The sequence below is a fragment of the Glycine max genome, chromosome 20 (assembly GCF_000004515.6).
Source record: "Glycine max cultivar Williams 82 chromosome 20, Glycine_max_v4.0, whole genome shotgun sequence".
Classification (NCBI taxonomy): domain Eukaryota; kingdom Viridiplantae; phylum Streptophyta; class Magnoliopsida; order Fabales; family Fabaceae; genus Glycine; species Glycine max.
The window spans coordinates 37838204-37977826 of NC_038256.2; the positions used below are offsets into that span (position 1 = coordinate 37838204).

Genomic DNA, 139623 nt, shown 5'->3' on the forward strand with positions numbered 1-139623 from the left:
AATTTGTAAAAATATATAAAATATCCAGACAAATCTTTCTTTCTCTCTCTTTATCTATCTATCTATATATACACACATATGTCACAACACATACCATTGGCATATTGTCTAAAATATCAACTAATAGTGATATTGGTCATAAATATTAATCATCAAAGTGTTTCAAAATATCTTAATTACATCATTAGCATATATATATATATATATAAGAGATCATTTAAATTTCAAAATGAAGAATTCTCTCTATGTAACACCTCATTTTTTTCGTAAAATAAATAAAGTTTTAGAAAAATGATGAGATTTTTATAATGAAATAAATAATGAGAAATAGATGTATTAATTAAAATAATAGTTTGAAAGAAAATAAAAAAAATACTTTATTTATTCATTTGATAAGAAATAAAATAGTTTTTTATAAAATAAATAAATAGAATAAATAATAAGTTTGGAGTACTCTAGATATAAATAGAGACATATTAGATCACATTAATGATACATTCCTATGTTTTCTCTTCTCAAATTTCATTTTTCCTTTTTTTTCTCCCAAAACTCTTTCTTTTTTCCTGAATACATCCAAACATGTCTCATTAAAATGATGATCCCATATTTGTTAACTGTTGGATCATTGTAAAATTTTAGCACTAGATTTGAAACTCTTTCAAACATTCTCACCGTTGTAATTTACGAAACAATGTCTGAGGTGAGAGAAATGACCTTCGCATCATAACTTTTTTTTTTCCTGCATACACTCAAACATGTTTAAGTAAAACTACAATTCTGGAAGCGCTAACCGTTGGATCTTTATGAAATTTTGACACAAGGTTCGCAATTAATTTTTGCAAATATTAACCGTTGGGATTTTCAAATAATGTTTGGGGAGGGATAAATACTCATCGTATGTAGACAGTGGAATGAAAGCTTCAATCTCTTCTCCTTCTATTTAACGCTTGGAAACCCTAGTAGAGCAACCAAAGAAAAAACTTGAGAAATATTAAGAAACCGCTAGAGATATCGCTATTACTGTCGAAATACACACGTGAGCCTGCTTAGATGTAAGAGATGAATTTATCATAATTGGGGTTAGAGTGAACATGTGTAGGGATCCTTAGAGGATTTAATTAAGATTTATTTTGAGATGCTTATTGAATTATAATTTTCCTTTATGATTATAAATACAATATTGTTGTGCTTGATGAACCAATTGATGTTCTGATGCGAATTGATTGATAAACTTGAGTGCTCTTGGTGTTTTCGTATTTTTGACTTATGATTTTGATTCATTGATTTTAATATGATTGTGTGAAATTATTTGAGGGATTTTACTCCCCATGTTGTGAGAAGAATTTGTATAAATTGTTATATTGAAATTATGAAATGGTGATTCAAATTGTGAGTAAGTGACAAATTGAACTTGTAATGAATGATGAGATACATGTGTATTGAAATGTTATATGTATTGAGCTGTGAGTTTTGAACTGTGCAATCTCACAATTGTAAGACCCTTTAAGGGAGACGAGTTCTTGCATGACGAGTATTGTGATGGGATTCACTGTGGGAACCCGACGAGTTGAATCACTTTGAGGCACAACGAGTTAAATTAATGTTGAAAATAGTTAAGTAGTTGTGTGTATTGCATATAGTTCATAAGTAAAGTGTATATGATTCATGAGGTTTGATAAAATGTTAAATTGAGATTATAGCATTGTGATCGAGACTGGGTGTATGTGATAAATTAAGTATGTATTGACTTGTAATATATATGTGCATTGCGATGTTGTGTGCACTAAGTTGTGAGCTGGGAATCGTACAATCACACAACTATAAGACCTTTTAAAGGCGACAAGTATTGTGATGGGAACCACTGTGGGGACCTGACAAGTTTAATCACAAGCACGACGAGATAAAATTATTTTGAAAACAATCAAGGAGTTGTGTGTTTTGTACAATTCATAGATAGAGTCTGTGTGTTAAAATATTTTTTGGGTTGGACCTAAATCAAGAGGGAGATGCCCTAATAGACTCTTCGGAGTCTAGGCCTTGAAGGTAAATACACTCAGTTTGAATGTTCCTTTAAGTCTGTGTCGATCTCACATGGTTGGAGCATTATCACGAAACAGTATGATCTTAACTGGTCTTCCTATGATTTTACCTAGTGAGAGTGATCTGACTTACTAGTGTGTGGTTTGTCTTGTCATGTACTCCTAGGCGTCGATGAGGTTTTTCACTAACATGGTACCACATTGCATATAGGACTGAGTCTTAGTATATTTGTTGCATAACACTGTGTATTAATTGATATTGATTGGTTGAGTGATATTGTGGTTCACCCTTGAATATGTGAATGATGAGAAAATAAATGAGGCGTGTTGGGTTGAGGCGTGGTGTTACGTGACATGTGATGGAATGACGTAAGTTATGTTTAAGTAAGTTATATTTCATTATATGGTATGTATATCTATGTTGTCTTGTTTCTCTCTATTAGTTAAGAATGTGATAACTCATTCCCCGTGTGTTATTTGTGTTTGGATTCTGTGATGATATCAAATTTTGTGTTCGTGGGAGTAGATGGTTAGGTGAATGATTATGGAAAACCTTATATTAGAAAACGCTGAAACACAATGCTCTGATAGGATGTGACATTGATGTATAGATTTTTATATTGATTTCATGAAGACTTAGACAATCTTGTTTTGAGCCGAGATAATTTTATTATTTATTTGGACAAGTTTTATTATGATGTTAGAAAAGTGAACGTGAACTTTTTACCCTTTGAAATGCATTTATTTAAATATGTTGTTGAAAGAATTAACTATCATATTTTCCAGAGGATTTACACATTTAAAATAAAAGAATAAGAGATTGGGCAAAATCCCCAAATTTAGCAAATCTAAGGTTTTGAGGAAACCACAATAATTTTTAATTTTTTAACCCTTTTTATGCTTGGGAATGACACAAGGATGTAATAAATTTTATAAATTTTAAAACAATAGAAGAAGAAAAGGGAAAGATTGAGAGATGAAAATTTAGGAAGAAAGAGATAGAGTTTGAGTGGGGGGAGGATTATTGAAAAGAAGATGAAATTTGGATAATGGGGGAAGCGGTCTCGGGTGATTTAAAACTGAGAGAGGGAGGAGGTTATTGAAAAGGAGATGAAATTTGAAAAATGAGAAAGGGATGTCGGGTTATTTAAAACTAAGGGAGGGGTGATTATTTTTATATGTTATGTATAAAAAAATAAAGTGAAATGATACGTTCCAATAAGACTCATCTTTTGCATTCTACTTTGATTCAATAATTTTTTATATTTTTATTCTTTTATTTTTTAGATCTAAGAAACAAAGTTTAACGACTTAGTTGACCACCGAACGAAGCTTCGGATGGACTTTGAACAATTCTGAATTAGGAAAGGTGGATGAATGTGATGTGACAGGAGTTAACGAGTAATTTACGGCAAAGTACACCAGTCACCATCGATTTCCTTGTCAAATTTAGAGCCACATATATTCAAGCTTCCTGGTATTTTCTTCCTTACTTCCAAAAATTTCATACTTTTTTTTTTCTTAAAAGAAATTTAAAATGCAGGTGCAACGCACATGAGCGTGTATCTAAATTAATCACAAAATTCATAACATTTTGTCCTATCAAAACTTTTGTAGTATTATCTAATCTAATCTGTGCCACGAGACTTGCCCACTAAGATATATAACCCACATATATGTTGCACATTCTCACAAGGCACCCAAGCATTCTAAATGAAATTTCTTCAGTATTTCCATAGTACACACTCGTTCCTTTAAAATAGCACTCACCATTATTTCATGTTTATCTTTTTCGTGAATTAAAAACCTTTTTATTTAAAAATAAGAAAAAATTATCAAATGAAGAAAGTTAAGTGCAATATATATATAGATACCCTAGGAGTATAAAAAAATTTCTTCATTCTAAGTTCGATATATACACAACGGCCAATGCCCACACAATCTAATAGGTTTCTATAGTATAAGGGTAACATCAACGGTAGGTAGCTATTACTTATTAACTAACATGTCATCATCAGAGCAACAAACAAATGCCAAAACTCAACAACTTAAAAATAAATTCAGGATGTAGATGGAAAATATACATACTAGATGGGAAAATGGCCAATTTGTTACTATCCTCCGGTAAAAGAAAAAGAAAAAATGTCAGTTGTAAGACTGTAATGTATCACTAAATTCTATCGAGGGTAAAAGCTCATGTTGATTCCTCACTAGAGCATGCTTTGACAGATTTGCTTTTCGATTCTGTTGCGCCTGATGAACTATACTCCCACGATTGAATATCTGACAAGTCTCTCCTGTGTATAAAAAAAGGCAAGCTCTGAAGGCACAGGGAGTGTGTGAGAGTAGCTATTAAGCGTGAGTACAACAGAAGCCATGGTTGGTCTGTCAGCTAAATTTCCCTGAACACCACAGTAAACCAATGTGGATGCATCTCATCATTTCGTTTCTTGAACTTGTATCCAATGTGGTGTCTATGAGATTTGGTGCTGTTCCCTCCCTACAGTTTTTCCAGGCCTGAAAGGATTTGCAAAATTGCTGAAAATTTTAGCACTTAGTTCACAACTTCTAACCTTATACTTAAAAAGAGTAAGAAAGAAAACGTTGAAAAGAAAAAAGAGACTTACAAAGCTTATTAGATTCTCTACAATGGTCTCCATGTTGAAAGCCGCTATTTTTCTGGCCACTTACTGTCTCTAGAACCACTACATCAAAACTGAAAACATCTTACTTCACAGAGAATTGTCCTTGCCTTATATATTCGGGTGCCCTATATCAGCTACATGTCAATAACGTCAAGCTCAATTAGTACAAAATTTTCATCCATTTTGGTTGGTAAGGAGTAAGGACTGAGGAAAACAATTAATTAACACTTTCATATCATGGTACGTACTCACTGAGTTACGACAATTCTACTTGTGTTTGCTTGAGTCTGATCCACAAGATACAATCTTGCCATGCCAAAATCCAATATCATATCTTAGGATTCATTTCCGCATCCAACAGAATGTTGCTTTTTTTGAGATCACGATGAATAATCCGTAGTCTCGAATCCTCATGAAGATAAAGAAGACCTTTAGCAATGCCTCCTATGATTTTATACCGCCTTTCCAAGTCTAAATGTGCACGCTTAATTGGATCTACTAAACCAAGCCAAAGAATAACCTTTTAAACTATGTCTACAATAATTATGCAATTACCATTAAGCAGAAATGAGTAATAAGATCGAACTTACCAAATATGAAGTAATCAAGGCTTTTTATTGGGAATAAACTCGTAGACCAGTAACCTTTCTTTTCTTTCCAAACTAAAACCTAGTAGTTTGACTCAATTTCGGTGCTGTAGCTTGGCCACTAACTGCAGTTCTTTTTTAAATTCTACATCTCCTTGTCCTGAATTCATAGATAATCTTTTGACCGCAACTTCTTGGCCATTGGAAAGCTTACCCTGAAAATATATCAGAGTCTGATACATGTGAATTCGGAGCAAATAGTCATTGAATAAAACAAGTCCAGAATCTGAGAACTAACATTTATCTAAAACGTAGCCGCATATTCTTACCTTGTAAAATGTAGCCATTCTGATGATGTCAAAGTTGAATTGCAATGTCTCAATTGGTTCAATTTCATCGTCAATTTCAGCCACAGGTGGGAAAAGAGTTTAATCAATATAAGTTATTAAAAGGTGATTTAAGATTGATTAACAGCACCAAATCAGTAAAAGCATGATGGCTAACGAGAAAATTCTGCTTGAAAGCTTGGACCAGCTGCGCTTCCTGCAGCATACTTCTTAAGGGAATTACCAGATGCAGCTTTGCTTCTGAGACCATCCACTATGCCCCTAAGACCCTCATTGAACTGATCCATATCAGTTGCATTGTTAAATCCACAGAAAGTACGTAGAGTCAGGTTCCATGGTCTCGAATATTGAGCGATTTGAGTAGCGTAGCATGCAATTATCATACCACCCAATGGCCTCTTTCTAGGTTGGACAACGCTGTGTGAGTGATGAGAATTCCAAAGCTGTCTAAGTACAGGGACCTATGACAGGGATAAGACCAAACAGTCAGAGAATACCCTCCAACAAATGATAACAGTTATACTTCACAAGGCTCAAATGAAGAAGGACGAAAACCAGAGTCACTCCCAAGAATCTTAATTACTGAAGGTCCAAAGTAATTTGAAGGTTCATATTCAATATTTTCTATTTTTAAAATTAAATTAAATTAAATAAATTGGTGGTTGAATCCTATACCTTCTTAGTTGCACCAATTTCAGTTAATGCTACACTATATGTATTCAACTCTCATTTTGAAGGAAATGAACTTTTGACATTTTTTTCAAAAAATACTTATGTATTTCGTGATAACTTCTCTCAGGATTCCTTGTCTAATCAATTTTAAACTTATCAAAGTTAAACCCTTGTGACGTGTATCTCTGACTTATCTTCTTCCATCTCTGGAAGTGACTTTATCTGATTCCTTGACCTATACCAAACGACCCGCTCTTAATAAGATCACGTCATCGGACTCTAGAATCATTTAAGCAAGCGTGTGGCTTAACATCACCTCTACACATCCCAATTGCGTTAACTTTGTCAGAGTTTTGGCCCTCAGAGGAATTGTAGAAGCCAGAATCAATTTGTGTGTTGGAAGAAGACAAAGTAGACAAAAGGGTATTGAGGTGGGTCTGTGTAGTTACCTTTATCATTCGTGAAGAAATGGAACAGGAAGCTTGGCTAAGCCGTGGTATAAGATAGGAGTGTAAGAAGAAGGAGAAAGACAACGGATATCAGTCTTGAAGGTGCCATAGGCATTGGATAATGTTTCCTAACCAGATTAGGTTCTAAGTTTTAAGTTGAAAACATTATGAAGATTTAAGAGATGTGCTACTTTTCGTAGACAGGTTCTTTGAAACAATCAAAAAGTCGAAAGCATAAAGTCAATATATATCTACTTGGTAGGAAAGTCCCTGATTTATGCGCTGTTGATTGCTATGAGATCTTTCTTAAGACCATGACAAAATCATATTATTATAGATACTTTATGAAGAGTTCCTTGTGTATTTTGTTCTAAAAAAATCGTTAATTTTTTTTAAAAATTGTATATTGTGCAAATTCAAAGCAGTTAGAACTACATTTGAACACCCTTTCAACTTTTCCATTTTTTATTATAAAATTATAAATTAGAATATGCATAACTTGATGATTTATCATTTCATTCTTCCAATTAAATATTTTCAATATTTTTTCTCTTTTCTCTTTTAGAAATATATTTCGCACACTAAAATTAAAACCAGTAAAAAAATATTCAACCATCTCAAACTACTTTTGTGACTATGCCCAACTCCTTGTGGATGCTAATGTTTGTACACACTCAAATATTACACACACAAAAAATTTAACTTTTATGTATTGTTAATATAAAAAATTATATGGTTAACTTATCAAAAATCATGATTAATATAATTTTTAAAATAATTATTATAAAAATAATAAAATTATAAATTATAATTGAATAAAAATATATTTTTTCACTGTCAATATATTCATTGTTTTCTAATAAAGAAAAATACATACTCAACTTTTAGAAGAGTGAAATGTTGCGGTTTTGTTCCTTTAAAGCACACTTAAGAGACACTGCAGAAGTGAAGTTGATTAATTCAAATTTCGTATATGGGTCTTCAACTAGTTTTATATTCAAGATGCATGTATAGCCCATTATGCCATTCAGTAGCAATGCATCTCCATTTCAGCTTTGAACGCTGGTCAATTTTAGCGGACTTATTGACCAACGCGCGAAATATTGTTTCCTCCTGACTCTTGAGTTTTATACATATAACTAGCAGTTTGGGATGCGTATTGGGGCTAAATATTTATTTTTATTTAATTAAAATTTAAATTATAATAAATAAATATTTTAATATATAAATTATATATTATTATAGCTAGGAAAAAAGAGAGATAATGAAAGTTGTACGCAGTTAAAATATAATTGTGGTATACTTTATAATGTTAGTTAAGGGATAAAATAGTAAAAAAATATATATAGATGAAAAGTGGATATTTATAATAGTTATAGATTTTATTTTTAAAAAAATAACTATAGATTATTGATTAACATTTATAATAAATAAATAAAGTATATTTTACATTTACAAAAACAATTTAAAGGAAAAATATGTCTTTATTCTTTTATCTCAATAGGACAGTTCATTTTTAAAATATAACGGTGGTGTAGTTTATAATGGTAGTTAAGGGATAAAATAATCTAAAAAACATAGAGATGAAAAGTGGATATCATTATTATGTTTGTTTTTAGTGTCTCTGAAGAGCATTTAAAATCATTGTTTTAGTCTTCGGACATCAGTTTTGATAATTTAATTACTAAACTTTATAAAAATAATGATTTTCATACATCTTTAGTATTATCCTTGTCTCTGAAAAGGGATGAAAATCATTATTTTTGTAAAATTTAATAACCAAATTAATCAAAATTAAAGTTAGAAGACTAAAATCAAAAGTACAAGAAATGAAAATATAATTACTTGTATGTTTTTATATCATATGAAATGTTACCGAAACAATTTTTGTATTTAAATAATATCATATTAATGGAGAGTTTAACTCAATTTACATAGGATGTAAAATTTATTTATATTAAAGTCTACAAATACTACCGAGGAATAAATATACTCACAGACATTCCATTATTTGATAGTGCAGAACCTGAGCTTGATTCTCCTACTATCATCTTTTGAACTATTTCATTTTGTTTAGAATTGATTGGTTTTCTTGGAAATGGCAACTCAACTAAAGAATTATTGAGATATGAAACAACTTGTGTCATGGTAGGTCTATCTTCTGGCTTCTCTTGTACACATAATAAACCAATTTGAATGCATTTAATGACTTCCCTATGATTGCAAGATTCCTTTATATTTTGGTCTAATATGTTTAATGGCGTTTGATCCCTCCATTGTTCCCAAGCCTGCAAACAAATTCATAAGCCAAATATTAATGGGATTGTTGCCTTTTTTGTTTGATTAACGTCAATTATATTGTAAAACAATATACTAGAAATTAATACTTACATAACTCAAGAGGTCATCATGATCCGAAAAAACAGAACGAGTATTCCTTTTTGCACTAATTATCTCCAAAACTATAACTCCAAAACTAAAAACATCTGATTTTTCTGAAAATTGTCCATGCATTGCATATTCCGGAGACATATAACCACTATATAAAAATGTCAATATTAGAAATTTTGTATACCATAATGAACATATTTGACATAAATAAAAACTAAAAGTACATTAAAATATTCTACCATTTTAATAAGAATATAAATTTTAAATTCTATCTAAAAAATAAAATTAGAAAGAAATACGAGAAGAAAAAATGTGTTTGAAAATACTTACTATGTTCCCACAATTCTATTTGTTTTTTCTTGATGTTGATCTATTGCAACAATCCTTGCCATTCCAAAGTCTGAAATCTTTGGATTCATTATGCTATCCAATAATACATTACTAGGTTTAAGATCACGATGTATAACTTTTAACCGTGAATGTTCATGTAGATATAAAATTCCATGTGTAATTCCTTCAATAATTTTGTAGCGTGTTGTCCAATCCAATTCACAACTCTTACGGGGATCTGTAAATAAAAAAAAATCATTTAAAGCAAAATAAGTACATAAAGAAATATTTTTCTTTTAACGCATAAATTTTAAAGTTCAACAATATAAATATTGGTAAGAAAAACAAGAGGTAAGTTAAAATGATTTACCAAATAAAAAGTAGTCAAGACTTTTATTGGACACGAATTCATAAATGAGCATTTTCTCTTGTTCTTCCAAACAAAATCCTAATAATGTCACTAAATTTCTATGTTGAAGTTTTGCTATCAATAAAATCTCATTCTTAAATTCTGTTGCACCTTGTCCGGAACTTTGTGAGAGTTTTTTAACTGCTATTTCTCGTCCATCTGGAAGAATACCCTAAAAACACAATCAATTTAGTTACTTCAAGAAACAAATAGAAACAAACATGAATATATTTTTAGTTACACTTTGTCACCTTGTAAACCTCTCCAAATCCACCTTCACCTATTCTGTTTTCATGTGAAAACTTCTTTGTGGCAGCTTCAACTGTGGGCAACCCAAATTGTAAAGACTCCAAAGTGTCACTTTCTTCCCCAACTAGAGTAACATCCAGGTGCAAAAGATAAAATTAGTCCTTTTTAGCCTTTTAAAGAAATGAGGAATGTATTTGGGTTTGTTTTTAAGATTACTTACAATTTTCCCTTAGAAGAGTGTTGGATTTCTTCTTTGATCTTTTCAATATGAAATAGCAGACACCACATAAGAGAATTATCGACAAAACAACAAGGACAACAATCAAGACTACTCGTGCTACAGATTTCTTATTTCCTGCATAAATAATTGTAGAAAAAAAAATCAGGCGTTAGTAATTAAAAAAGAAAGAAAGGCTTCACCACACAGATACACTAAAAACTGTCATTCATTAACGACTATTGAGCATCCAACTAGTCTCCATTAATATATTTTTCTAAAAGAAATTAAACTATTAATGTAAAGATTGTGAATTTATACTAACTGTGTAATACATTATACTCAGATAGTTCCATTAGCATAGAATTTGTATGAATGACAATAAGCACTATTTAAGAAAATTACCTGATGACGGTGCTGACGAGCCGCTAGTATTGTAAAACTGAAACAACTCGTATCTAACATTGCACCACGCAAGCAGAGCCCTGGCGCCTTGTTTTCCTCCGCAACACGACGGAAGAGTCGAAACGGCGTTTTGCAAACACTCTTCACACTGAGCAATAGTTAGGCTCGGCTCGCACTCCGTCAGGGCATACACCGTTCTCTCCGGCGAGGACCCGGCGAATTCGCTTTCGCCGGTGGCGAATTTCCTCGCTGACTGAGAATTCGCAGCTTCTTCCACCAATTCGTTCAACAAACCGAACAATGTCTGGTTGAAACTGTCCAAGTCGGAGGCAGAGATGTTCTTGTCGTCCGACAACCTCGCTCCCGGGTCGATGCTGGTGGGGGCGAAGTAGCGGTTGGTGAAACGGAGCGTGCACTCGTCGTACCATATTATGGACTCTGTTTTGTTGGGGCAGAGTCGCGTTATTTCCGTGGCGGCGCTGGCGATGCAATCTTGACACGTGGCGGGGGAGACGTCGCCGCGGCAGAGGAATTGGCCGCTGGCGACGCTTGTGGTCCCCATTCCCATGGCGGAGTTATAGGAACCGTCAGATTGGGACACGTTGGAGACGAGAGATGCGAGGAGGACTCTGAGATTGGTTTGGAATGTTACGTTGGAATTGTACGATGTGTTGTTTGGGCAGTAATTAGCGTTGTAAACGGGTGCTGCTGAAGATGATCCAATTTCAAACATAAATAGGAACAGAAGAAAGGTAACATCAACATGCTTGTTTGAGAGAAACATGTTGCGCGCCCAGCACAAGCGTTGGAATAGTAAGTGATTAAGTGTATGAATTATAGAATGAACAACGCTAGTTTGGTATTATTCAATATTCATACTCTTACTATCCTCTTTTTTTGTGTGTGATGTTAGACAATTTGATATTGGCAATGCATGTAGATCTAGAAGGAACAGCCTCAAGAACTAGTCTACTCGTTGGAAAATTTGGAATGGAACCATCTTGACATTTGGTGGTTGTTGACATGCTTGTATTCAACTTTTAGTCAAATTTGTACTACCTCAACTTGTAAGTATATTCAAACCTGATGGTTTATTGAGTAGATTAATATAATGTTTCCGGTATTATAGACTTGTAAGTTTAAATCTCTATTTTTTTATTTTGTTAGGTAAATGATAAAAAAAATTATAATTTATTTGACTTGACTTTGAGAATGAAGTAAGTAATCAAAAGTCTTCAAACTATTATCAAGACATAACCAACATTCATACGCAGTGGCGCGTATCCACCATGTTGGATATGAGGGCAATTATCCTCAAAAGAATTTTGTTTTACATGGATATATATAATAATATTTATTTTTTGGCGTCATACAAAATTAGTTTTACTCTCATAATATATACTTTTTTCTTTAAATGAATGTAAAAATATTATAAGAGATAAAAGAGAATAAATTGATATTAATTTTGTTATTTTAGCTTTTTAATTTTTTATAGTATTAGCAATAAAAAAAATCATACAATATTTTTAAAAATGTGTAAAGAGTAACTATAATTTGTAAAAATATATGTTTTTTTTTTCTGACACATTGTGTATTTTGTAAAAATTTATAATATTTTTCTTTAAAAATATTTTTTAAAAAAAATTGTCTTCACTAAAATAAGATTTCTGAATCCACCACAGTTCATATGTTAATAAATTAACAAATCCAGCCAAGATAATACTACTGTTATCATGATCACAAGTTTAGTCGTACCAAAAAATGAATTAAATTTTATGGTACTCGCACCGTACACGATTCTTTTTATCAAGAGTATAAATAATTCAAGGGTGAACATTATCCTCGCTTATTCATTATTTTTTTATAAAGATATCTATTAAGTCCCTTTTCTCAACCACAAAAACAACAAATTAATGCCACTTCGGACAAGGCAAAGAGAAATGTCAGTACATTTTTTATTATTAGGTTGAAATTTATTAAAATTATAACTTTTTATATCCTTATTTAATAATTTTATAATTTTCAATAAATTTTTACAAATAGTAAAATATACATTAAAAAAGAATGTATTGAAAATGTGTTATTCTATCTTCAAAGGCTAGAGGACTTGACAACAACCTCCTGTCAGTGTTAGGCCCCATCCTCTACAACATACATTTGAATATGTTGGTCATGATGATTTTGCAAATAAATGGGTTGAATTGAATACTGGCCCAATAGACCTTTGGTTCAACAGATTTTATTATGTTTTTGGAATACACTCTCACGATTTTTCCTTCTGTCATATGAGCCTCAACTTGCTAAGACAATAACTCCAACCGACTCAGGCAGCAACAATTCAGCATACACGAGATGGGAAGCATTTTAACCATTTGCAATTTCCCACATCCCCATTCCAATTAATTGATCACAATGAAATAATCAATTTGAACAAGCAAAAATTAACTACCACACAAAGCAGTCCATCAACAACGGCACATTCAAACAGAAATCGGTAAAAAGGGGACTATTGCAAGTATAATTGATACCCATCAAATAATATCAATCAACCCAATTTAATCAATCACAAAATAATCATGGATTAAGTTACCACATGGAGCCTTCTTTCAAAAAAAAAAAAAGAAAGTTACCACATGGAACCTAAACCCCCTCCACCACCTTGAGAATCCAACGGTCAAAATGCATTAAACACCCTCAGCTGTTGGATTAGCTCATTGTAGGTGGTTCGTGCAGAAAGGAAAAAAACTGATAGGTACACTTAATAAATTGGACTGGGCGATTTTGGGCCGAAGGACCTAACCCAATTATTTTCTTACTAATCCAAATCTAATATAATATTAACTCACTCACTTAACCATCACCTACTCATTTTAGTTAACTTGCAACTAATTAATCAAAGTGTAGTGTTCCCAGCTGTAAAAGCGCAACATCTAACATAAGTGTTAGCCATACGAAGAAAAAGCACATTACCTTAGCATTCCTTCAATTTTTTTTCTTTTTTTGTCAGCACATTCCTTCAATCTTGATGTAAAAAATAGATCCCTTGCAGTTAGGTTTCCAACTTCATCACATGCAATTATGATCCAGCTCTTTTAAATTTTAAGTTATGTTTTATGCTTTTTAAAAAAAAAAAACATTTTTTTATAGATTAACGGTTACGATCACATCAGTTATAAATGAACGTGATTCCTCTTGATTTATATTCATTGTAAAAAATTGAATAGAAAATAATAAGAGGAGACTGGATTCTGTTTTTTATTGGTACATGTGCAGTGTGGGTGGCACCAACGTGGAAGAACTTGATGATGATGATGATGAGGATGAACCGATAACCGTTGAAGATGAGGTCCACGCGGGTTTGAACAAGGTGAGGGATTGAAGCATTGTTAATAAGTGTTATAAAGAAATATGCATCTTGTGTAAATTAAGAAAAAGCCTTATAGAATATATTTTGTGATAAGGCAATGGTATTAATTAGTGTTTTGCTATGTAATTTGCGATTTGCATTATTATTATTTTTTTTTTTTGAAAGCCCTTGACTTAGGATACAAAGTTACAAGGGACTGATATTTTTGGTTAATATAGATTTGCCTTACGAATCCATGCATGCTTTATTGATATATATGCCTTTATTGTTATAGGTTTGAGTTAATGTTACTTTTCTTATACGTGTGCCTGTATGTCTTTGCAATTTAGGAATTCACTCATGAAAATGTAGAGCATGCTGAACACGAAACTGATTCATACATGGGTGGTTTTGAAGCTAACAATGGTCAACAACCTTACATTAGAATGAAATTTGAGTCAAATAAAAATGTTGGTCTTTCCTACGCTTGTTATGCTAAAAGTGTTGGATTTGGTGGGTCAATAGAGTAGTTGTCGTTCAAAGATTGATAGACAATTTATTGATGTGGCGTGGGAATAAACTGTAGAATGACTGAGTACCAGCCAAAAGCTACTTCATTCATTAAGAATTATCGGTGCAATTATCCTAGGCATTGTGAAAGTACTATTCTTTGTCAGCACAAGTAATGTGATAAATAAGAACTAAAAGAAATTTCTCTTCAGTTATTTTGGGTAGCCAATATCAACCTAAATGCTTGATCATCATCGGAGGAAACTCCTCTTCCTCATGCTCAAAGACCACTACTCTAAAGAGCGTTCATCTCTCCAATTATATTAACTGGTCTTCAATCAAACATGGATGAAAGTGTACTCTTAAAGTTTTTTTTAGATCCTTTGTTTTTGCCATAGTCGCATCATACAATCCTCTCAATAGTTAATTTTTCTCTTCTACAACTACGAGACCAGGGGCCAGCAGATTGAAAGCTCATCTGGGGGGGTGGCAAATTGAAATGTCTCGTGGGATCTGCCGAGGTACAATTCTTCTTGTGATGAAAATCAATCATACAAGCTTGTTGGGTGAGTCAGAGAGGAAAAAGCATGATAAGGTAGAGGAAGGCAATTTGATTCTCTTTTGTGATAGCTGCGTGAGCCTTTTAGAGATAACAAATAGATTGCAAGGTATTTTGTCGTTTAAGAAAGGAAGATTGATACTCCGTAATAATAATTAATAAACCTGTCAAACCGGTAAACAAGAAGTATTTTTAAGAAATATGGGTGATGTGGACCAATAAGAAAGAGAGTTCCTTGACGAGTGTCTGAGAGAGTCTTCCTAACACTCCTTAAATAATAAAAACAATTCCTTTTATCTTTTCCCCATCTCTTGAAAATAAAAAATCAGGTGTTTCTTTAATCATCTTTTCAAAGGATATATAATAACAATATTTTTTTTCAAACTAAAACATCCCATTTTTTTAAGGGAAAAAGAGCCTCGACATATTTTTATTAACACTTATCCTCTGTAACAACAACTATCAATAGTTTTTATGAGTATTTAGATTTTCATATCAAATGAAATATTACTGGCACACTTTTGTGTCTAAATAACAACATTTCTTTTTGTAACCATTCCAATTAAGGGTTTGGTGGGACCTATTAAATCTCTATAAGCTTTGATTATTTGTGTCGTGAAATTATTCTCAGTTTAAAACATACTTACACTTAAAATTTCATATTTTTTTCTAAAAATGTATTATTTAAAAATTAAATTTTCTCCCCCATAAGTTCAGCCTGTGTTACTAAGTTCTACTCATTTAGTTACAAGTTATTTATAATCTCTTGCGTATAATTCTAGCTAGTTGTGATCATGAAACTTAGTTTAAGATCATTGGCCAATACAATATCATCTTAACAGATTATTATTTTTTGAGAGAATCTTAATGGAGATTTTAACTCAATTTACATAGGATATGTGATTTATTTATAAACAAGACTAGAAATACTACCGGGGAATAAATATACTCACGGACATTTCATTGATAGATGGTGTTGAACCTGAACTCGATTCCCCTACTGCAATCTTTTGAACTATTCCACTTTGTCTAGAATTTATCGGTTTTTTAGGAAGTGGCAACTCTGTTATAGAGCTATTGAGATATGAAATAACTTGTGCCATTTTAGGTCTGTCATCCGGCTTCTCTTGTACACATAATAAACCAATTTGGATGCATTTAACAACTTCACTGTGATCACAAAACTCCGCCTTAATACTTTGGTCAAATATGTTTAATGGTGCTTCATCCATCCATTGTTCCCAAGCCTGCAACAAATTTATAAATCAAATATGAATTGGATCATTTCCTCTTTATGCTCAATTAGAATCAATTAATGTAAAACAATCTAAAAGAAATAAATACTTACATAACTCAAGAGGTCATCATGATCGGGAAAAGCAGAACGCGAATTCCTTTTTGCACTAATTATCTCCAAAACTATAACTCCAAAACTAAAAACATCTGACTTTTCTGAAAATTGTCCATGCATTGCATATTCCGGAGACATATAACCGCTGTTTAGAAAATATCAATGTTAGAAAATGTATACACATAGTGAACTAAATATACATTACAACATCCTATCATTTTAATAAGAACGTGAAAGGTTACCTTCTATCTTTTTATTTCTTAAACTGAATGTTAACTTCTACCTAACAAATGAAGAAATGGGAAAAAAATGAGAAAGAAAAATGACTTTGAAAATACTTACTATGTTCCCACGATCCTATTTGTTCTTCCTTGATATTGATCAATAGCAACAATTCTTGCCATTCCAAAATCTGAAATTTTTGGATTCATATTGCTATCTAACAATACATTACTAGGTTTTAAATCCCGATGTATAACTTTTAACCGTGAATGTTCATGTAAATATGAAATTCCTTGTGTAATTCCTTCAATAATTTTGTAACGTTCCGACCAGCTCAATTGTTTGCTCTTGTAGGGATCTAAAAACAGAAAAATCCATTTAAAGTAAGATAAAAAAAAATGTATGGAAAAAAAATTCTTCTGGAAAGTGAATTTAAAGTTCAACAATAAATCAAGATAAAAAACAAAGTAAAAATATTTACCAAATAGAAAGTAGTCGAGACTTTTATTGGACACAAATTCATAAATAAGTATTTTCTCTTCCTCTTCCAAACAAAATCCTAACAATGTCACTAAATTTCTGTGTTGAAGTTTTGCTATCAATAAAATCTCATTCTTGAATTCAATTGCACCTTGTCCCGAACTTCTTGAGAGTTTCTTAACAGCTATTTCTCGTCCATCGGGAAAAATACCCTAAAAGCATAATCAACTTAGTTAGCTACAACCCTACAATAAACAAATATACATATACTCTTATTTGCACCTTATCACCTTATAAACAACTCCGAATCCACCTTCACCTATTCTCCTTTCATACGAAAACTTGTTTGTGGCAGCTTCAATTGTGGCCAAGCCAAATTGTAACGCCTCCAAAGTGGCACTTTCTTCCCCAACTAGAGCAACATCAAATTACAAAGGCTAAAATCAGTCCTTTCAAAGTTCTCAAGAAATGATAATATGTTTGGATTTGTTTTTAAGATTACTTACAATTTTCCCTTAGAAGAGTCTTATATCTCTTCCTTGATCGTTTCAATATGAAATAGCAGACACCACATAAGAGAAATACCGACACAACAACAGGGACAACAATCAAGATTACTCGCGATACAGATTTCTTATTTCCTGCATAAATAACTATAGGACAAAAAAAAATCAAGCTTTAGTATTAGTATTTAATATTATCTCCGTTCGTATTTATAAGAAAAGTAATACTATTGTAAAGAAAGAAAGGATTCAGTACCTGACGTTCCGCTAGTATTGTAAAAGAGGAACAATTCGTATCTAACATCGCAATGCGCAAGCAGAGCCCTCGCTCCCTGTTTTCCTCCGCAACACGAAGGAAGAGTTGAAATGGCATTTTTCAAACACTCTTCACACTGAGTACTCGTTTCGGTGGGCGCGCACTCTGCCAGGGCATACACAGTTCTCTGCGGCGAGGACCCGTCGAATCGGCTTTGGCCGGTGGCGAATTTCTTCGCCGACTGAGAATTCGCGGCTTCTTCCGCCAAATCGTTCAACAAGCTGAACAACGTGCGGTTGAAGCTGTCCAAGTCGGAGGCAGAGATGTTCCTGTCGTCCGACAACATGGCTCGCGGTTCGATGCCGGTGCGGGAGAAGTAGTGGTTTGTGAAATAGAGCGTGCACTCGTCGTACCATATTATGGACTCTGTTTTGTTGGGGCAGAGTCGAGTTATCTCTTTGGCGGCGGTGGCGATGCAGTCCTGACACGTGGCGGCGGAGGCGTCGCCGCGGCAGAGGAACTGGCCGTTGGCGACGCTTGTGGTTCCCAAGCCCATGAAGGTGTAGTAGAAGCCGGACATGGAAACGTTGGAGACGAGAGTTGCGAGGAGGACTTTGAGATTGGTTTCGAATGTTACGTTGGAATTGTACGATGCGTTCTTTGGGCAGTAAGTATCGATGTAAAAGGGTGCTGCTGAGGATGATCCAATTCCAAATAGAGATAGGAACAGAAGAAGAAGAAAGGTTACAGTAACATCAACATGGCTGTTGAAGAGCAACATGTTGCGCCAAAACATCGTTTCGCGCAACACAAGCTTTGGAATAATAAATTATCAACTCTCGACTTCTCATACATGTTGCGTGTCTGAGTCTGTCAATGCCAAATGGGAAATGGATGTGCATGTACAAGGCACTTCCAAAGAACAAGTCCACTCGTTGAAAAATTCCGAAGGGAAGTTTGAAAAACTAGTTGAGTGCCTTTTGACAAACATGATTCATTCACATTTAAGGGTGTAAGCTTAAAAAAAGGGATAAAATGGATAGCATAAGAGAGATTGATAAAATTAGGAAAAAATAAAAATGTTATATGAACACTTAGAAAGACAAAAAAAAAATATAAATGTAATATGATTTATGATGTAATAAAAAGGAAGAGATAAAAAAAATGTTAATGTGATGTTTAATATAATAGAGTATTTACATATAAATTATAAAATTAGTATGTGATATAATAATTAAAAAAATATATAAAGAGATAGAGGATGTTAACGGGGTGTTGGAGGGTCTATAAATGCACTCTCTTTCAACGTGTCTGTTCAACTTTTAATTTGTCGGTTTTATTATACTCCCTCAAATGTTAAAATATATTTGAACCCAATCTTTTTATTGAGTAGATTAACATAATTAATGTTTAGGCTATGACAGACTGAGTTAATCTCTATTTGTTTCGTTAGGTAAAAATAAGTTTTTATAATGTATTTGACTTGAGTTGCCTATACCAAACATAAACATATATATATATATATGAGTTGACTTTGAAAATGATGTAAAACTAACTTCCTATATTTATTATGATAACAACTTGTGTTGATAAGTTTTTTCCCAACGTGACCAAAAAAGTGTCTCCCCAACTACCCTATATATAAAAACTTGAATATGGGGTCTGTTGAATATTATTTAGCTCAACCTTCGCTGTTGGGTAAGGGTGAGTATACAAATTAATTCGGCAGGTTTAAGGCTGACTCGCAAAGCTTACATTTTACAAAAATCGGATAAGTTTGATTTATAGAATAAATTGAATTTTTTAAGGTTTAATCTAACCCGTAAAAATCCACAGATTAATAGACTGGTTCATTGACCCAAACTATAATTTGAAATAATTTTAAAAAAAAATAAAAAATGTATAAAATTAGAAAAAAAAAATGATTTATTTTTAAGTTAAAATCTATCACACTAAAATAAAATAACTTTGTAAACATAACAAATTAACAACAATAATCTAAATTAAAGATTAAATCTTAACATAAAAACTAGCCATACTTGTACATTAAATTTATGTTAAGCTTAATAAATGGGACTCAAAAAATGGATCTAATTATGCAAACTTTTAAAAAAGAGACTCGTCCATTCATGAACATAACATGTTGCTTCGCAAATCTAGTATATCCTCGGTTGGGCACCAACAGCATTCCCTGTTCTCTTTGCAGAAATTAAATTTAATTTGTTGTTTTCTTGGATACTTCCTTTCTCAATCTTGCTTTGGCTTTCGAAGTATTATCCTGGCTTGATTCAAATTTGTCATTATACTAATCCATTTTACCCTTGAACCGTGGTTTCCGAATTTTCATTGTCATTTTCTAGTGGCAAATAACGTTACCTATGATCTGGTCACTTCATATTACTAATTTTCACAAAACTAGAGGAGTTTATTCCTTCCATTCTCTTCATTACATGAAAGTAGGTGCTTATTGCTTATAAATGGGTTCAATTTACTTAGATTGTTTACAACTTTTACCGGGGATATACTTGAGTAATTAAAGAATCATTCTTCGACAATGGGATTGTAGAGCTGGTAGATCCATCCGAATCAAGCTGGTGTTTTAATGTGTCTCGTGTTTTTTTGTACCTTTTTGACATTTGATGGTTGCTGACATCCTTAAATTCAACTTTTTGTCAATTTTGTACTACCTCAACTGTTAAGTATATTCAAACCCAATGGTAGATTAATATAATGTTTCGGGTATGATAGACTTGTAAGTTTAAATCTCTATTTTTTGTTTTGTTAGGTAAATAATAAAATGTTTTTTATAACTTATTTGACTTGACTTGGAGAATGAAGTAAAAGTTTTAAAACTATTATCGAGGTTCAATTAATTAGAAAATTTGAGATAACAAAAATTCATAGGTTAATAAATTAATAAATCCAGCCAAGACAATACTGTTATCATGACCACAAGTTTATTCGTACCAAAAGAACTAAATTTTATGGTATATATGCTAATAAAGGAAGGAGGTATTAGGATTTAGGACGCAATGTAGTTTATTTTTGCCGTCTTTACCAAACTATAAAGTTTACTTTGTAAGGAAACAAGTAAATTTTGCGACGGCTCATGATAGTTAAGTCGAATGCTGATCCCCATATATCAATGTTAATTTACCAAATGCCTGTCGTTGAGTCGATCCATTTGGAAATAATATAAGCATCATTTTCTAAAAAAGCAAATAAACAAAGGAAGGGAGGATTAATAAGGGTGACAATTATGTTCGCTTATTCATTCTTTTTTTTACCATAAAATATGACAATGACGTACTAAACCAACCGTAGTGATTGAAAAATTATCCAAGGGTTAGATATTTAATACTATATCATTTATTAAAAATAGCAATGACAACAATTCCGTAATAATAGCTTTTTTTCAGACAAATTCCGTGATAATAGCTTATGTATGTATTGACGTTAATTATTTAAAATGAACAGGGATTATACTTTATAAATCATAATTTGATTTAATAAAAAAATCGCTTATATTCAAATTATAGTTCATATTTGTAATTATATTTAAAATATTTTAATTTTAATTTTAATTTTATGGAACTTATTAGTGTAAACATGTATTTGTTGATGTCTTTATCTATTAAGTCACTTTTCTCAATCACAAAAACAACAAATTTTAATGTCACTTTAGAGACCAGGTAAACAAAATTTTTAATCTTATTGAAGTTATTAGTGTAATCATGTCTATGTTGGTGTAATTTTTTCACCCTCAAAATATACATAATGGAATTATGATTCTGTTGTGTAATTTTTTTCATCCCAAAAAAATATTGATAATTACAAAAAATAAATTTAATTTATAGTCAATTTTAATTAAGAATGATTAAAATTTCTTTATTTTTCTGTTATTCTTAGCGAAATGATGAAAAATTTAATATCATGTTAATTGTTTACCAGTGAGATTCAAAAGAAGAAAATTACAAGTATTTTGGAGGAAAATTAATGCAAAAAACTTGAAGAAAAAAATTGAAGATTGGAACAACTTGCTTAGCATCATCTTGCTCAACGGTCAGTGCAAGCTTAGCGCAAAGAAGACCCACGAAGAAGACCCACAAAGAAGCCCCAAGATGTGCTTAGCAGGAATCTCGCGCTAAGCGCAAAATCATCATCATACTCGTTAAGCTTAGAAGGAAGTTGAGTGTGAGGTCACGTGAATTTAAAGCTATCTTAGGCTTATAAAAAGAGTATGAAGCAAAAGAGAAATACACACTAAGCATCTTGAATAAGGGAAATCCTCTTTCTATAACCATTTTCCTCTTCTCTTCCTTTATCCATCCATTTTCTTCTTCTATCCACATTAAACCCTAAAGTATAAAAGTCTCTCATGAATATGAAAGGCTAAACCCCATTATTGGAAGTCTAGCAGGTCAATCTCTTGTAATGTAATTCTTCCTTACTATCTATTTAATGCAATTCCAATTTTTATTGTTCTTTTCTCTACTTTATTGTTGTTAATTGTGGTCTGATCACTTATACTTAAAAAGTAATGTATTAAAAAATGTTTATTTTCTAAAGAACTGAGAAAGGACATCTAAATGAAATCATTGTTAGGAATAGAGTGATATTCGTTTATCTTATTTCATGCATCTTTAATCTTAATACAATTTATTATTTTATCTTTGTAAAATAATTTGGAAGAGAAAATAGATGAATTAACCTCTTCATGCGGGAAATCAAAGATAAAGTATCATAATAGATGTGAGTGAAAATTGAGATAACATTAAATAGAGAAAAATTATTAATATTGCATCACAATTAATTTTAGCATACTAGGACCCAACACATTTGCATTCTGAAGTCATCTTTTGCATTCAAATAATTGTTTATTTGTCTTATCTTCTTGCCTTTTACTTTTCTCTTTAATTACACACTTACGATTCATTATCTCTTCTACTCTATAAATTGCTTAAAAATTAGATTTGCACCAATCTAAGTACAAACAAAGTCTATGTAGACTCAATACTTGAACTTCCATTTTACTTTACTACTTGTGACAAATTGGTACACTTGCCAATGAGTTAACAAGTACACAATAGAAGTACGTTTTTGTTGTGTTATGATTGAGAAACACAACAAAATCATTCTTTCGTTGTGTATTTTTTATTTTGTAAAAAAATAATGGAAGTATGATTTTGTTGTATTCCTCAACCTAGAACACAACGGAAATGTGCTTTAGCCATGTAAAAGAAAAACGTAAAAACAATAAAAAAAAAAACCTACCACAACAATTCGATGAAGACATGAAGGAGAAATAAGAAGGAAAGTTAAAGGAAGAAGGGATTGGGCACACATGGAGGAAGAAGTTAGGCACAAAAGGTGGGGGTGAAAAGAAGAAAATTAGGTAGATGGGGAAGGGAAGGGAGAAGGAAGGGTGAGAAGAAGGGAGTTGGGCGGATGGGGAAGGGAAGGGAAGGGAAATGGGAGGGGGAGGGGGTGGGGGGAAATGCCTTAGGGTCAGTTTTGTCTTTTTACCCCCAAATTTGAAAAGTGGTAGTGTCAATAACAAAAGTAATAGTGTCAATATAAAAATACACAATAGAAGTATGATTCAGTTGTGTTCTTCAACTAAGAACACAAAGAAAAGTTATTCCCATTGTGTAAAAGAAAACAAAAAAAAAACTTACCACAATAGTCTGACAAAGAGATAAAGGAGAAATGAGAGGAAGGGTTTAAGGGAAAAGAGATAGGGCACATAGGGAGGAAGGAGTTGGATGAAAAGCTGGGTGTGAGAAGAAGGGAGTTGGGCAGATGGAGAAGGGAAGGGGAAACTACCTTAGGGTCAATTTTTGTCTTTTCACCCCAAATTCAAAAGTGGTAGTGTCAATAACAAAAGGGACAGTATCAATAGTATTTCCCCTTCCTAGGCCATAAACCTCCTGTTAGGCCCCATCCTTTACAACATACATTTGAATTGTGGGTTGGTCTTGATAATTTTGCAAATAAATGGATTGAGTTGAAGACTGGCCCAACAGACCTTTGGTTCAACAGGTTTTACGTAATTTCTACTTTCACTTCCCTTTTTGCAAATGAACTCTCCTTTAAAATTTGTTTACTTAAAATATCCTCTTGCAAGAAAATAGATTTTGAAATTTATTTAACTCCCCTCTTTCCGGAAAATACCCTCTTGCTCAACATTTACATAATTTGGATTGGTTACCACCGTAGGAGTTCCTTTGGAAACATAAGGATCCAAAATTCTATCCATGTCTTCAAGTTTCATAGAATGTGCATTCACATCGGCATTCCCCAAGATTTTGGTACCATGAGCCAAAACAAATCCAGCTTCTTCAACATTCTCCACAACTTGCAAGTCTAAGCCCTTGATGAAGTTATGCATATGCATAAGATTTTGAAGCCCTTGATGTATATTAAAATTCTCGGCAATCATCTTTACATTATTTAACTCAATAATTTTATATCCATATATATTCGCCATATTACTGATAATTGAAAATCATTTGACTTCGATCTCGACAAATATAAAAAGGACCTCATTGATCTCATGTTTAGTGCAAATCAAACTCCTCAATTCATTCAATAAGTTAAGAAGAAAGGAACCCCTTTTAAGCAGATTAATTGATACAACTATGAGGAAATGAATGGAAAGGAAAGAGGGACCTTGAAACGACGTGCTTCAAGAGTTGTCCTAGACCGTTGAAGTTGTAAAACTGAAGTGGGCGAATCTGAACTCTGAAGGGGTGGAACAGAGCATTAGGACATCATTCTGTCCTTGCTATGCTAAAGTGAGATTCATTAAAGTACTTTGGCTCAATTCACTCATAACATTTTCCTTTTGATGCTCTGCAAATGAAGTCATCTATGTTTGCTTTTGATGGGAGAGTAATCACATAGAATTGCCTTCCGGAAATTAGATTCCTGAAAGAGGGGAGTGCAAATAAATTCTAGAGTCTATTTCCAAGTAAGAGGGTATTTTTAGTAAATAAATTTAAAAAGGGAATGTCTTAGCAAGAAGAGGGAGTAAAAATAGCAATTGCCAGATTTTATTTTGTTTTTGGAATACACTCGCACGATTTTTCCTTCTGTCATATGAGCCTCCACTTGCTAAGACAATGTACCTCCAAGGCTCCAACCGACTCAGGCAGCAGCAATGCAGCATACACAAGATGGGAAGCATTTTCACCAATTGGAATTTCCCATTCGCCCATTCCAATTAATTTCTCACAAATCAATAATCAATTTGAACAAGCAAAAATTAACTACCTCAGCCATCCATCAACAGCACATTTAAACATAAATCAGTAAAACGGGGACTATTCTAAGTATTATACCCATAAAAGAATATCAATCAATCCCAATTTAATCAAATCACGAATTAAACATGGATTAAGTTACCACATGGATCCTAAACCTCCTCCACCACCTTGAGTTTTCTGGGAAAAAATGTTCTCCACTTAAGAATCCAACAGTCAAAATGCATTAAACACCCTCAGTTGTTTTAGATTGCACTAACCAAAGTGGGCTTAGCTCTTTGTAGGAAAAAAAACTGATAGGTACACTTAATAAACTGGGCTGAGTGATTTTCAGATTTGGCGCTGAAGGAAAGAAAGAAAAACTATATTCACACCTAACCCAATTATTTTTTTTACTAATCCAGGTCTCTTTTTTTTTTTTAAATTTTTATTTTTACAAATGATTGCACTCAGATTTGAACCTAACATCATGCATAATACCCTAAACCCACCACCACTATGTTAACCCTAATGATTCTTACTATTCCAATTCTAATCTAATATTAACTCAGTCACTTAACTTTATCTAACCATCACCTAGTCATTTTACTTAACTTGCAACTAATTAATCAAAGTGTAATGTTCCCAGCTGTAAAAGCGCAACATCTAAGATAAGTGTCTCATTCCAAGAAAAAGCGCATTACCTTAGTATTCCTTCAATCTTGATATAAGAAATGGATCCCTTGCAGTTAGGTTTCCAACTGCATCACATGCAATTATGATCCTACTCTTTTAAATCTTTTGTTTTATGTTTTTTTTAATAAAAAAACAAACTATTTTTTTTTTGGATTAATGGTTAATTACGAACTTACGATCACATCAGTTATAGATGACCATGATTCCTCTTAATATATCCATATATAATTTGTAAAGTTTTGATCGACTTCTGTCTTTGAATTAGGGCTGGTTTGGAAACTTTTATTTTTCTTTCAATTTTTAAAAATGATTATAAGAATATTACCTTAATTATAATTTGTTTTTATTGTAAAAATTGAATAGAAAACAATAATAAAATTTCCTTTTTTCTTTTCACCATTTCTTAATAAATATTTGAAAATAAAAAATAAGGTGTTCTTTTTAATCATCTTTAAAAAATTATAATAATGTATTATATTTTTTTTCAAACTAAATATCCCATTATTTTAAAGGATAAAAGGACCTTGACATATTTTTATCAACACTTATCCTCTGTAACAACCATCACTAGTTTTCATGAGTATTTTGATTTTAATGTCAAATGAAATAATATTGGCACAATTTTGTATTTAAATAATAACAAGTTATTTCGTTTTGGTAACAACTCTAATTAAGGGTTTGGTGGAACCCCATGATATTTATATTAACTTATTAGTTATGAAACTATTTTTAAATTGAAACTTAATTATACTTAAAAAATTTCATTCTTCTTTAAGAATGTATTATTTATAATATCTTATGTGTAATTCTCTTACATTAGTTTAAGAGCAACACAATATCATCTTAATGGAGATTTTAACTCAATGTATACAGGATATGTGATTTATTTATATACAAGACTAGAAATACTACCGGGGAATAAATATACTCACGGACATTTCATTGATAGATGGTGTTGAACCTGAACTCGATTCCCCTACTGCAATCTTTTGAACTATTCCACTTTGTCTTATCGGTTTTTTAGGAAGTGGCAACTCTGTTATAGAGCTATTGAGATATGAAATAACTTGTGTTATTTTAGGTCTGTCATCTGGCTTCTCTTGTACACATAATAAACCAATTTGGATGCATTTAACAACTTCACTGTGATCACAAAACTCCGCCTTAATACTTTGGTCAAATATGTTTAATGGTGCTTCATCCATCCATTGTTCCCAAGTCTGCAACAAATTTATAAATCAAATATGAATTGGATCATTTCCTCTTTATGCTCAATTAGAATCAATTAATGTAAAACAATATAAAAGAAATAAATACTCACATAACTCAAGAGGTCATCATGATCCGAAAAAACAGAACGAGTATTCCTTTTTGCACTAATTATCTCCAAAACTATAACTCCAAAACTAAAAACATCTGACTTTTCTGAAAATTGTCCATGCATTGCATATTCCGGCGACATATAACCGCTGTTTACAAAATATCAATGTTAGAAAATGCATACACATAGTGAACTAAATATATATTACAACATCCTATCATTTTAATAAGAGCGTGAAAGGTTACCTTCTATCTTTTATTTCTTAAACTGAATGTTAACTTCTATCTAACAAATGAAGAAATGGGGAAAATGTGGAAGGAAAGTGTCTCTGAAAATACTTACTATGTTCCAACGATTCTATTTGTTTTTCCTTGAAGTTGATCAATAGCAACAATCCTTGCCATTCCAAAATCTGAAATTTTTGGATTCATGTTGCTATCCAACAATACGTTACTAGGTTTTAAATCACGATGTATAACTTTTAATCGTGAATGTTCATGTAAATATGAAATTCCTTGTGCAATTCCTTCAATAATTTTGTAACGTTCCGACCAATTCAATTGCTTGCTTCGGTGGGAATCTATAAATAGAAAATTCCATTTAAAGTATGATAAAAATTCTTCTAGAAAGTGAATTTAAAGTTCAATAATAAATAAAAGATAAAAAAATAAAGTAAAAAAATTACCAAATAGAAAGTAGTCAAGACTTTTATTGGACACAAATTCATAAATAAGCATTTTCTCGTGTTCTTCCAAACAAAATCCTAATAATGTCACCAGATTTCTATGTTGAAGTTTGGCTATCAATAGAATTTCATTCTTGAATTCATTTGCACCTTGTCCCGAACTTTTTGAGAGTTTCTTAACAGCTATTTCTCGTCCATCAGGGAGAACACCCTAAAAACATAATCAACTTAGTTAGCTACAAGCCTACAATAAACAAATATACATATTTTTTTTTATTTACACTTGATCACCTTATAAACCACTCCAAATCCACCTTCACCTATTCTCTTTTCATAGGAAAACTTGTTTGTGGCAGCTTCAATTGTGACCAAACCAAATTGTAACGACTCTAAAGTGGCACTTTCTTCCCCAACTAGAAGCAACATCAAAGTAGAAAGGCTAAAATTATTAGTCCTTTAAGCCTTTTAAAGAAAGGAATGGATTTGGCTTTGTTGATCAGATTACTTACAATTTTCCCTTAGAAGAGTGTTGTATTTCTTCCTTGATCTTTTCAATATGAAATAGCAGACACATAACAAGAGAATTATCGATACAACAACAGGGACAACAATCAAGACTACTCGTGATACAGATTTCTTATTTCCTGCATAAGTAATTGTCGAAAAAAAATGAGACTTTAGTAATTAAAAAGGAAAGAAAGACTTGATTACCTGACGTGTCACTTGTATGGTAAAACCTGAACAATTCGTGTCTAGCATTGCAATACGAAAGCAGAGCCCTCGCGCCCTGTTTTCCTCCGCAACACGACGGAAGAGTAGAAACGGCGTTTCGCAAGCACTCTTCACACTGAGTAGTCGTTAAGTCCGGCTCGCACTCCGTCAGGGCATACACCGTGTTCTCCGGCGAGTGCCCTGCGAATTCTCTTTGGCCTGTGGCGAATTTCCTCGCCAACCGAGAATTCGCAGCCTCTTCGATCAAATCGTTCAACAAGCCGAACAGCGTGCGATTGAAACTGTCCAAGTCGGAGGCAGAGATGTTGTTGCCGTCCATTAAGTTTGCTCTTGGCACGACGCTGGTGGGGGCGAAGTAGCGGTTGGTGAAACGGAGCATGCACTCATCGTACCATATTATGGACTCTGTTTTGTTGGGGCAGCGTCGCGTTATCTCTGTGGCTGCGGTGGAGATGCAGTCGTGACACGTGGCGGTGGAGACGTCGCCGCGGCAGAGGAGTAGGCCGTTGGCGACGCTTGTGGTCCCCATGCCCATGGCGGTGAAATAGTAGCCGTCAGACAGTGAAACGTTGGAGACCATAGATGCGAGGAGGACTTTGAGATTGGTTTCGAATGTTAGGTTGGAATTGTACGATGTGTTGTTTGGGCAGTAATTAGCGTTGTAAATAGAAGCTGATGAGGATCCAATTCCAAACAGCCACAGGAACAGAAGAAAGGTAACATCAACATGGTTGTTCAAGAGGAACATCGCCGCGCGCACAAAAGCACAAACTTTGGATTAAGGTTATAAATTGTAAAATGATAAACTCAGAAGTCAGAAGTTGTCACACTCTTCCTACATGGTTTTTCCTGCGTGATCTTAATAAGTAAGTCAATGCCAAATTGGATGTGCATGTACATCAAGTCATCTAGAAGAAACTGTCCAAAGAACGAGTCCACTCATTCGGAAGGGTAGTTTGAAAAAGTAGGCAAGTACCTTCTGATAAACATGATTCATTCACAATTAAGAGTGTAAACGGAAGAAAAAGAGAGAGGATAGAATGAATAACATGAGAAGAGAGCGATGGATAAAATTGTTATGTGATATATATAATCAGAAGAAAGAGACAGACACGGAGATAGAGGTGTTAACTGGTTGTTGCGGCGGTAACTACAAATGAACTCTTTCAACATTTCATGTTCAACTTTTTTTGTCAATTTTATACTCCCTCACATGTTAAATTGAGTATATCTACATAATTAATCAAATGTTAAATTGAGAGATGTTTAGGGTATGACAGACTATAAGTTTAAATCTCTATTTGTTTCTGCATAAAAAATCACTATTTTTTTGTTAGGTATATAAATTTAAGTTTTTATAATCTATTTGACTTGACTTATCTATTAAAAAAAAAAAAAATTCCTTGACTTTGAATATTTTGTAGAAAAGAAAATTATGTAAGTATATTATAAAACGAAAATTATTTTCTTAATGAAATAAAAAGTGCAGAAAAGTAAAGATAAACTAATCTTTTATTTATAAATCACTCTTTCTATTACTTTTTCTTTCCAACTTGGTAAAATTGCATTTAAACACGAGTCTGACGATTTTTATTCTATTCAGTTTTTACAAACTCTAGTGTACCATACTATAGGAAAGATAAAATGCTCTTTTTAGTCCTTCAACTATTCATCCATCCATTTTCTGCCATTCCAAAAGCAAACCAGAAAGAACCCAAGGTTAATATCGCGTCTAAAGAATGGATTAGGATCACTTGCAGTTCAGAAAAAAAACTGCAAGATTCTGCAGTTGCATCCAACGGATGTATATAATGTTAAATGTATATTTTTTCAAGTTAGAAAAATTTTTATGGTTTAGATTTTGTTCAATAAATTATATAACTTCCTGCACAAAGTATTCAGACGCAGAAAGTTGGAGACAAGTAATTATCATACACATAACTTCCTCTAATTGTCCGAGTAACGTAACATCACCCATCGATACATTTATGCGTGCCTATTTCAGTATTTGTTTTGTTCTGTCATCTTTTGCTGTATTGCACTTACTACATTAATGAAGGTTGCAGGGCTCATCATTTTGGCACTACTTATTTTCCGTTCAAATAATCAAATTCCTTTTGTTTGAATGGAAAAAGAAAGTGCAGAAGATTAGCACATCCTAGTTTTTTGGATTTTTAGATCATGGCAAATTATATATAGCACTATAGCAGGTCTACATAAAATTCAAAAATTACTTGCAAGTGGCTACATGAAATGTTTATTATCTTCACAACGGAACAACACTACATTTCAAAAACAAAATTGGTCAAGATTGCAAATTATTATGGTCTCTCCTGGGGCATCGTGCTTTATCTACTCTACATGTTCATCCAGAATGAAGTAGGGACAGAATTCTTTTAGCCATTAATATTTAGAACATATATCCTTTAGGTATGTTTAAGAGTAACATCAAAGTTTGAAAAGATTTGGACATACACTGGATTGATTGAAGGAAACATGAAAAACAATCCTTTAGCGAGGGTATAAATCAGTAATGGATACTTCATTCACAGACCATGCAATTGAACAAGTGGTAGACTGATTGGAGGTAGACGAATCAGAGTCCATCCCTCGGTTTAACCTGTTAGGACCTCTCCCGCGCAGAAGAGATGCTGGTTGTCGTGGCATTGACATGGTAACTGAATAACTGTTCAGCATAAGTGCAATAGTGGCCATCGAAGGCCTGTCAGATGGATTTTCCTGAACACACAATAAACCAATATGGATGCATCTGTTGACTTCATTTCTAGAATAAGAACCTCTCAGTGTTGGATCCAGCAACTCCAAAGGTGTTTTCTCTGTCCAATTCTTCCAAGCCTGAGGTAGTATAATGTTAGTATTTAAACTTGGAATATCTCCTTCCTCACCCACTGAAATAGTTTGTAGCTAACCATTGTAGAAAGGAAATTACTCCTGTGTATACTCACATGGCTTAAAAGGTCATCAGCATGATTCGATTGATAAAACTCAGTGTTCTTCTTGCCACTCACAATCTCCAAAACTAAGACACCAAAGCTGAACACATCTGATTTCACAGAGAACTGTCCACGCATTGCATATTCTGGAGACATGTAACCACTGAAAAAAAAATGTAATCCATTAACATGGTTGTTGAGTCAGGATTCAAATCGTGAATCGGAAGGATCATTTTCTGAATCGTGAATCGGAAGGATCATTTTCTGAATCGTGAATCATAAGATTCATGATCAATAAAAAACATAGCATATGCAACAAACAAAAATCTATTAAAGCACATATTCATGATCAATAACTAAAAAAAACATAACTCTAGGAGCATGAGATGTTTTGTGAAGCCTTTATTTTAGCATAATGGAAATGAAGCAATTAGCTAAATAGAGTACATGCATTAAATGAGTGAGCAACTAAAAAAGTAGTGGAGTAATCAAATAGGATAAGTTTAAAAGATTCAATTTCTTTTAATTTAATAATTTAGGATTATATAACTTTTAATTTTTTCATGAAAATTGGTGAAAGAAAACTAAAAAAATAACGAATCCTTGAATCTTGTGAGATGTAAGATTCACATGATTCATTCTTGTGAATCGTAAAATACAAAGTCTTTTAAGATTCATCTTAAGATACGTATTGGTAGATAGCCAAATTGCATCAAATCGTAAGATACTAATAACTATGATCCAGTTATTTAAGAAAGAACAGTGACATTTTTGGAAACAAGAACATATATTTTGTCTGCAGAGAAATTTAACTGACAATATGTTATAACATAAGCTACTCATATATGTAAGAGGAGATAGCAGAAAAGCATCAAACTTACTAAGTCCCAACTATCCTTCCTGTATTTACTTGAGTCTGATCTGCCTGGAAAATTTTTGCCATGCCAAAATCTGAAATCTTCGGGTTCATATTTTCATCTAATAGAACATTACTAGCTTTGAGATCACGGTGTATAATTCTAAGCTGGGAATCTTCGTGTAAATACTGAATTCCTCGAGCAATGCCAACAATAATCTTGTAGCGTCTTGACCAATCTAACTCTCTTTGCTTTACAGGGTCTACAAAGTTTGCCAAAATGAAATACCCATATTAGCAATAGCTGAGTTACTACAATATCCAATAATACAAAGCTATTAACCCCCTCCAACATTGTTGTTCTTTAATAAGGCAAACAACATGTGAATACAATGAAGTGATTCTATTGATGAGGTGTCATATCAGTCTGTTCAGGGCAATCAATCACTACACTGAGATATCACATATAAGAAGAGTAGAAAAGGTACATACCAAATAAAAAGCGATCAAGGCTTTTGTTTGGTATGTATTCATAGATAAGGATCTTCTCTTGTCCCTCCAAGCAAAATCCCAATAGTCTCACTAAATTTCTATGTTGAAGCTTGGCCACAAGAGCAGCTTCATTCCTGAACTCTACAGCACCCTGCAAGGAGGTTACTGACAACCTCTTCACAGCTATCTCCTGTCCGTTAGGGAAGACACCCTAAAAACAAGCACAGGAATAGAACAATTTAACTACTTTAGCATAAAAAGAAATGTGTCACTCAGCATTTAGTATAAACATGTTCCATACCTTATAAACCACCCCAAATCCACCTTGGCCAATCTTGTTCTCATCTGAGAATCTGTCTGTGGCAGCTTCAACTGTAGCCAAGTCGAACTGCAAGGACTCCACATCGCCGACATCGGTAAGATCATCCGCAACTACACAGCAAAGAAAGACAGTAATTATCGGCAACCAATTTAAAGTCAAAGGAAGCAAATTACCCGGAACAATTGCTAGGACGGAGAAGGAGAGATTACTTGAATCCTGGACAAAAGTATTATACTTCTTGCTTGCCCTTTTACATAGGAAGTAGACGCCAACAATGAATAGAAGAATCACAAAAACAATTGGGACAACAATCGCCACAATTATAGAGATACTGCTTTTCCCTGCACATTTTCATCACTTTCTAAGAGACCCCAGCAAACAGGTAATCAGAAATTAGATGCAAAAAGTCGACACTACATAATAAGTGTGTGTTTGGATGAGTGTTGACAAAAATGATTTTGAATGAAATTGATTTTGATGTAGTGTGATTTATGTTTGGATGTTTTGATAATAGAATCAAGTTAGGAGTTAGGAGTAAAAAAAAAAAAAAACTTCGTACCCCATTACCCAGAAGCTCTTCGCTATGCGAAGGTATGGGGGAAGGATGTTGTACGCAGCCTTACCCTTGCATATGCAAAGAGGCTGTTTCCGGATTCGAACCCATGACCAACAAGTCACCAAGGCACAACTTTACCGCTGCACTAGGGCTCGCCCTCAGGAGTTAGGAGTAAAATCCAGTATAATTCTTCTGATCCAATGCAAAAGTTATCCACACTTGCTTCAACTCAGAATCAATTCTGGACCTAGAATCAATTTTATGTTTGGATGTTTTGATAATAGAATCAAGTTAGGAGTTAGGAGTAAAATCCAGTATAATTCTTCTGATCCAATGCAAAAGTTATCCACACTTGCTTCAACTCAGAATCAATTCTGGACCTAGAATCAATTTTATGTTTGGATGTTTTCATAATAGAATCAAGTTAGGAGTTAGGAGTAGAATCCAGTATAATTTATCTGATCCAATGCAAAAGTTATTCATAGTTGTTTCAACTCAGAATCAATTATGGACCTAGAATCAATGTTGAAATCTTATGCAACATGAAACCAAACATGTAAAAATTGATCTAAAATCAATTCAGGACACAAAATCAATTCTCTATGGTGAAACCAAATGCACACCAAGAAAATCATCTCAACGGTACATCTTTTTACCTGGACATACACAAAATCTGTGTCTTATTCTCCTATTAGAAATGTAGTTTTTATCTTAATAGCGTATTGACTTCCAGTACAAACTTTTATTATGCCTATTACCAAAGTAAAATTCCAATTCTTATGTGAAAATAACACGAAAAAGTAAAAAAAAAAAAACCTTGATAAACTGTGTCTAAATTTTGTTCATGTTATAATGGTTTGATACCTGAAGATGGAGAGGGAAGGTGAGACACGGAGGAAACATTGTAAAAGGGATACAGTTCATATCTGACACTACAGCCAGGAAGCAGGACCCGTGCACCTCGTTTGCCGTCACAGCAGTTCGGAAAGCCACCGATGGAGCTTGAGAAGCACGTGTTGCAGTCAGAAGTGGACAAATCGGGCGTGCACTGCGCCAGGGTGTAGAGCTTCATTGAGCTCGTGAAATTCGCTTCTTTTGTAGCAAACTTCTTACCCGAAGAAGAAGAGTTCAAGGCCTCCTGCTTTAAATCATTTAACGTGGACGCAAGAACATCGTTGAACCGCGCGTAGTCCGAGTCGGAGACGCTCTGTTCGTTCTTCATGCCGACACTTGGGACTATGTTGTCGAGGGTGGAACTGTTGGAGTAACGCAGCATACACTCGTCGTACCAGATTATGGACTGTGTCTGGTTGGTGCAGAAGTTTGTGATGTTTTTTGCTGCGGCGGTGACGCAGTCGAGACAGAGGGAGGGGGTGACGTCACCGCGGCAGAGGAAGAGTCCCTTGACCTCATCGGAGGTTCCAAGGGAGACGTTTGTGCGGTAGAAACCGTGGTGGAGGGTGGCGTTGGAGACGAGGGATGAGAGAAGGATGTTGAGGTTGGTTTCGAATGTTGTGTTGGGTCGGTAATGGGATCCTTCATCCGAGCAGGCATGTGCGCTGTATGTAGGAGCTGCTTGACTTGCAGATGTTAGCAAGTTGAAGAGAGATAGAAGCAGCAAGTGGGTTGAAGAGGATTTGGATATGCACATCTCTCCCTCGTCTAAAATACTAACAATTGTTTAGCAGTTTTGGTTCTGGCGCTTTATCTTCCATCATATCGTGTTTATTATTCTGGTCAGTGATGATGACTTTTACGAGGAAAACATGTTGTGCCCTGACAAGTCAATCAGGACTCCTATTTACATGAAAAAGTGAAAAGTCATGCATTAGATTTTTTAAATAAAATAACATTTGTTTGATGAAAATAAATGAATAATTTGATAGAAATCAAACGGTGGCTTTGTGTTACAGTTTTATGAAGAAAAAAAATTTAAAAATGAAAAGTTTGACGGCAATCACCTGATAGGTGTTACAAGAATTTGTAAAATGAAGTATTTTCCCTTATTACATTCTTATCTCTGATCTAAAATTGTATTTCTTTTGCATTTTCTTCTACGATCACTGTTATTAATGATGCTTTGTTTTATCTTGAAGAACGAAATTGTCCCTTATCCCTTCACAGCCACCACCCTTCACCGCCTTTACACCGTCCATGCCACCAGATCTCACCACCTCGCCACCAAATCTAACTTCCACCACCCAGATCTCACCGTGCTTAAGGACTGTCACATGCAGTTGTCCCCCCCCCCCCCACCCCGACATGACGCCCTGTAACGCCGTCACCAAGATGCACCTCAACATTAGCAATGTCACCAGTCTGCAAGTGCATGGTGTTGAGGACATTGACGACGAAGCCTAAGTCTGCAACGGAGGTTGGGAACAAGGGTATGTTGTTTCATTTTGAAGAACAATGTTTCATTCCCAATTTGTAGCCGCCATGTTAATTTTTAAATTGATTGAATTGGCTTGTAAATAATTTTAGAATTAGTCTGGCTGAATTAAATTAGTTATTGTTCTCTTAAAATTATGTGTTGTTTTCAACCTTTTGTTAGCAGCAATTTTTGTTTCCCACAAGGCTCCATGACTCCACGCAACCGAGCTTTTAGACAATGGCAATTTGGTCTGTGTATTTCTTTAAACACACACGTGCAAGGCACATGAGAATCTGTTACGATGTAGGAGTGCATATGTAATGAAATTGCAAAAATTGGGAGATATTTGTGTAGGGGTCCAATAATGAGGAGGACACGAATGTAATAAGTATAAAATACAGAAAAGATGAGTGTAATTTGCTTACCTTTTTTTTTTCTTGTTTATCTCCCTTTTACACAAGAGACGGATTTATCTTTATCTTAATTTATTTTAGCGTCAAGCCCTTGGTTTAGCCTGTTAGGATTTCTTGTGCGCAGAAAAGATGCTGGTTGTCGTGGCATTGACAAGGTTACTGAATAACTGTTTAGCATAAGTGCAATGGTAGCCATTGAAGGCCTATCAGATGGATTTTCCTGAACACACAATAAACCAATATGAATGCATCTGTTGACTTCATTTCTTGAATAAGAACCTCTCAGAGTTGGATCCAGAAACTCCAAAGGTGTTTTCTCTGTCCAATTCTTCCAAGCCTGTGGTAGTATAACATTAGTATTTAAATTTGGAATATATCATTCCTCACCCACTGAAAAGTGTGTAGATAAAGAAGAAGAAGAAGAAGGGAAATTACTCACATGGCTTAAGAGGTCATCAGCATGATTTGATTGATAAAAATCAGTGTTCTTCTTCCCACTCACAATCTCCAAAACTAAGACACCAAAGCTGAACACATCTGATTTCACAGAGAAGTGTCCATGCATTGCATATTCTGGAGACATGTAACCACTGAAAAACAGCAATATAATCCACTTATTTAAGAAAGAAGAACACACATTCTTTCTGCAGATGAACTTAACTGACTATATGTTATAACATAAGCTATTCATATATGCAAGAGTAGATGGCATAAAGGCATCAAACTTACAAAGTCCCAACAATCCTTCCTGTATTTACTTGAGTATGATCTTCTTGGATAATTTTTGCCATGCCAAAATCTGAAATCTTTGGGATCATATTTTCATCTAATAGAACATTGCTAGCTTTGAGATCACGGTGTATAATTCTAAGTTGGGAATCTTCATGTAAATAAAGAATTCCTCGTGCAATGCCAAGTATAATCTTGTAGCGTCTTGACCAATCTAACTCTCTCTGCTTTACATGATCTACAAAGTTGGCCAAAATGAAATACCCATATTAGCAATAGCATGTTACTAAAATTTTCGATTATACAAGCTATTAACCCCCACCAAAGTGACTGTTCTTTAACAAGGGAAACGGTTACACCATGCGAATACACAATGAAGTGATTCTGCTTGTGAGGTGTCAATATCAGTCTGTTCAGGGAAATCAATCACTACAGTACACTAATTGAGATGTCAGGTAATAGAAGAGTAGAAAGGCACATACCAAATAGAAAGTGATCAAGGCTTTTGTTTGGTATGTATTCATAGAGAAGGATCTTCTCCCAACCCTCCAAGCAAAATCCCAATAGTCTCACTAAATTTCTATGTTGAAGCTTGGCCACAAGAGCAGCTTCATTCCTGAACTCTACAGCACCCTGCAAGGAGGTTACTGACAACCTCTTCACAGCTATCTCCTGTCCGTTAGGGAAGACACCCTAAAAACAAGCACAGGAATAGAACAATTTAACTACTTTAGCATAAAAAGAAATATCTGTCACTCAGCATTTGCATAAACATGTTCCATACCTTATAAACCACTCCAAATCCACCTTGGCCAATCTTGTTCTCATCTGAGAACCCTTCTGTAGCAGCTTCAACCATAGCCAAGTCAAATTGCAAGGACTCCACATCTATAAGATCATCCACAACTACACAGAAAAAAAAGACAGTAATTGTCAGCAGCCAATTTAAAGTCAAAGGAAACAAATTACCCGGAACAATTGCTACCACGGAAAAGGAGAGATTACTTGAATCCTGGGCGAAAGTATTATACTTCTTGCTTGCCCTTTTACGTAGGAAGTAGACGCCAACAACGAATAGTATAATCGCAACGACAATAGGGACAACAATCGCCACAATTATAGAGATACTGATTTTCCCTGCACAGGTTCGTCACTTTCTAAGACACCCCAGAAACAAGGTAATCGAAATTAAACAAAACTTGGATTTGATTTTGGCATAGTTTTCCAATCAGAATTCCATCCGGGTAAGTAACATTTATCTTGAATGAAAAATCTTTATTACGCAAAATACCGGAATGAAACTTCAATTCTGATAAGAAAACATTACCAAAATCACCTAAGCAAAATGGTACCTGAAGATGGAGGGGGAGGGGGAGGGGTAAGCTCTGACTGAATGGATACGGCGGAAACATTGTAAAAAGGGTACAATTCATATCTAAGATTACAACCCGGAAGCAGGGACTGTGCTCCTTGTTTTCCATCACCAAGGGTACTGATGGCCATTGAAAGGCATATGTCACAGTCAAAAGTGGACATATCGGGCGTGCACTGCGCCAGGGTGTAGAGCTTCACTGAGCTCGTGAAATTCACTTCTTTGGTAGCAAATTTCTTTCCCGAATTAGAGTCCATGACCTCATGCTTTATATCGTTCACCGTGGATGCGAGAATATTGTTGAACCGGGTAAGGTCCGAGTCGGGGACGCTCTCTACATTTATCAAGTTAACACTTGGGAACGTGTTGTCGAGGTTGGAATTGTTGGAGTAACGCAGCGTGCACTGGTCGTACCAGATTATGGACTCTGTCTGGTTGGTGCAGTAGATTGTGATGTTACTTGCTGCGGCGGTGACGCAGTGGTGGCAGAGGGAGGGGGTGACGTCACCGCGGCAGAAGAAGAGCCCCTTGACCTCGGAGACGGTGGTGCGGAAGAAGCCGTCGTGGAGGGTGGCGTTGGAGACGAGAGACGAGAGGAGAATGTTCAAGTTGGTTTGGAATGTTGTGTTGGGTTGGTAATAGGATCCACTTGTGCAGACATGTGCGCTGTATATAGGAGTTTCTTCACTTGCAATTGCAAAGGTAAGCAGCAAGGTGAAGAGAGATAGAAGTAGCAAGTGGGTTGAAGAGGGTTTGAAGATGCGCATCTCTCCCTCGTCTAAAATACTAACAATTGTTTCTTTCTTCTATCTTCTTCAGAAACAGGTTTTGTTGTTCTGGCGCTTAATCTTTCATGTGTGGTGTTTATTGGATTCTGGTCGGGTGGGTGGGTGTTGAAGAGTTTTATGAGAGAAATGAAAAATGAAATGCTATCTATGCCTTGAGTTGACCGATCCAAGTTAAGGAGTATGGCTGTTTTAACACGTAACACTTTTGGCACTGACATGAAACCTCGTATTTGTACTTCTGTTAAACAAAAAGTTGAATGGAAAATTGTAAAAATGAAATAAAATGAATGATTTGAAATCAAAGTGTTACATTACAGTTTTATAAATAATAAATGGTAGTTGTATAATCAACTGATGTCGCTGTGAATTCATAAAAAAGTATTTTCCCAAATGTTCTTCAGAGGAGGCAAGTGACCAGTGTGATCCTGTATAAGAATTTGCTCAAACACACGTAGTTACGAACAGTTGGTTGGAACCCGGAAAATTACCTTGTCCAGCCTCCGTCCCCCACGTGAGAATGGATAAATTTATTTGAAGTTGCAAGAGTTTCTAATCGATTAAAATTTATTAAAAAACACTTTTTTATTAATTAAAATTTATTAAAAATTATAAAGTTACAAAAGTCTAACCAAATTAAAAATAAAAGTTTTTTATTTTTAATACAATTAATCAATAATAGAGAATGTATTCAAGAAAATATGATGTTAATATTTTGATCTCAACTAAATAAAAATATGTCATAACATTAAAGTTTAATGACATACAAATATTTATGACTTGTTTTGGAGGATTGACCAAATCAATTTGATAAATGATTTCCAATTGAACCGATAGTTATGATTTGTAAATAGTTTGTAATTTATAGATTCAGGTCATCCTCAAAACAAGTCAAATGTTGAATAATTGCCTTGATGTTGTTAAACTTAAAATTTACTGTCATCATTATTTATTATAAGATTCACTTAACTAATATATTTAGATTAATTCTTTTATTAATTTAGTTGAGAGTATAACTTGTCTTAAATTGGTATTTTTTTAAATGATCCCTGCCAATAAAATTAACAAACATTAATGAATTATGTTTTTTTTTGCAATCAAATCATTCTAGAATTAACTTCAATGAAAGATATTTTTTGAAAAAAAATAATTAAGGTAGACAATATTTTAGATTGGACCTTATAAAAATAACCAAATCACACTTATAATTTGCATCTTATAATAAGGACTAGGGTGAGTATTACATATCTTATTGAAAAATGCTAGTAACACATTTTCTATTACACATTAAATGCATTCTCCACTATTGATCCAAATTTATTGAAAATTATAAAATTTTACAAAATGAGACTCACTTGATTGATCAAAATATCATATTAGACGGAAATTTACTGGCATAAAAAATGCACATAGTAGTACGGCATGGAGAAGCAAGTGAAATCCAGAAAAGATTAAGTCAAACCGGAACCACTGAAAATATCCAAAAGAGAATGCACAGTAAGTCCCCAATATTCAAACTTCTAGCATGGCCAACACTTAGAATGGGCAACCTTATTTTCCTTGACCAAAATAAGTTTTTTTTAAAAAAAAATTCTCAAACAAGAGGCTCTTTGAAAGACGATCACAAGCATAGGTATGTGATAATGTTACAGGTCTGCAACTCAAAAACTGGTTTCGAGGATCAGAGTCTCCATGAGGAAGAAGAAGGATAAAGGAAGTGTTTCTATATTTTGCATTGATCTTGCTTTATTTACAAAACTATTTATAATACTTCCTAGTAACAGAATTTGTTCCTTATGCTTTCAGGAATATTACAAATAACAAAATTTGTCCCTATTGGTAGACAATCTTATTCTAGCAAGATTGCACTACCAGCACAAATCTTCTCATATGAAATCGTTAAGGTATGATGTGTTAACTCGTTGGCAAGTGTACCAAATCGTTACAAGTAGTAAAGTTCTCAGAAGTCCAAGTGTCGAATCCACAGGGACTTTGTTTGTACGTAGATTAATGCAAACTCAATTTAAAAGCAAGAGATAAGAATTTAAAATGAAAGATAAAGAAAGATAGAAGATAAGGTAAAGAAAAGAAAAGATATTTAAAGATAAAATTAGAAGATAAAAGAAAAGATAAGATATTTAAAGATAAGATTCGAAGATAAAAGAAAAAGATAAAAGATTGAAATATCAAAATAGAAGATAAAATATGTAAATTATGATATGATAAAGATAACTACTTCTACGACATTCAAATAAGAAACTTCAATAATAAAATAGGGAATAAAATCTATATATTAAAATTGCTAAAACCTAACAAGTCTAATCAGCCTAGATATATGGATTCAGGATTTGTCTGTTATCAATACCGGTGAACTAATTTTGCCCCACATCTATCCATCTACTTGCCCCTGATGCCTCACGATGACAAACCTACCTTAATTATCTATCTTCCAAATGTCCTTTGCGAAGACTCAATAACTAAGATGCTTTAAGATTACATTCTTGATGTTTGCTAAAGCATGGGCATTGAGACATTAAGTCATGCTAACCCAATGATTTCTTTCTTTAATTGTTCTATTAAGCGTTACCCTCTCCTGAGTGGCCTAACCCTTAAAACCGATTCACGCATTCATTCCTTATCCCTAATTAGGCTTTACCCTCTCCCGAGTGGCCTAAAGACTAACAGAAAACAAGGTCCGAGATGCAGAATAAGCAAGAAAGAAAAGCAGATAAGAGAAACGGGAAGAAAAACCCTCTAAAAGATAACCCAATAATTTCCTCCTTTTAGTGTTCTCTTAAGCGTTACCCTCTCCTGAGTGGCCTAACCCTCAAAACAGATGCAAATATTCATTCCTTACCCCTAATTAGGTTTTACCCTCTCCCGAGTGGACTAAACCCTAACAGAAAGCAAGTTCAGAGATACAGGATGTAAAAAGCGGTAAATAAATAAAAAATCTGGAGGGAATTTATCTTTTTTATTGATAACTCTTGAAATGCTCCATACATCATTGACTTTTTAGGCCTGTCAGATCCTAGCTAGGGGGATTAGACACCCATGGTCATGAGGGTTTTACAATGAGAATGAGAAGGGGGTGAAAGAAAGAAAGGGAGTAAATGAAACCCCTACGAGAAGGGGTTTTGTGGTCGTGTTTTTCCTAGACTGACCCTTTTATTCATAGGTGCAAACTTGGGCTTGGGCCTTCGTAGTCTCGCTGAGCGCAAAACCTCGCGCTCAGCGCGTGTCTTGCGCTTAGCGCCTTGCTGGACTTGGGCTTCTTCTGATTTTCTTCTTTTTATCTTTATTTTTGCCCCTTTTTGCTTGTTGTACCTCCCTTTTTCACATCTGCCATCAAAATTCGAAATTAATTAAATCTTTCCAAATTAAAGCATAAATAACTGCTAAATAATTAATTCTAAGTTAATTTTAGACCGATTTTCCACTATTAATTCACTATTATTTAGTAGTTATCACAATGGCTTCATAATCTTTCTCTTGGACTTGTCTACTTTCTGCACCCTTGCTTCAGGCTACGTGAATATGTTCTCTGCTGCTGCCTTTGATTCCTTATCACTTCCTAACAGATAGGAAGGGGATCATGGCCTAACAGCAGACCACAGGCACGAATGAAAGTCCCAAAAGAAGGACCATTCCACCAAAGCATCTAGAGGATTTTGTTATAATATCATCCTTTCTTACCTTAATTTGTTCTTAGAAGGCCCCTAGTCCTCGAATTCTAGGACCCTAGTCTTTGAGAACCTAACAATATGTGTATTGTATAGTTTCTCATATAGTCATATTGGGATTCCAGGCTGCATAAATTCTTAACTCAGACACATATGACATCAGTAACATAATTTAAAGCGATCTGTATGTTGGAGAACTAAGTAGTTGCATTCAGCAGCACTTTGTTTAACCAACATAATGTGAGCAAGAAAAAGAATCTCTCTGTAAATCAACAACATATTTCAAAAACAAAATTGGTGAAGATTGCAAATTAATCTGGTCTCTCCCGGGGCATCATGTTTTAGCTACTGTATGTGTTCATCCAAGAAGTATTTGACAGAATTCTTTTAACTATTAATATTTACAATATATATGCACTAGGATTGTATAACAGCAACACCATGGTTTGACACATTTAAACATATCCTGGATTGGTCAAAGAAAACATGAAAACAATCCTTTAGCGAGGGTATATGTCTGTAATGGATACTTCATTCACAGACCATGGAATTGAACAAGTGGTAGACTGATCAGAGTCAAGCCCTTGGTTTAGCCTGTTAGGATTTCTTCCGCGCAGAAAAGATGCTGGTTGTCGTGGCATTGACAAGGTAACTGAATAACTGTTCAGCATAAGTGCAATGGTGGCCATCGAAGGTCTGTCAGATGGATTTTCCTGAACACATAATAAACCAATATGGATGCATCTGTTTACTTCATTTCTTGAATAAGAACCTCTCAGAGTTGGATCCAGCAACTGCAAAGGTGTTTGCTCTGTCCAATTCTTCCAAGCCTGTGGTAGTATAACGTTAGTATATAAAATTAGAATATTTCATTCCTCACCCACTGATAGTGTGTGGCTAGACATAGTAGCTAAGTTTGGTATCACTGGAGCAGAAAAACATAAATTACTATTGTTTAAACTCACATAGCTTAAGAGATCATCAGCTTGATTCGGTTGATAAAAATCCGTGTTCTTCTTGCCACTCACAATCTCCAAAACTAAGACACCAAAGCTGAACACATCTGATTTCACAGAGAACTGCCCACGCATTGCATATTCTGGAGACATGTAACCACTGAAAAACAGCAACATAATCCACTTATTTAAAACAAGTAACATTTTTTGAAAGAACATACTTTTTTTTCCACTGCACTTAACTGACAAATATGCTATAACAAACATAAGAGGAGATGCCATAAAGGCATCAGACTTACAAAGTCCCTACTATCCTTCCTGTATTTACTTGAGTCTGGTCTGCCTGAAAAATCTTTGCCATGCCAAAATCTGAAATCTTTGGGTTCATATTTTCATCTAATAAAACATTGCTCGCTTTGAGATCACGATGTATAATTCTAAGTTGGGAATCTTCATGTAAATAAAGAATTCCTCGAGCAATGCCAACTATAATATTGTAGCGTCTTGACCAATCTAACTCTCTTTGCTTCACAGGGTCTACAAAGTTAGCCAAAATGAAATACCCATATTAGCAATAAAAAAGTTACTACAGTTTCTGATTATACAAAGCTACTAACCCCCTACAACGTGGCTGTTCTTTAATAAGGGAAACGGTAACACCTAGGAAATACAAAGAAGTGATTCTGCTTATCAGGTGTCATATCAGTCTGTTCATGGCAAGCAATCACTACACTAATTGAGATGTCAGGTAATAGAAGAGTAGAAAAGGTACATACCAAATAGAAAGTGATCAAGGCTTTTGTTTGTTATGTATTCATAGATAAGGATCTTCTCCCTCCCCTCCAAGCAAAATCCCAACAGTCTCACTAAATTTCTATGTTGAAGCTTGGCCACAAGGGCAGCTTCATTTCTGAACTCTACTGCACCCTGCAAGGAGGTTACTGACAACCTCTTCACAGCTATCTCCTGTCTGTTAGGGAGGATACCCTAAAAACAAACATGGGAATAGACCAATGTAACTACTTTAGCTTAAACAGAAATATGCCACTCAGCATTTAGCATAAACATGTTCAATACCTTATAAACCACACCAAATCCACCTTGGCCAATCTTGTTCTCATCCGAGAATCCATTCGTGGCAGCTTCAATTGTAGCCAAATCAAATTGCAAGGACTCCACATCGGTAAGATCATCCACAACTACACAGCAAAGAAAAACAGTAATCATAAGCAACCAAACTAAAGTCAAGGGAAACAAATCACTTTGATGTAAAAAGAGAGATTACTTGAATCCTGGACAAAAGTGTTATACTTCTTGCTTGCCCTCTTACGTAGGAAGCAGACTCCAACAATGAAAAGTACAATCACAACGACAATTGGGACAACAATTGGCACGATTATAGAGATACTGTTTTTCCCTGCACAGTTACATCACCTTCTAAGACACCCCAGAAACAAGGCCATCAAATCTTAGACGCTGACAATTAGATTCACTTTTTTAAATACTTTCGGTGTAGTTCTGAGTTTTCCAATTAGTTTCATCTTAGTAACTGAAATTGAATTTTATTACATGAATTACCAAAACGAAATTCCAATTCTAATTGAATAGCAACGCCAATATCACCTAAATAATAGTATCTAAGTTTGGTATACTTTAACATTATAAAGGTTTGATACCTGAAGATGGAGGAGGGGGAAGGTCTGGGGCTGGGTGAGAGGACACTGCGGAAACATTGTAAAAAGGGTACAATTCATATCTGACATTACAACTCGGAAGCAGAGATCGTGCACCTCGTTTGCCATCACCGAGGTTACTTATGGCACTTGTGAAGCACATGTTACAGTCAAAGGTGGACAAATCAGGCCTGCACTGCGCCAAGGTGTAGACCTTCATCGAGCTCGTGAAATTCGCTTCTTTTGTAGCAAACTTCTTCCCGGAAAGAGAATTCACGGCTTCCTGTGCCAGACCATTCAACGTGGACGCAAGAAAATTGATGAAGCCGGTATTGTTGGAGTCAGAGACGTTCTGTTCGGAATTCAAGTTAACTCCAGGGACTATGTTGTTGAGGAAGGAAAGGTTGGAGTAGCGCAACATACACTGGTCATACCAGATCACGGACTCTGTTTGGTTGGTGCAGAGGTCTGTGATGTTGGTTGCCGCGGCGGCGACGCAGTCGTGACAGACGGAGGGGGTGACGTCACCGCGGCAGAGGAAGAGTCCCTTGACCTCATCGGGGTTTCCGAGGGAGATGTTGGTGAGGAAGAAGCCCTGGTGGAGGGTGGCGTTGGAGACGAGGGAAGAGAGGAGGAGCTTCAAGTTGGTTTGGTATGTTGTGTTGGGTTGGTAAAATGGTCCATCATCTGTGCAGGCATGTGCGCTGTATATAGGAGCTGCTGCTTCACTTGCAATGGTCACCAAGGTGAAGAGAAAGAGGAGTAGCAAGTGGGATGAAGAGGATTTCAAGTTTAACATCTCTGTCCCTCGTTTTAGTGTCTGCAAAATACCAATTGTTTTTTCTTCTTCCAAAACAATCTTAATTTCATGGTGCTCATTAAACACCAAAGACTTTTGGCATTAAACAAAAGTTGTATGAAACACGAAAGACTTCTGAGATATCCAATAATTTTGACTGTTAAAACTAATATTTTGATTTCACTTAATCATGTATTGAATCTCTTTTATTGTAATTTTAATTATAATAATCTATTATCTTAAAAAGAAAATTACAAACTTACTCTTTTTCTATCCCTGAACTATACCCGTGTTCTAGACAATTAGGTGGCTGTTTGTTTAAATACTAAGTTTACACAATTTCCAATACATGAAACCAGTCTATAGCATGATTTTCTAGAACAACAACTTTTCATTGCGAAACCAATCAGGCAACAAAAGTTTTCTAAGTTTTAATAGAGAAAGAAGTGAGACTAGTCAAAGGAACGGACTAAAGAATCGATGGTCAATTTCGGCGTCTAAAGAATGGACAAGAGGTTCTACTTGCATCAACTCACAATAATTATTTCTAACAGGGTACATGTGTATAAATCATTTATTTTTATTATTTCTGATACAAGCAACTTCATCAAAAAACTTTTATTCTTATATTTTTTTAATAATTTATAATTATATTATTTATAAATTAATTAAACCTTTTGAATTAAGGAAATTTTAGCACATTATTATGATAAATATTTTTTGTGGATGTTAAAAAAATTAAAAATCAAAAATCAAAAATCAAATATAAATATAAACATAAATAAATTATATTTTATTTAAAATAATGTAGTTAACTTCACACAAATAACATAACATAAAAGACAATAATTAAAATAATAACATAATTATAACGATAACTAATTTTTCTAATCAAACCAAGAATACATATTGAGAATTTTGGTTTAGATTGATTGAATAAAAATAAATTAAAGTAAAAATTATGAATTTTTTGAGAATAAAATGAGATAAATTTTAAAAGCTTTGATTGTATAAAAAAAATTACATTCCACTTTATTTATATTATAAAATTTCTAACAGATAGAAATATATTAACGGCTAGAAGTGCATGCTTTAATTTTAAAATGCATAAAACTAACATTATAATAATCATTTTTGGTTTTTTCAATTAAATTTATTATGGATAAGATGTTGTTTCTGGAAGCAATTGTTGCCTCCCTAGCAATTGTCCGTACGCACGTATGATGGGAGTTGCTCCCTCCGAAATAGTTACTTCCCCCGGTCGATAATGATCTCTTAAGATCTTAGCAGCTCAGAAAGTAATATTTAATGTGTAAGAGGAAAAAATAAATTTTTAAATAATTATTATTTTAAAAAAAATCATACATTTATTAATTTTTCTAAAATAACATAAAGCAACAATGATAATAAGACGAAAATAAATACTAAGTGAATTATTTTTGGATATGTAAGATAATGATTACTCAAATAAAAACACTATCCACACACATGCTTCATGGATATCTAACCTAAACAAGTTTATTTTTACATCTAAACAATGACTCAAGCTGGAAAAGTAATTACAGCAAACATAGACATTGTGGATGCTGATGCAGAGAGCTACTACTTCAATCTCACAAGTCACAACCACATGCCAATTGCCAAATTGCCCGTTGAACGATAAAATGCAACCGCATCCTTTGCACAGATTCGAAAGACAAAAAGGTAGATGAATGCATCAGAGACTTCATCACTACACAGCTTAGCAATCTAACGTTTTCAACCTTGCCTTGCATTATTGTCCCATTAAACTACCGATAACTATCTCTTATCCCCGTAAGTTTATAGAATCAATCTCATCTACACCTTCAGAGTAATTCTGTTTTTCAACCCAAAATGAAACAGTCAGCTTCTAGCACAACACAAATTAAAGCTAGTAACTATTCACTTAAATGAAAAAAAAAAAATCAGTTATTGTTATTTGTTACCGTTTTCCTCCATAATTGTTTCAGACTCTTTGCTTGCTTTCTCATGACATGACATATACCAAAAGTGAAAAGCACCATGGCAGCAACAATAGGGATAACAAATGTAAGAATCACTTCAACCCGACTCCGTCCTGAGCAAACCATCAATAAAATTCAATCACTCACAAATCACAATTCAAAATCAGATAACCACAACCCACTTCGGAGCACTGTAAGTACCTGAAGGACGAGACTTCACAACCGGTGTGGCCAATATTTTAGTGCTATTGTAAAATGGATACACTTGATATCTGATATTGCATCCGGGAAGCAACACCCTTGCCCCTTGTTTCCCATCACAGCAATTTGGAACAGATGCAATGGCGCTTCTGAAACACATGTTGCAATCGAACAAGGACAACTCTGGTGTGCACTGCACTAACCCATAAAGGGTTACTGAACTCGTCAAGTTCACTTCCCCTGTTTCGAACTTCTCATCCTCGGAATTCGCAGCTTTCGTTGCCAGAGCGTTCAACAATCCCGCCAGCACCTCGTTGAACCGGTCAAGATCAGCGCCAGCCACGCTTTTGGAGTCAGACATGTCCACTGCGGGTACTATGTTGTTGAGGTAGTTTTGGTTGGAGTAGCGTACCATGCACACGTCGTACCAGATTATGGCCTCTTTCTCAACTGGGCACCGGCGTGTCAGGTCTTTGGCTGCGGCGTTGACGCAATCGTGGCACACGGCGGTGAGGGTGTCTCGGCGGCAGAGGAAGAGGCCCTTGACGGCGTTGGGGGTTTCACTGCCAACTGTTGTTTTGTAAAAGTGGACGCCTTGGGTGGCGTTGGAAGAAAGGTAAGAGAGGAGGAGGTCGAGGTTGGTTTGGAATGTGCTGTTTGGTTGGTATTTAGAAGAGTCTGTGCACGCATGGGAACTGTAAATTGGAGCTGCTTTGGTTGGAAAGATTAAGAAGCTTAGGAGGAAGAAGAGAATCGAGGGAATTGCAAAGTACTTGCAAGGAGGCATCTTGGGGATCTTTGTTTGGAGAAAGATTTGAGGATTGCACATTTGCAATTTGTCAATTGTTTTTTTTTATATTTTTTGTTTTTTTATTGTTTGTTTCGGAACCTATTATTTTTGGATCAGATGTAAACAGTGACAGTCACTTGCTGGATTTTTTTTAATCCGTGACAATAAAATACACCTGAAGAGAGTTTCCAATAACTCATACTTGAATAGTAAAATGCGAAGAGTCACATTTAAAGCATAAGCATTAACAAAAGCAAATTCTAAGCCCAATCATTTTACTTATTGGAGGTGGAAATAATTGTAAGGTGTGGACAAATCCCGGTTTGGTTTCGCGAGCAATGACGACATACAGAGGTTCAATTGCTGAGAAAGATGGCAACAGAGAACACTAGCTATTGCTTGCAAACTGCCTCACAAGTCCATTCAAAGGTGACGAAATATCTTAATTAGATTGATTGGTTATTAGGTGAACATTTTAAGTCAAATTTGATGGCTTAACAATTGACATAGCGCGACAGTACTTGATTTCATCACCTTTTGTGTGGATACTCTCCTTGATCGTCTTATCTTTGAATTAGGAGTAGAGTACAAACAAAATACAAACTCATTAATAATAATAAAAAAATGCAAACTCCTTAGAATTTAAGGTTTTATTTTAAAATAGAAGCCTGTTCTACGATCAAGCTAATGAACAAATGACAAGTACGTACATCTTAGAAGTTGATATGTTGCCAACTTAATAATTAACTGAAGTTGACTCTCGTGCCACACGCAATAAATACAAAAAAAATGTCCTAAACGACCCGCAGATATCTTTTCCTCGTTGAAAAATAAACAATCATAAAATGTTATCAGCAATTGTAATTCGGTCATAAGAAGCCACGGCTAACAAAAATTTAGAATGTAGATGGATACATATCTTCTCTAAAACCTCCTCACAATTTCAGACTTATCGAGGATCTACTTCACTAACCGACATATCATTGACAGACTTTGATGTTGAATTGGTAGTAGACTGATCAATTTTAAGCCCCTTCGGCATGTTTGGTTCAGTTCTACTGTTTATATAGAATGCGGGCTGATTAGGTACCTGTAGAGTAACAGAGTAACTATCAAGCATAAGAACTACTGATGCCATTGTAGGTCTATCTATTGGATCTTCTTGGACACACAGTAAACCGATATGGATGCATCTGATAACTTCATTTCGAGTATATGATTCTCTTAATGATTGGTCCATCAACTCCAAAGGAGCTTCATCCTTCCAAAGTTTCCAGGCCTGTATCAAATTTTCATCAAGCATTTGTTATAATGTGATCAATATGCTATACAGTACCAATGAATTAACCCAAAGGAGTAAAAATATTATGATGTTTGCTCTACTCACATAGCTCAACAGATCCTCAGCAACATCTGTTTCATAGAAAGAGCTGTTCCTCTTGCCACTTATAATCTCCAAAATGAGGACCCCAAAACTGTATACATCAGACTTAGCAGAGTATTCTCCATGCATTGCATACTCTGGAGACATGTAACCACTGAAACCAATGTTGAACCATCAATACAAAACACCGGAACAAAAAACAGGAGTCTAGAAGAATGACAAAATGAATGCTCTTATATTTTGGTTTAAAACTGCTAAGATGTTTGAACTAAGTATGATATTAAGATTGTGTGAATTGGAAACCAGTACTTTCACAAATAAAAGCTGCAAGTACTTACTATGTCCCTACAATCCTGTTGGTATTTGCTTGAGTTTGATCCACTCCAAATATTCTTGCCATGCCAAAATCCGAGATTTTTGGATTCATATCTCCATCTAACAAGACATTGCTAGCTTTAAGGTCACGATGTATAATCTTAAGCCTGGAATCTTCATGAAGATATTGAATGCCTCGAGCAATTCCTTCAACAATTTTGTATCGCCTTGTCCAATCCAATGATTTTTGCTTCTCAGGATCTGCACATTGAAATATATGTAGTTCATGAGAAAAAAAACTCAAATAAAGTTGAATCAGTTTAATGGAATGCAAAATCATTTCAGAGAATAAACTTCCATACAATTTTCTTGTGGTTAATGTTCAATTAATTACTGAATTGTATCAATGCTAGTTATGCATAGCTTACTTAAGTTTGGTTTCTTAAATAATGATTCAGCCAAATTCTGAAAACCAAAAATCAAACCAGGTGTGAGGAATGTACACTAAAGAATTCAGAAAAGATGAACCTACCAAAAAGAATATAGTCAAGGCTTTTGTTGGCTACAAATTCGTAAACAAGTATCTTTTCTTCTCCTTCCAAGCAAAATCCTAGAAGCCTCACCAAATTTTTGTGTTGAAGCTTTGCAACAACCTCTACTTCATTCTTAAATTCTGTTCCACCTTGTCCAGAGTTTTTAGAGAGTCTCTTGACAGCTACTTCTTGGCCGCTAGGAAGCAAGCCCTGAATATTCCATAAAAATAAAATGGCACATACAGCAATTGGTATAATTTCCTTGTTATAAATAAATAAAGAAACAAAATTGTGTGAACTTCATACCTTGTAAACCTCACCAAATCCACCTTCGCCTAGCTTGTTAGCATCAGAGAATTTATCTGTGGCTGCTTCAATTGTACTGAAATCAAATCTCAAGGATTCCACGGCACTGATCTCAGTCTCAGCTAAGAAGTGAAATGACATGTCTATCAGATAAAATTACAATAGCAAAATGTGCAACTAAGAACAAGCAAAGTCGTTATGTTTTCAATATAGTCCTTACTTTTGGGGTCTTGCGCAGAGTTACGCTTCTTTGCTGCTCTTTTACTTAAGAGCCAAATTCCAACAATAAATAGCAGCACAGCCACTGTAATTGGAACCACAATTGCAACAATTGTCCCCGGTGAAATTTCACTACCTCCTCCTGTATTTCCAAAATGAAGTAACCTTATTTTAATTCAGTCGTGAATTGCAAATGCTTCCATCGTATTCAAAAGTTGGTCATGTTTCTCAAGTTATTTACAGCTTGTGAAATGCAACACTTGATGATGGAAGGTAATGAAATATAATGTTACTGCATTCTATTGTTTCAATTGCTAAATTAATGATGAAAACTAGTAATTTAGTTTATTCCATTCTATCAGATTGTTTACCTTCATTTTTTTTCTTCTAATTTGGGAAAAATGAAATGAAAGGATAATCTTATATTCCATTTCATGATAATCATAGGGGAACGGAATAAAGGTTTTATTCATTTATATTTCATTCCATTCCATCTCTTTTAATCAATCCAAATATTACTCAGCAATAAATTCTGAACCATATGATATAATATTACCTCCCGAATTAGAAGAATCGGTTGGAGGGACAGACGCTGGTGGTGCAGAGACGTTGGTGCGGTAGAAAGGGTACAAATCATACCTAACATTACAGCTGGGATTTAGAATTCTCCCTCCTTGTTTTCCTTCACAACACCATGGAAGGAGCCCTATGGCATCACTAAGACAACTTCTGCAACCCTGGGTTGACAAGTCCGGCGTGCACTGAACCAGACAATAGAGGGTCTGAAACCCAGATATGTTTGCTTGCTTCGTGGCGTATTTCTTGGCACCAATAGCTGCTTCATCTGCTGTTTCGTTCATGGTGTCGAACATCAAACGCATGAAGTTTGCCTGGTTTGAGATATTAGCGCTGTTCAACAGGCCAATAGCAGGCCTTGTGTCTACGGTGGAGAAAAAGGAGCGGTTGGAATAGCGAACCATGCACTCGTCATACCAGATCACAGCTTGTTTGGACAAGGAGCACTGTAAGTCTGATGATAGTTTCTGGGTTGCGTTTATAACGCACTGTCCACACAGCTGAAATGGGACGTCACCCCTGCACATGAAAAGTCCATAGACAGTGTCAGAGGGGTTTGCTCCCGCCACCGTGGAGTTGTAGAATACATTGTTGGCGGTGGCGTTGGAAGATAGTGAAGAGAAGAGGGTCCTGATGTTTATTTGGAAGGTGCTGTTGGCTGTGGTTCCGTTGCTTGGGCAATCCTGGGCAAGAAAAGTAGGGACCTGTTGTGCCTTAGGTGTTGCAAAACTGAGGAAGTTAACAAGGACAAAGAGAAAGATAAGCTTGAAAGAGGAATTCCAAGCCATGGCAGGGTTTACGCGTCTGTTGAAGTGTTGTTAATCTCTGAAAGCAGAGGATATTTGCCATGCCGTGGTTGGAATGTTGAGCTGTTGGAGTTTATATCTGGGTTAAACTCTGACCAGTGTCTGTCAACTTTGAAATTTGCTCATTCTTTAATTCCTGTTTGTGACGCCTACTTTGGAATGGGAGTCATTGAAGCAACCCAATCTAATTAATTACAAGTTTAGGAAGCTACATGACTTTTCATTTAAATCTTAAAAGATATTTTATTAATGGCTAAAAGTATCATAAATTACAGATTTTTTTAAAAAAATACGTAAATATATTTTTAGTCTCTCTAGTATATGAGTAATTTTCTTTTTACTTTACTAAATTTGAATTTATTTTTTTAGTTCCATAATTATTTATGATGGCTTGGTGGTAATTCAATCCATTAATGAATTTTTAGGTCTTGGGGGTTCAGTTCTTTGTCATTCAAGAGCTATGAAGCACTCACACGAACACTTGAACATCGGACACATATGGACACCTGAACACCTGTCAAACACATCAAATTCAATTTGGATATGGACGTCGGTGTCGGTGTCATGTCGAACACTGGACATGACAAAGGATTAGAGTGCCCGTGCTTTATAGCTCAATAGCCGGTGTCCTAGACTTGAAGACATGAATGTGAATAGCAAGACGCGAGTATATACATTTGGCCTCCTATGTTGGTGGGCGTGGTCACAAATATGTCTGATGCGGCGAACATGGCTGCAGATTCGCGACACTTGCTCCTCCCATAGATCCCCTGTCAGATCCCCTCGAACTGTCTTTTTTCCCTTCTATTTTGTTGCTTTTGGTTTTGTTTTATAGTACAACATCGTCTTCTGCAGGGACAAGATTCACAGGCGATGGAAGATCAAAGATTGACAACTTGGCCATCGTCACAGGACCTGTGTTCTTAGATGAGCATTGTCATCCAGATCTGAAATAGATCTTGCATTTTGAATTTTACTTTTTATAATGCGATTTGATTTTGAAAAAGTTTTACAAACTTGATGTTGCATCCTGGAAACGTTTGGATTTACCACCATGCGTGAGAGTTTGGTCGCCGTTGGTGATGGTGACGATGAAGAAGAAGGAAACAGGAAAATAAGAAAGAAAAAAGAGTAAGGATACATTGAAAAACAGAAATAAAAAAAGAGAAAAGAAAAATTAAAAATAAAACAAATAATGTGGACCATACATTTAAAAATTAATTCTTCTAACTCGGTAGGTAATATTCCGTACATGCACGGTTCATGCTGAGTTATATTTACATTGATGAAAAGAGATGAAAGGGAATGGGTTAAAAAAAAAAAAGGTGCAATGAAATATGTTTTAGTATGTTCGGTCTCTTGTATAAATTAGATAACTTTGTTTTGGATCCCTATTTATTTTTTGTTTTGCATTGAGTTGTTAGTAGAATAAAAGTTTTATTTTTAATTCTTATTATTTTTTTAGTCATTATATTATATCTATTTTTTTATTTTAGTCCTAGTAATATATTGTTCATTTTATATGACCATTTGAAAAACATTTAATAAGGATTAATAATAAATTATCTACATATTTGAAGGACAAAAACTAAAAAATAGATATATTAAAAAAATTAAAATAAAATAACAACCAAAAATAAGATTTATGTTTCATAAAAGACTCAACACAAAAATAACACTTATTAAGAATTCAAAATAAAAATTTTAATTTATCATAAATACAAAATATATTTAAGTAAGTGAAGTATAATGAAATTAAATTTTTATTCTTATTTCTAATTTAGAGGGAGAAATAAAGATTAATAACCAGAATAGAATGGAATAAGTTTTAATTTTATATATTTGTTTTGATGCATGAGTATAATATAATTATTTTATATTTAATCAACCACTCATCCTTGATGTATATATAAAACCTTAAGACCTTTCTTATATATTTATTAAAAAATTATTTTTATTCAAGCACCTAATCCCCATCGATAATGCAAAGAAAAGAAAGATAAATGATAAGTAAAATTAAAATAAAAAAAATAATAGAAAAAGAAAACATCTTTAAGACCTAACAATGCTAATATAATATTTTCAAATATCGATTAGTGTAAATTGTTTTTTTTTTACTATAAAAGTTGTCACTATAGGGATAAAAGAAAAATGGTATATTATGAGGAATTTGAAAATGAAAGAGATTTAAGTGCACAAGGAAAGGTTGACTAGACTTGCTTGCTTCGTTGACGGGCAATTCTCATCATCGTAAAATAATAAATGCTGACAAAACTACAAACTAGGCTTAATTAACGGAGGCATAAACTCTCCCATGGCATGCAAGAGCAAGACTCCATATATGATATATCCAACCAGCTTATATATTATATATGTTAGTGCTGTGAAACAACTAAAGCACATAAACCCTGCCATGGCTTGGAATTCCTCTTTCAAGCTCCTCTTTCTCTTTGTCTTTGTTAGCTTCCTCTGTTTTGCAACAACTAAAGCACAGGGCCCTAATTTTCTTTACCAGGATTGCCCAAGCAACCAAACCACAGCCAACAGCACCTTCCAAATAAACATCAGGACCCTCTTCTCTTCACTATCTTCCAACGCCACCACCAACAATGTATTCTACAACTCCACAGTGACGGGAACAAACCCCTCTGACACTGTCTATGGACTTTTCATGTGCAGGGGTGACGTCCCATTTCAGCTGTGTGGACAGTGCGTTATAAACGCAACCCAGAAACTATCATCAGACTTACAGTGCTCCTTGTCCAAACAAGCTGTGATCTGGTACGACGAGTGCATGGTTCGCTATTCCAACCACTCCTTTTTCTCCACCGTAGACACAAGGCCTGCTATTGGCCTGTTGAACAGCGCTAATATCTCAAACCAGGCAAACTTCATGCGTTTGATGTTCGACACCATGAACGAAACAGCAGATGAAGCAGCTATTGGTGCCAAGAAATACGCCACGAAGCAAGCAAACATATCTGGGTTTCAGACCCTCTATTGTCTGGTTCAGTGCACGCCGGACTTGTCAACCCAGGGTTGTAGAAGTTGTCTTAGTGATGCCATAGGGCTCCTTCCACGGTGCTGTGAAGGAAAACAAGGAGGGAGAATTCTAAATCCCAGCTGTAATGTTAGGTACGAATTGTACCCTTTCTTTCGCACCAACACCATTGCTTCCTCCCCAGCCCCTACGCCTACACCATCAGTCTCTGTTCCTCCAACTCCAACCACTTCTTCTAACTCGGGAGGTAATATTATATGGTTCAGAATTTCATGCTTTGAGTTATACTTAGATTGATGAAAAGGAATGAATTATTGAAATAAAATAAGGTGAGGAATGGAATATAATGAAATTAAACTTTTATTATTTTTTCTATATTAGAGGGGAAAAATTAAAGATAAAGAATTGAAGACAATGGAATAAGTTCTTTTAGTGTTATTCTTCATGACATTTCATTGTTACACTAGCAAGGATAAAATTTTGATGCTATTCTCCTATCAGATGAATTTTATGCTAATCCGCCTAATAAAAGTTTCTATCAAATGTCAACATTAGGTAAAACTTCAATTCTGATTAGAAAACAATACTAGAAACACATTTAAACTGTATCTAAGTTTTGTCCTATTAGCAATTGAAAGTAGTTCTTGTTATATTTCATTCCCTTCCATTTTGTCCTCTTCCATCATCAAATGTTGTATTCATACTAGTTGCAAATATCTTGAGAAACATGACAATTTGTTGAATAAGATGGAAGCATTTACAATAAGGTTACTTCATTTTGGAAATACAGGAAGTGGTGGAATTTCATCGGGTACAATAGTTGCAATTGTGGTTCCTATTGCAGTGGCCGTGGTGATATTTGTTGTGGGCATTTGGATCTTATGCAAAAGAGCAGCAAAGAAGCGTAACTCTGAACAAGACCCAAAAAGTAAGGATGAAGAGTAATTAAATTGAGAAGAATATGACTTTGCTTGTTCTTAGTTGCACACTTTGCCGTTGTAATTTTATCTGATAGACATGCCGTTTCTCTTCTTAGCTGGAACTGAGATCAGTGCCGTGGAATCCTTGAGATTTGATTTCAGTACAATTGAAGCAGCCACACAAAAATTCTCAGAAGCTAACAAGCTAGGTGAAGGTGGATTTGGTGAGGTTTACAAGGCATGTACTATGAAGTTAGCACCTAGCACGCTATTGTTACTTTATTATAACAAGGAAATCAAGCCAATTTCTGTAAGACGTTCAATTTTTGTGAATAATTCAGGGCTTGCTTCCAAGCGGACAAGAAGTGGCTGTCAAGAGACTCTCTAAAATCTCTGGACAAGGTGGGGAAGAATTTAAAAATGAAGTAGAGATTGTTGCAAAGCTTCAACACAGGAATTTGGTGAGGCTTCTAGGATTTTGTTTGGAAGGGGAAGAAAAGATACTTGTCTACGAATTTGTAGTCAACAAAAGCCTTGACTATATTCTTTTTGGTAGGCTCACGCTCATCTTATCCTAATTCTTTATAGTGTACATTTTACATACCTGTTTCAATTTTTATTTTTCAGAATTTGTCGGAATCATTTATATGAGACCAAAATTAAGGAAGCTATGCATAACTAACTCTGACACAATTCAGTATTTCATTAACTGAACATCAACCACAAGAAATTTGTATGGAAGTTTATTCTCTGAAATGATTTTGCATTCCATTAAACTGATTCAACTTTATTTGAGTTTTTTTCTCATGAACTACATATATTTCAATGTGCAGATCCTGAGAAGCAAAAATCATTGGATTGGACAAGGCGATACAAAATTGTTGAAGGAATTGCTCGAGGCATTCAATATCTTCATGAAGATTCCAGGCTTAAGATTATACATCGTGACCTTAAAGCTAGCAATGTCTTGTTAGATGGAGATATGAATCCAAAAATCTCGGATTTTGGCATGGCAAGAATATTTGGAGTGGATCAAACTCAAGCAAATACCAACAGGATTGTAGGGACATAGTAAGTACTTGCAGCTTTTATTTGTGAAAGTACTGGTTTCCAATTCACACAATCTTAATATCATACTTAGTTCAAACATCTTGGCAGTTTTAAACCAAAATATACGAGCATTCATTTTGTCATTCTTCTAGACTCCTGTTTTTTGTTCCGGTGTTTTGTATTGATGGTTCAATATTGGTTTCAGTGGTTACATGTCTCCAGAGTATGCAATGCATGGAGAATACTCTGCTAAGTCTGATGTATATAGTTTTGGAGTCCTAGTTTTGGAGATTTTAAGTGGCAAGAAAAACAGCTCTTTCTATGAAACCGACGTTGCTGAAGATCTATTGAGCTATGTGAGTAGAGTAAATATTATAATTTTTTGCTCCTTCGGGTTAATTCATTGGTTTGGATAGTGATTACATTCTATTTCTAACAAATGCTGGATTAAAATTTGATACAGGCCTGGAAATTTTGGAAGGATGAAACACCCCTGGAGTTGCTAGAACACTCATTAAGAGAATCATATACTCCAAATGAAGTTATCAGAAGCATCCATATTGGTTTGCTTTGTGTCCAAGAAGATCCAGCAGATAGACCTACAATGGCATCAGTAGTTCTCATGCTTTCTAGTTACTCTGTTACTCTACCGGTACCTAATCAGCCTGCATTATTTATGCATAGTAGAACTGAATCAAACATGCTGAAGTGGGTGCAAATTGATCAGTCTATTACCAAGTCAACAACAAAGTCTGTCAATGAGATGTCGCTTAGTGGAGATATTCCTCGATAAGTATGAAAATGCAAGGAGGTTTTAAAGAAAGTGTATCCATGGAAAAAAAAAAAAAAAACCTTTTGGTGAGTAGTGGCTTCTTTCAACGTGGAATAAATACGAGCGGGTCTTTTAGGCCAATTTGCATTTATTGTGTGGCACTGAGAGACGACTTTACTTAATTGTTTTCTCTCTGCAAAATGTAAACTTTACCTAGTGCAAGTTTAATAAAGATTGGCAGTGTAAGTTGGCAACATATCAACTTCTAAAATGTAGTCAACATACTATTATGGTAATATAAATAAGGTTTCTGAAACTCAAGAATAGTGACGACCAATATTTATGAAGTATTTTTGTCATTTATTTTGTTTTGAAATAAAAACTTAAACTCTTATTCATCGAAGAAAAACAAATATGCAAAGCAAAGAAGTTTTTGTCTTCTGACTGTACTCCACTCTTATTTAAGACGATCCAGAATGGCATCCACACATTGGCTGATGGAATCAAAATTTGACTCACAATTTTCACTAAATAGCCAACCAATCTCTAGCTAATTAAGATATTTCTTCTCCTATGACTGGACTTGTGAGGCAGGTCACAAGTAACCTTTCTATTTCGTCATTGCTCCCAAAACCAACCGGGGATTGGTCCCCATCTTACAATTATTTCCACCACCTATACGTAAAATGATTGGACTTAGAATTTGCTTTTGTTAATGCGTTTGTTGTAAAAGTCCTTCCCGTAGCCTAACTAAATGTGACTCTTTGTATTTGTGTTCAAAGTTCAACCCCCTCCAGGCCTTCTAGATATGTTGTGTTTGTCTCAGTTAAACTTCTGATCTAAAATATAATTTTTTTTTCACCAAGGATATCCAACCTTTCAAAAAGGTGTAGAGTTCTCCCAAAAAGTCTTTTTGGTTTACATGGCTAAGAAAGAAAGATTTCCTTTTATTGCTAAATGTTAATTTGTAGTTTTGCACCGAGAAGTTTGAACCCGTGGCTTCTCTTTCCTGTCTTTTCTTTTCATTTTTAAGTCTCTTTTCCAACCATTAGATCAAAATTATATTTTCATGGGGCTAAAAATTGTGAGTTCTATCTCCTCCAACAAAGTCTTCTTGATTTATATGACTGAGAATTGTCTCAGTAGTCTGACAATATGTTTAAGGAACCAAGCAACTGCACTAGGTAAAAAATACTAGGTTCTTTAAAGACCAACAAGAAACATAAAATATACAAAAGAGTGGTAAACTGCAGAAATGTACGATCCCCTGCAAATCTTTCTCCAAACAAAGATTCCCAAGATGCCTCCTTGCAAGTACTTTGCAATTCCCTCGATTCTCTTCTTCCTCTTAAGCTTCTTAATCTTTCCAACCAAAGCAGCTCCAATTTACAGTTCCCATGCGTGCACAGACTCTTCTAAATACCAACCAAACAGCACATTCCAAACCAACCTCGACCTCCTCCTCTCTTCCCTTTCTTCCAACGCCACCCAAGGCGTCCACTTTTACAAAACAACAGTTGGCAGTGAAACCCCCAACGCCGTCAAGGGCCTCTTCCTCTGCCGCGGAGACACCCTCGCCGCCGTGTGCCACGATTGCGTCAACGCCGCAGCCAAAGACCTGACACGCCGGTGCCCAGTTGAGAAAGAGGCCATAATCTGGTACGACGTGTGCATGGTACGCTACTCCAACCAATACTACCTCAACAACATAGTACCCGCAGTGGACATGTCTGATTCCAAAAGCGTGGCTGGCGCTGACCTTGACCGGTTCAACGAGGTGCTGGCGGGATTGTTGAACGCTCTGGCAACGAAAGCTGCGAATTCCGAGGATGAGAAGTTCGAAACAGGGGAAGTGAACTTGACGAGTTCAGTAACCCTTTATGGGTTAGTGCAGTGCACACCAGAGTTGTCCTTGTTCGATTGCAACATGTGTTTCAGAAGCGCCATTGCATCTGTTCCAAATTGCTGTGATGGGAAACAAGGGGCAAGGGTGTTGCTTCCCGGATGCAATATCAGATATCAAGTGTATCCATTTTACAATAGCACTAAAATATTGGCCACACCGGTTGTGAAGTCTCGCCCTTCAGGTACAGTTCTAGTAAGTAGTGAATTGTGCTTTGATTTTGAGTAGTGAGTGATTGATCATTGAATTCTAATGATGTTTGCTCAGGACGGAATCGTGTTGAAGTGAATCTTACATTTGTTATCCCTATTGTTGCTGCCATGGTGCTTTTCACTTTTGGCATATGCTCTGTCATGAAAAAGCAAGCAAAGAGTGAGATAGAAATATGGAGGAAAACGGTAACAAGAATTGAATTATTTTATTCCATCTAAGTAATTACTAGTCAGTTACAAGCTTTATGTTGTGTTAGGTGCTGACTGCTTCGTTTTGGGGTGGAAAAACGGAATTATTCTGAAGTGTAGATGAGACCGATGCTGCCAACGTTTGTGATAAGAGATAATTATCAGTACTAGTGCTGTAAATGAAGAGAGTAAGACTTGTTATTTTTGGTATGCTTAAATTGGAAGGGCGTAATGCAAGACAAGGTTGAAAACGTTGGCTTGCTAAGCTGTGTAGTGTGATGAAGTCATTTGATGCATGCATCTATCTTTGATTTATGTTTGGGTTAGAAAGATACTGAAGTGATTAGGCCTTTATGTCTTTCGAACTTGTGGAAGACCACCCAATTGGCACCACTTTCGTGTGTAGATTACTGAACTATAATCTCAGCTCTATTTTGATTGTAGTAGTAATAGGCAATGCCTATGTTTGCTGTAATTACTTGGCAGGTTGACTCATGGTTATAATTGTTTAGACTTTAGTATCTTTAGATATCCACGGATGTGGATAGTTTTTCTTGTTTTCTTATTTTTGTTTTGTTTCATATTATTCTATTTTTATATCAGTGAGTATTTATAGATATCTTTAGATATTTGTAAAATTAAAAGTTATAGACAATTCACATCGTATTGTAATATATCTTTAGTATGATAATTCACTTATCATTTTGTGCAAATAATTTTATTCCCTTGTGATTTGTTTTTTCAGGGATGTTATTTATATATTTAGTGCCAATAAATTTTTATTTTTCCTCAAAAAATCTTTTTATTTAAAAATTGAACTAAATTGAATGGTGAACACTCCCTATTATGATAATTCCCTTATTATTTATCAATTGTTTCTATAGAAAATAGATTATGTATTGATATTGTAATTGGAAAGATAATTTTTTCTAGGTTGATGTTACAATAAATTTTATACAGATAATGCTTAATCATTATATAAACTCAACTTGTGTTTTTATTTTTTTTATATAATTATGATAAAATGTGTTTTTAGTTTCTATATCTTTGTTAAATCTTATTTTTGGGTCTAAAACTTTCATGTTGTGCAATTTAATTTCGAAACTTCATAAAAAAAAGTATTTTTAGCTCTTGGGCTTACTCTCCAATTTGTGCATGTTTTTGAACTTCCACGATGTGGGAGAGACTAAAATATATTTTTTTAATAAAATTCAAGGATTAAATTATGCATATATAGTTTGAAGACTAAAAACAACATTCATGAAAATATATCAATTAATCCCAACTGTAGATTTTAAAACGTGTCACGGCAGAAAAAAAATGATTTTAAAGGTTAGCCAAACAGGTAATAAGAATAGGAAAGTAATTTTATAATTAAAGGAATAAATGAGTAATTTCACCCCACTAGTCAACTATGCCAGAATTGAAAACAAGGCTATGTTATAGAATGAAATAAATTTCATTCCATTTGATCATATTTTAAACAAACAATTCCAACAATTTAGGTTCGTTAGCACGAGGCTCCTCCTACCTTGGGGTCAATTAAGTGCAACACAGATGTGTGAGTTTATCAACATGGTCACGTACTCTGCTAGCTACCTGTGGAATCTGTGGTTTTCACTTTTCAATGCTCTAAATTCTAATGGGTGAACTTTGTGGAATTCTCACAGCTTTTGGAGCTGACTTGGTCCAAGGCTATTCACACAAATGCTTACATAGATATATATACAAATGCTTACAGTGAGGCAAACATTGTTGTTGACTCACTAGCTTTTTGTTTGATTGGGCCTCAGGCCATCCCTTCAACAACAAAAATAAAATAAAATCAATTCAAACTATGATAATGTAGCTAATTATATTGTTCTATCTCTCTTTTTTTATCAATTCAAAATGAAAAATAGTCTTCCTTTATTACTTGCATTAATCATAGGTGTTATATCTTTTAACTAACTTCTTTTCAAGCCATAATTTTGAGATTTCAGTTAGAAATTTATAGAAGTTATAGTACTCTGTTGCGTTCACTTCTTCAAAAGCAGCCCATTTATGTCACCCATAATTCTTTAACGTAATATTTAACGATACTCGTGGATCCTTTTTCACTTTATTCTTTCTTGCACTTTCCTTTCAAATAATAAAAAATACATATCCTAATATATTATATTTTTATTTTCTTTTTTAAACTAAAAATGAATAAAAAAAGGTTTATATATTATTATGTGCGACAGTGCAAGAACAGTAATTAATTTTTAGCATATATTGATCTGAGCCATAAAGTAGTTCTCCTTGATAAAAAAATAAAATAAAAATTAAGTCCCACATATTGAGAAAACATGAATAATTTTTTTTATAAATGAGTTAATTCACTCAACTCACATTAATTAAAGGATAAACAATTTTCAAATATTAGGATTGTAAAAGCAAGCAAGGGTTCGAGTACGGCTCGAGTACAGTGTCAAAAGAGCAAGAGCCACTGCATCGCCGCCCGGATGTAGTGAAAAGTAAGCAAGGGTTCCCACATTTTCGTGAACGGGTGTGGGTAAAGAAGCTAGTTCATGACAGGAGGATTCGCTTTGGTACATGGAATATAGGCACACTTACTGGAAAATCTATGGAAATAGTGGATGTTATGGTGAGGAGGAAGATCAATTTTATGTGCCTACAAGAAACTAAGTGGACAGGTGAAAAAGCGAAAGAATTAGACAACTCGGGATTTAAGCTGTGGTATACGGGAAAAATCAGATCAAGAAATGGGGTAGGGATTATTGTGGACAAGGAGTGGAAGAAGGATGTCGTGGATGTAAGAAGAGTAGGAGATCGTATCATAGTCTTAAAATTGGTAGTGGGACAGGACACCTTTAATGTTATTAGTGGGTACGCACCTCAGGTTGGGTTAGCAGAACACTTTAAGGTAAAATTTTGGGAGGATCTAGAAGGGGTACTTCAGGATATACCCCAAGGAGAGAAAGTTTTCCTAGGAGGGGATCTCAATGGACATGTAGGTAGCGTGGCTAAAGGTTTTGAGGGGGTGCATGGGGGTTTTGGCCTAGGGGAGATGAATGGGGAGGGTAAATCCATCTTGGAGTTTTCGGAGGCTTTGGATCTCTCTATAGCCAATACATGGTTTAAGAAAAGAGAGGAACATCTTATCACTTACAAAAGTGGAGGGACATGTTCTCAGATAGATTTCTTCCTTATCAGGAAGTCTGATAGGAAGTATTGCTTGAACTGTAAAGTTATCCCGGGAGAGAGCTTGACTACCCAACATAGAGTTTTGGTTATGGATGTAAGAATTAGAGATAGGGCAAAGAGAAGAAGTCCTCTGGTAACACCAAGGATCAAATGGTGGCACTTGAAGGGTGAGAAACAAGGAATCTTCCAACAAAAGATATGGGAGGGTTGGTGTGGACAATCACAAGGAAGTGCAAATGATATGTGGAACAAGATGTCCCAAGAGATTATTAAAGTGGCTAAAGAGACGTTGGGTGAATCTAGAGGTTTTGGACCTAGGGGTAAAGAATCGTGGTGGTGGAATGAAAATGTTCAGAGCAAAGTTAGAGTAAAAAAGGAGTGTTTCAAGGAGTGGTCTAGGTGTAGAAATTCTGAAACTTGGGATAAGTATAAGATAGCTAGAAATGAAACCAAGAAGGCGGTGAGTGAGGCAAGAGCCCAAGCTTTTGACGGACTATACCAAGCTCTAGGAACCAGGGACGGAGAAAGATCTATATATAGGCTTGCTAAGGGTAGAGAGAGGAAGACTAGAGATTTGGATCAAGTAAAGTGTGTTAAGGATGAAGAAGGCAAAGTCTTAGTGCATGAAAAAGATATCAAGGAAAGGTGGAAGGCGTATTTCCACAACTTATTTAATGATGGATATGGATATGACTCTAGCAGTCTAGACACAAGAGAAGAGGACCGGAACTATAAGTACTATCGTCGGATTCAGAAACAGGAAGTAAAGGAAGCGTTGAAAAGAATGAGTAATGGTAAGGCGGTGGGGCCAGACAACATACCTATTGAAGTGTGGAAAACTCTTGGAGATAGAGGTCTTGAGTGGCTCACCGAACTCTTTAACGAAATTATGAGGTCAAAACGCATGCCGGAGGAATGGAGGAGAAGCACGTTAGTGCCAATCTATAAGAACAAGGGGGATATACAAAATTGTGCAAATTATAGGGGAATCAAGCTCATGAGTCATACCATGAAATTATGGGAAAGAGTGATCGAACGGAGATTAAGAAAGGAGACTCAAGTTACTGAGAATCAATTTGGTTTCATGCCGGGAAGGTCAACCATGGAAGCGATTTATTTATTACGGCGGGTGATGGAGCAATATCGCATGGCCCAACAAGACTTGCACTTGATTTTTATTGACTTGGAGAAAGCGTATGATAGAGTGCCTAGAGAGATTTTGTGGAAAGCTCTAGAGAAGAAAGGGGTTAGGGTTGCATATATTCGAGCTATCCAAGATATGTATGATAGGGTATCGACTAGTGTTAGGACACAGGGTGGAGAGTCAGACGATTTTCCCATCACAATTGGTTTACATCAAGGGTCAACCCTTAGCCCCTACCTTTTTACCTTAATTCTGGATGTCCTCACGGAACAAATCCAAGAGATAGCGCCAAGATGCATGCTTTTTGCAGATGACATAGTCCTCCTTGGAGAGTCGAGGGAGGAATTGAATGAGAGGTTGGAAACTTGGAGACGAGCTCTAGAAACACATGGCTTTCGCCTAAGCAGAAGCAAATCGGAGTATATGGAATGTAAGTTCAACAAAAGAAGGAGGGTTCCTAACTCAGAGGTGAAAATAGGAGACCATATTATCCCTCAAGTCACACGGTTTAAATATCTTGGGTCTGTAATACAGGATGATGGGGAAATTGAAGGGGATGTGAATCATCGCATTCAAGCAGGATGGATGAAATGGAGAAAAGCATCGGGGGTGTTATGTGATGCAAAGGTACCGATCAAGCTAAAGGGAAAGTTTTATCGGACTGCGGTAAGACCGGCGATTTTGTACGGAACAGAATGTTGGGCGGTCAAGAGCCAACATGAGAATAAAGTCGGTGTAGCGGAGATGAGGATGTTGCGGTGGATGTGTGGTAAGACTCGACAGGATAAAATTAGAAACGAAGCTATTAGAGAGAGGGTTGGAGTAGCGCCTATTGTAGAGAAGATGGTGGAAAATAGACTTAGGTGGTTTGGGCATGTAGAGAGAAGACCGGTAGACTCTGTAGTGAGGAGAGTAGACCAGATGGAGAGAAGACAAACAATTCGAGGCAGAGGAAGACCCAAAAAGACTATAAGAGAGGTTATAAAAAAGGATCTCGAAATTAATGGTTTGGATAGAAGTATGGTACTTGATAGAACATTATGGCGGAAGTTGATCCATGTAGCCGACCCCACCTAGTGGGATAAGGCATTGTTGTTGTTGTTGTTGTTGTAGGATTGTAAAGTTATATCTGTGTTTCTTTTTTATAAAAAAATTACTATTAAACACTATGAAATCTATTAAATTATGTAATAAGTACCACTAATTAATATGTACATGTAGTAACAATCTATCGAGGCTAGAAAGCAGTCGTAGACATCTTATTCACAGAGGACGAGGAAGGATGATTGGTGTAGTAACCTGAAGATGATTCATGTTCAGCTGAATGTCTTCTCATTCTGCCATGCATAAAAAATGCTGGTTCTAGAGGGAATGGCATTTCAAATGAAGGATTGCTAAGATATGAAACAATTGTTCCCATTGTTGGCCTGTCATCTGGATTTTCTTGCACACACAATAAACCAATCTGCATACACTTTTCCACTTCGTTTGGAACATAAGATTCTAGCAGAGTTGAATCCAGCAATTGATATGGTGATTCATCCCTCCAGTTATTCCATGCCTGAAAACATAAATTAAATAGATTTCCTTCCCTGCTATTGCCTTCTTAATTTGTATTTATGACTCTTTTGAACTATGGCCCACTAGAGATCATGACAAGAAAAAATACAAAGAATAAGGAAACAAACAAGAATTTGATACTCACATAACTCAATAGGTCATCAACACGACATGATTCAAAAGAACAAGAGTTCTTCTTGCCACTAATAATCTCAAGAACCATAACTCCAAAACTGAATACATCAGACTTCTCAGAAAATTGTCCATGCATTGCATATTCAGGAGACATATAACCACTGAAAAGGGAGAATAAAAAAAAAAAAATCAGCATCGAGATCATATATAACTAGACTAGCCATGCAATGGGAGAATGAGTTGTCAGGTTAACAAAGTATAGTAAAGTAATAGAGCCATAGAAACAGTATTGTATTGCATTGTAATCACAAATATTAATGAAGTGTCCCAAGAAAAAGGAACAGTACGTATTTGAAACTCAGAGTAGTTCCTGACAATATTAACCAAGCCTCTTTATAGGCAGCATGGTTTCCATACCAAAGTCATGGTAATATATTAATTTGAAGCCCATAAAAGCGACACATTTTCAATATTAACTTAACCTGAGCCAAAGTGATGGGCGATAGAGTATGCAGAACGTATCACATTTTTTTATGATGATAAATAAATGAAGCACATGAATAAAAATTTATTTTTGAAAGAGATAAGTAAGGATAAGGTTTTGAACTCACTATGTGCCCACAACTCTATTCGTGCATCCTTGAATTTGGTCTGTAGCTACCATCCTTGCCATTCCAAAATCAGAGATTTTTGGATTGATGCCATTGTCCAATAGAACATTGCTTGGTTTGATATCACGGTGTATAATCTTAAGACGAGAATCTTCATGTAGATAAAGAATACCTCTTGCAATTCCTTTTACGATTTTAAACCGCTCCGGCCAAGTTAATTGTCTGTGCTTTTGGGAATCTATAAAATACCATCAGACAACTACGTGAGGAAAAGTATAAGTGGGCACCTATATATTTATGATCAGCTACATAATTCAAAGATAATCGCCACAATTTTTTTTTTCAAATCATGATGAAAAAATAGCAATGTAAAACTTAAAGTAGAAATAAATATTGAAGTGTCATACCAAATAAGAAGTGGTCAAGACTCTTGTTAGGCACATACTCATAGATAAGTATTTTCTCTCTGTCTTCTTGGCAAAATCCTATTAATCTCACCAAATTTTTGTGTTGAAGTTTGGCTATTAACAACACTTCATTTTTGAATTCCTCCCCTCCTTGCTTAGAATTTGTTGATAATCTCTTTACAGCTACTTCTTCTCCGTTAGGAAGGATTCCCTAAAATTACATGCCATCAGAAAAATACAAGAAAACCATATAGATGATACATTAGTCATCACATTTATGTTACCTTGTAGACTTCTCCATAACCCCCTTTGCCTATCCTGCGGTCTTCAGAAAACTTGTTTGTGGCTGCTTCAATTGTAGCCAAATCAAATTCCAAAGACTCCAAGACAGTGAGTTCTGGCCCAACTACATAACAATTCACAGCGCAGTTATTTGAAATACTCACAGCAAGCACAAGTTTTTTTTTAAAAAAAACAAGGCTTTTCAATTAAGCTCAAATATTGAAGATTATAATAGTTTCATTGACATTACAGTTTTCTCTGTCACTGGCCTTGCGTTTCTTTCTCGCTTTTATCCGGATGAAACAATAGCCAAAGCCAAAAAGCATCGCCAAAACCACAAGCAAGACAACAACGATCACAAGCACTTCAGTTCCAATATTTCTTCCACCTGTCAAAACGTGTCATATATTGACAAACCACACGCCATCAACACATTTTAACGTTTTTTTAAGTGGTAAATTAATGAACAAAGATCACATTGGACAATAATGCTGATTATTTCAAGTCACTTTTTAATATTCATGCTTTAATGTCATCAAACGAGATTTTATCTCTTTTGTATTACACTATTACGCAATCTATACATAGTGTTTAATTGGGGAAAAGGGGAGAGAAAAAAGATTCTTTTTTGCATGATGGACCACATCTATGTCCTATAAGCAGCAATTCACTATGGATAAAGGATTTAGCGCTTTGCTGTGGATATTTAACATAAAGAAAATAAACTTACGCTGAATCATTGTTGGCGCAGAGGTTCCCGAATGCTGATAAAACGGATACGTCTCATACCTTACAATGCAACTGGGAAACAGAACACTCGCCCCTATGCTCCCTCCGCAACAAGACTTGACAAACTCGGCCACCGCATCGGCAACACACAGTTTGCAGTCTCCGGCAGCCAAGTCCGGCGTGCACTGCGCGAGACCATACAGTGTTACACTGCCAGAAGCATTTTCTTGCTTAACGGCATATCCATTAGACTCACTAAGATCCAGTGCTGCTTTATTTGGTAATTCATCGAAAATGGATCCTAACGCAGTGTAGAATCCATTACTATGCAAAACCACAGGATCCCCCAATGGAATATTGATCTTGTGCCTTGGCCACTCTTCCATTTTAGAGAAGATGAACCTGTAAGAGTAGCGCAACAAACACTCGTTGTACCAAATCACAGCTTCTTTTGATGTGGGACATGACGAAGGTATTGTTTGTGTTGCAAAACCCACACACTCTCTGCATAGAGCAAACGGCACGTCTCCACGGCACATGTAGAGGCCATAGACGGTGTTCGAATCTTTCCCTACGGTTGCGTTGAAGAATCTAACGTTGTTGGTTACGTTTGAGGAAAGGTAGGAGAGAAGGGTGTTGAGGTTGGTGTTGAAGGTGCTGTTTGGAGTGAAAGTCTTGTTGCTCGTGCAGCTAACGTTGTTGAACACTGATGCCGAGGTTTCTGCTATGGTGAGTAAAAGGGTGCAAAGTAGGAACAGAGTTAGACTCTGTTTGGACTTGGTAATCATGATTCTGTTATGCCGAGAAATTTTCTTCACTGAGTCGAAGAAATAAGTGAAGGACATGCAAATGCGCGTAAACGGGCAGTAATCAGAGACGGCGCAGTGTATGAACGGGATTGAGGTTTGTGAGTATTAGTCTGACTTTTCTATAAAAAATGTGAGAAAATTGAAAAATCTAATTGCCATAATACGACTAGATTAATAACGTAGCGGATGGATTTTCCTTCATGCTACGGATTATTTATGGAATTTGGCATTTAAGAGGGTGGTGTCCAATCGCATTGTCAATTCTTGTTGCTGGTGGAGTCGGCATTAGCATGTGATTGTAGAAGCCAACTTGGCTATGTGCCATTTTGCCTGTACTCATTGATATGGACCCAAGCATTATTATTTTGTTTGTCATCTAATCAAAATTATTGAATCACAGGCCAGGTCAATAATGAATAAAAAATTTAAAAGATCATTCAATCCATTTCACGTGCTAACCACGTTATGGTTTATCTCATCATTCACAGTATAAAGTTACTGTAAAGTGGGTGAGGCATTGCCCCGTCTATATGGGTATGTATGTCAGGTGAATAATATGATCTAATGCTCTTATGTAGATTTTTTGGTTGGGCTCAAATAGCCCAGCCCATGTGTTTGCATGAAGTGCTGTACGGTTTGTGAACCTGGCGAATAGAGTAGTATCCCTTTTCCATCCCGTTTTATCAGTGTCCCATTAGCCTGGTTTGTATTATGTAGTATATATGTACCTTTTCATATATTTCATTTGGGATCCAAATCACACTTGTTCTGTAGCTGTCTTAATTTTTGTTTCTCTAATATAAAAAAGTAACATGCTATTTAAAAACTAGCAGTGGAACTAGGGGTGAGCATCAACCCAAGGCCGGAACTGAAACCGGCAAGCCCCAAAAAAATGTTGTTATTTCGGTGGAGTCGAACCCATGTGCATGCATTGGGGGGTAAGTCGTGAATTTGTGAAGATCTGTGTTAGGAAGAAGCCATTGCAACCAATAAAGCATAGTAGATAGTTACTTAAATCTGTTGGGTTAGTTACCAACAAGTTGTTAATACCATTAGTTTGTTGAGTTAGTTATGCATGTAAATAATTGTAGTATATAAGAGTTGCAGTAATGAATAAAAGGCATGCAGAAAAGCTTAGAATCAGTTTCAGACTTTCTTAGGAGGAGCCTTGCCTCGAACAAAGGCACTATCCCACCCTCTGTCCATAACAACTGGTCCGACCTCCGTCGTCATCATCGCCATGGCTGACCATGGAACCAGAAAGACGACCATCGATTGCCTTGAAGAAGCCATCGTCCGCCTATCCAACAGTCAAGCTTCCCTCCATGACAAATACGCAGAACTTTCCGGCAAGGTGGACTCAATTCTCGATCACCTCCACCTGCGGTTACCCAACCATAATCATCTTAATTCCAACACCCAGTTCCATCAACGTAATGTCGCCAAATTAGATATCTCGCGATTCTCGATCACCCACCTGCCGTCCATGGCTGCCTCTACCTCTACTCCCGGCCATGCCATAACACACCACCCACAACCACCCCTGCAGGAGTCATCCCTTCCTTCTCTTTATGTACATCCAGCTCAATTCATTGGGATTGATTTTGCAAGTACTCGGCACCGTCTGTTAAGCTTGTTTAGTACCACAGCTCTGCAAACCATGCCGCCTTCCATGGATTCCACAGCGCCAACGGCACTGTTGGAACATCACCACACAATGGATCCGAACACCTCACCACAGTGCCCCGGCACAATCACCATTCCCCGGAGAGCTCGCGTCACTCCCCAAACGATGCCGCAAAGCTTCCACTTACCCAAGATCGCGCCATTTCCAAACGAAGACGTTTTGTCCACAGCACAAGCACCAGAAACTTATGGAGGCTTCTCGCGTGTTTTCTCGTCCGACTCATCTCAGTTTCAAGTGTACAAGAGAATGTTGAAACCTCTGGTGGAGGAGTTTCTTAGAGGTAGAAATGGAATGTTGGCTGCCATTGCTAATGGACTCCACAAAAAGACCATCAGCTTTGGTGCAAAGAATGCTCTCATTTTTTTATCCCGGTGGGACTTTTGCTGCGAATTTCTCTATTTCCATTTTTTTCATTACCCAACACCTTGAGGACAAGGTGTTTTTGATGGAATAGGGAATGTTAGGAAGAAGCCATTGCAACCAATAAAGCATAGTAGATAGTTAGTTAAATCTGTTGGGTTAGTTACCAACAAGTTGTTAATACCATTAGTTTGTTGAGTTAGTTATGCATGTAAATAATTGTAGTATATAAGAGTTGCAGTAATGAATAAAAGACATGCAGAAAAGCTTAGAATCAATTTCAGACTTTCTTAGGAGGAGCCTTGCCTCAAAGAAAGGCACTATCCCACCCTCTATCCATAACAATCTGCAAGTGATCTATGAATGACTGATGTGTGAGGGTGTGAAAGGTTGTTGGCCAATGACATGCAACCTTTGAATGTGGGTGGATTTTTTAATGAAATGTGACGAAAGGTGGATGCCCAATGAAGTGACAGTTTACTTTGTTGCACCTCGACATTTATTGATGGATGGGTGGGCAAAATTATGGCACCATAGATGCAGAACACTAGGTGGATGATGCTAAAATTTCAAAAGCATTTATTAAAGTTAAGTTGTGTATTCGTTGGTGATTGGAAGTTTCCTATTAATGTTAAAATATGGTTACTTAATATTTGCATCGTTATGTTAAATATGATGTAACCGTCTAAATAGAAAATGTAGCGTATCAGGAACTACACTTCTGTAATTTTTCATTGGATACGATCTCGTATACCCCTTTTGACAATATATTTTACATTTGTTGACAAAAAAAATTATACTTAAATAAAATTTACGCACTATGAATTTAGACATTATCTATATTTAATTAAATCAATTATTAAAACTATAAATAAAAAATAATGATGCTATTTCATATACATTTTAAAATAAATTATATTAAGATAAAATATTATTATGTTATATAAAAGATATCGATTTAATTAGATATAAATTTTGTTATTTTTTTAATCATATTACAGAAAAAAAAATCTTAAAAAACTACACGACATCGGAACAAATAAGGAAACTAAAATATGATCCATAATGAATGTTAAAATTGACCATGTATATTTTTATAATGGGCGAGGACTAGGTTTGGACCAACACAGTCTCAACAAGGACATTTTTAGAAAAGTAAAAAACAAACAAGGAATTAACTTTTATTATCTAGCACAATATGTACTTATAGACATCTCATTCACAGAAATATGTTGTGTAGCTATATTTTGATGGATCTTGTCCAGCAAGAAAAATGCTGGTTTCAGTGGAGATGGCAAGAGTGTGTGGCCATCAAGATATGAAACAACTTTTGTCATAGTAGGTCTATTGTTTTTATTTTCTTGAACACATAGTAAACCAATTTGAATACATTTAGTGACTTCAATTTGGGAATAACTTTCTTTCAATATTGGATCCAATATGCTCAATGGTGTGTGGTCCTTCCACTGTCTCCAAACCTGCAATGGTTTATGAAATTTAATATTCATTTTTTATATCTTAGCATTTAAATCAATAGAATTTGACCTAAATTATAAGTATGGCAATTGATTAAATAGTTAATTATTATACTCACATGGCTCAAGAGACCATTTGACATATAGGGTGATGCATGTGAATTTATATTCCTTTTTCCTGTAATAATCTCTAAAACCATGACTCCAAAACTAAAAACATCTGACTTTTCAGAAAATTGTCCAAACATTATATATTCTGGAGACATATAACCCCTGTAAAAGATATATTATAAATTAGCTAAACTATATTGTGTAAAGAAGTGACAAGAAATGATATATAAGAAAATTAAAAACTTACCATGTTCCAACTATTCTTTTGGTTTTTCCACGATCTTGATCTATTTCAACAATTCTAGCCATACCAAAATCTGATATCTTAGGATTCATATGTTCGTCTAATAAAATATTACTAGGTTTGAGATCACGATGTATAATTTTAAGTCGAGAATATTCATGTAAATAAAGAACTCCTCGAGCAATCATTTCTATAATTTTATAGCGCTTAGACCAACTTATACTGTTTTGTTGAGTACCTGCAATATTTATTAAGAAAGTGAAACATGTTTGTAAAGTTAAGATATAAATTTTTTTTAAAACATGCAAAATTTTAAGAGTTAAAGGTCAAGCAACAAACCAAATAAAAACTTATCAAGGCTCCCGTTCGGCATGAATTCATATATAAGAATCTTCTCTTGCATATCTAGGCAAAAACCTATTAACTCCACAAGGTTTTTATGTTGTAATTTTGCTATCAATAAAATCTCATTTTTGAATTCAACCGAACCTTGTTGAGAACTTGTTGATAGTCTTTTAACAGCAATGTGTCGTCCACAAGGAAGAATACCCTAAGAATATATATAAATCATTATTGAAGTGAACAACATAATCATAAATTAAATAAATCATTGACTCACCTTGTAAACTTCGCCAAATCCACCTTTTCCAATCTTGTTTTCGAGTGAAAAGTTATTTGTTGCTGTTTTAATTATAGCCAACTCAAATTGCAATCCCTCTAGAGTGACACTTTCACGACCAACTAGACAAACATATTAAAATTGTTAAATTAAGTTTGCAAAATGCATAACTATACATTAAAGTTCCTTTTTGTTATAATCACAATACTTACAGTTTTCTCTTAGAAGAATATTATAATGACGCTTTCTTGCTCTTCTTCGTAAGAAATAACATTGCAAAAAGCTTAGCGTTGCCAAAATGAGAAGGATGACAACTATAACAATTGGTCGTGATGAACTGTTTTTGTTTCCTACATAAGAAATCAACGCTATTATTCATGTGCAAAATAACAATTGCATGTTAGAGAGTCATGATATTGATATGAACTGTAAACTTATAGTAATAATGCAGGTCATGAAATAAACATATTCAAGATTAGGGTTTACCTTTCTCGTCAACGTATAGAAGTTAATTTCTTTGCAAGCACATGTTTACAAATAAAAAATTATTAAGGGTTGGAATTATCTTAGGTCTCGTTCGGTGCGATTATGAGTTTTTAATTTTTAAATGTAATTTTTAAAATAAGTTTATTAGACCGAAACGATCCTTTTATCAGTTTTTTACATTAACAGTAATAATTTTAACCAACATTGCAAACGCCCATTTGAGTAACATCTTCTATAGTTTGTCTCATGCCATTAACTAAATTAATACGATAAAGTGACAAACAGACTAATTAACTTAATTTTTCATTTACTCTTATCATAAATTATCTTATTATCCACAATAACAAATACATTTTATTATTCACAAACTTAATTATTTTTTTTAGTTAATGGATTTCTTTAATGTAAATATCAATTTATCTTCTTAATTATATTTAAGTATATTGTTGATAGAATAATTTAAAAGTTAAAAGATTATTATTTTAGAATAAAAACAAAAGATTAAAAAAAATGTTATTTTAGAATTAATGGATGGAGCATATACATAACTAATTTAAGAATGAAATGATTAAAGGACTCAGCTGGCAAGCACGTAAATTGAATGGACGAACATGATTGTTATGATTATGCTTATTGCTGACTGAGACCACCAAAGCATGATAATAAAGAATAGTACTATTAATAATAATTAAGTAGAAACCTAGCTTGACCATAGAAGTGAAGAACCTTACCTGAAGGTTCTGGTTCTTGTGTACCAATATTAGAACCAACAACTCCAAGAGCAACGACGTCTCTGTAGAAACGACTTAACCCAAACATCAAAGTGCAGCTTGGATATAGAACCATCGCACACTTTCCAAGACAACATAAAGGAATATCTCTCATAATATCACCCAAACACTTACTGCAATCTTTGCTTGATAGATCCGGCGTGCACTGAACTAGAGTATACAAACTCTGAGATCCAGACAAGGTCGCGTTTTTTGTTGCAAATTTCATGGTACCCTCAGGGCCAGCGTTCGCAGCCTCACCCACTGCATCACTCAACGTTTTAGCTAACAACCACCCGTAACTTCCTTCCTTTGTTGAATTCTTAGTTACGTTATAATAATCCAAGAGGTCGAACCTAGGCCATTCCTCCATGGTGGAGAAAAAACAACTGTTGGAGTAACGGACCAAGCATTCGTGGTACCAAATTAAAGCATCTTTGGAGTTGGGACACCGTAGAGTTATTTGTTGGGTTGCAGTTTTAACGCATTCTTGGCACGTGTGGTTGGTGACATCACCACGGCACATGAAGGAGCCATAAATGGTTTCGCCGGTGTCTCCACCACCCGTTGTGCTGTTGAAGAATTGTGCAGTGGTGGCATGGGAAGATAGGGATGTGAGAAGGGTTTGGAGGTTGGAATTGTAGAAGCTGATTGGGGTGAAGGTTTTGTTACTTGAACAACTGTGATTTAGGTAGTGAAGGTCAATGGCCTCGATTATGGCAAAACTGAAGAAGCTGAAAAAGAAATGGATGAATATGATGAGTACGAGCAACGACATGACTGAGAGATCAGCCACTCATTTTGTGTTTGTGGAGGAAGATGAACGCTTGAATATGTACACATTTAAGAACTTAGGCGTTTACCGAGGACGAATGAAGAGATCTTGCTTATAATAGCTGTCCTATATATTATTTAATCCTTAAAGAGGGAAAGGAAAAAAATATATATGTATGATAGAATTTTTTTATGCCAAAAGAAAAGAAATAAAATGAAATGAGAAATATTAATAAAATATTTAATATAAGTAAAATATTCATTGGTACAAAATTAATTTCCTACTAATCACACGAACAGCTATTTTTCAATTAAAAATCATTTTATCTTTTTTAATTTATAATATTTTTGTTAAAAAAATAACAACAGCTACTTGATGATCAGTGTCTTTTATGCATTTGTGTTTTCGTACCGAATAACAGTATTCTTAATATATAAAGAATTATTATTTCTTGTAATATAACATTCATCAGCTTACGAGAAACATATTTCTTTATTGTTTATTAAAATGATATTCTCTCTTGGACCCGTTGTCATGTGGCTCATCAATTTATTAAGTCCACCCTGACTTATAAATAAAGAAAAGGACAACTTGGTGATGGCCTAAAGGCCAAAAGCCGCCATTATTATGCTTTTGAAATGCTAATTTTATTAGCATCGGGCGTTGTGGTCTTTATAATTTCATTAAAGGCGAACATACATATCATGTTTAAGGTGTATGGGTGTGTGAAAAAAAGAAATAAATAAAGAGAGAGAAATTTAAGAAAGAAAAGAAAGTAATGAATATAATAAATTATAATTTCATTAGGTGAACATGCACCTCGTGTTTAAGGAGTATGGGTGCGGGAAAAAAGAAAGAAATAAATAATGAGAGAAAAATTAAAGAAATAAAATAAAGTAATGAATATAATAAATGATATAATTTGTGAAAAAAATATATTGTATAATTAAGGTAAATTAAATTGTATGAATTTGTGGAAAAAATTGTATGAAGTCAATACCCTTCCAGTATGATTAATAATATGTTGTTACCTTTAAAAGTATGTTATAAATGTTTAATTGAAGTTGAAAATATTTGAAATTACATAATTAAATTCATATATACCAACTTTCAATTATTTAGAAAAATTCAAAGGTATTTTTTAAAATTATTTTATCACATAATGAATGTACATCTAATATAAAAAATTAGCACAAGTTAATATAAATAAAATTAAGTTTAATGTTCATACTAGCGTAAAATATTTTTATAAAATAATTATTTTCATAAAAGTATTATAATGATATAATCTATGCGATATTTTTTATAAAATATTTTTATTATTATTTTCATTTGTTTTTGTTATGTAGTTTTATTTGTTTATACAAACTTATTTGATTTTAAGAGAGTGATATTGTTAAAATTAATTGTATAGTTGTATTGATAACTAATCACATTCAATTATTTTCTATTACTTTATATTAATAAATTAAGTTTATATTGAAGATATGTGAATTGATTTTTTTTATTTTTAATAATATATAAAATTATTAATATAATTTTTTATATAATATAAAAATTTCCACTCCAAATTTATCTGTGTATCATACAAGTGCACTATCTAGTAAAAAATAAAGACAAAGATAACAAGAAAATAAATGTATGGTAATAATTTGCGGATTATTTTATGTAAATCTCGCATCTCTTTTTTACAAAATAAAAAAAATCATTTCCTTTCATTGTCAAAGCTAGTGAAAAATCAGTTCTCCATATATGTCTTATATATATTACCTGACACCTTAAAATTTTAACCAACAATTTAGTCTCTTGTAAATTTATTTTTATCAATCACTATATTTCTTTAGATATGTTGTTACTGAATCAATCATTGAAAGATAATTTATTCAGTCATCCATTCATTTAGCAAAGGATTTCTTGTCACAATTTATTTCATTCTTTCTGAAGACGAATATAACAATATTTTAAATCTTTAATGTTTCAATTTAATTATAGAACTTTTAAATAATAATAATAATAATAATAATAATAATAATAATTATTATTATTATTATTATTATTATTATTATTATTATTATTATTATTATTATTATTATTATTTAAATAGTATATAGTACCTATACCAAAATATTAAAAAAAGAGTATATAGTACTACTACATAACTAATTTAAGAAACAAAATGTATAAAAGACAAATTAATAAAGCTAGCAAGCACTTAAATTGAATGGACGAAAACGAGTGCTTTTTCTTTTTCTTATCCTAATGATGCTGATAGATGAGCAAGATAAAGAATAGGTATTAATTAATTGTAGGAACCTTGACCGGAGAAGTGGAGACAGGAGAACATTACCTGAAGGTTCTGATTCTTGTGTTCCATTAGAACCAATAAGAGCAACGACGTCTCTGTAGAAATGTCTTAACCCAAACATCAAAGTGCAGCTTGGATATAGAACCATTCCTCCTATCCTTCCAAGACAACACAAGGGGATATCTCTCATGATATCACCCAAACACTTACTGCAATCTTGGCTTGATAGATCTGGCGTGCACTGAACAAGAGTATAAACTTCCTGGGCCCCAGACAAGGTTGCGTTCTTTGTTGCAAATTTCATGGTGCCCGCAGGACCAGCATTCGCAGCCTCACCCACTGCATCACTCAACGTTTTGGATAACAACCAGAACCCATAGCTTCCTTCTTCCTTTGTTGAACTCGTTACGTTATAATCCATGAAGCTAAACCTAGGCCACTCTTCCACGGTGGAGAAAAAACAACGGTTGGAATAGCGAACCAAACATTCGTGGTACCAAATTAAGGCCTCTTTGGAGTGGGGACACCTTAGGGTTATTTGTTGGGTTGCAGTTTTAAAGCATTCTTGGCACGTGTGGTTGGTGACATCGCCACGGCACATGAAGGAGCCATAAATGGTTTCACCGACGTCTCCACCACCCGCTGTGGTGTTGTAGAATTGTGCAGTGGTGGCGTGAGAAGATAGGGATGCGAGGAGGGTTTGGAGGTTAGATTGGTAGGCACTGTTTGGAGTGAAGGTTTTGTTGCTTGAACAGCTATGATTCAAGTAGTTACTGTTAAGGTCAGTAGCTTCGGTTGTTGTGGAAAAATTGAAGAAGCCCAGAATGAAAAGGTGAATGAGTAACAACATGTCGACACGCTCATTCACTCATTTGGTGTTTGTTGGATAATTAATAGTGTTGGGACATGAATAATCAGTGTAAACAACCCATTCAAGAAGATAGTATTTCAGGACTTTTTTTTGTCAACAAGAAGACTTCCCACAAGAAATTTAAAAGTAGGATGTAAGCCGATTGTACCCGATCCGTGAATATGTCAAATTCAAATTCAATTTAATTAGATGTTTGAGTTACATTAAGGAATTAGAATGAATTAATTTAAATTTAATGAATCCCATTAAAATTAAATTGGGTGACAAGTTTAGAGTTATGAATCCAATCAAAATCTAATTCAACCTGTGTATAATTAAAATTAATATAAAAATCTTAAATTAAGCACATATCCTTTTTAAAAATAATACATGATTTATGCTTATTTTAAGATAATAACACTTGAGAATTTTTTAAATTTTTCTTAAAATTTGGAAGAGGTGATTTTTTTTAATGATATAATTTAATTCAATCCAACAAAATTAAAATTAGATTGGATTGAGTTGACAAAGTAAAAAAAATAAACCTAATTCAATCCGATCTAACAATTTAATTAAATTGAATTAAAAAATCAACAACACTCATTTCAATGTGTACCACTTATCCTCCTCTTATTTAAAAGTATCAAAGTAGGAAAAGTAATTTAGTTTGAATAAAGATCGAACCTATAATTTGACTGGTCAACTGCACATGTATATCTTCTATATCCCAGAAAAAACCCGCTCTCCAATTGAAAAAATGATACGAAATAAATATAGTATTTATATTAATATATATATATATATATATATATATATAACTGAAACTGAGTGTTATTATTTTTATAATTGTCAATGAATGAATAAGACTTGCTTATGCGTTAATGGTTTACCTGTAGTTTAAAAGGTGGGGAAGGTTCCTTAGTTTGAACACAGAGCCTATAGTTTGACTGGTTGATCAACACTACGCGTATATATATTATATCTCATGTTTTAAATCTTTTTTATAAAATGAGTTATTCTTTAAAATCAACAACATTTGTTCACATGCCTGTTTCGGTGTTAGTATCATTATATATTATCTCAAAAAACTTATAATACTTATCGATATTAAATGAGACAAACTTCTCTATCCGTAAATTTTTCTTTTGGATTGAATTTTGATATGTTGTTGATTAAATTTTTCTACAATATTGTCAGTCAATTTAGAAGCTATCCTCAATATGACATTATTATTATTATTATTATTATTATTATTATTATTATTATTAAAACTATGGATCTTATCATACATCACAATTCATCATGGATGGTAGAATTAAAAAAAATACACAATTAAATCATTCTAATTGAATTCCATTTTTTTTCTTACAAAAAGCATAAGTGTTTTAGTACCACACCTAGTTAATAATACTTATGTACCTAAATATAAGATTTTTTAAATTAATTCATATTTTTTTAAAAGTTAGTTGATTTAGTTTGTAATATTAAATTTATTAGTAATTTATATTATTTTTCTAAAATTATCTTAAATTATTGGACTCGTCATCTCTATTTCGATTTAATTATTTTTTACCTAATTAAGATGTGTTAGTCTTTTTTTTTCGATCCATAAAGATATTTTTGAAAAATACTAACATGAAAAAAAAAATCATATTAAAACGTACATACAAAATTAATAAAAGTATCTTATATTTAAAGATAGAGATATATATAGTATTTGTTTCATTACTTCTTTCTTACTCCACAGCCTAGAAATATAGTAATTTCTAAAGAATTTAACAAAATATGATAATAATGTAAATGTTTTTTATACTATGATAAATTATTTATAATATGATAAAATTATTAATTTTTTAATAATTACTTTAAAATTCATATTTAAGATGATTTTTAATTAATTAATAATGTAAAAAATACACTAATATTGAATCAAAATTGAACTCATTCTCAATCAAAATTGATATGTTGTTATTCAAATATTTTATTTTCATAATTTTCTTTAATTTCAAAACTTCAATCAATTTAATTTTTCATATTAATAAAAGAATGGCATTATTATAATAGTGGCGTTTGCTATAATATTTTTTCTCTTTATAATATTTGCATAATGCACAAAATATTAGTGTAAATGTAACGTTTCTTAGTTGTTAATATTTTGTTGAAGATACAATATCAAAAGCAAGAGAAAGAACTGAACTTTTTTTTTTATTTTTTCGTAAGAAAAATTATTTGTCGCTGCTTTAATTGTAGTCAAATCAAATTACAACCCTTCTAAAGTGATAATTTCCTGACCAACTAGACAAAAAAAATTAATTGGTTAAATCAAATTTGAAAATTTCTTAAAATTTACTCATTAAAAATTATGAACTGAAATTTTCTTTAACTACAATCACAATACGTACATTTCGTGTGTTTCTTTGGTTGCGTTTGCGACGCAGTCGCTACAGAGGTGAGAGGGGGACGTCACCCCAGCAGAAGAACATTCCGTAGACAGTGTCGGAGTGGTTTCTACCGGCGACGGTGGTGTTGTAGAATTGCTTGATAGCAGTGGCGTTGGAAGATAGATAAGATAGAAGGCTCCTCAAGTTTTCATTTGGAAGGCGCTGTTTGGAGTGGTAAGGGTCAGGCTTAGCTTTCTGAACAAAAGTGGTACTTCCAAAAACGTTTTTCTTCACTCCTTAAAATTGATGAAGCTGACTAGGGTAAAGATGTAGACATGCTTTAAGGAAGCCATGGACTTGTTTGTTAATTAATCTTAGCTAGATAGCAGTAGCACTACTATGCCATGTCATTGTGGAGTTTGCCATGGCAATGGACTGTACTTAAAGCTTGAAGCTAGACGACACAAGTCAAAAAGCACTTAGTAAACAAAATTTTCCTTCATTTTCTTGGAAGCTGTATTCCAGTTCCAAATCACTTTCCATTCAATAAGCATATATGGACGTTAAGCTCTATCTATTCCCAGCATTTAATTTTTCGATCCGTTCATATGCTTGCTGTGGATATGTTTCTTTGAGTTCCCCATTGTAACCCATTGGGAATAAATTTTCATGCGATTTTAATATTTTACAGGGAATCGAAAAAAGTGACGGATAATTTAACATTAATCCCATGCGCGCGCAATATGGAGTATTTTAATTAAGTGTATGCATTAGCTGTAAAACTTAGACCCGTCAATCTTTAATTGCATACTTCTTTTTCAGAATTCACACACGTACACATAGCTCGTGAATGCCAAATCAACATTTTCCATTTTCGTAAGAAAAATTTGTAATTAAAATCTTTATAAAAAGAATACTACTGTCAAAAGCATTTAATCCAAAAAGTTGATTCAATCATATTTATAATCTTAATAGAGGGATTTTTATATAACCATACCACAGGCAGCTGAGGAATATCTGATTCACTTGTTTGAAGATGGAATGCTCTATATATGCAATTCACGCAAGGCGTATTACTCTTAGTAAGTTGATATAATTTTTTAAATTCTTTACTAAATTTACCTTTCATCGATCATCAAATCATCCATGAATTTATCTTCCATATTCTACGCTGCTTTGGTGGATGAATGTATTTGTTTTTTCTTTATTACAAAAAAAAATGATTATTCTATTATGTTATTAATTAATTGCATTCAAAAGAATATTCTACAATCTGTAATTTGTATGATGGAATTTTCTTTGGGGGATGCAGTAAATTCTAGACCAAAAAACAACTCATGGTAGTGTACTGGTTGGGAAAATTTGTGTAATTTTTTTTATAAAAAAATTCATTGTTTTTACAAGTGCGCTTTGAGTTCTGCCATGTCATGTCCATCCATCAGCATGTGGGTAGAGGGAAGAACATAAAGAGAACAAGTCATATATTTTTTTTTAAATATCTTTTTACATCAATTAAGATCACAATCCATATGATAATTGGAATATTTATAAATTTTTACATACTTTCAACATCAATTTTAGAAACAACCGATGCAGAGATACATTTACACATTAGTTTTTAAAATTGATATTGATAATATTTGACTTTTTACATTATTAAATACAACATCCGTTCCAAATTGATGTTAAACGATTTTTTTACTAAGCTGTTAAATGTCTTTTTGTGGTAATGTCATGTTTATGGCAAATAAATATATTATGCAGGTTAAACTTTCTTTTCTCGTTTTAATTAATGTGTTTATGCCAAAATATAAACTTAAAATCATTAATTAAGTTTGAATAATTTAATGTCATTTGAGTCACACACTTGTTTATTTGAGTCACACACTTGTTTATACCCTTAATTGAAATTTGTCAATGAGTATTCAAATAATCACATATATATAATGCATTCATGATCCTTTAAACTTTTGTTTTAGAGCCCAAATTTCTTTGCTTTGTTAAATTATTTAAGGATCATTCTAAGATTCTCATTAGAAAATATTAATTCAAAAATACATTATAAAAAAAACTTATAATCCAATTATTATTATTATACATTCAATATTATGCTTGAACATTTGATTCACACACTTGTTTGTACCCTTAATTAATTGAAGTTTGTCAACATTGAGTATTAAATTACTCACATATAAAGCATTCATGCTCCTTTACACTTTTTTTACGGCCCACATTTGTTTTGCTTTGTTAGATTATTTAAGGATCATTCTAAGATTCTCATTAGAAAATATTGCAAAAAATTGCATTATAAAAAACTTGTAATCCAATTATTATTATATACATTAGAGACAAAAGTATACAGTATTATGAAAAAAGAAATTAATGAGTTATTGTGGATAAAAATTACTAGTAGACATATCGATCATTGATAGAGAATAGTGTGGCAGCTCGACTGGAACCTAATTAATTGTTGTGCAATTATCTCTTGATTCAATCCATGTCTGTGCAAGAAAAATGCTGGTTCTTGTCGAGATGGCAAAATTGAATCATGTGATGTTAATAAGTCACTTAACAAACAAAATTCAGAAAGAATTATACTCCTTCATCTCAATACTAATTAACTTTAAATGTTTGCTAAAAATCTATGGGATTCTTTCTAATTAGAATCTTAGGATGGAGCTTACATAATCTAACAAACCAAATAACTTTAGACTTGAAAATAATAGCACTATAAAAAAAATTCATAATCCAATCTTTACCAAAATATACAAGTGCCAACAAAAGTTTATTATACATTTGAAACATAAGTAGGTAGCATTGTCAAATAAAGAATTAACGAACTATCGAGGATAAAAATTACTCATGGACATTTCATTGATAGAGAATAGTGTGAAACCGTTGGCCACTTGATTAGAACTTGATTCTTGTGGCATAGCTATCCCTTGATTCACTCTAAGCCTGTGCCAAAAAAATGCTGGTTCTTGTGGAGATGGCAATTCGAGTGAGTGATTATTAAGATATGAAATAACCGTTGTCATTGTAGGTCTAATATTTGGATCTTCCTGAACACATAATAAGCCAATATGAATGCATTTAAGAACTTCCATTTGTGAATAACTTTCTTTTATGTGTGAATCCAAGATGCTTAATGGTTCTTGATCCTTCCATCGTCTCCAAACCTGCAATAGTAGATTTATCAAAATAAATATTATAACATTTCGCTAAACAAAAGTCCATTTCAATATATATATATATATATGTGTATATAAAGAAGTCTATAATGGGAGACTTACATAACCTATAATGCCTTCTTCAATATTGTCTAATTCGTTAAATTTTACATTCTTTTTTCCTGTAATAATCTCAAGAATCATGACACCAAAACTAAAAACATCTGACTTCTCCGAAAATTGTCCGAACATTGCATATTCTGGTGACATATAACCACTAAAAAAATAATTGTATGTTAGCTAGCTAATACATAACATATAAAAAAGTGAGATCAAGACTAAAATAAATAGATGAGAAAAACTTACTATGTTCCCGCAATTCTATTGGTATTTCCACAATCTTGATCCATTTCAACAATTTTAGCCATGCCAAAATCTGATAATTTTGGATTCATATTTTCATCTAATAAAACATTACTAGGTTTGAGATCACGATGTATAACTTTTAATCGAGAATATTCATGCAAGTAAAGAATTCCCGAAGCAGTCCCTCTTATAATTTTGTAACGCTCTTGCCAACTTAACTTTTGTTGCCTAGTACCTACAAAAGTTTGTAAATGAGTGGAAAAATCAATTGAAACATAGTTTGTTTGTTAATAACTTGAATTATTAAGATATATGGTGTACTAAAAAGCATACATAATGTATAAATTTCTTGAAATAATTAAAAAAGTTTAAGGTAAAAAATATCTAACCAAATAAAAGGTAATCAAGGCTCCCATTTGGTAGGTATTCGTAAATAAGAATTTTTTCTTGTTCTTCTGAGCAAAAACCTATAAAAGTCACAAGATTTCTATGTTGTAGCTTGGCTATTAATAAAATCTCATTTTCAAACTCAATTGAGCCTTGCTTAGAACTTGTTGAAAGTCTCTTTACAGCTATTTGTCGTCCATCACAAAGAGTACCCTGAAAAATATATAAATCATTATTTGTTTCTCTTGAAAACATGATCAAAAAGAAAAAAAAAATCACATTTCTCACCTTATAAACGACTCCAAATCCACCTTTACCAATCTTATTCTCGTGCGAAAAATTATTTGTTGCTACTTTAACGGTAGTTAAATCAAATTGCAACCCTTCTAAAGTGATACTTTCCGGAACAACTAGACAAAAAAAAGTGTTTAGTTTGTTGAATTAAACATGAAAATTAAATTTCTTAAACTTTACAAATTAATAATTATAAATTGAAATTACATTTAACTACAAGCACAATACGTACAGTTTTTTGTGAGAGGAGTTTTATAATTATCTTTTCTTCTTTTTATCCCTCGCAACAAATAGCAGCAAAAGGAAAAGAGTACCGTCGAGATAACGATCGGGACTACAATAAAGATAATTGTTCGTGGCCTAGGTTTCTTATTTCCTGCATAAGAAATTAATACGCGTCATTGAGACAGCGATAATGAGCATGATAACAATTAGTTGAAATGCCCTGCTATACGAAGAAAATAGAAAAGTAATGAAATAAAGATTGCAAAATATATAAAGTACAGATATATTTTACCTTGTTTTCTAACCTCTTGATAATAAATATGTCAGACTTCTCTCTTCCTAAATTTTTCTTGGGTTTAATTTCGACACGGTTTTACATTATTAATTAATTAAAAGTTACCCTAATATATAATGTTTAAAATAACTATTATAAAATTAACAATCTTATCATATATTTCAATTCATGGTTGATGATAATTTAAAAATCTTTACATACTAAATCAAGCTAAAATTTGGTTCTTTATTTCTTTATTGTTTCACATCTTAGATATATAGTTATTTCCAAAGAAATTAATTAGAATGTGTTGCAAATGTAAAAAAAATATATATTTTACAATCATTCAAATATAAATTATTTTATATTATAGAAAATATTTATTTTTGTAATAACTATTTAAAAAGAATATATTGAAGATGTTTTTAATTAGTTAATAATATAAAAAATTAATTATATATAAAAACTAAACTCATTTTTGAAAATTTTGGTTAAACATTTCATGTGTCTAAAAGTTTTATAATTTCATATTGACACTCGTTTGACATTATTATTTAACTTTAAAATAATTATTATAAAAATAAAATAAAATAATTAACATTGTGATTGATGGAATAATTATATAAAATTATTTTAGTACATAACTTTTTTTTCTCTTATACTAAATTTCTTTTAACAGAAAATGAAACACATTAATTTTGTGCCGTATTCTCGTAACATTAATATATTACTAATATGAGTAACAATTTATATTATTATCTAATCATCAACTATAATATACGAAAAAAATATAAAATTTTATAATAATTAATCAATATTAATTTTTAATTGATTATCAGTATAAAAAGTTTTAGATTAACAGTATAATAATTAAAATGAAATTCTTAAATAAAATTGAAATTAATTAATTAATCAATTAGGTGATGTATATGCATGCAAAATAATGCTTAAAACGGAGGGAACATCACCTGTAGCTGGCCTGCGAGCCTCATCTTGGGAAGCATCTGTGTAAAATGGGGACAATCCAAACTTGATAAAGCAGCTAGGATATAGTACTTGTCCCTCTGGACTTTCCATACAACACCATGGAATTTCGTATTTGAAAATGTTTTCTAGACAGTCTTGGCAATCGTGATTAACTAGATCTGGCGTGCACTGAGCAAGAGTATAGAGGGTTTGGTGATCATTCAGTTTTTCTTCTTTTTTTGCATAATTCTTAATGGTACTGTCATCTGTCTCATACTGCACTTTGTATAATGTATTGGCCAGAGTCCAAGTGAAGAAGCTTTGAAGCTGGTTGGGTTTGGTAGTATTGAGGGTGTGGAAGTCGCGATAGGAAGGGCTACTTGTGTTGAGTGTGGAGTAAGACGGGGTATCGTTATAGCGAAGCAAGCAGTGATTGTACCAAATGATGGCCTCTTTGGAGGAAGGGCACTCTGAGGATATTCTTTGAATTGCATCTTGGACACAAAGCTGGCAAAGGGTAAGAGAAAGGTCCCCGAGGCACATGAAGAGGCCACCGATCGTGCTGACGGTGGTCTTGAAACTGGTTTTGATGGTGGAATTAGAAGACAAGAAGGAGAGAAGTGTCTTGAGATTTGACAGAAAAGTGATGTCGGTGGTGATCTTGTTTATGGAACAATTGTGGGAAAGATAAGCTGCAGGATCTTGTGAGTGATCTGTAACATTGGAAGAATTCGTGAGAGCTGGAACGAGTCCTTTTGGTGCCGGAGCAGTACCGGGGCGATAGAAAGGGTAGGAATTGCACATGATTGTACAGCTGAGAGAATAATAGTCCAGGAAGCCTTGACAGGACTGTTGAGAATAGGTTATGGCAACATTTAGACATTTTCTACAATCTTGGGGTGAGAGGTCAGGTGTGCACTGTGCCTCACAGTAAAGGCTCTGAAATCCTCCGGATATCCTTGCTTCCTTTGTTGCATATTTAACAGTCGAATTCGCTGCCTCATCTGCTGCTTCGTTAATCGTTTTGGAAAGCACACTCACCCAGTTTGTCTGGTTGGACACATCGAAAGGGTCGCATCCAGCGCTGATTAGTCCTGAGTCAACTGTGGAGAAGAAAGAACTGTTTGAGAAGCGAATCATGCAGTAGTCGTACCAAATCCTCGCATCTGTGGACAAGGAACAATTTGGATAAGAATCTGGATCTGAGAATATTGATTTGGTTGCGTTTGCGACGCACTCGCTACAAAGCTGGGTGGGGACGTCACCCCCGCACCAGAACATTCCGTAGACAGTACTGTCGGAGTGGTTTCTACTGGTGACGGTGGTATTATAGAATTGCCTGCTAGAAGTGGCGTTGGAAGATAGATAAGACAGAAGTCTCCTCAAGTTCAATTGGTAGGGGCTGTTTGGGGTGGTTATGCTTGAAGAACAATCGGGGAATGAATAACCACGACCGTGCTGTGCTTTAGTGGTTACGAAATTGATGAAGCTGAGAAGGGTAAAGATGTACACAAGCTTTAAGGAAGCCATCGATTTTAATTTGATTTGTTTGTTAATCTTCGGTAGCAGTAGCACTACTATATATTCCTTGTGCAGTTTGAAGCTAGACGACACAAGTCAAAAAGTACTTAGTATGAACAAATTTTGCCTTCATTTTCTTGGAAGCTGTATTCCGATTCCAAATCACTTTCCAGTCAATAATTATATATTGATGTGGGTCATATGTTTCGTTGAGTTCCCCTCTGTAACCCAATGGGAATAATTTTGATATTTTACAGGGAAAAGTGATGGATAATTTAACATTAATCCCATGTGCGCGCAATTTGGAGTATTAGTAATTAAGTATATCTGAATATGCATTAGCAGTATAACTTAGACCGGTCAATCTTTAATATTATAAATATAAATAATAATAATAATAACATGTTAAATATATTATAACTATCAATCATAAAACGTGTTAAATATAAAATTATTTTAGTATACTTTCTTATATTATAATTTTTCACATTTTTAGTTAATAATGAGAAGAAAAAAAACATAAAGATGTCTTACAATGTAGTTTAGAACTTTTTTTTCATTTCAAAATAATGTCACTTTGGATAAAAATGTCTTATATATAAATAATAATAATGACGGCAATATAACATAAAACTAAAAATATCGATCAGCATTAGTTATATAATAAATATGTCGTATAACTACAAAAATAAATAATAATTTATCTATATTAGTTTTTTTTAAAACATTATAGAGTTAGTAAAATAATAAAAAGTTATATTCATATCCATTATCATTAATAATGATGATGAATATAACTTAAAAATAAAAGAAGTGTTATATTGGTGTTTCATTTACCAAGATTGAATACCCACCTAAATATAACATTGATGATTAAGATTATTAATATTTATATATATAGTAAATGTATTGGTCATTTGATACAGTATAATTTAAATGTGCTTGTGCTTATATATGTTACAATTTAATGTCTATGGTTAAATTCTATATTCCATAGACAATAGATAAGACAACAAAGATTGTGACCAATGTATTAACGAGGAAAGAAATTAGTTAAAGAAATTCCGTTGATGGAATCACTGATATTATCCAATTCTTTGTGGGTCGTCTTGTTGTCTTGTATTCTATCGCGCTTAAAATATCCTGGTTCACGAGGGGGAGGCAAGTTGATTGAAGGGCTGTTGAGGTAAAACACAACTGTTGCCATTGTAGGTCTATCATTTGGATCTTCTTGAACGCATAACAGACCAATGTGTATGCATTTGATGACTTCTTCTCCGGAATATGGTCCTCCTATGTTAGGATCCAATAGTTCCAATGGTGTTTGCTCTGTCCATTTCGTCCAAGCCTACAATCTCCATGTGTCAATAACTCAAATGATACTCTCAACTCCATATATTTTTTCCTTTACAGAATAGAAATAGAATAAATTTTGTACTCACATGTCTCCGGATGTCATCAATACCATCTGATTCAGAAGAACAACCTTTCCTCTTTCCATTAATAATCTCTAGAACCATGACTCCAAAACTAAACACATCGGACTTCACAGAAAATTGTCCATGCATTGCATACTCGGGGGACATATAACCACTGTATGTAATTAAAACACGACAATTTGTTCATATTTAGCGTTAATGACTATGAATGTTAGGTAAAACAAGACATGTGAGAAAGGGATGAATAACTTACTATGTCCCTACAATTCTGCCCGTACTTTCTTCAATTTGATCTGCAGCAACAATTCTAGCCATGCCAAAATCTGATATTTTGGGAATCATATTACTGTCTAGCAAAACATTACTAGGTTTTAAATCACGATGTATTATTTTGAGGCAAGAATCCTCATGTAGATATAGAATTCCTCGAGCAATTCCTATAATGATCTTTTGACGTTCAGACCAAGATAGTAGTCTTCTCTTCTTGGCATCTAGAAAAAATGTCAAATTATCTTGAATGGTCATTTATTTGGTTCAAATCAGAATGGATTCATAAAGGTTATTCATTTTTCAAGATACATCTTGTTTGATGTCTAATACTAAATATAGTTTAGAAGTAGCATACCCAATAAAAAATAGTCAAGGCTCTTGTTTGGCACATACTCATAAATAAGTATCTTTTCATCATCTTCTAAGCAAAATCCTAGTAACCTTACTAAATTTCTGTGTTGAAGCTTTGCTATAACCTGAACCTCGTTTTTAAACTCCACTGCTCCTTGCCGGGAGCTTCCAGTAAGCCTCTTCACTGCTATTTCTTGCCCATCCAAAAGAATACCCTGAAAAACATAGAAATTAATAATAAATATGGTAAATAAGTAGACAACATTGATATTCTCTTCTCATACGGTAGTAGCTAATATATTTACCCTATAAACCTCTCCAAATCCGCCTTTGCCTATCATGTTTTCCTTAGCAAATCTGTTTGTAGCAGCTTCAATTTTGGCTAATTCAAATCGCAAGGTTTCCAGAGTGGTACTGTCATTCCCAACTGCAGCAAACAAATTTGAATTCTCTAAGTTATTTGGCTAAAGGAAATGCTTTTTGAGATAGCGAAAAAACAAGAGTATTTTTTTTTTTTCACATTACAGTTTTCTTTGAGAATATCATGTTGATTCTTTGTTGCTTTTCTATGTAAAAAGCAGCAGCAGCCCAAAGATAGAAGCACCAGTGAAACAACAATTGGAACTACAATCACAATTATTGTTAGTGTCTTTTGTTTTCTTTTCCCTGCATGAATATCAATACCTTACGTCATTACTACTCTGCAGCCAGAAATACAAGATGACATTCAGGCAGTATAGCTAAACAATATATTTCTCATAACTAGTGGAATTACTAATATTAATTATATTTTGAGCAATTTCTGTTGAATGATGAAGGGAAAGAAAATAGATCTTGGTTCGACAGTAACAAGCAAAATGAATGGCAGACAGACAGCGGGATACTTTTTCAACTTGACTTGTCAGGGTACGTTCTCAATGCATTCCAGTTGTTGTAGAAGATATATCTTTTGCCAGATAAAGTCATTGGACGATAGTAACATGATAAGTGGGGAATAGCATGACATGAGTGATCGATATAATCTCATGATCTGACCCTACTGTTTTGACAAAATCATTGGTGCGTCTGGGTCTCTCGTTGTCTATGAAATAGTAACAAAATTAAGACAATACTAATCAAGTAATCATTTCTATTCTATGGACACCCTCGACATTCTAAACACCTCTTGACACCCGTTACATCATAATTATGTATCACATGTACACATTTTTCTCTTCTATCTCTCTAGGTATATAGATGAGCACATGGATTTCCAAGGATCATTTCTATTAAGATTGAGAACATGGTGCATCAGTTGTTCTAAACTCTTTGCATTTATCTTTGATTCCTACGAATAAAAAAAATGCAAAATGAGAAACAATAATAGCTACCTAACCTGGTGAAGCAAAAGGGGAAGGACTACTGGGAAGTGGCGGCGGCGTCACCGAACCACCCCTGATTTGTGCCTTATGGAATTGATATGATTCGTATCTAACACCACAACTGGGATATATTATTGTTCCCCCAGATTTTCCTCTGCAGCAACCAGTTGGAATTTCTGCTATGGCATCGCTAAGACACCAGCTGCAGTTCTCTTTGGACAGATATGGGAGGCACCAAGCGTAGCCATATACCTTTTCATTATCAATGATGTTCACAGACTTATCAGCCGATTTATTAGCAGCACTTGCTGCTTCACTTCTCAAATCGTTCATCATATCCCACACAATGTTGTTGAAGAGCCCAACGTTACCCACATAATCTTTATCATTCATAAAGGAGAGTTTAGGACTCTCCTCCACGGTGGAGAAGAAACGACGATCGGAGTAGCGCACATAGCATACTTGGTACCATACTATAGCCTCTGTAGCATTTTTGCAAAGCGATGATATGAGTTTGGCAGCTTGTGTCACGCATTCTTGGCAGTGTTTTGGAGTGGTGTCTATTCTACATAGGAAGCTACCGTAAACAGTGTCTTTGCTAGAAACTGTAGTGTTGTAGAATCTGGCATTGTTGGTGCTATTGGAGGAGAGAAAATCTAGAAGTGTTTTGACGTTAGAACGGTAAGAGCTATAGGCAGCAAAAGTGCTGTTCCTTGTGCAGTTATAGTAGGCTTTGGTACCTTGATCGATAGCTGCTTGGATGATAGGGGAGGGAGAGGTGTGAACAAAGAGGGAAAAGAAAGTTAGGAGCAGAAGGAAAAAATGAAAAGAACCCATGTTTTTTAGCAAAACAAAGAGTGGCAATGCGGGGTAGCAGATGCATCTGCTTTCTTTGTAATCTTTTCTTTTTTATATATATCTTTCTTTATAATCTTTGTAGTTGGAGTTGAAGGGTGATTATGTAATATAATTTATATATATCATGCTAGCTACTCTTTTTCAGAAATATAGTTACGATAATATTAGCCCAACGCACTTGCACTTATTTCCTTTCATTTAATTCACTCCCAAACTCAACTTTTTTTCCTTTTTACACATGCTGTCCTGTCCACCCAATCATTTTATATTGAACTTCACCTTCAAAACCCCACACGAACAATATTATAGCAATTATAAAAGGTAACAACCCACTTACTTCAAGCACTGCAATTATGGAGACAATCTTGGTTGATTTTCTTTTAGATTCCACAAGAACACCGAACGGAGCTATTTTAAACCCGCTAATATCAAATTTAGTAGAACCAAACTAATAGTATTATATATAAAAATTGTCTGACCATTGCTAGTGTGACTCACTTTTTTTCCATTTTTTTATCCGTATTATAAAAATAGTAAAAATCGAAGAAAGTATTAAAAGATTTATGTTGATTTTTTTTATTTCATTCTCTCTTTTACATTTTTTGTATTTTCTTTATTTCTCATTTTCTTTCTACCCATGTTAGCCAATATTCGTGCGACATTCAAATGGTCAAAGAAGCTACATTTGGACATTACATTACAATAATTGGCATTTCTCTGGTTCTCGCAAAATGAGTGATATATTTTTGGGCCATGCACTTATAATAGTGGAGGAATGGAGATACATCATACATGCGTGCGCATGCCAGCATTTGGTTCTCACCCCATTCTCCAAAACACAATGTATAGTTTCGTTCAGCTTCAACTTCAACATGCAAATATATTCAATTCATTTCCCACTGGTGTCGTGACATTTAAGGTGGCGTTGAGGTTTGTCGTCACATTAAGGAGGTGATGAGGTTTTTCAGTCCATCTCCTTCTGGCCGGGTGGACCCAACACTTCATTCATGGCCCTCCCTTTTTGTCATAATTGTGTTCATTTTGCAGACCATGCTTTTCTGACCCTACCATATTGTTTCACAATACTGAAAACTAATATGCACAACGAATTAGCTGCCTTTTTCATTTATGAATGTTTAATTAAAACATTGTTGTATCAATGCCAATGTTCAGAATGTCCTTATTCTTTATGGATCTACTTGAGAATCACCCATCTTGTCCAAATCCTTATTAATGGCCATGTTGTCCACTATTCTGCTACGCATAAAATATGTTGGTTTGTGAGATGGCAAATCAACTGACTAATTAATTAATTGGGCTATTGAGGTGATGATAAACCAATGTGGGTCAATTTGATGATGACTTCCTCTTTGTGATAAGATTCTTTCATATTAAAATCCAATAGTGTTCTAACGGAGTTTAGGGATGTGCCAACCTGAGCCACATAATCCTGATATCGTTCTCCAATTTCGAGAAAGTGTGGCAAAAGTATAAAATTATAGTTTCTTCTACCATCGGAGCAGAGCCAATCTTGGAATGTTATAATGTTGGAGTTACAGGTGCTATTGGGGAGGGAAAAGATAATTGTTGGTATTAGTAATAATTAGTAATAGTATGAAATGGAAGGAACCCATACTTTGCAGTTTGCAGGGGAAAGTTGTAGAAATAATGAGGCAACAAAAAAATGACATCAATGAAAATACAGTGAAGGCTAACAATCTGCTTTTTGTAATCTTAACTGAACTTAGAATTGCCTAATGATTAAAATATAATTTTTTAGTTATCATGCTACTGTCATTCGGAGTAAAAGTATTTAAAAATGTAGTTCACTTCACCTTATTCATTCCCAACCTCAATTTCTTTTTTATTTTATACATTCTCATTTCCACCCAGTCATTTTATATTGCCCCTTCAGAAATCCATATGAATGATATTGCGGCAATCATCATAACCAACCCTCTACATCTTCATATAGAGAATAGGAGTCTGTATCTAATGGAGGGGGAGTCATAATAACCCACAATGTTCACATACTGCGATTCGATTGTTGGGACATTCTGCTCTGATTTGAGATTCCCACTTAGAACATGAGAAAGATATATACATGTATGTTCTCCACCCAGCTATATTTTAAAGCCGAAAACATAGTTCAAAGCAATGAATTTTTCCAGTGATATTGAAAGGTACGAAAGAATTAATGAAGATGAATCACTTTGAGGATTTTTTTTCTTTCTTCTGAAAGACTTGAAGGATTCTTGCTCTGAAATATGTTGCATATTATCTTTGTCAATTTCTACCTATGATCATTCATTTACATTTTACAGTAAGCACTAGCTTACTAACATAAAACTAATGAGAGGAAAAAATGTTCGAATTAATTCTTAAACATATCAATATAAGCATATTGTTTCCCTATAAGTTAGGCATAATTATAAAAATCAAATTTGTGGGTACTCGTCCAATCCCGCTCTAACTTTGACAGAAAAAATTTACTTCTGTCAAGGTTGAATTCAGATTTTTTCCGACTTAAAATAGTAGGATTGGGGTCAGGTATATCACATCCCACAATCTACATATTTATTGATAACTGCTAAATAATTGTATTTTGATAGTAGAAAATTAGTCAAATATTGACTTGAAATTAATTATTTAGCAGTTATTTGTGATTAAAAGTTAGAAAATTAATTAAATTGAATTTTTGGATGCAGATATAAAAATTGGAGGTGTAACAAGCAAAAAGGGTAGAAAAATTGAAGAAAAGAAGAAAATCTGAAGAAGGCCCAACCCAATACGCGCGCTCAGCGCGCGTCACGAGCTAAGCGGGCCAGGAAGTACACGCGCTAAGCGCGGGGTGTCGCGCTAAGCGCGTCTACGAAGGCCCAAAGCCCACTTCAACAGCTATAAATAGAGAGTCAGTCCAAGGGACAAAACAAATCACCACAGAACCCTAGAGGGGTTTCATTTACTCCCTTTCTTTCTTTCACCCCTCCTCTCATTGTAAAGCCCTTATGATCATGAGTGGCTAATCCCCCCTAGCTAGGGCCTCGCAGGCCTAAAAGCCAATGATGTATGAAGCATTTCAAGAGTTATCAATAAAAAGAGGAACTCCCTCCAGGTTCTTTTATTTATTTACCGTTTTTCTTTTTACATCCTGTATCTCGGAACTTACTTTCTATTAGGGTTTAATCCACTCGGGAGAGGGTAAAGCCTAACTAGGGGTAAGGAATGAATACTTGAATCTGTTTTAAGGGTTAGGTCACTCGGGAGAGGGTAACGCTTAAGAGAACACTAAAAGGAAGAAATTATCGGGTTATCTTTTAGAGGGGTTTCCTTCCAGGTTCTTTTATCTGCTTTTCTTTCTTGCTTATTTTGCATCTCGGACTTTGTTTTCTGTTAGTCTTTAGGCCACTCGGGAGAGGGTAAAGCCTAATTAGGGATAAGGAATGAATGCGTGAATCAGTTTTAAGGGTTAGGCCACTCGAGAGAGGGTAACACTTAATAGAACAATAAAAGAAAGAAATTATTGGGTTAGCATGACTTAATGCCCCAATGCCCATGCTTTAGCAAACATCTAGAATGTAATCCTAATGCATCTTAGTTATTGAATCTTCGCAAAGGGCATTTGGAAGATAGGTAATTAAGGTAGGCTTGTCATCGTGAGGCATCAGGGACAAGTAGATGAATAGATGTGGGGCAGAATTAGTTCACTGGTATTGATAACAGACAAATCCTGAATTCATATATCTAGGTTGATTAGACTTGTTAGGTTTTAGTAATTTTATTATATGGATTTTATTTTTCCTTTATTTGAATTTTGTATAAGTAGTTATCTTTATTATATCGCAATTTAAATATTTTATCTTCTATCTTGATCTTTCAATCTTTTATCTTTTCTTTTATCTTCTAATTTTATCTTTAAATATCTTATCTTTTCTTTACTTTATCTTCTACCTTTCTTTATCTTTTATTTTAAATTCTTATCTGTTGCTTTTAAATTGGGTTTGCATTAATCTAAGTACAAACAAAGTCCCTGTGGATTCGACACTCGGACTTCCGAGAACTTTACTACTTGTAACGATTTGGTACACTTGCCAACGAGTTAACATTTATATATAAGTATACATCTATATTTAACCTATTATCATTAAGTTAATTTTTTGTCATCTAATTTATTGTTTATGTTCAATTTGAACCTCTATTTTTTTATATTTAGTTTGATTCTAATTGATTTTTATTCAATTTAGTCCTCTAAATATTAAGAATAAGTTAATTTATTGATTCAATTTAGTCCTCTAAATATTTTTATTCTATTTGATCATCTAATTTTTAAAATTAGTTCAATTTGATCCTCTAATTTTAAGAATAAGTTCAATTTAATCTCATTGTCTAAATTTATTTGAGTAATCATGTCATCTAATTTGGTTCTATCGTATAAGCATTTTGTGACGATTTAAAATCTTCACCTATGGTTACTCATGTTTTAAAATTGTCTAAGCAATAAAATACATAATTTTTGTCTAATTTCAAATCTAAAACTAATTTTGAATATAATTAAATTGAATGTCATGAAATTATAATCTTAGGCCATTTAAAATAATTTTAAATATAATTAAGTTGTTATTGTAAATTATAGTAGACAATATATATTTATAGAGAGAAAAATCTTTGATAGGTAAAAATTTAATTTTTTTTAATGTTTGAAAAATGAGAATTTGAGATAAATTAATAATACAAAGTAAAATAGACCTTAGTTGGTGTGTATTAAAGTTTTAATGGATGTAAGAATAGCAATAATTTGAATGCAAATATGTAATTTAAGTATAGTTATTATTGTACTTTATTATTTACAACCTTATAATGTATAATCAAAAGTGGAAGGAAGTATGGGAAGAGTTGCATAACTTAAGGGTGAAAACACCAATCAAAACATCTGTTTTACTTGGTGTTAAAATTTAACTCAAAGGACACAACTAACCGTAAAGAACATTAGTCTAGTATAGTACTCGTGCAAGCACATGAATAAGTTACAAAATTAAATATATAATATAATTGCATGTATTTAGTGGTAAGTGTGTAAAACTTAATAAATGAGAATCAAAACTAATAAGATTGAGATATATAATATATTTTATAAAATAATTTTGTCTATTTAGTTTTCATGATATCTATGGTTACTCATGTTTTAAAATTGTCTAAGCAATAAAATACATAATTTTTGTCTAATTTTAAATCTAAAACTAATGTTGAATATAATTAAATTGAATGTCATGAAATTATAATCTTAGGCCATTTAAAATAATTTTAAATATAATTAAGTTGTTATTGTAAATTATAGTAGACAATATATATTTAGATAAAGAAAAAATCTTTGATAGGGAAAGCAAATAATTTTCTGTATTTAAATCAAATGATAATATTCTTTACTTGAGCTATAACTCTACATGGATTCCCACCATAAGCAAAAGAAATAGCTCAAGTCGTTGTACCTAGCAACAACAAATCCCTCACCGAAGAAAAAAAATAACAAAAAAATTACACTTTACGTATGATATTATATATGAGTAAACTTGATATTTAATCATTATAGAACATATTTTGTCATTTTATTAGCTAAAGATTTACATATAGTTTGAGTGTTTCTATTAAAATTCTTCTCAATGATAATAAAATAATAATAATAATAATTCATAGCAGTAATAGAAAAGGAGAAATCATTTAATGAAAATTAGACTTTTTTAGATATGAGTTGTCTGACCTTTGGATGATAACATTGGTTGCTTAACACAACTCTCCGACATTCTTCAATGTGCTTCTGCTTAACCAATTGTGAAAGAAATTTTTTCACAAAGGCATCTCCTGCAAAAACAAAAGAATATAAGTACATAACATCAATTTTTTAAGTTTTCACAAACATTTAGAATAGACAAAATCAGAATCTAACTTGCCACTACCATTAATATGTAATATCTATGTATTAGTTGCATGACTATGTTTTATTATTCAAAGAATTATATGAGCAGACCAATTGCCCATAAATTTAACTACACATATAACTTTAACATTTAAATACTAAAAGCAATAGCTCTGTATAGCTCCATTTGTATCAACTAATTTGTATAATAGTATTAGGCGTACAATTTCATTTTCCCATCCTCAACAACACAAACAGTGACTATATGAGATTATATGTACCTTTAGATTATATTTGTATTCTGTCAATTTTGACAATTCGGGCATGATTTGTCTGTGATTGTAAGAGCGTGGTCGGTATCAAATTTTCTCAGCAGTGACTATGGCCAGTGACTGTAAATGTGAATGCTACATTTTAAATAGTACAAGGATTGAGATAAGTTAGGAATCCTAATTTAATTTGCACTTGAGACAAGGAAAATAAGTGAAAAATTATCTAATATTTGTCCACATTAGGAAATATAAGCTCCAGAGTACTTCAAACTAGCGTGTTCTTTGTTTCCAGTCAACCCTTATAGTGCAAAATTCACTCACCGTCATTATATTGGTAGATTCTTTGTTTGAATCACTTCTAGAGTTCAATGTACTTTTGCCCAAATTTTTCTCCATTTCTCTATATTGTCTATTAGGCAGTGGCAAATCGACTGAAGATTGAGGAAAGAAACTACTTCCGCCATTGTTGATCTGTCACTGGGGTCTTCCTGTACACAGAATAAACCAATATGAATGCATCTAATCGCTTCATTTTGAGAATATGATCCTTCCAATTAATTCAGAATCCAATAATTCTAACGGCATTCCCTATCTCCATTTGGTCAAAGCCGGCAATTAAATATTGTTAAAAATCACAAAATTCGTAAATAATATAATAATGTAGGGATTAAAAATGGAATAGGGGATAATCAAATCAATGTCGTTATCCTCTCCACTCTTATATCATCTATGCACACGAGATAAGAATTTCGACAATGAATTAGAATACTCACATACGTCCTTATGTCATCAACACTATCAGATACAGAAGGAGAACCTTTTCCACTGATTATCTTTAAGAGTTAGGATCACGACTCCAAAACTATACACATCAGATTTTACAGAAAACTGGCCATGCATTGCATACTCCGGAGACATGTATCCACTGTATATACAACTTTTGTTAGTGCTGAAATTTAAACAAAAAGGAACAAAAATGTATAATGCAGAAAAAATCTTTTCAAATTGATCAATAACTAGGTAGCAGTAACTTATTCAGAGGGTAATTGAGAAATTGCAAGTAGCAATTTAGGCAGATAAAACTTACTAAGTCCCCACAATTCTGTGTGTATTTTCTTCCATATTATCAGGAGCAACAATTCTTGGTATTCCAAAATCTGATATTTTTGGATTCATGTTATTACCTAACAAATCGTTATTAAGTTTAAGGTCAGGTGTATAATTTTAAGGCAGGAATCTTGGTGGAGATAAAGAATTCCTAGAGCAATTCCTTTAGTAATTTGGTGTCATACAAACTAATTTAATTGTCTTATCTTTTGGGGATCTGCAGGTAAAAGAAATTTTCTGAGTGACTACATGATTTATTATGTAAACTTATATATGTATTAAATATACATTAAAAAATTTAGTATTTTATATAACGGCATTAATTATTTTAAAACATAATTGATCTATTAACTCAGTCGATTAGAACGTTGTGTTAATAACGTAAAAGTCACAGGTTTGAGTTCGTAGTAGGGGCCTGCTTTCCTCATTCTAAGTTCCATCTTTCTTGTGCCCCTTTTAGCCTTTTGAGTTTGTTTTTTGGGGGAAAGACTAGTGGGGCTTAACAAAGAGATAAATATTGGGATAATAAAGAGAGAGATTGCTTAAGACCATGCAAGGTGGGGAACATATTCATATAGACGTTGAAAATAAAGTATGTTCATAGGATAGTAGGCTGCATGAGGCCTAAGGGGTTGTGTTTCCTTGCTTTAAATGGGATTTCAGATTACACTGCCCAAATTTTTCCAATATAAACAGTTCTAAGAGAGAGGTACTTGTACTTGTGGACCATAAAACTTTGAAAGAGGTGTTTGGTTTTTCTCTAGATAGTGCTGTGTGATGTTCATATAAAAAAAATGTTTTCCAATTTCCAGAATTGAAATTTCTTTGTGTGAAAATTTGGAGGGGGGGGGGAGTTGGGGAAGCTGGTCCCATTTGCAAATGCATCTAAAAAGAGAGAAATAAAGAGTGGTGTCTTGTCCCTCTACAATTGAATTTGACCCCCATGAAGAGGGGAAAGGGAGTTACATAATTATAAGGTCTTGTTTAGACCCTGTTAGGCCCCCCTTCTATCTCTCTTCCCTCGTGGGAAGATGTGGCTGAACAGAAGAACAGCAGAGTTTGCCCCCACAAATCCCCTCTTCGATTAAGTCACATTTAGGGTTTCCTTCCATGATGGTAGGTAATGGTTACAAGCACCTAGACATTGCTTGTGACTCGTGAGCTGCACCACTGCCTCATGCCACGTTTTTGTTTTAGTTACAAATGCACAAGAGAATAAAGTAAACCCTGCCCAGCATTAAGAGTGTGAAGGACATGCAAATAAGTGTAAGCATTTCCAGTTTCAAAGCAGGCTTGTCAAAATCTTCCATGGAGAGTTTAAAACTTTTCCAAGTGATCAAGTTTTGGTCTGAGACCCCTGAATATTCGATATAGAAACATGCAACTTGCAGGCTAATATTTGTTGGGACAAAACTACATTCTATGATGGCATCCTTTGACCATATAGCAATCTTTTGGAAAGTTATCAGGTCTTTGAGAATCTCGATAGTCATGGAGCCTATTTTCATTTTGCTGCTTTTTATTCCATAGTGGTGAAAGCAGGTTGACTCTTTAGCCAATTTAGATGCTAATGGCCAACACAAATCTCTGTGCAGCTTTACACATTGTAAGATCATTGCCTGAATTATCCAAAACAGTTCTTCACTGGGGAAATTAAGGGCCGATAATGGAGAAGCATTTTAAATTTTCATTCATTGTTAGTAACTTTCTACACAGTTCAGAAACGATTTGTCACATCATTAATCATAGTTACCAAGATTTCTCACTTCTGGTAAATACTTTAAACTGCTTTTTAAACAATTCACACCATGATTCACTATAGTTGTAATATAAGTGAACAAACATTAAATCCACAGTACAACAGTAAAAGGGTACACATTTAAGCAAACATTGACTTGTGGAGAAGGTTTCATAATTCACACGGTATCTAACAAACTAGAAACAGCTGCCTAGACTAAGAGAAGGCTAGAGTTTTCCACTCTCCTAGCAAGTCATTTTCTAGTAGTAACCAAATGCTTTCCCTTTGAGAAAATTAAAGACTGACTACTCAAATACCAAAATACTTCCATCCCATGAGCATGAAGCAATAACATTAGGTATAACAGGGTGGAAGGCAACATCTATGCATGCCTGGTCATGGGCCTTGATTTTCTTCACAACTTTGGATGACTGATAATCATAAAGGTAGATAGAACCATCTGAAGAGCCAGAAGCGAGTTTTTTCCCATCCAAGCTGAAATTGCACTTGACTGGGAACCCAGAGACCACATGTCCCTCATATCGCTTACATTTGTTGAGTCTGTAAGGTGGGTTGGTAGTAAAGATTGCAACATAATTCCCATTTGATTGGGCAACAAAAGTTGAATCAAATGGGTGGCGCCTCACACAGGGACACGTATAAGCTTCCACATAAACCTGATTCAGGAGTATAATAAGCTAATTAAAATCTGAATTCACAAAGTATAACAAAGTTTACACGTACATGTCAATTTGATATTTAGAGAAGAATTGCATACTCCAAAATGCATATAGGCATCAAGAACAATAGGTTGCATACATCATAGAAATTCCAGATTGTAATACAGTGCGCGTGGCTTGAGTTTTATCACAACTTTAAGATCATGGAAAGTCTTTGGAATAGAAAAAATTGAAAAGTTGATCTTCTGAACTACTTGTTCAGTGTTATCAGTGCAAATCATGCTGCTTTGCTGCATTAATATTATTACCTAACATTTAACAACCATCAACAAATCTAAATGTTTAACCAAAAGTCAGCATACCTTGAGTGACAAGGGTAAATGAGTAAAATGTAGATAATGAAATTTAATCTGACATGTTTAAATGAATAAATTGTAGATATGTAATTTAATCTGATATGTAGGCAATGGCAACATAAACAGCAGTGTGGAAAAGTACAGAAATGGCGAGTAAGAAGAGGGAGAATCTAGAAGCTGGTAATCTCGAATAAACCCTAAAGCAGTAGTGTTGTTAATGGCGGAGAGCCCAAAATCCACCATATACATATGGCGAATGGCATAACAGAAAATGGTGGAAGCCAAGGCGTATACACACACACACATGATAAACTGGTGTTTGCATGTTCTTTTGCAAGAGTTTTTGCCTTGCTTTTAATTCGATTCATGTGATTTTATGGGCAAAACTCACGTAATTTTGTTAAGTTTGATTCAGCCAGGACAGAGACTGGAAAATGTGGAAAATCTGCGAAAAGAGGCTTAAAAAGGGTAAAAAAGAGTGCTCTGATGAGGAGATCGACCGTTTGTGCTCATTTTAGAACACCTAAAGCTATAGCAGAAAGGCCGTTCTGAGTTTTCGCAAAAAAGCCAACAGGGTCACCAATTCCGAGAACGGCCGTTCTCTTTATAGGTACGGTCGTGCACCCCCCCACCCACCCACCCCAAAGTTAGAATTTAAAGTGACCGCTCAATGAGAACAGCTGTGCTCTTCAACAGCATGGCCGTGCTATTGCCAACGCCAGCTACATTTGTTTTATAGAAAGGGAATTGGGTGAGGGTTTGAATTATCTTTTGCTTTGTGCACGAAATTAGAACACTGAGTGAGTTAGGCATAGTTGGGAAATTTGTTGGATTGAGGGAGCACGTGAGAAGGATTACGGTGCCTCTAACATGTTATTTCTCTACTCTTTCCCATGTATTTGACGTTCTGTGTATGCTTGTCTGTGCCTATGGCCAACTAAACCCCTATTTTTTAAGACTATGAAGTAATCCGCAGATGAACCCCAATTTGATTGATTGAAATTTGTCTTTTGTTCAATCAATTGTTTCATTCTATTGTGCTTTATTTCATTTAGAATTGCTCGCTCTATATTTTAATCGTTTGTGGCCTACTTCATATGAATTGTAGAATAATTGGGTCCTGTGAAATATGAATGACCAAACATATTTTAGGGATTTGTGAATTATTCTCCACAAACTTATACTTTCTCGTAATTTGAACCCAAACTGACCAAGTAGGCTTTGAATTAAGAGAAAGAGGGTTCAGTGTTTCACCAGGACCTGTTAACTATTTTTGAGATTTTCAATTACGAAAATTCGGGGAATTCAAAAGCATGATTGGAATGATAGTCCTAGGTCTCTTTAAATGATAAATTATCCCATATTTTTGCTGCTTGTTCTTGAGTTTTATTTCCACGAGTGATTAATCACAATTCATTCCACCATTGGTAAAAATCCATATTCTTTAGTTTATTATGAATTAAATTATTATGGGAACACAACTAGTTCTTAGGGTGCGATATCCTGACTTAGGTCCATTATTATTGCACATAGAGTATGCTTGCTCTTTGCGAACATATTTTACGCTTCAAGTTTCAGGCGCCGTCACCAGGGACTAGTTGTGTAGTTGGATAATTTCTTTTGTGAGACTGTTGTTTATGAGCAGGTAGAGCAGACCTTGTTAGACTATCTCACTCAAGTGGGGATAGCTAACAACATATTGTTGCCAACTCTGGGGGCAGCAGCTAATTTTGAGCTGAGACATGGCTTCTTGCAGATGATAGAAAGCAATCAGTTCCATGGGACAGACTCTGAAGACCCCGTGGCACACCTGAAGAGGTTCCTGCAGTTGACTGGCACCATCAATGTGCAAAACATGCCCACAGAGTATGTGAGATTGGATGCTTTTCCATTCTCACTGAATGGGAAAGCCTGGGATTGACTTTGTGCTTTACCTGAACACAAGATCACTACTTGGGAGGACTGCATTAATAAATTCCTTCAGAAACATTTCTCTGTAGTTAAAACTGATCAAATACAGAGGGATATTGGGAATTTAGTGCAGGAGCAGGATAGTTTGGGTGAAGCATGGGAGAGGTTTCAAGAGTTGCTCCGGAGTTGTCCACGTCAAGGTTTCAGCCCACAGAGGATTGTGCAAATATTCTATGGAGGAGTGTCCTCTCATAATAGGACAAGCCTCGATGCTGCTTGTGGGGGAAATCTTATGCTGAAGCAACCAAGATCACTGAAGATATGTCCTTTGACCCCTACAACAATTATGGGGATAGGAGGATTGTGAGGAGGCCAGGGAATCAGGTGGAGGTAGAAGCATCCAGTTCAGGACTATTGTATTTGACTGGCTGCTACTATAATGAATGAATACTATTGTCTTCATCAAACTCCCTTCACCATAAATAGAACCATTGTTTTTTAAAACTAAACAAGACTAACTAGCCTGATTGGTTCAACTGTCAACTAGTCCATGGCAAGAAAATGATTGTATCTGTACACTGTAGCTGTTACACAGTTAGCATAGTTTAACTTTAACTAGTATACCGTGAGTTGTTGAAAGAAAGAGTGTGCAGCATGTGCATTTTCATCTATATGCTAACACCTGTTAACCAACAGATCAAGTTAACAGTTTAGTTAGCAGGCCCACTGTTCTGCTCTAATTCTGTTACAACTCAACTGATTCAATTGCTACAGTTTCTCTTACACAATTTTTCTATATATTTACAATTGTACTTGAAGTACAAACTTGATTGATTTAGCAACAGAAACACAAATACAGAGAACAATCGGATTGAAATGAACCATTTTATTGAAAAAAAAATTAAAAAACGTAGGCACCCCCACCCCAACATTCTCAAGTTTCTTCCTTGCCACACCCTGTTCGTTTCCATCCCTTTCACATTTTCCTCCATTCTGTACTCTATTTTCCTTACTCAGTCATTCTTTTTGAGATTCTGGAGAAAATTTAGAGTCACTTATTTTCTCCTCAACAATTTTCTCTAAGGAGTAGGCGGTTCTACCCACTCCTTCAAATTATTTATTTGGACTCTTAGAAGCCAACTCCCTAACTCAAAAGCTAGGGAAATTTAGTTATTGGCATGTTTTCGTTTTGAGAAGGCGTATTTTACTATTTTAGAACTATAAGTAGAAAGTATAAATCTAGGGATTGCATCTTTAAATAATTTTCCAAGTTCTTGTTAAATATTTGTTACATTGACCTAATTAAAAATATATATATATATTTAGTTCAAGAACATATTAAATAAGTAAACTAGCAACCTGGTCCCTGAATAATTTGATATTTTCAATTAGGTTCCTATACTTAAACGAAGCCTAACAGAAATGTTGCCAAGGATCCAATTAAAAATAATTTACTAGTTAGGGATCTAAATCTAATTACAGACTTTAAATTATAGGAACTTATTTAAAATCCCTAAATAGTCCAGAAACCTACAAATTAACTTAACCTTAAACAAATATTATGTCTTTAGTGTAATCTTATTATTAGGCTTGCTAGGCTAAGTCATTGCTGAAGTCTAAGCATGGGTAACATCCCTAGGGTGGGTCATGGACAATTGGACATTAATATTGCATTTGCAGTAAGTTTGCTATGTCAGTTCATTCATCCACCCTATTAAAAACAACTTAAGGCAGTATGTTTTGGATCTTGAAACTTGAAAGTATCAAACCAGGAAAAAGGCAGTATGTTTTTAATCCTATAGCTTAAAAAATATAGTAGCTTAAAATATTAAAATTTCATGTTTAATGTCAATAGAAAATAATATTATTGTGTGTTAAAAACAGCATAATAATATACATACGTTAAAAATTAATTCCAGTTTGACAATAATTTGGTCATAGTTGAACCACTAAACCATGAATCAGTCCATTTACCGGCTGGTTTAAGAAAATAGAAATGGCATCTATAACTTTTACTGGACTATCTGCGTTATTATATTCCCTCTAGAATGACTTATTGTTTAGCGTTGCTGCTTAAACTAACAATAAGCAAACTTCACAGCAATTTTGCAGAAAAAATGGATAACAGTTAAAACAGAAAAATGAAAGACAATATATAGAATTATCTCACCTGATTAGACAATGGTATCTCTCTTGACACATCCCAAACAATAATAGCATTCTCGCTGGCATTACTTTGAGATACATCACTAGAAGAAATGAATTGCTTCCCATTCATTGTGAACTCAACATCCAGAATTGGACCTAAATTTCGATTATAATTGTGCACTATTTTGCCAGTTCTGGCATCCCAAAGTTTGACCTGGCCCTTTGACCCTCCAGAAAGGAAGAGATTTGAATTGTCTGGATGGAACTTTATAACTCCAACAATTTGATCTTCTCTGAAAACCTGAGTCTCCAATCCCTTTTCAACATCAATTAACCTAGACGTGCAATCATACCCACAAGAAAGTAGGAAGTGCCCTTGCTGAGACCATTTCACATCTTTGACTGCTGCATTGTGGAAGTTTAGCACACATGCTTTCTTCTGATTTCTGCTCCATACATTCCATATGCAAACCGCATGATCCATCCCAGCAGATGCAAGGAGGTGAGCTGTAAGCTAACTCTGATGAACAAATAAATACTAGTACTAATATATACAACAAGCATATCTCTCTTGCTCTCTCTCTCATACACACGTACACACACGACACTTTTCAATACTTTGATTTTAAATTTAGTCTAACTGTGAACAAATGCTTTATACATTAAAATTAAAATATAACACAAATGCAATACCTTTATCACTAAGAAACAGTTTAGGACGACTATTCCTCATTAAAAACTATAGCATATCACACACAAACCAAGGCAACAGTTTGTCAACAAAGAGAACTTACCATGACTTGATGACCAATGTATAGCATTGACAGCTTTTGTATGCCCGTATAGAGTTGCAGATAGCTTTTCAGATATCAGGTTTGGGCTTTGATGACCCTTTGCTTTACTTTTCAACAATGATAAAATATTATGGTGTATATCAGCATCCAAGATACTCCCTAAGTTTATAAACAAGAAAAAGGTAAGCGTAGTTGTCTCTATCAAAGACAAAAAAAAAATATCAATATAGAAGCAAGGGAATAGATAGAATCACTAAAACATGCTGCACATCTATGTCTGAAGAAAATACCAACAGGAAAAGGTATGTGTGAGAGGAAATAAAGAAATTTAATTTATGCAAGCTCATCACTCAGCCAGAGACTGATTATAACACAAAAATTCATCTGCTGCATGCTTCAAAATTAAGCAGCTATTTCTATTGAGCTTCCTCACTAGATAGATATAGAAGTGGAGGGCCTTAATTGAGAAGTAGACCTTGAACTATGATAGTAGCCATGCCAAGCGATTGTTGCATAAGCACAGTGCCAATAGACAATCAATTAAAAACTCAAGACAATATTAACAATTTAACATAACTTGAGCACGGATCTCACTACAGAGTTTATTATTATTTTAATTTTTAATACATTTTGAACTTTTGATTAGTTGTACCCATAGACACTATGCTAATGCAATAATTACTCTAGTCATGCCAAAGAAATTCAATTCTCTTAAATACCACCAAAAAATGTCAGGAAAAGAGAATCTGGGTGGGATTTATATAGAAGAATAAGGATACAATTATGAAAAAAATGAGTATCTAAGACTCCAAGTTTTGCTTATCTCCTAAAGAAAAGATCAATTTCATTCCCTTACTCAGTAAGTATCCATGCCACAACCATATGTTTACCTCCAATGGACATATGATGTTTAACAGATTATGTCTCATTTTCGTCATCCTTTCAATAGATACTTGTGACATTATTACCTCCAATGGACATATGATAACAACACCAATCCCTCATATTACTTTGAACTGATATATCCAAAAAGGCATATCAGACTATTCTCCCTCCCTCTTCTCTACCCCTCTATGATGTTATAACATCACCAATCCATCATATTACTTTGGATTATGATATATCCAAAAAGGCATATCAGATTATTCTCTCTTTTTCACCCCTCTAAATCACATACCCCTTAAGCATATGGTCATGGGTTCGATCCCTGGCCACTGGCTACGAGAAAACATCTGTTGGGAGAGGTCAACCCCTTAAATGGATCTCAATACCTCTGGGGATTAGTCCTTGACTTTCAGCTGAGGAATACCTCGGTTCACACAAAAAAAAATGTCTACATATGCCATTGGGCCTTTCTGTTCATTCTCATACTTTTTTATCTCTGGCTGTATGATTGAGAGAGGAGGGGATTTCAAGAGGAGACACGAAAATTCAAGAGAGGGAAAATGATGAAAGCACTATCAAATAAAATTTTTAATTGCAATATCGGGAATGATTATAAATTATACAATCTATAAGATTTACCATATATACAAACATAATGATAAATATGTTATATATTATTACATCAATATCTTAAATTGTTTTAAACAAACTATAGTCATAGTTATCAATCACAGATAGCAATGCATACCAATCAGCATTAAAAACGGTATAGCGAGATGGCCACTATTTTAAATATTATAATATAAGTAAATAATTTATAGTACATATATAAATACTAAAAACAAAAAAGAATCCAAAATTAAAGAAATTTATGATAAATAATAAGTCAGATTTTATGCACACAATTACCATCAATCTAGGAACAATAAGAACAAAGTAATGCAGTAAAAATATGAAAGATGATGGTAAAATTAGTAGAAAAAGGACACAAAAAATAAGATAAAAATTAGCAGAACTTGAACTGGGAAGTCTAAAGGAAGAAGAAAGTGTGAAACTCAGGAAAAAAAAATAGTCCTGTAAAGTGAAGGAACAAAGGTCAAAACAGAGAGAAAGAAGGATTTCAAATCCTATTATGTTTATGAAGCAAAAAATGCATCAGAAGATGGGGTGACATGACAATTTTAGCCAAGAAAACCCTCAACAGTGTCATTTCAGTGGTACAAATAGTTTTTTGAGGTCTATATCATAATAGCGTCATTATACCACGTGAAAAAATCACCATTTTGGCATGCCATGACCACTTTTTTAATCCCATAGCATCCTATGCCGTTCCACTACACTATTGCTCCGCTATATCAAGACTATAATAGCGTCATTATAGTCTTGATATAACATTGTATAGTGAATCACATACTTCAATATGTATCCCAGTAACAGAAGATAGCAGTAAAAAAAATAAAAGATGAAGTTGATCACATAAAATGCAGCAACACAACAAATAAAGGTAGCATCAATATCATTCCTAAAGCTAATATAAAACCAAGAGATTTTTCTTTTATTTTTTTATGCATTGTTAGTATAGGAAAGTTTTACACTTTCAATTTGCTGTCAGCCTGTCACATTATTTAATTAAGTTTAATGTGACCAGAGTTATCAATTGTGGATTGCAGAAGATGGATAAATGCCAACAAACCACTGTCATATATTATCGGGGAAATCAAACACACACAGAGACATATACATACATACATATATATATTTATATTTATATATATATATATATATATAAGTTGTAAGCAAATAAAATAAAATGCATAAAAAATGGCACGAAATTAACTCAAAATTTCAAGTGGTTGGAGACTTGCTAGAGATGACAAGAGGATGCAGGAACATGCAACAACCATGTCACCTATAGCGGCCGCAACAGCGCTATAGCACCACTATAGCAGCTATTTAACAACATTGAATATGACCTAGTGGGATAAGGTGATGGTTGTTTTGTTGTTACCTTAACGCAATTGTCTTTACATTGATTAGCACATCAAAATTAAACTCCTCCTTTTGAAGTTATGTAAGAGAAATAAAAGGAACTCAATCTATAACAGAGTAGTTAATAACACCACTATCACATCATCGTGGCACATTGCAGGATGGCCATACTCCCTGGAACTGAGTCACATCACACCCTGCAGCATTTTGCAGCCTTTGCTCCCGCTATGTCGGATATGGGGCTGAAGACTGTTTTACCCCTAACTAAGTACATTTGGCAAAATCAGAAAATTGGACAGAGTTTTAAGTTGACATGTTTTCAGTTCCCATTACATTTGTTCATGCGCACCTGTAAGTGCAAGCCCTTGCCCACACTCCTCTGCTAGTTTCCAGCACCACTCGCCATCACACAACACAGCTCTTTTTTTTTCAGCCAATTTCTGGCATCCAGACTCATTTCTCACTGGTTTACAAAGAGTCATCTTTTTTCCGGTAGTTTCCAGCAATTTTGTCACTGTTGTAGTCTACCCACTACCATTTCACTGTTTTGCTAACCACCATAGGTAATTTGTGAAGGGAGGCCACTACCTAAATGGCGTGTTTTTATGGCATAATTTTGGTCTTCTGCCACAACCATCCACCATTGATAACACAGGTATAAATATAAGGTAAGGGTTTAAGGTTCAAAATATCGTCATCACACTATCCACTACCCCCTATAGCATATATAGAGTCGGACACTCCGCGTCGCTAGTTGGGATTGACAACTCTAATCTATAATCATAATTCCAAAATTGAACGCCTTTTAACAAACAGACCTAAAAATAAAAACTAAAAAAAAAAAACATATCAAAATCGAACCCAGTAAATTTCACAAAAGTTGAATGTGATTTGAATTTCCACTGTAAAAGTTTCAATGATTACAAAATTGAACAAAAAGAAAGAAAAAGTTCAATTTGGATTACACAAAAACGAAAAGGGAGGAAAAAAAAAAAAGAGATGGGTACCAGATAGCGTGAACGGAGACGGAACAGGAACCGGTTCAGGAAGAGGGGCAGGGGTGGAGCCCATCAATGCGCGCTGTCGTTTGGAAATGTATCTTCCGAGCATGGGAGCTTGTGTTTGGTTGTTGAATGAAGGAGGAGAAGACAAAGGAAGGTGTCGTTTTGGCGGGTTAGGGGAAGAGAGGGATACTCTCTGTCGTTTTGGTTGTTCTTCTTCTTCGTCGTCTGAGGCATTCGAATAAGCGTTGCACAGAAGATCCATGTTTGCTTCGCGCACGTTCTATTCCTTCTTCCCTCTTGTTTAAGTTGCAGGGTTAGAATATGATGAGGTTTTGTCACAGTCACTAAAAATGTCATAGTCTCTCACCTGAGTTTAGTGTGTTGTTAGAAAATTAATTTTAAATAAAATTGACTATTATAGAATTAATTTGGGTGATGGTAGAAGTTACTCTACTTATTTTAGTATTATCATTTTATATTATAATTGATTTCATTATAATTTTAAAACAATCCAAACATTAAAATAAGATTGACTTACCTCATCTATCCAACACAGATTATATGCATTGTACGATTTCTTTCCTTTTCTCGTTTTCAATTTACTGCTGGCTTTGATTTTCAAAATTTAAATGTTAAGGAAAGAGTAACTTTCATATAGAAAATTAAAGAAATAATCAAAACGATATATTTCAAAAACATAAATGATAAAAATAAAAATTTTAAAATTCAATATATAAAAATGAAATAAATAACTATGGTCATTCTGTGGAATTTTGTGCAATGGAATTCAGTGGTTGGTAATGGTAAACTAAATTGGAGCCGTAGGATTCGTGAGATTTACACAACTTTGGGATGAGAATTAGGCGAGATTAGCATGTGTATAGATACGTATCAAGATAATTTGTTTTTTTTTTTTTCGGGTTTTTGTTTCTTTGTATGGGTACACCTTTTACTGCTATTAAGATCCTATTAATAAGATTTGTTTTTTTGTTAAAAAAAAAACTTTCAAGTACAATTGTTGAAGCACATAAACTATAAAATCTATGGCTTATACTTAATTAGACTTTGTACTTATGCAATGAATAGGTATGTCTTATGTCATAGGTTATTTTGATTATAATAGTTATTTAAGTTTATTAATTGTATTATTAGCTATGTTGATATCATTAACATTATTTTATTTTTAAAATATAATATTATAAGTTATTTGGAAAGATTAAGTATATATATTCATATATTATAAACTAGAATACACAATAAAACAAGACTCTTACTCTCTCAATTAGGAATTTTTAATGTTCATGTATTACTTCTACAACTACCAAAACAATTTCTCTCAGAAACATATAATCAAACTATATCGTTATTTAATTATTTGTACATTTGATCTTTTTAACACGTATCCCTTGGCTTTCAATTCATTTTTTATTTTTATCTCTAAAATGATTTTTTTTGTTTTTTTGTTAAAAATAATTTTGTTACAATTTATATATATTGTTCATTATAAATTTAAAATATAATTTATATGTTGAAATATATTTATTTATTATAAATTTTAATTAATTTATAAATTAAAAAATATACATGAAAATTAATTATATAAAATTAGATATTTGCCAATTACAATATATAGACTAAAATATTAATTAGTTAGGTTTACTTGCACTTTTAATCATCTATCTTTTACAATTTCATAAATTTTATCATCCAACTATAAAATTTACACATTTTATCATTCAAATTTTTAATTTTTAAACATTTTATCACCTAACTTTTTTCACATAAATTTATAATTATCACACTTTAAAGAATAAGTGTAAAATTATATCTAACTATATATAAATTCTGTTTCCAATATTATTGATAAGTACTTAATACATCCATGAAACGTAATGAAATCTAACAATATATCTCTTTTTTTTTTCTTTTTCACCATCTTAATACATCCCAACATAAATGTGACAAAGATATGAATATTACACAACAGAGAAATGATAAATCTAAGGAATAAAATGATTTTTTAAAAAAGAAAAAATTGAGATAATAAAAGGTTGCTGAGAAAAAGAAACATAAAAGAGACAAAGAAAAACGAAGTTAATGAATTAATTACAGAACAAATTAGTGAAAATAATCATATCATGCATCCTTAGCCTCAAGAGAAATAAACGGGGCACCTCTTGTCCTTATAAATGGTCAGGAGGGAACCATCGGGTCCCACGCCCACATTACAGTTGGCGTGCATCGTGTGGCGCTTGCTGTCCCACGTGGATATCTTGAATCTGATCACAGACGTCAATTCCAAGCGGAACACCACGCTACCGTCAGCCCTATCGCTCTGGAACTCCGACCAGCGCTGACTACTAACGGTCAACGTCGCCCCACTAAGATCGCCGTCCACTTCCGTCGTGTTCTTGGGCTGCTGATAAAACGGGTAAAGTAACGGCGTGTACCCAATTTTCGTGTCGCGGTAATAAACGGCGCCGTCCATGGACTCATAGTAAACCCCGATGTTCTGGTTGGAGTTTCGCGCGGATACTTTGAACGTTATGACGGCGTTTTCGAACCCGGAATCTTGGGTCAGGCCCGGTATGTTGAACTCGTGGATGTGGAACCTGGGCCTGTGGGGCCGGAGGCTGAGCCAGAGGATGAAGGTGATGAGGCCCACAATGAAAAGAAGGCCCAAGAAGGTGGCACAGATCATCTTGGAGACGCGGGTTGTGAGGCTTTCGTGGACACGGTGGGCATAGTACCGCATCGTGTGGTGCCGGTTCAGTTTAACGGGCTTCGGGTTCGGACCCTGGACGTGGTGAACGGGTATGTGGTCGTTGTTGTGCATTTTGCATGGATTGTGTGATGAATGATGATGGATGAATATGAACGATGATGTGTTTGAGAAACGAACTAGGTTTGGTGTTTGTGGTTTTGTGGTGAAATTGCATAGAGAGGGGGAGAAGAAGGAAAGAACGGATTTTTAGTTGGGTGCATGGATGAAGTAAAGAATAAGACCTTTGTCCCTTGCGTTGCATGTCCTCGTAAGTAAGGAAAGAAAACTATTTTTTTTTTTTTGGAGCCTTAGTCTAACCTTTTTCCTTTTGCATCACCTTTGGGTAATCATAAGTTCCACTTGGTGTGTGTTACTTTTAAAGCAGCTACCCCAACAATGTAAAACTAACGTTTACTACCTTAAAAGACTGGGAACAGACATCATAAACTATCAACTATCTATGCAGATACAAAGGTGGGAATTTTCGTATGAACTCGGCTTCTTTTACTTTTTATAAATGACTTTTTGTTTCAAAAGTCACCACTTTCTTATCAACTTACTAATTCCCCCCTCAATCAAGGTCCAAAGGTTTTATCCTTTAGATGATTTGTCGTCAGTAAATAGTTTTTGTTTATTAACTCTAGCTAGGCAAGTTCTAATCTTGTTAACAAAAGGATTATGCAGTAATAGAGACCAGCAGCCTTATTTGTATCCAACGGTTAAAAGAATCAGTAAGGTTCTTTAAATTATCATGATCATGCATGTGTAGAAAAGGATATAATTTAATATGAACGATGGGTAATTATTCAGATTGGAATAAGGTATAATAATAATAATGGTTTCGTATAATGTTGCACGAGGCATATACGAATTCTAGGTAATTAAGAAGATCAAGGCATGTATTTGGGGACCCATACATAATATTACAGATATACATATTTTATGTAAGGCACCCATACATGCAAATTTCGATCTCCAATTTTATAGTTATATCATTGCCTAATTCCCAAGTCACCAATTAGGCACTAATTTTGAAATTTAGAACTATAAATTTTCCTTTAACACTCTAGAATAACCCATCTCTACACTCGGTGAAGATGAAAATATATGACATGATACGATTTAGCCAGAAAATATCTAATATGTAAGGTTCAACTTCTGATCTGTAGGAAAGCTCGTATAATTTTGGTGTAAAAAATTTATAACCATCATAAATTAATAGTATCAAATTCAGACACATAACGGCCAAATTATTTCCTAACAACAGATCTCGTTTGGAGAACGTATATGCTAGTATTTTGTCACAAAAGACTTCTAACAATATTACTTCTAAGCACTGTTTTGGACTTAGAACGCTGTTATAAGCCTTTCGGCAGTAGTATACTTGCTTGGTTAAGCAGCATTCATATATATAATTGAAAGGTTAAGTATACCGGGTAGACGAGATATAAGATTGGTCTGACGATAAAGAAAAAAAATCATGGACTTAAATCTTCTTACCAACAAAAACCTAATAACAACAATTAACATTTACAAATAAAAAAATAAATATCCACATGATAGAAAATTTCACGGATGAACCACTTTCAAATTCTAATTTAGAAACGTGCAAAAATTATGTATTGAGCCAATGTTGTTGGGCCTAAGAAAATATAAAAGGAAGCTATGGATACAAGGAAACAACTATTCCCAGATTTTGCTATTGGCTATTCCAATCCTGTGAAATTTTTCTTTTGCCCACTACCAGATCATTTCGTGACTGTTGCTTTCTTCACTTTCTAAGTTGTTTCCTGTACTCTTTTAGGAATGTGTTTTTTTATCTCTGGAGTGATCATTCTAGAAGCCAAAAAGAATATATTTGGGAATGTAATTTTACATTCCAAATTGACTATTTCAGAAGAAGAAAAAACTGCAGAAAACAACTGGGAAGTGGAGGAAGCAATAACCTCGTTTTGTTTGCTCTTTGAATTGAAGCTCCATTGTTTATACTTCCAAAATCAACAGCTTTGCGCTCTCAGCCCAAAGTCTGGACCACCAATACATGTGTATAAAACACGCATTTATGTCATTAATATATCAACAATATTAGCTTTTAAGCATTATACCATTTAGTCTATGTACATAAATTGAGATAATTGGGTGTGCATAATCATATTTAAAAAATAAATATATATTAACCTTATATATGATTAAAGCTAGAATAAATACAAACATCATGCTACCTAACACTATTATTGATTGAAATTAATTAAAAAGTCACAAAATAATGAGTGAATTTAAATTTACTAATAATAGAAAATGAAATTCACGCACAATTTCAAGTATCCAATTAAAATTTAATTAATAAACAATATTTAAATGAAGTTTTGTCTGTTAGCATTACTGGAATGATCCTGATCATATATGATTTCCCCCCACCATAAACGTCAGAGCTCAGAGGAACGAATATCCGTTAGTAAACCAAAACGACGAAGAATGACTAAAGGAGTAGAAAGATGGACAATAAAGTACCTATTATCTATGAAAATTCTACGAGTGCCATCGAACGTAGGATTACCATTGCAAAAAACAAAACCATTTTAGTTTTTACTTTCTACACTTTTGTGGGTAAGTAAAATATATACGGCTACATACAAAACATTCCTTTCAATCCAGTATTGAATGCTTGTCATCAAGCATATGCAAAATGGCCACATGTTATATTTTCTCTGTCAGAATGCAATGGAAGTTTGTCAGATTTAGAGACTACTTGTCCTATATTTTGAGCGCATTCAAAAGCTATGGGTTTGATTTTAAGACTCGGCATGATTGATTAAGGATAGACAATGAGTGGTGTTGGCTCAAACTTGTATGAATAATGGTGTAAAACACAGATTTTTTATATCTCTTTTCCGATCCGGATAACTTCTTTGGTGCAATTTGAAATGTGAAAAAGATTTTATTTTGTATAAATCATCGTATATCACATCACCACGGTAGAAAGTGTGTGTCGTATAATTGAGAAGGCATGAAACAGAAAAAAATTCATTTTGCCCTCAATTAATAATTGGAAAATGTTTGATTAATACCTATATACTCATCAGCACCTAGAGAGATGAAATAAAATAAAGAAATGATAGATTCATAAAAGATAAGATAAGATGTGACAAGAGAGTTATAGACATAAAAAAAATTGTATCAAATAGGTGTTTAATATAAAAGGATATATATATATATATATATATAATTGCTCAATAGGTAATGATATTTGAACATTTTAATATTTTAAACATCTTATTGACATCTCTTATTTATTATATTTAAGTTTTGAGTAATGATACTTGAAAATTCAAGTATTTTAGATACCTCATTGGACTAGTTCACGGTCCGCGCGGGTAACGGATCAATTATTTTAAGCAGTCTATGGTTATATCATATTTTTGGATCCGTCCCGTTTAGCTTGCGGATTATGCAGGTTTGACTCGCGGGGTCTGCGAGTTGTCCACATTAGGATTTTATTGCTTCAAATATGAAATCATTTGTTGTTGGAAATATTTAAGTTTCATATTTTAGATTTATTGCTTGAATTTTCTTTTGTTAAGACATTATTTATTTTATTGATGTAATTGAGTAATTGTTAAGATTTTATTTACATTTATATTGAACTTAATTTGATTGTCTTGTATTTTTATTGAAATTAAAATTCTTTTAAAATTAGGCCTGCATATCAGCCCGTTTGACCTGCGGGGTTCGCGAGACGGGGGCAGATCAATTTTATTTGGTCCATGTAAGAATGCGGGGAGAGCTAGCCCAGTCTGCTGTCAATGCAGGCTTATGTGGGCAGACCTTATGCGGGACAGGCCGGTCCGCTTATCCACCCCTACTCATTGATCCTTTATATATATTTATCTTGAAAAATTATATATGAACACCAAATATGTTAATAAACATTGAATGAGAGAAGATAAAAGTGAAAAAATCATAAATTTTATAGGTAATATGATTTGCCATGAAAAGAGATAAAAAAAAATTAAAAATATTTGTTAGGTGGTTTAAAAACATAAATATTCATATATTATTACTACTCTATTTTTATCTTGTCACATCAAATATTTATTATTCATTATTTTCTTTTATTATTTCTTTGTTTGTCAAGGTATATATTAGTACCTGGGTGTTCATTTAACATTTTTTCTTTAAGTTTTTTTTTTAACCTTTTCTTTATAATTTCTTTCTCTCTCTACGTAGATTAGTACATGGGTGCCCAAGAATATTTTTCAAGAGAATATTATGATCAAAATATAGATAAACAAACTAAAACAGCTTAAGACTTTAGTTACCTTAATTAGCTGCCCCATGCATGGCATACACATAAAAAGCCTCTATTCTCTACTATTATAGAATCTTAATCCTTTCGTCTGTAAGCAAATTAATGTTCTGTTGTCAACTTGTCATTTATCAAAATCGAGTTCCCACATACGTTTGATTACTTAAAATTACGGGTTAAAAAACAAATCTGTCTCTAGTCATTGATTTAAAAGACAAATCGAGATCCTAAAGTGTAATTATTCCAGCCCTTTCGCTTTCAACCTTCCCGAAATACTAAGAACAGTTATTAAATATCTTCCTCTTTTCTCTTTTGCCTATTTTGCTTCGTATGTATGGTCTCTAACATCAAAAGCTCTTGTCCATGTTCATCATGATGCAATTTAGACCATTGCTTTGTAAGAGATGAACGTCTAAAATTGTTCAACGAAACGAGATAACGCGCAATCAAGATAAGTGATGGGATTTAGGTTGAGAATGAAGCTTAACTGCTTGAGACATACAAGTTATATACTGAGCTCAAATTAATTTTTTTTAATCAAAAAATATTAATTGTGGAGCTCAAAACTTAATTACGCAACTTTGGTCAAATATATATCAAAAATTTGTTGGTGGGTGATGAATATGTCATTATATTAATTGTGGAGTTTAAAGGAAGGGATGGTATCATTACCCGCACCCACCTTTGTTCTGTTTATAGTTATGGTCTTTCTGTTTATATAATCACGAACCATAGGAAATTTTATACATGGTTTTTCCTGATCAGGACAAAGGTATAGGGAAATTAATAGAATAAAAATAGGATGTACGTGGCGAGGAAAACACGGGGATAAGAATGTGACCACAAAAACTTTTTAAGGCGGGGTTTTGAACCGACCAAATCGCAGAGCAAGATAATATATGTGTATAGCCAACCTTACTGTTCAAGAAATAACAAAAGAAAAGTGGTACTGTTGTATGTGGAGTTCACATGTAAAGCTTGAGGCAAAGAAAATCATACTTTGAAATAGAAAACATACACCAAGGCAAGTGGATTGTTAATGTGTAAACCATTTTCATGCAAGGGTGTATATCCTTCGCATACTTTTCCATTAGCCTTAAACAATTTCCCGTTTTATTGGGAAAAAACGCTAAAATATAGAAATTATAATAAAAGTGTGTCAATATATAATCTTTTTAACATTAGGTGTTGGCAGCCATTTCCAAAAAGGCTTATTAATTAAAGATAAAAATAAGCGAAGTAAAATAAGGGAGATTAAAATATTGATTCTTTCTCTACATAGTTTGATACTACAAATAAAGACCAAAAGAAAAAGAAGTTTGCATTGTCTGATTCTTAATTATCAGCAAAATGGGTAAGAAGATGTAACCTGGGCGGTGGAGGATAGAGGGTACGAGAAACATGTTTTGTGATTAAACGAACATACTCAATTTGGTTTTACGAGATATGATAAGTATTTAAGAATTAGGGTATTTTATTTTGATATAACAAATGATATCTTGAAATGACTTTTCTTAATGCTTCAATAGATTTTTTTATTTAGCTCCACTCAACGAATACTTATTTGATTATATCATGCACAATACACCAGATGCATATTTCAAGTTATAATTAATAACTAAATTTTCATAAGCTAGTGGAGTGTGTGCTTTCCAAATTAAACACGAGGCATTTATTCGTAGAGATAAATTAGTGTTTTTAATTATACCACTCAAATGTGTCACATTATCACATAATAACAAAAATAAGGTGTTTATAAAAAAACAAAAATAAGGTATGTTACTTTTACAATATTTTTACTCGTGTAGTTGTTGTTATAATATTTTTATATTCTTTTATCACATTAATATTTTTCTTTTATCTATCATCTATCATTTTCGTTGTTGTATATTTTATTGTAAACAAATTATATACGAGGATTCAACTATATAGAGAGAGAATAAAAAACATATAAAATTTAATATTCCAAGTCTCATGGTCCCCTATTCAAGGTAACGTTTTTTTTTTTTTTATTTGGCATTGATTCATGAGTAAATATGATTATTATATAACCATTGAATTCAAAAGAAAATCCTCATTTATATTGAATTCGATTTTAATGTAAGAACCTACACATAACAATTAATTATTTAGTTATATTAGAGTTATCTTAAACGCACTTCAGCAAACAAATTAACTAAATAATATAAATATTTAATGGTGATTGGATATTAATTTATATTTATATCAATAACAAACGTGAAAACATTGCTTAACTTGGCACACAAGTTTCACTGAAAATAGAAAAACGAATGTGGGATTATTATGATTTTGTTGAAATGGGTGGCCTCCACTGCAACACATTTTTTACTGTTAATATCGTTTGCGTTTTGCTACATTCTTTTCGCATCACGTGGACTGTATAAATACATAAACATATTGATTAATGATTAGTATTTAATTTTTTATTGTGTATGTTGAAAAAAAGTTTTATCAAAATATGCAAAATTTGCTTTAAAATATTTATATTTAAAAAAATAATCTTCAATAGTCAATTAAAATTATCCTTTATGCACTAAGCAGTTGGAGAACGAATAGTTTTAATAATTAACATCTACAATATGATGCACTTCTTTATTAGAAACTTGTAATCTAATGATTATCATGTGGGATTTTGTTATTATATTTACTTATGGTTATTTATATGCCATTTCAAGAATTGATTATAATTTAATTAATTATTAACTTATGCTTAATTCTATTAGTTATCAAATTAAAAATAATTTTCTTTTATTATCAATGAAAATTTTCTTGTAAAAAAAATCTAAAAATTTAGATGTCATATAAAAAATATTTTTCTTAAAAATATATGAAACCAAAAAAAATCAATTTAGTTGAATTTAGATTAATACTTAATAATATATTTAAATTATCCGCATATTATTTTTTAATTCCTAAAAGCAGAATCAAATCCAATCGCGACTAGAAATTAAGTACTCCTAACATGTCCTTTCACGGGTTTCCCATCTGATATCATCAACATAATTTCAAGGTGTAATAATTCTTTGCTTTAAAAAATAGCAAAAGACATGATTCGTAGAGAGAAAGTTGGATAGATGATACATATAAGATTGGGAATAGCAACTAAATGAATACTGGAATTTTCGGACTCTTAAAAAGTTAATCATTTGCTTGGTTGTGAAAACATGTACATCTCATCCTTAGAATATTTGCTTGCATTGTCGCCTTCACTAAAGATATTTTATAATGTACACCAAAGTGTACCAAATTTACCTAAAATGAAAAAGGCTGAATGGTTCCTAACTTTAAACATTATGAACGAGCATTTTATCTTCTACCATATCACTAAATGTCTAGTTGCCTAGATATATAGAAACAACAACTACCAAGTGTTTTGTATATTACATACGTGTTTTTAAATTTATATAAAATATTTAAAATCAAATAATTTTTTTAGAGAGAAAACATCTAAAGTTATAAAATATTCATAATTAATTTAAAAGAATTTAAAATTTAAAGCAAAAACAAGTAGCATCCCTATCTAAAAAATAATATCTACTTTTGTTTGAAAATTGAAATGCACAATTTTAAAGGTAAGAGTCTCACTCTCAACTTTTTCCATTAAACGTTCTTAATATATTGAGAGTGTACATATTATTTACTGCATCAACCAATCATAAAATGTCATATTGATCTTTTTTTAAAAAAATTGAATCTAATCCTAACTAAATTAAAAGTCACATGTGTTCATGACTTATGATTGATTAACGGTATCAATTATTATTCATTAACAATGGATACCTATTAAACTTTTTTCGATATAATATCTTGTCTATGAAAAAATGACTTTTGCTTAGAAAATTAGTCACATTATATTATAAATATATATTTTTAAAATATCTTGTAAAGACCAGATATATGTGCTTCTAAATTAACAAAATTAAGAATTTAATAGATATGTACATATCTTTCATATAATATATTAAAATTTAATTAGAATAAATTGAAAAGACGATTGTTTACATTATAATCTAATCATAATTAAGTGTGTATGATAAAGTTTCAATTATCATTTTAAAAGTTGAATGTAAAATATTTATATTAATAATATATATCAAAATAAAATTCTAATATATTATTTCTAATTATAAAGTAAATTATATTATGCTTTATACAAAAGTAAAAATATCATTATGTAACACTATTATTGTTATTATTTTTAGTTTTTTACTCAGTGAAATAAGCAAAAAAAATTTATTTTTATTTTATTTCTATTTCAATCACTTGAAATAATCTACACTTCTACTTCTTATTTTTAACAGTTTATATATTTACATTTTTAATATATTTAAATTGGTTGTTTTTGTAATAATTACTTTAAGATTACAATTTTAAGTAATTTCTAATTAGCTAGTAATATAATTTTTTTTACATTAGTAATATACTAAAATTAAATTCTAATACATTACTTCTAACTATAAAGTAAATTATATATTACTTTATACAAAAGTATAATTACTATTATGCAAAATTATTATTTTTATTACATCAAATAAGTAAAAATAATACATTTTTTCGAAAATTCAAATAATCTAAATATCTACATTTTTTTTATTTTTTTCACTCATGCACTCGAGTCCAGAAACATGCTAAGGTATCACAACCAATGTCCCAAAAATAAAAAGCAGAAAAACAAAAAGTAAATACACAAAAAAGTAATATGAAAAAAAGAATACTTGTTAGTATGTCTCAAACATCAAGCCGCCAATTTACTATACAATGTTAATTTGTAATTGTGCTTACCACGTTGAAAAAGTTAATAAATAGTCTTTAATTTACAAATTATTATAAGAAAATAATATAACATAAAAGGAAAATTAAATTATTGTAGATGTAATTATTTATAGCCTTTAGAAGAAAAATATTATTAAAAATTATATTTAAAGAATTTATCTAAAAAGATAAAAGAATATAATTAGCTCCATAAAATTATAAAAGAAAATAAAATATTTATCTAAAAAGGTAAAAGAATGACAATATCTTTACAATAATAACTATAAAAAAGAATGAAATATTTTATCAAAATTAAAATAAGAAAAATAAATGGCACTTTTATTTTTTAATGCAAATAAATATTTACTACTAATATTATATATATTATTATATGCATAAAAAATTTCAAAATTATAAAAATTCAGGGGGGGGGGGGGGGCATGACCCCACCTTGAACCTCAAATCGTCCCTGCCTTCACCAAAATTTAAGAATTAGAAAAGATTAAACATATTTTTATTTCATGCAGTTTAGTTTTTTTATTTTACTTTTGTTTCTGTAATTTTTATTTTTATTCTAATTATTGTAAAATATGCTTTTTTTTCCTTAAAGTATTTTAAAAAGTAAAAATAATATTTTAAACAATAGAAAATTCTTATCTGAAACATCTGAACTGAAAAATTAAATAAATATATTTTTAAGGGTTAAAATAAAATAAAAATTGAAAATGAAAAAAAAATTGTAAGGATGAAAAAAATGTATTTAAATCAATTAAAAAATACAAATTTGTATTTGAGGTGAGCGACTAAAAGAATATTTTTAAAATTTTAAAAAACTTTTTTCTTTCTAATTTATCTGGACAATACAATTTTAAAGAACTAAACAATATATGCAACTTTTTATTTAGAAAATAAAAAAGAAGTCCCCCTAATTTAAATAACTAGAAATGATTAAAGCTTTGATTGACATTTCTGTTTGCTTTGTTGCAGAGATGATTGATATTTCTCTACTGCTGATTAATCAGGTTGAAATGGATAGTTTAGATACGTTATTGTCAGCTGTCATGCGTCCAACGGACAATAGTCCTCCCCTGCTGATTCACCATATCTGTCAGAATTTAAAAAATAAATCGAGAACATAGTAGGAATTTATGTGTTGTTTAAGCATTTGATCTGATTACATGAAAAATATAATTTAAGGGAGAAAAAAAATACTTAATATATTGTTTGAAATAGAAATCAAAACATATAAAATATATTTGTTGGTGCAATATGTAAAAAAATTAAGTGTTAGAAAGTACATTTCGATCCGCTTGGTAGGCCAGAAAAAAAGCAAACACTTTTTGTCTAGCTAGGTCTAATTTAACTTATCAAAGATCATATTATGAAGTGAGATTTGGAGTTGATTAATGATTCTTTTTTATGAAGTGGGGAAATTTTGAGATTAAGACCAAAATCGAGATCAAGATGGTCGGTTATATTTGAAAATGTCAAAATAACTATATTGGTCTTGGAAGAGATTAATTCAAGATAAGTGTTTGAAATAGAGAAATTATTTCCAATTATCAACTTTATATATAGAGAGAGATGTACAAATTTAGTTGCATATGTTTATCTAAGTTTGCATGGAAGTTTTAGAATGTAAGGAGAAAATCTATAAGTAATTAGATCCAAGCATTTTATATGTTGTTGTTAAAATACTTGGCCCAAATACCCTATAAATGCCTTATCCTTACTTGACCTAACTTAGGCTTACCTTTTTTATTCCATCAAACTCAAATTAATCTTTACAGTGTCAACAAAGTTTAACATAATCAACAAATATTTGAGTCTCTTGATGCATATTCATTGTTTAGTTTAAAAAATATATATTGATCGTGTTTCAAATCTTAGTCATGTGCATGAAAAATACTGTTATGAAAAGTAAAATTCACTACAACAATATTTGTGTCTCAAAAAAATAACTTTTAATTATCAACTAAGAAGTATCTTCGATACAAATAAAGAAAAACTATTAATTTAGGAAATTGAAAAAAAAGTCTATATAATTGCTCTTACAAACCTATATGAAAATTATTGAAATTTTATATTTTGTTATAAACAATCATTAGGGTATTTTTTAACATTTTTGTTAGAATTTTATTTCATTAATTTTTTTATTTGATAAAATCAATTCATTTCAGTTTTCTTTAAGTAAATAACTGTCAAATTTTGATTTTGATTTTAAAATCTTCATATAGTAATTTAATTAAACTGTATGAAATTGTATTTTATTCAAAGTTTATCAATTAAAAACGTATCATTTCACCTTATTTGTACTGAAAAATATTTGGCCTAACCAAATCAGAATTTGGCAGCTAACGGAAATTTTAGTTGAACAAATAGGGTTAACTGACTGACAGCTGAACAACTATTGGTGGGCCAACTCAAAGTTCAAGCTGACTAGTTAAGAATAAATTTATAAATTTTAAGTACTGAGGAATTCTTAAAGGATGATTAAGATTTTGATACTATTTTTTTATGCGAGATTTATTTTTTTTAGTTACCAAAATTTTATTTGGTGTTTTCATGCGTATTATTTTATAGATAAAATAATATATAAATATTTGAATACAATTTTTAAGTAAATAATATTTTGTGAAAAATTGTAAATTTAATATTTAAATTTATTATTTATCGGTTTCTGTATTATTTTTCTCTTACTATACTGTTTTTCGTTGTTTTACAATTGTTAATTAAATTTGTTATTATATTTTTTTAACTCAAATTGTTAAGATTTTTTTATTTTGCCTTGAAATTAATAATTTTAAATTATTTTTTATGTTAATCATTTTTTATTTTTATATTAAAAAGTTATCTCAAAGCTTAATTATTCATGCACTATTTTATTTTTAATTTTTCAAAACTTTTTTTTCTTAAATCTAAATTGCTTAGTTTTAAATTAAATTTAAAAAATAATTATAAAATAATTACATAACTCTTCATGCGATATTCACACCTTTATAACATAATTAGTAGTATCTAACACCTTATATTTTGTATATATAATTTTAAAAATAATTATAGGAATTCATTAATGTACACCTACCTATTTTTTTAGAAGTAGTTACTAAATTACAATAAGATTCTTAAAATACATCCCAGGCCTAGGTTGTTAAGATTATGTTTAATAAGATATTTTAGGAGTTTATAAGTTATTTTGACTAAAGTAAACTTGTCTAATACATGAGTTTATTTTTTATAAACTACCTTAAGAAAACTTATTTTGATAAGTTACTTAAACTTATAAAAAATAAGCTAACTTAAAAGTTTTTTTTTCATTTTTTTATGATTTTATATAAAATTATGCTTTATTCAATTTAAAATCCTTTTGTCATCTTTGTATCATTTGAAAAAAATTTCTTATCTAACTTACTATTCTTACATAGACATAAAAATCGACTTATAAGTTATCATCATATCATTCTTTAATGTTAAAAATTATTTAAAACATATCAATTTTGTAATTATTTGTTGTATTATTTTTACTTTTTTTTAGTCACGTGACCTAATTTAAACAAAATTTTAAATATATGTGATTAATTTTAAAGAAAATATCTTATTTGTATCATGTTTTTAGTTATGCAAGTAAGAAATGTATACATTCAAGTTATTCCTGTATAAATAGAAAAAATGTTTAAAAAAATTATAAAAAAATAATTTTTATTTTTTGTTTTAAAATAATATTATTAATAAAGTATTTAAATGTCAACAAATAATTTTAAACAATATAATTCTAATAAAATTCATTTCATTTCATTTTAATTTTTGAAAAAAATAAAAAAATCTGAGTTTAAATAATGTGTAAAATCACCAAATCTTTAACACTTTCTTATAATACAAAGTTTAAAAATTATTTTCTTATTTTTTTAAGAATATAAGTTAGTAGAAATAAATTGAAATATAAAAAATATTAAATATATTATTTTACGTAATTTAACATTTATAAGTTAATATCATTAAATATTTTCAATTAAATCAATTAATTTATAATTTTTCAGTTATATTTAACTTTTTAGTTCTTAACCTATAGTCGAACGCACTTGGGCATTTTAAAAAAAAGGTGAAGTTAATCAGTTAACAAATGCTCGGAGAATTTGGTAACACACATCTACTTCTTTTCTTGAAAAATCAAGTGGATAAAAAATGTCACGAAATATTTTACATTATCACTATATTTCATTTAAATCCATAAACAAAAAATCACTCCTAAATCCTAATGCGATGTAAAATTAATTCCGCTGTCAATGTTGACTTTGCTGCATTAATTTTGAAAGCTCGACCTTAATTACATGAAATTGAATTTGTCAAAGTTTAATGCTTTGAACATACAGGATATGTTTGTTTCGCATAATATTTTACATGGAAATCACGTCCTAAGAATATTGTAGTTGGAAATTTTATTTCTTGACATATATAAAAAGTATGTTTAGTTAATTTTTAAAATTTTTAGGAATATTTTTAAATTAAGTACTAAATGAAAAATAAAATTAAAAAATGAAAGTTATGGTGGAGTTAGTAAAAAAATTGTCACATTCTCATGAGATCGAATGTAACTTTTCCCTCCTATTAGCATGGAGAATAAAAACTACGTAAATAAGAGAATGTAACTTTTTTTGAAAATATACTTATAATTATTTGCCGATAACCTCTTAATAAACATGGAAATATCTTTATATTTCCGAAACTGTAAAGATAATTCCGTGAAACAAGCGCTTTTGTATAAATGGTGAATATTTATTTTTGCCGATTAAAAAAATGTTGAATATTATTGGTTCTTCTAAGTATCAGGTCTCATTGAGATTTTATTTGTTAAATTACGGTAGGTAATTCCTCGTTACATAATTGAATTCAATTTCTATTTTAGAGAACTATATGATTATTAGCAAAAATAGTTATTATTTTTCCTAATAGATAAACAATGGTAGGATTTTAAATGTTTAAAAAATAACGAACACGTATTTGTTTACTACACAAGTATTTTTAAATTTAAGAAAATTTAGAAAATATAAAAAAGAGAAAATATTTTAATTTACAGAAGAGGTACTCTTGATTTATTTAGAAAAAAAATAAATATTTTTCAAGGAACTCAAAATTAGAATCGTTTAAAATATGTATGCTTAAGTTAAAAGAACTCAAAATTTAAAATGAGAGCAATTAATACACGTATTATTTTTCAAGGAAGGATAGACACAGATTAGGTTTCCTCAAAAAAAATCTTTACTACATAAAGGTAAAATGCTATCCAAATTTATAATAACAATAATAAATAATACCAACAAAACCGGTTAAAAAGAGGATAAAGAATAAGTGCAAAACGGACCCGATATGCTCGTTATAGCTAAACTTTCAATTAGATCAGTCTACTTAAAATGGTTGATTGAAACTAATTTCCTTAATCATATGAAAGCGTACATTTAAGAATTATTTTTTAAAAGAAAATTATTTGACACATAAATAACAAAAAGAATACTAGTAAAAGATAATCCTTATCCTTTACTGTCCAACATTATTAAGATTTAAGTCAACTCATCCCAAGTGATCAAAATTTACCTTAAGAAATATAAATTGACCAAAACCAATAAAAGAATTAAGTTAATTATATTTCTAAATATTTCTGAAATCGCCCGTTTTGGCTGCAAAGATGTACTTTTTTTTTTTTTTGCTGAATGTTCTGCAAAGATGTACTTATCTGCTACACGTCACAGATTCACAGTGAAGTACATAGGATATATAACAAAAACAAAAAAAGCAAAAACATTGTATAAACACTAAACAAAACTAAAAAAGCAAGAGAGAAAGGAAGATTAAGATCGTGTCTATTTTGCAATCAAAATCCCTTCTAACTTCTCCGTTGATGTATGTATATTTTGTTCACAGAGCAAACCCCACAATCCACATGATAATGATAATGATGGCGATGTCTTTCTCTCTCTCTTTTCCTCTCACACTCTTCCCATCTATTCCCTCATGGTTTCTTCTCTCTTCCTTCCCAATAAAAATTACCCACTTCTAATCAGACAAAAAGTAGAGTGGTTATAAGTCCATTTGTTTCTTCAGTTTCCACACAACTTTCACCAGAAGAAACTAACACCTTCCGTTACTGGCTTTTTCTGTGTCCTTGGCAACCCTTTGCTGATTTTCACTGCCACAATCACAACCAATTGAAGAAGAAGTTTCTGGGTTATGGTTCACGGGTATGTTAATTACTTATGCTATTTTTTTTTACATAAACTTAAGCGTTTTGACTTATGGGGTTCATCTTCATCTTCATGTTCAATCAGGTGCCGTATAGTTATATAATCTGAGCTGGGCCCCATTCCATACGCAACTTTTCCTCCTTCATTCTCCTTTTTTTTTTATTGTCTTAAGAAGTGATGGACATGGAAGAAATTTCAGAGTTGGTAAGATTTTTCTTTTCCTTTGTTTCTCTCTTACAACAACTGTTCCATTGAAAGTTTGTGTCTTTATTTGGGTACTTCAATTTTTCTGTCATATGCTCCTTGATAAATTGGTTGGTTCTGTCGTTGTGGGTTTGGTTTCTGTAGAATTTGGATGGTTTTTCTTCTTCTCACGAGGTTTTGGAATCAGAACAGAAGAACATGGGTACCCAGAGAATCTTGGTTTCAGATCACACAAACGGATATCAGTATTCGGCTGAGGAAGCTGATAGCTTTGTGATTGATATGGATTCCTTCTCTTCCGGCATCAATAAAGATAGCACTAAAGCTAATTCCAGAATTACAGTAAGATACTTTTTCTTTAAAAAATTCTATTTTTCCACGCGATAATTATTTTATTTTAGTTTTGTTTGGCACATCTTACAAACAAAACAGGGTCAGTGGTGGTTTGTTCTTCCTGCATTATATAATGTATACTTAATTTTTATATAAATTTATTATTCTTATTACTTGGGAGACGAACGAGACACTGATTAAGGTAACCAAAATGTTAGACCTTAGTCATGAGGCATGAACAGAGAATGGGGGCATTAATGAAAATGAGAAGGAAAACATACACGTTATCGATCAACTGTTGTTAAACCTTTGCGGCCATTGAAATCGAATGTCTTTCTCAAGCATTATTATTATTATTATTCCCCCCCCTGAATTCCTTCACCCTTAACTATAATTTTAAAATGAAACGTTGAAAGTTAGATGAAGCAATTTAATTTAATCATTCAAGTATCAACTTTGTGTATCCCTTACTTAACTCCCCCCAAGTTGACTTGTTCAGTTGTGTTCTTTTGGCTATTATACTTAATCATTTTTTTCACGTCATTGATTATTGATTTATTGATTTTAACGGTATAGTTGCAGCGGAGCCTTTCCAGGAAAGGATCTCAGCGTGGGGGCGACAGGAAGGTGAATGGCAATGTCACACTTCATGATAGGGATACTGCCCCAACTACATGCTCACCAAAAGGTACCATTGCCTTTGCAAAAAATAAATAAACAAATAAATAAAAAGTTGAACTCATTCATTGTATTATTCTAATCTAATTATATAGTTTGTTTTGTTTTGTTTACAATTTGGATCTTCAATTTGAGTCTTTACATGTGACATAGAGTAATTTGCAGATAATTATATAAAAAAAAAATTGTGTACAACAGAAAGAACCCATGAGAGGATCTAAATACCTTTTTGTAATTTTGTTAGGATCCTAGACCGAATGATTCGCCTACTTGGAATTTGTTTTCCTGTATCTCTTATGTTGAAGAGAAGTTTAATATAATTTCTTTGATCAGTTGAGAAATTTAATATAATTACTAACAGGTGTTTTTGTTTCTATTGTTTGACCATTATGGAACTCGGGTTCATCGATATGTATATATATGGACACGAGTGACAAAATTAAAATGGTATCATAAAATATTTCAACACCAACCTGTACCTATGTGAGGCCAAAGTGTCTGTCCCCTGATTCTTAGGTCTGATTTCTGTATGACTATGTATGTTATTAATATAGCATAGTTGTCAGTGTCATCATCTTAGATCCAACGTATTTTAAGTTTTGGAATATAATGACATCAACATGATTATAGTCTCACCGGGATTACGAAAATTGAAAATTATGAGGGCGGTGAAATTTGTTTGGCCTAGTCCCTGGTGGTTGGAGATTAGTTAGGGTGAAAAAAAGGAAACCTACTACGAGAACATGTCAATTAATTATAGCTCTCTGAAACAGAGTTCTGGGTCAACCATGTATATTTCTACAGACATTACAGATCACGAGATAGATATATTATAAATATTAAAATTTTATTGGTAACCCATTCTTGGGGGCCACAGGTATTGTCATTATCAGAAATTGAGACAATATTTTGATATGGATTTTATGGAACTGCAGCTGCTCTAGCAGGGTCCTGCACGGCTGAAAAGTCAGCGGTGGTGGCAGTAGGGTCCACACATCATTCCACAAACACACAAGTTCATCATCAGATTACTATTACTGCCAGTAACATGTGCACCACCACCCCCACCCCCAACGAAAGCAAATTTATAACTCGAAGAAATAGTTTTAAACGACCTTCTTCATGGCTCCTTGATCCTAAAAGAGTTCTTCTCCTCTTTGCTACCTTGTAAGATTCAGCTCCAATACTTGGTTTCTGTTCCGTCCTTCATTTATTGTTATGTGTCTTAATTTCCCTGCACTGAAACAGGTCAAGCATGGGAACAATGTTGCTGATATACTTCACTCTTACTATCAGCAAGCAAAAAGCAGATGAATATGGGAGTGACTGGCAGCAGTGACTGATGCCACTGATTAATATGGAACGAATGAGATAATTTGTCGTGTGAATTATAAATCCTAGGATTGGAGCAAAACTCAGGAACAAGAAGTTTGAGACCAAATTTGCAGAACTTGCAATAACTGACAAAAATTTCAACTACCTGTCAGACTCAGTTACCTATTTGGAAGCTAAAAAAGGCAAATACAATGACATAATACACTACGATAGACAGGAAGAAATATTTCTTTTATATGAATGGAAACCAGCAAGTTAGCAACGGATAAAAGATCACATGTAAGAGAGTGCTCTGTAGTTTATTTGGAGTGTCATTTAAGGGCATAACGGAGTTGGAGGATCAGAAAGTTACGTTTTTGCTCTTTCTACTCAGTTCTTATTTTTATCCCCTGTATCTTTTGTTTTGCTCTTACATGTGATGGCAAGTGAACCTTTTTCTAATGTGTGTAACTTTAATTTTAACAGTGGAAAAAAGGGAGAGGAAAGTAAAACCAAAACCATGAGAGCTACCTACCTACTAGTTACAAAAGTAGGCACAAACGGCATGCGTGCTCAAATACATTTTTCCTTTATGGAAGAAACTGAAATCCACGAGTGCCTTTTCTAGGGACAAAAAATGTTTATATATTGGGAAACCTTTCGGAATAAACCATGTGTATGAAAGATTAAGATTGTACGTTGTGTATTTTAGTCTAAATAAAATAACGGGAAGCATGTGAACGTTAGATACTTAGATCATTTTCAACCTCAATGGAGTATAAAGATAAATGTTTGCCACTGCCAGAAGATATAAACAGCCAACCTTAATGTAACTGTTAATTTTGTCCTCAATCATATTAAGAGAGCAGGTACACTTCTTGGGTAATGAGCCAGCCTCTTATCTAATTATGGTTGCAGTAGAACTGTTAATCCACAGTCCCAGTTAGGTGAACAAAAAGATCAGCAACTCAACCTACGAAATTTGTGAGTTATTGAACTTCTCAATCGGTAAGAAAAACAAAGATACCCCTCACTATCCACTTGCTCATGCTTTTATGCCTGTAGGCAAGTTTGGTACACCAGCAAGTTTACATAAATTAGTTAAATGACGTATAGGTTGCTTGGATTCTAAGATTTCAACATGTTTAGTATGTCATGTATTTTATCAACAAGTGTTCGCAACCAAACTAGCATAAAATATTAAAATCCACCAGATATTTTGGTAAGATAACCGATCACGTATATAACAATAAGTGTTAACTGAGATCCAACAAGACAATAAAAGCCAATAGCCATGGAGGAATACTTCACTATTTTGGCAGAAACAAAACTTCCTTTCCCTTCAAGGAAAAGTGCATTTCTACTTATTCATTATGCTCAATGAGATTTTTCACAAAAAGAGAAGTGACCAGCACTCATCAAATATTTTGAAAGCAGTTTTGCAATTGATTAGTAGGTTCAACAGAGCAAAACACCTTTTCGGCAGTTGGGCCAAGATACTGTTCAACTCTTTCTTAGAATTGACTTATGATACAAGTTTTGAAGTTGATAGTAGCATCTGACCATATACATGTAATGATATATAACACCTAAGAAAGACATACCTGTTTAGCTAAAGTATACCGCCACAAGTAAATGGTATATGAAATTTATGAGTACTCGGAACTCAGCATCATAATCATAATCATAATACTATACAGTTTTGGTACTTTACAATCTATATAGTTCAAGAGAAAAAGTTGTCATCTCTAATAGCGTTTTGAGATCCTTGGCATGATGCATTTGTGCTTCCTGTCATGGTACAGCCTCAATACAACTGCTGCAGTCTCTTCTATGGCTTTTCCAGTCACATCTGTAATTAGATAACAAATTAAGACATAATAAGCATTAGTTTTAAGCTAACATTTTCCAACCCCTTTTCATGAACTAATGTAACATCAAAGACGACAGAAATGAGAACTTGGGTAAAATAAATTTGTTACCGATGACTGGCCAAAGAGGGCTCTGTGCAAAGAGCCTTCCCGCAAATTCAAGCTCCTCCCTAACATAATTCATCTCCGAGTAATTACTGCTACCATCAGAACTTAATCCCATAGTTTTAGCCCTTGTTCTTCTAATATTCTGTAAGATAAGAGGATTTATAGTCAAACCAAAAACTTTCTTTGGATCCACCTCGAACAGAGTCCTTGGCACTCCCACGCCCAAGACAATGGGCACATTGGCCACCTTGTACCCCTTCTGAGACAGATAAATTGACAAGGGGGTCTTGCCGGTGCGTGAAACGCCGGTGAGAACAATGTCAGCCTTGGCCAGATTCTGGGGACACGCTCCATCATCTTGCTTGATGGTAAACTCAACAGCTTCAATCCTACGAAAGTAATCATCGGAGAGGGGGAGTCCAGAAGCCCCACGAGGAAGGCCAGAGGGAGAAACACCCAAATGAGAAGCAATGGCCTCTGTAATGGGTCCCAATACATCAGTGTAAGGCACACCCCATAACTTACATGCCTGCTTTGCAGTTGAAGCCAATGATGGGTCAGCTAAAGTATACACAAGGAAAGCACCTTCCTTCGCTGCTTGCTTTGTGATCTCCAACAACTTCTCCGTATCATCAATCTAATCAATAACAACAAAATTTAAACATTCCCAAGCAATAACTAAAAATTGAAACTACATAGTATATACATTGATATACTCATAGTATAAAGACATCATTCAATCATCAATTATAACATATGGTAAAAAATAAATTTGGGTATGACACCACATATTTTTTACGGGACACCATCATGATCGAGCCCGTAAAACTATTATGTCTTTCACTTAGCTGTATATCCAGCTTCGAATTCAAGGCCATTGATTAACTAAGAATAATCCTGTTAGTTATTCTATATGCTCTAAGGTAATTATCATATATGATATGATTCTTCACATGTGTGATAATTTCTTTCAAAATTGTATCTAACAATTTCTAATAATTAGTTGACAATGGAAGTCCTAAAATTAAACTCATACTTTCAGATGATTAACATTAGTATTTTAATCAAAGATCGAAAAAAAAGACGCTTTTTTTTTTTTATATAATGTTTTGTATTTGCTTACCCCAGAAAACAAATGGGTACTGACGGGGCAGCCACGGTCGACCAAGCAGTAATCGAACTGACCCAAAGCGGCGTTAACGCAGTGTTCGGCGGTCCAGCCGGTTCCGTCGGAGACTATATAGATGGATTTGACGGCCGTGACATCTGCGCCGTCCAAATTGACGGCGTCGTCTGGGTCCACCGGGAGAGGAAGTGGACGTGCAGGAGGGTTGGGTTCCGGTAGCTGAGTTCGCATACTGGACCGGTCCAATTTCTGACCGAACCGTACGGCTCGGGCTCTGGACCAACGGTTCAGTTGAGGGCTCACCTTGGGTCTCCCCGAAACGGATTTCGATCCCGTTTTGTCGTTGCGGGTGCACGCTACGATTTGAGGAACGGAATGGATATTTGGACATAACTGCGAAATTGGCATTGCTACCTAGTGAGCGCTTCTGTTTTTTTTTTTTCTTCTTCTTCCTTAGCCAGACGAAGATTAGGAGAATGAAAACATTACCAAAAATCTCAGAAAGACGGTTGATTATTAATTAGGTCATACTTATATTAATATTTTTCATCAAGTATTTTACTGATTAATTCACCATATGTTATTGAGAGATCTCATTTAATTTCTTTTGATATTATTCATAGCAACAATCTTATTGCAATGTTTCCACTTCTTGACATTAATCCTCTAACTTTGACAATCGGACTTGTTTGATCCGCTTTGTTGTTAGAAGTTAGAACTAGGATAACAAGAAAATTTGTAGCTTCACATTCTTTGCTTATGAAGAGTGACTGGCACTCTTCTTTTTTTTGTTCTTTTTATGGACTTGTTAGGCCCAAATGATATACTAAGCCCGTAACTGAGACCGGCGTTTGAAACTCCAAGTTATGAAGCACACAGCCCACCCATCCGTGTTTATGTATATGTAGGTAGTATTGATATTTGATATTACATACTCTTATATATATATTTATCGACATTTGGTTTTTAATATATATATATACATATCTATATATATATATATATATATATATATATATATATATATATATATATATATATATATATATATATATATAAAACTTAATCTATATCTATAAGCAAAGAATCGGTTCTTGATCTTACAAAATTATACCAGTTAAAAATTGACACATTTGATGTTTTATGATTTTTATATCATTTTGCTCTATTAATATAAGTTTATTTATTAAGCAAATATCTGTCTGTCATTTCAATGAAATTGAAACCATGTAGTGTCCGGTCCAACAAAAACTGGGAGTAAGAAGGTAATACACATGTCAAGCAAGAAGGCAACATACAAGTAACGTTCACAGCCGGTAAAAGATTAATCTTTTACACTATATTTGTCTCTCTTCTATCTTCTTTTCACTCTTTGATACTCTCACTTCATCACCCGTTTGAAATTAAAAAAAATAAAAAATACATACACACATTCGCACAATGCCACATAGCCTATAACGTTGTTGGTAGATTAAATTGAAGAATTGAATAAGCAAGCAAGCACTCTGAGAGGCCACCATTTTTCCCGGAAAACTAAGCTTTGCGTGGTCTTTTCTGGGAAAATATATAAGCATCATGAGAAGTGCAAAGGATTGTGTTGGCTTTTTTTCTCATGTGTGGTGACCGAAAAAAAATGAGTTTGCTAATTGTACATACCTTTTTTATAAGTACATCCCAATCTTCCTTTTTAAATCTTAAATACTCTTTATATCTTTTTTTCATTTCTCTCACACGTTTCTCTTCTTTTTTTTCTCCCTTTTTTGTTCTTTATTTCATCACTCTCTTTCACACTCTCTCTTTCCTTTTTTTTTATTTTTCCTTTTATTATTTTTTTACAATATTTTTTAAAATATTTTTCTTTCCTTTTCCTTTTTATTTATCTGCAATATTAATATTAAAAGATACAATTTTAACTGAATGTTTGATAAATTCATATAGAAAGTTTTACTAATTGTTTGGTTCTGTCTCATATGTTCTATTATTTATTTTTTAAATGAATAATTTTATACATAAGTCATATTAGAAAAATATAGAAATGAATAACATCAGTACGAATGTACGATTAACTGATTAGAATAACTTTACTCGATATAACAAATAATCATTTTATTATTTATCCTACTCATTTTTCTCAAAAATGTTTTTTTATGTTATCTTATCTATTTTTTATTTTTTCTATTCTACATTGTATTTTATTCTTTAACATTTTTAATATTAAATAATTTATGTTTACCAAAATAATAACATTTAGTTAATAAAATAATAGTTTTATTCTTTCTTATAGGGCAACCAAAGTTAATTACTTTAAAATACATTTAGTCATGATAGAGACAAAAATATAATTGAAAATAGTTAAACTTACTTAAGATATAAATGACACAGTTCTTTCTCAAGTATTTAATACAATTACATATAAATTAATATTTATATTTTCAGGTTTAAATATTTGTACAAAAAATAAATTTAAATCTAATTAGTTAATATATTTATTACAAAATAATTTTAAAATACTTACTCAGTAATATTGTAAATTAAATTAATTTTATTTTTTAAGATGAATACCACAAATATTATTCACAGAAAATAATCCTATTTGACATCAATATGAACAAATTATCATGGATGATTAAACTTTTCAATTATTTAACACAAATTCATATAAAATTATTTTATAACAATAAGTCATATCAAACAATCAAAAATATTTATTTTTAATTTGAAATCATATAAAATTATTTTTACTTAGAAAATTTATAAAATAATGACATATTTTGTTGAATAATATTTATATTATGTGGTAGAAAAATTTATACTAAAAATTAATTTAAATCTAATTAGTTATTACAAAATTATATTTTATCTCTATGTTAATAACTTTATATATTAAAATTTGTTAATTATTATTTATATAAATATAATTTTTACATAATTAT

The 139623-nt window shown here is 33.2% G+C and overlaps 19 protein-coding genes, 2 long non-coding RNA genes and 1 pseudogene across 39 annotated transcripts in view; 5 read left to right on the top strand and 17 right to left on the bottom strand.

Annotated features, from left to right (window-relative positions):
- Positions 1–3915: 3915 nt before the first annotated feature.
- LOC121174360 (cysteine-rich receptor-like protein kinase 26) lies at positions 3916–5905 on the bottom strand (annotated as a pseudogene).
- Positions 5906–8674: 2769 nt separating this feature from the next.
- On the bottom strand, positions 8675–11781 carry CRK81 (cysteine-rich receptor-like protein kinase). Of its 2 annotated transcripts, none has more exons than XM_006605959.4 (7): positions 10741–11781; positions 10339–10473; positions 10121–10242; positions 9981–10041; positions 9461–9698; positions 9131–9278; positions 8675–9027 (listed from the first exon to the last, which is right to left on the bottom strand). In XM_006605959.4, the coding sequence occupies exons 1-7, from the start codon at positions 11522–11524 to the stop codon at positions 8713–8715; spliced, it is 1803 nt and encodes a 600-aa protein (XP_006606022.2). In that variant the 5' UTR covers positions 11525–11781; the 3' UTR covers positions 8675–8712. The 2 variants fall into 2 exon arrangements, with proteins under 2 accessions (XP_006606022.2, XP_014627830.2); XM_014772344.3 differs by having other exon boundaries at positions 9831–10041; positions 10741–11761.
- Positions 11782–14662: 2881 nt separating this feature from the next.
- Positions 14663–18937, bottom strand: CRK82 (cysteine-rich receptor-like protein kinase). Of its 4 annotated transcripts, none has more exons than XM_026127543.2 (8): positions 17968–18937; positions 17715–17861; positions 17499–17620; positions 17210–17420; positions 16849–17086; positions 16504–16651; positions 16113–16402; positions 14663–15319 (listed from the first exon to the last, which is right to left on the bottom strand). In XM_026127543.2, exons 1-8 carry the CDS (start codon positions 18761–18763, stop codon positions 15277–15279), a joined length of 1995 nt encoding a protein of 664 aa, XP_025983328.1. In that variant the 5' UTR covers positions 18764–18937; the 3' UTR covers positions 14663–15276. The 4 variants fall into 4 exon arrangements, with proteins under 4 accessions (XP_025983328.1, XP_025983330.1, XP_040869226.1 ...); XM_026127545.2 differs by having other exon boundaries at positions 16109–16402; XM_041013292.1 differs by having other exon boundaries at positions 16849–17420.
- A 4767-nt stretch (positions 18938–23704) lies between these two features.
- CRK83 (cysteine-rich receptor-like protein kinase 25) lies at positions 23705–29772 on the bottom strand. The gene is made up of 8 exons (XM_026127263.2): positions 28625–29772; positions 28423–28557; positions 28205–28326; positions 27914–28124; positions 27571–27808; positions 27229–27376; positions 26840–27127; positions 23705–24897 (listed from the first exon to the last, which is right to left on the bottom strand). Exons 1-8 carry the CDS (start codon positions 29391–29393, stop codon positions 24835–24837), a joined length of 1974 nt encoding a protein of 657 aa, XP_025983048.1. The 5' UTR covers positions 29394–29772; the 3' UTR covers positions 23705–24834.
- A 1103-nt stretch (positions 29773–30875) lies between these two features.
- CRK84 (cysteine-rich receptor-like protein kinase) lies at positions 30876–35614 on the bottom strand. Of its 5 annotated transcripts, none has more exons than XM_041013296.1 (8): positions 34690–35614; positions 33479–33610; positions 33249–33379; positions 32948–33158; positions 32481–32718; positions 31612–31762; positions 31444–31501; positions 30876–31331 (listed from the first exon to the last, which is right to left on the bottom strand). In XM_041013296.1, the coding sequence occupies exons 1-8, from the start codon at positions 35474–35476 to the stop codon at positions 31261–31263; spliced, it is 1779 nt and encodes a 592-aa protein (XP_040869230.1). In that variant the 5' UTR covers positions 35477–35614; the 3' UTR covers positions 30876–31260. The 5 variants fall into 5 exon arrangements, with proteins under 5 accessions (XP_040869230.1, XP_040869229.1, XP_025983322.1 ...); XM_041013295.1 differs by having other exon boundaries at positions 33443–33610; positions 34690–35480; XM_026127537.2 differs by having other exon boundaries at positions 30876–31501.
- LOC100305354 (serine/threonine kinase-like protein) lies at positions 33485–39702 on the bottom strand. Of its 3 annotated transcripts, none has more exons than XM_041013016.1 (8): positions 38694–39683; positions 38347–38478; positions 38126–38247; positions 37824–38034; positions 37342–37579; positions 37052–37202; positions 36625–36949; positions 33485–33610 (listed from the first exon to the last, which is right to left on the bottom strand). In XM_041013016.1, the coding sequence occupies exons 1-7, from the start codon at positions 39478–39480 to the stop codon at positions 36680–36682; spliced, it is 1911 nt and encodes a 636-aa protein (XP_040868950.1). In that variant the 5' UTR covers positions 39481–39683; the 3' UTR covers positions 33485–33610; positions 36625–36679. The 3 variants fall into 3 exon arrangements, with proteins under 3 accessions (XP_040868950.1, XP_025983040.1, NP_001237891.1); XM_026127255.2 differs by lacking the exon at positions 33485–33610 and adding an exon at positions 35516–35622 and having other exon boundaries at positions 38694–39702; NM_001250962.1 differs by lacking the exons at positions 33485–33610; positions 38347–38478 and having other exon boundaries at positions 36680–36949; positions 38694–39480.
- On the top strand, positions 35639–36659 carry LOC113000779 (uncharacterized). The gene is made up of 2 exons (XR_003266081.2): positions 35639–35818; positions 35922–36659. It is a non-coding gene; the product is annotated as an uncharacterized lncRNA (long non-coding RNA).
- A 3783-nt stretch (positions 39703–43485) lies between the features above and the next one.
- CRK85 (cysteine-rich receptor-like protein kinase) lies at positions 43486–47012 on the bottom strand. Of its 2 annotated transcripts, XM_026127548.2 has the most exons (7): positions 45814–47012; positions 45423–45554; positions 45215–45336; positions 44914–45124; positions 44437–44674; positions 44147–44297; positions 43486–44011 (listed from the first exon to the last, which is right to left on the bottom strand). In XM_026127548.2, exons 1-7 carry the CDS (start codon positions 46607–46609, stop codon positions 43682–43684), a joined length of 1980 nt encoding a protein of 659 aa, XP_025983333.1. In that variant the 5' UTR covers positions 46610–47012; the 3' UTR covers positions 43486–43681. The 2 variants fall into 2 exon arrangements, with proteins under 2 accessions (XP_025983333.1, XP_025983334.1); XM_026127549.2 differs by lacking the exon at positions 45423–45554 and having other exon boundaries at positions 45814–46910.
- A 1015-nt stretch (positions 47013–48027) lies between these two features.
- On the bottom strand, positions 48028–49832 carry LOC102669459 (cysteine-rich repeat secretory protein 38). Its single transcript, XM_006605964.4, has 3 exons — positions 48796–49832; positions 48577–48707; positions 48028–48467 (listed from the first exon to the last, which is right to left on the bottom strand). The coding sequence occupies exons 1-3, from the start codon at positions 49622–49624 to the stop codon at positions 48417–48419; spliced, it is 1011 nt and encodes a 336-aa protein (XP_006606027.1). The 5' UTR covers positions 49625–49832; the 3' UTR covers positions 48028–48416.
- A 617-nt stretch (positions 49833–50449) lies between these two features.
- Positions 50450–53915, bottom strand: CRK86 (cysteine-rich receptor-like protein kinase). Its single transcript, XM_026127547.2, has 7 exons — positions 52899–53915; positions 52344–52484; positions 52124–52245; positions 51817–52027; positions 51308–51545; positions 50973–51123; positions 50450–50864 (listed from the first exon to the last, which is right to left on the bottom strand). The coding sequence occupies exons 1-7, from the start codon at positions 53704–53706 to the stop codon at positions 50535–50537; spliced, it is 2001 nt and encodes a 666-aa protein (XP_025983332.1). The 5' UTR covers positions 53707–53915; the 3' UTR covers positions 50450–50534.
- A 315-nt stretch (positions 53916–54230) lies between these two features.
- Positions 54231–55072, top strand: LOC121174296 (uncharacterized). Its single transcript, XR_005890289.1, has 2 exons — positions 54231–54496; positions 54580–55072. It is a non-coding gene; the product is annotated as an uncharacterized lncRNA (long non-coding RNA).
- Positions 55073–55855: 783 nt separating this feature from the next.
- On the top strand, positions 55856–59783 carry CRK87 (cysteine-rich receptor-like protein kinase). The gene is made up of 7 exons (XM_003555970.5): positions 55856–56972; positions 57516–57653; positions 57762–57883; positions 57987–58197; positions 58479–58716; positions 58901–59051; positions 59159–59783. Exons 1-7 carry the CDS (start codon positions 56039–56041, stop codon positions 59486–59488), a joined length of 2124 nt encoding a protein of 707 aa, XP_003556018.2. The 5' UTR covers positions 55856–56038; the 3' UTR covers positions 59489–59783.
- Positions 59784–60722: 939 nt separating this feature from the next.
- On the top strand, positions 60723–61510 carry LOC102666772 (cysteine-rich receptor-like protein kinase 25). Its single transcript, XM_026127423.1, has 2 exons — positions 60723–61351; positions 61450–61510. Exons 1-2 carry the CDS (start codon positions 60723–60725, stop codon positions 61508–61510), a joined length of 690 nt encoding a protein of 229 aa, XP_025983208.1.
- Positions 61236–70827, bottom strand: CRK88 (cysteine-rich receptor-like protein kinase). 3 transcript variants are annotated; one of them, XR_003266078.2, is made up of 9 exons: positions 69830–70824; positions 69350–69487; positions 69102–69223; positions 68818–69028; positions 68411–68648; positions 67810–67960; positions 67404–67665; positions 63303–63571; positions 61582–61718 (listed from the first exon to the last, which is right to left on the bottom strand). XR_003266078.2 is itself a non-coding variant. In XM_026127534.2 (8 exons), exons 1-8 carry the CDS (start codon positions 70671–70673, stop codon positions 61513–61515), a joined length of 2172 nt encoding a protein of 723 aa, XP_025983319.1. In that variant the 5' UTR covers positions 70674–70827; the 3' UTR covers positions 61236–61512. The 3 variants fall into 3 exon arrangements, 2 of the variants coding, with proteins under 2 accessions (XP_025983319.1, XP_040869225.1); XM_026127534.2 differs by lacking the exon at positions 63303–63571 and having other exon boundaries at positions 61236–61718; positions 69830–70827; XM_041013291.1 differs by lacking the exon at positions 61582–61718 and having other exon boundaries at positions 63101–63571.
- A 3017-nt stretch (positions 70828–73844) lies between these two features.
- On the bottom strand, positions 73845–80593 carry CRK89 (cysteine-rich receptor-like protein kinase). Of its 2 annotated transcripts, none has more exons than XM_006605966.4 (7): positions 79512–80593; positions 75346–75483; positions 75134–75255; positions 74854–75064; positions 74518–74752; positions 74279–74432; positions 73845–74162 (listed from the first exon to the last, which is right to left on the bottom strand). In XM_006605966.4, the coding sequence occupies exons 1-7, from the start codon at positions 80317–80319 to the stop codon at positions 73869–73871; spliced, it is 1962 nt and encodes a 653-aa protein (XP_006606029.1). In that variant the 5' UTR covers positions 80320–80593; the 3' UTR covers positions 73845–73868. The 2 variants fall into 2 exon arrangements, with proteins under 2 accessions (XP_006606029.1, XP_014628543.1); XM_014773057.3 differs by lacking the exon at positions 79512–80593 and adding an exon at positions 76351–77461.
- Positions 80594–85420: 4827 nt separating this feature from the next.
- On the bottom strand, positions 85421–90182 carry CRK90 (cysteine-rich receptor-like protein kinase). Of its 2 annotated transcripts, XM_006605967.4 has the most exons (7): positions 88385–90182; positions 87150–87293; positions 86912–87033; positions 86626–86836; positions 86237–86471; positions 85994–86147; positions 85421–85879 (listed from the first exon to the last, which is right to left on the bottom strand). In XM_006605967.4, exons 1-7 carry the CDS (start codon positions 89910–89912, stop codon positions 85541–85543), a joined length of 2733 nt encoding a protein of 910 aa, XP_006606030.1. In that variant the 5' UTR covers positions 89913–90182; the 3' UTR covers positions 85421–85540. The 2 variants fall into 2 exon arrangements, with proteins under 2 accessions (XP_006606030.1, XP_040869239.1); XM_041013305.1 differs by having other exon boundaries at positions 86626–87033.
- Positions 90183–90908: 726 nt separating this feature from the next.
- Positions 90909–94288, bottom strand: CRK91 (cysteine-rich receptor-like protein kinase). Of its 2 annotated transcripts, XM_003555281.5 has the most exons (7): positions 93339–94286; positions 92489–92629; positions 92269–92390; positions 91968–92178; positions 91596–91833; positions 91346–91496; positions 90909–91251 (listed from the first exon to the last, which is right to left on the bottom strand). In XM_003555281.5, the coding sequence occupies exons 1-7, from the start codon at positions 94159–94161 to the stop codon at positions 90937–90939; spliced, it is 2001 nt and encodes a 666-aa protein (XP_003555329.1). In that variant the 5' UTR covers positions 94162–94286; the 3' UTR covers positions 90909–90936. The 2 variants fall into 2 exon arrangements, with proteins under 2 accessions (XP_003555329.1, XP_025983086.1); XM_026127301.2 differs by lacking the exon at positions 92489–92629 and having other exon boundaries at positions 93339–94288.
- An 8996-nt stretch (positions 94289–103284) lies between these two features.
- Positions 103285–113346, bottom strand: LOC100790592 (WD repeat-containing protein 25). Its single transcript, XM_003555973.5, has 4 exons — positions 112981–113346; positions 109100–109258; positions 108328–108812; positions 103285–103887 (listed from the first exon to the last, which is right to left on the bottom strand). The coding sequence occupies exons 1-4, from the start codon at positions 113237–113239 to the stop codon at positions 103516–103518; spliced, it is 1275 nt and encodes a 424-aa protein (XP_003556021.2). The 5' UTR covers positions 113240–113346; the 3' UTR covers positions 103285–103515.
- A 1492-nt stretch (positions 113347–114838) lies between these two features.
- On the bottom strand, positions 114839–116119 carry LOC100791119 (NDR1/HIN1-like protein 26). The gene has a single exon (XM_003555974.5). It carries the CDS (start codon positions 115811–115813, stop codon positions 115130–115132), a length of 684 nt encoding a protein of 227 aa, XP_003556022.1. The 5' UTR covers positions 115814–116119; the 3' UTR covers positions 114839–115129.
- Positions 116120–130616: 14497 nt separating this feature from the next.
- On the top strand, positions 130617–134339 carry LOC100791649 (uncharacterized). 2 transcript variants are annotated; one of them, XM_006605968.4, is made up of 6 exons: positions 130617–131053; positions 131141–131260; positions 131405–131602; positions 132176–132281; positions 133207–133438; positions 133520–134339. In XM_006605968.4, exons 2-6 carry the CDS (start codon positions 131234–131236, stop codon positions 133608–133610), a joined length of 654 nt encoding a protein of 217 aa, XP_006606031.1. In that variant the 5' UTR covers positions 130617–131053; positions 131141–131233; the 3' UTR covers positions 133611–134339. The 2 variants fall into 2 exon arrangements, with proteins under 2 accessions (XP_006606031.1, XP_003556023.1); XM_003555975.5 differs by having other exon boundaries at positions 130619–131053; positions 132170–132281.
- Positions 134340–135237: 898 nt separating this feature from the next.
- Positions 135238–137180, bottom strand: LOC100137073 (pyruvate orthophosphate dikinase regulatory protein). Its single transcript, NM_001249604.1, has 3 exons — positions 136688–137180; positions 135568–136201; positions 135238–135437 (listed from the first exon to the last, which is right to left on the bottom strand). Exons 1-3 carry the CDS (start codon positions 137096–137098, stop codon positions 135334–135336), a joined length of 1149 nt encoding a protein of 382 aa, NP_001236533.1. The 5' UTR covers positions 137099–137180; the 3' UTR covers positions 135238–135333.
- Positions 137181–137948: 768 nt separating this feature from the next.
- Positions 137949–139623, bottom strand: part of LOC100792172 (gibberellin 2-beta-dioxygenase 8) — a 6603-nt gene continuing 4928 nt past the window's right edge. For both annotated transcript variants that reach the window (XM_014772283.3, XM_003555976.5), the window contains exon 4: positions 137949–139623. This exon is cut by the window's right edge and continues 1020 nt beyond it. The gene's annotated coding sequence lies outside the window, so the exon portion shown is untranslated.

Excerpts from the sequence above, each read along its gene's own strand:
- CRK81 (XM_014772344.3), bottom strand. The coding sequence starts at position 11,524 with ATGTTTCTCTCAAACAAGCATGTTGATGTTACCTTTCTTCTGTTCCTA. Across the intron at positions 10,243-10,338 it reads CACTCTTCTAAGGGAAAATT|TTGGGGAAGAAAGTGACACT; the intron begins GTAAGTAATCTT and ends ATGTTACTCTAG. Across the intron at positions 10,042-10,120 it reads GATTTGGAGAGGTTTACAAG|GGTATTCTTCCAGATGGACG; the intron begins GTGACAAAGTGT and ends TTGTGTTTTTAG.
- CRK82 (XM_041013292.1), bottom strand. The coding sequence starts at position 18,763 with ATGTTTTGGCGCAACATGTTGCTCTTCAACAGCCATGTTGATGTTACT. Across the intron at positions 17,621-17,714 it reads GACTCTTCTAAGGGAAAATT|TTGGGGAAGAAAGTGCCACT; the intron begins GTAAGTAATCTT and ends ATGTTGCTCTAG. Across the intron at positions 15,320-16,112 it reads ACACCATCTATCAATGAAAT|GTTTATTAATTATTATTACG; the intron begins GTCCGTGAGTAT and ends CCGGTTTGACAG.
- CRK83 (XM_026127263.2), bottom strand. The coding sequence starts at position 29,393 with ATGTTCCTCTTGAACAACCATGTTGATGTTACCTTTCTTCTGTTCCTG. Across the intron at positions 28,327-28,422 it reads CACTCTTCTAAGGGAAAATT|TTGGGGAAGAAAGTGCCACT; the intron begins GTAAGTAATCTG and ends TGTTGCTTCTAG. Across the intron at positions 24,898-26,839 it reads CATCTATCAATGAAATGTCC|GAATCTAATTTCCGGAAGGC; the intron begins GTGAGTATATTT and ends CCCCTCTTTCAG.
- CRK84 (XM_041013294.1), bottom strand. The coding sequence starts at position 35,476 with ATGTGCATATCCAAATCCTCTTCAACCCACTTGCTGCTTCTATCTCTC. Across the intron at positions 33,159-33,248 it reads GATTTGGGGTGGTTTATAAG|GGTGTCTTCCCTAACGGACA; the intron begins GTATGGAACATG and ends GCTTGTTTTTAG. Across the intron at positions 31,502-31,611 it reads CTGATGACCTTTTAAGCCAT|GCTTGGAAGAATTGGACAGA; the intron begins GTGAGTATACAC and ends ATACTACCTCAG.
- LOC100305354 (XM_041013016.1), bottom strand. The coding sequence starts at position 39,480 with ATGCGCATCTTCAAACCCTCTTCAACCCACTTGCTACTTCTATCTCTC. Across the intron at positions 38,248-38,346 it reads TACTTTCGCCCAGGATTCAA|TTGTGGATGATCTTATAGAT; the intron begins GTAATCTCTCCT and ends TTTTCTGTGTAG. Across the intron at positions 36,950-37,051 it reads CTGATGACCTCTTAAGCCAT|GCTTGGAAGAATTGGACAGA; the intron begins GTGAGTAATTTC and ends ATACTACCACAG.
- CRK85 (XM_026127548.2), bottom strand. The coding sequence starts at position 46,609 with ATGTTAAACTTGAAATCCTCTTCATCCCACTTGCTACTCCTCTTTCTC. Across the intron at positions 45,337-45,422 it reads CACTTTTGTCCAGGATTCAA|TTGTGGATGATCTTACCGAT; the intron begins GTAATCTCTCTT and ends TTTGCTGTGTAG. Across the intron at positions 44,012-44,146 it reads CTGATGATCTCTTAAGCTAT|GCTTGGAAGAATTGGACAGA; the intron begins GTGAGTTTAAAC and ends ATACTACCACAG.
- LOC102669459 (XM_006605964.4), bottom strand. The coding sequence starts at position 49,624 with ATGTGCAATCCTCAAATCTTTCTCCAAACAAAGATCCCCAAGATGCCT. Across the intron at positions 48,708-48,795 it reads TGTGAAGTCTCGTCCTTCAG|GACGGAGTCGGGTTGAAGTG; the intron begins GTACTTACAGTG and ends TGGTTTGCTCAG. Across the intron at positions 48,468-48,576 it reads AACAATTATGGAGGAAAACG|AATTACTCTGAAGGTGTAGA; the intron begins GTAACAAATAAC and ends GTTGAAAAACAG.
- CRK86 (XM_026127547.2), bottom strand. The coding sequence starts at position 53,706 with ATGGCTTGGAATTCCTCTTTCAAGCTTATCTTTCTCTTTGTCCTTGTT. Across the intron at positions 52,028-52,123 it reads GATTTGGTGAGGTTTACAAG|GGCTTGCTTCCTAGCGGCCA; the intron begins GTATGAAGTTCA and ends TGGAATATTCAG. Across the intron at positions 51,546-51,816 it reads CCTTGACTATATTCTTTTTG|ATCCTGAGAAGCAAAAATCA; the intron begins GTAGGTTCATCT and ends TTCAATGTGCAG.
- CRK87 (XM_003555970.5), top strand. The coding sequence starts at position 56,039 with ATGGCATGCAAGAGCAAGACTCCATATATGATATATCCAACCAGCTTA. Across the intron at positions 56,973-57,515 it reads CACTTCTTCTAACTCGGGAG|GAAGTGGTGGAATTTCATCG; the intron begins GTAATATTATAT and ends TTGGAAATACAG. Across the intron at positions 58,198-58,478 it reads CCTTGACTATATTCTTTTTG|ATCCTGAGAAGCAAAAATCA; the intron begins GTAGGCTCACGC and ends TTCAATGTGCAG.
- LOC102666772 (XM_026127423.1), top strand. The coding sequence starts at position 60,723 with ATGTACGATCCCCTGCAAATCTTTCTCCAAACAAAGATTCCCAAGATG. Across the intron at positions 61,352-61,449 it reads AGTTCAGTAACCCTTTATGG|GGGCAAGGGTGTTGCTTCCC; the intron begins GTTAGTGCAGTG and ends ATGGGAAACAAG.
- CRK88 (XM_026127534.2), bottom strand. The coding sequence starts at position 70,673 with ATGTCCTTCACTTATTTCTTCGACTCAGTGAAGAAAATTTCTCGGCAT. Across the intron at positions 67,666-67,809 it reads TTGATGACCTATTGAGTTAT|GCATGGAATAACTGGAGGGA; the intron begins GTGAGTATCAAA and ends TTATGTTTTCAG. Across the intron at positions 61,719-67,403 it reads TGAACATGAATCATCTTCAG|AGCATATGCCAAAAGTGAAA; the intron begins GTTACTACACCA and ends TTTTCATGACAG.
- CRK89 (XM_014773057.3), bottom strand. The coding sequence starts at position 77,167 with ATGTCGTTGCTCGTACTCATCATATTCATCCATTTCTTTTTCAGCTTC. Across the intron at positions 74,433-74,517 it reads AAAAGAATAGTTGGAACATG|GGGTTATATGTCTCCAGAAT; the intron begins GTAAGTTTTTAA and ends TATCTTTTACAG. Across the intron at positions 74,163-74,278 it reads CAAATGGTCTCTTGAGCCAT|GTTTGGAGACAGTGGAAGGA; the intron begins GTGAGTATAATA and ends AAACCATTGCAG.
- CRK90 (XM_041013305.1), bottom strand. The coding sequence starts at position 89,912 with ATGGCTTCCTTAAAGCTTGTGTACATCTTTACCCTTCTCAGCTTCATC. Across the intron at positions 87,294-88,384 it reads GGCTCGCAGGCCAGCTACAG|GAAATAAGAAACCTAGGCCA; the intron begins GTGATGTTCCCT and ends TTTCTTATGCAG. Across the intron at positions 87,034-87,149 it reads AACTCCTCTCACAAAAAACT|TTGTTCCGGAAAGTATCACT; the intron begins GTACGTATTGTG and ends TTTTTTGTCTAG.
- CRK91 (XM_003555281.5), bottom strand. The coding sequence starts at position 94,161 with ATGGGTTCTTTTCATTTTTTCCTTCTGCTCCTAACTTTCTTTTCCCTC. Across the intron at positions 92,630-93,338 it reads TTCCCCTTTTGCTTCACCAG|GGAAAAGAAAACAAAAGACA; the intron begins GTTAGGTAGCTA and ends ATATTCATGCAG. Across the intron at positions 92,391-92,488 it reads TGATATTCTCAAAGAAAACT|TTGGGAATGACAGTACCACT; the intron begins GTAATGTGAAAA and ends TGTTTGCTGCAG.
- LOC100790592 (XM_003555973.5), bottom strand. The coding sequence starts at position 113,239 with ATGGATCTTCTGTGCAACGCTTATTCGAATGCCTCAGACGACGAAGAA. Across the intron at positions 108,813-109,099 it reads ACATTGGTCATCAAGTCATG|CTCACCTCCTTGCATCTGCT; the intron begins GTAAGTTCTCTT and ends GTTAGCTTACAG. Across the intron at positions 103,888-108,327 it reads AGATACCATTGTCTAATCAG|GTTTATGTGGAAGCTTATAC; the intron begins GTGAGATAATTC and ends CTCCTGAATCAG.
- LOC100791119 (XM_003555974.5), bottom strand. The coding sequence starts at position 115,813 with ATGCACAACAACGACCACATACCCGTTCACCACGTCCAGGGTCCGAAC.
- LOC100791649 (XM_003555975.5), top strand. The coding sequence starts at position 131,234 with ATGGACATGGAAGAAATTTCAGAGTTG. Across the intron at positions 131,603-132,169 it reads AAGCTAATTCCAGAATTACA|TTGCAGCGGAGCCTTTCCAG; the intron begins GTAAGATACTTT and ends TTAACGGTATAG. Across the intron at positions 132,282-133,206 it reads AACTACATGCTCACCAAAAG|CTGCTCTAGCAGGGTCCTGC; the intron begins GTACCATTGCCT and ends ATGGAACTGCAG.
- LOC100137073 (NM_001249604.1), bottom strand. The coding sequence starts at position 137,098 with ATGCCAATTTCGCAGTTATGTCCAAATATCCATTCCGTTCCTCAAATC. Across the intron at positions 136,202-136,687 it reads GTACCCATTTGTTTTCTGGG|ATTGATGATACGGAGAAGTT; the intron begins GTAAGCAAATAC and ends GTTATTGATTAG. Across the intron at positions 135,438-135,567 it reads CCCTCTTTGGCCAGTCATCG|ATGTGACTGGAAAAGCCATA; the intron begins GTAACAAATTTA and ends ATCTAATTACAG.